This window comes from Lepidochelys kempii, chromosome 5 (genome assembly GCF_965140265.1).
Source record: "Lepidochelys kempii isolate rLepKem1 chromosome 5, rLepKem1.hap2, whole genome shotgun sequence".
Taxonomy (NCBI): domain Eukaryota; kingdom Metazoa; phylum Chordata; order Testudines; family Cheloniidae; genus Lepidochelys; species Lepidochelys kempii.
In genome coordinates, this window is record NC_133260.1 from 13,815,062 (window position 1) to 13,959,240 (window position 144,179).

The 144,179-nt window shown below is 43.4% G+C and overlaps 3 protein-coding genes across 15 annotated transcripts; 1 reads left to right on the forward strand and 2 right to left on the reverse strand.

Annotated features, from left to right (window-relative positions):
• Positions 1 to 486: 486 nt before the first annotated feature.
• Positions 487 to 86,469, forward strand: KATNAL2 (katanin catalytic subunit A1 like 2). 9 transcript variants are annotated; one of them, XM_073343479.1, is made up of 16 exons: positions 487 to 634; positions 21,804 to 21,874; positions 23,642 to 23,808; positions 25,794 to 25,836; positions 26,287 to 26,416; positions 28,674 to 28,772; positions 29,335 to 29,433; positions 30,385 to 30,462; positions 31,631 to 31,729; positions 32,285 to 32,348; positions 33,518 to 33,636; positions 40,089 to 40,180; positions 41,976 to 42,086; positions 55,115 to 55,277; positions 57,012 to 57,114; positions 57,477 to 57,888. In XM_073343479.1, exons 1-16 carry the CDS (start codon positions 584 to 586, stop codon positions 57,614 to 57,616), a joined length of 1,629 nt encoding a protein of 542 aa, XP_073199580.1. In that variant the 5' UTR covers positions 487 to 583; the 3' UTR covers positions 57,617 to 57,888. The 9 variants fall into 9 exon arrangements, with proteins under 9 accessions (XP_073199580.1, XP_073199581.1, XP_073199582.1 ...); XM_073343480.1 differs by having other exon boundaries at positions 25,797 to 25,836; XM_073343481.1 differs by lacking the exon at positions 57,012 to 57,114 and having other exon boundaries at positions 57,477 to 57,617.
• Positions 66,145 to 90,982, reverse strand: HDHD2 (haloacid dehalogenase like hydrolase domain containing 2). Of its 5 annotated transcripts, none has more exons than XM_073343493.1 (7): positions 90,944 to 90,982; positions 87,133 to 87,234; positions 82,073 to 82,281; positions 77,328 to 77,412; positions 70,735 to 70,951; positions 67,781 to 67,844; positions 66,145 to 67,412 (listed from the first exon to the last, which is right to left on the reverse strand). In XM_073343493.1, the coding sequence occupies exons 2-7, from the start codon at positions 87,231 to 87,233 to the stop codon at positions 67,309 to 67,311; spliced, it is 780 nt and encodes a 259-aa protein (XP_073199594.1). In that variant the 5' UTR covers position 87,234; positions 90,944 to 90,982; the 3' UTR covers positions 66,145 to 67,308. The 5 variants fall into 5 exon arrangements, with proteins under 5 accessions (XP_073199594.1, XP_073199592.1, XP_073199591.1 ...); XM_073343491.1 differs by having other exon boundaries at positions 90,876 to 90,974; XM_073343490.1 differs by lacking the exon at positions 90,944 to 90,982 and adding an exon at positions 90,664 to 90,837.
• An 8,295-nt stretch (positions 90,983 to 99,277) lies between these two features.
• IER3IP1 (immediate early response 3 interacting protein 1) lies at positions 99,278 to 107,528 on the reverse strand. Its single transcript, XM_073343495.1, has 3 exons — positions 107,358 to 107,528; positions 101,047 to 101,148; positions 99,278 to 99,479 (listed from the first exon to the last, which is right to left on the reverse strand). The coding sequence occupies exons 1-3, from the start codon at positions 107,446 to 107,448 to the stop codon at positions 99,424 to 99,426; spliced, it is 249 nt and encodes an 82-aa protein (XP_073199596.1). The 5' UTR covers positions 107,449 to 107,528; the 3' UTR covers positions 99,278 to 99,423.
• Positions 107,529 to 144,179: the final 36,651 nt, after the last annotated feature.

The following is a 144,179-nucleotide window of genomic DNA, read 5'->3' on the forward strand; positions in this document are numbered from 1 at the left end:
ATGTATAGACAGTTGTTCTGTGCCAGTCACAATACGCCTTGGCAAGGAGAGGGAAGCTAATGGCAGAGTGGGTAGGTATCGACAAGTGTCTTGTACTGCTCACAGTAGGCCTGGGCCTTGAGCCAGGGGCTAACGGTGGGGCCCGCCTCAGCCGCGGGGCCAGGAACTGCAGGCGGCGCAGCCCATCGCAGCTGAGCCCTACCTCGCCCCAAGCTCTCAGCAGGCCAACACCTGCTTACTGGCTCAGGAGTTTAAAAAAAAAGGGGGGGGGCCGCCACTGCCCTATGTGGTGATTGGACAGTTTCACAGGCGGGCCCTGCTCCCTATATGGCGATTGGGCAGTTCGTCAAGCAGCCCCCTCTTTTGATTGGACAGTTAGATAGACAGTCTCCACCTCCCGGGGCTCTGATGGCTTCGGACTGCGGACAGAGCCCGCTGATTGGCTAGTTCCTCAGACAGCCCCTCCCCCTGTGTGGTGGGTGGATGAGACGCTGTGGGGTGGCTGCCCCGCGTCTCCGAGCCGGTTATACGCTCCCGCCGGTGCGGTGAGTGAGGCGGGTCTTTCCCCGCAAAGCCCGCACCCATGGAGCTTTCCTACCAGACGCTGAAGACCACCCACCAGGCTAAGGAGGCGGTGAGTGCTGGAGAGAGGCCGCTGCGCTTCTCCGTTACTATAGAGACCGGGCGGCTGCGGGCGCCATTACTGCGCATGGGCAAGAGGGACCACCCTGCCGGCAGGAGGAGGGCCCCGCAGAGAGGGAGGGTTCAGTCAGTGCGCAGGCGCTGGGCGTTCTGCCCTCCTTGCTCCCGGTTGTCAGTTTCCAGGAGCTTTTGGAAATTATTCCAGGAGGCACCTCTCTCTATCTTTAGACTCACAGGACTGGAAGGGACCTGGAGAGGTCACCTAGTCCAGTCCCCTGCGCTCACAGCAGGGCTGAGAATTATTTAGACCCTCCCTGGCAGGTGTTTGTCCAACCTGCTCTTAAAAATCCCCCATGATGGAGAGTCCATAACCTCCCCCTAGGCAATTTGTTCAGGTGCTTAACGATCCTGACAGTTAGGAAGTTTTTTCTAGTGTCCAACCTAAACCGCCCTTGCTGCAATTTAAGCCCTTTGCTGCTTGTCCTGTCCTTAAAGTTTGAGAACAATTTTTCTCCCTCCTCCTTGTAACAACCTTTTATGTACTTGGAAACTGTTATGGTGTCCCTTCTCAGTCTGTTCTTCTCCAGACTAAACAAACCCAGTTTTTTTCAATCTTCCGTCATAGGTCACATTTTCTAGACCTTTAATCGTTTTTGTTGCTCTTCTCTGGATTTTCTCCAATTTTTCCCCATCTTTTCTGAAATGTGGCACCCAGAACTAGACACAATACCCCAGTTGAGGCCTAATCAGTGCGGAGTAGAGTGGAAGAATTACTTCTTGTGTCTTGCTTACACTCCTGCTAATACATCCCAGAAGGATGTTTGCTTTTTTTTGCTGCAGCAGCGTTACACTGTTGACTTATATTTAGCTTGTGATCAACTAGGACCCCCAGATCCCTTTCTGCAGTACTCCTGCCTAGACAGTCATTTGCCATTTTGTATGTGTGCAGGTGATTATTCCTTCCTAGGTGGAGTACTTTACATTTGTCCTTATTAAATTCCATCCGATTTACTTCAGACCACTTCTCCAGTTTGTCCAGATCATTTTATTTTGAATTTTAATTCTGAATTAATTTAAGGTGTCTAAATACCTTTGAAAATCTGTCCCTCAGAGACTTGACCAAAGGTGTTCCTGCAGGGCCAGCCTTCGGGGTGGGTGGGCAGGATGATTGCTTTGGGTGCCAACTTCTGGGGTGCCACATTGCTTCACCATCCTTTTCTTTTGGGTTTTGCTTGTTTCCTCTGCACCGGGCCGGTTTGGGGGTTTTATTTTTGTTTTGCTTGTGCAGTGTTGGTTGGGGTATTTATTTATTGGCGGAGCAGTTGTTGTTTTTTTTAATCATCCTGTGTGTGTGTGTGTTTGTGCTGAAAATGTTCTCCATCCTGGGCAGCAAAAAATTGCAGAACACTTAGAGCAGTCCTGAGTTCCTGTTTCCCACTCCTGTGCTCAGATTCCTGGACTGCAATTCTTTCCATTTATCTTCCTCTGCAGATTTTTGTGGTTTCTTGCATCCCTAGGAATGGCATTAAAAACAATCAATGGCGAATGTTTGCAATTCTATAAAATAATTAAAATCACAACTACCTTAAAATATTGACCAAAACATACATTTTTTTTATTTTAAAGACTTTACTTACTTTAAAGCCTTGAATTGAGGTGGTCCAGCATATTTGACATCCTTCTTCTTTATTTGCTCTTGACTGTGCAGTAAGAGCTAGTTCAGTAGACTGTATTCCTTAACCTGTCCCTTTAGCGCCACCTGCTGGCTAAAATAATTTTTAAAAATCTGTTCTTATCAATCGAATATTTGATATAATGAGCTGGAGCGCCGATAAGAAGCGCAGTCAAGAAAGTAACAGATACTTTCCTCATGGATTGTATTTTCTAAATGGACAACCAACCTAATTCTCAATTACTGAGAGACAATCTCCGCTCATTGATATATTTTGCTTTCCACAACCAAATCTCTGTACAGCTTTTCATGAGTGATGTACCCGAGTAATCTGATTCTAATATCTAAACAGTATTGTTAAATCTATTCATCTAAATTTGGGTTGTTGCTGATCATGTATTTTATGTATTATATGACTTTTAAAAACTATATTTGTGGATAATCTTAGCACTATACCCAGATGTACAGACACACTTTTCCCAGCCTATGTATTACATATATATATATTTAACATTAGCTTTAATGTAATTTTTTAATCAATTGAGTATTTATTCAACTTCTGTGCCACAGCCTCATTCGTACCTGTCAGGGCAAGGAGAGAACTGGGCCAAGCTTCCCCCTCTCTTCATCCCCCGCTCTTGAGACACTATATGGGATAGGATCCCCCTACCCCTCTGGGGAGAGAAAAGAAAAGGAGCCAGGCAAGGATGAGCTCCACCCTGTGGACCCAGCGTATGTCCTCAGTGGCCTGTCCTGCCTCTGGGATAACAGCTTTGTCCTGCTACTAGCTAATGAAAGGTACCCTGCATCTGGAGCTGTAATTTCTATCTCTGGTAGATGTACATGAGCTAGCTTTGATCAAAGTAGAGTGCTAAAAATAGCAGTGTAGCTGCGTAGTATAGGTGGTGGCATGGGATAGCCAGCCAGGTACAGTCTGTTCCTCGGTAAATAATCAGGCAGCTTGTCCACAGCAACGCTGCCATTTTTAGTGCTCTAGCATGATCAAAACTAGCATGTGTACCTCTACCTGAGCTGGAAATTATGCCATTATACAAATAGACTGGTACAATAAAGTTGTTTGTCTTATTTAGAAAGTCAAGGACTAGAAAGTTATGAAATGTCAGGTTTGTGGTTGTCCATGCGACTTTAATTCAGGTCCTTTGTGTATATGCATTATGATACAATCTTTAATTACAAGTTCACATACTATTATTTCCACTAGACCCGTGCCTTATTCAGTGCATAGGTTGGATGCACACAGACACAGAATTAAAGTGTCAAGGGCAAGTGTATATCTGGGATTTTCTGTCTTTTGAGTGAAGTACTTTGCAACAAGTACTTCTAATTTTTTATATGTAATATACATTATAATGTAGAAAATAGGATTAAATAATAACAAAGAATTATAGTTAAATTAATCCCTGGTGTATGTGGAGTTACACTGAAGTCCCTGAAATCAGTGGAGCTACACCAGAAACTAGTTTGACCCATAACCTGTACCTTTAAAAAAAAAAAAAAAAAAAAAAAAAAAAAGATTTGGAATTAAATATGGGAACAGTTCAGTTTTAAAATTAAACTGGTTTACAAACTCATGTGTCTTTAACAGCTACAAAGAAACGAATACATGACATTTTTATTTTGTTAATTTAGAAAAAAACACTAAGTGTTGGAGCTAATTAGTGAAGTGCTCAACTATTTAGCTTTTAAAACAAGATCATGTTTAAGTGCCTTAAGCTTTTATTAATTGCATGGACCCAAAAAATTCTCTATAGTAATTGAAAATGTAATTACGCACATTTTTTGTTCTTATAAGAATAGGAGCTTATTAAACTTTAAACACTTAAACATCTATTGAAATACCAATGACTATAAACAACATGCCATTCTAAATACTAATTAAACAGCAAGGCTAAATCACTATGAAGCTAAACTGAATTTTAAATAACTTTTTACTTGTAAGTGCTCCTTTTCTTTCACATATGTATTAGATTTTACCACTTCCTTGCTAACCAGAGCTGAAGTCCTTGGTGTGATGATAGTTTGTCAAAGTTTGCTTTCAGGCTGTCTGCTGGTATGGAATATACCGGGTGGGGTGACTCAGTGGTTCATTAGATTTGTTATGCAATAGAAGATCCATCCTGTAAGGTTTTCAATGGCTCCAACTCCTCTTGACTTCAGTGGGGCTCATCAGCATGTCACAGGATTGGGATCAGAGGCTTACTTCTCTATATTTTTGGTTCCGATCCAACCTCGGTTGGTTGATAATGAAAGTTGCTATCATCTGATTGGCTCATTAGTGGCCTATGTGAGATGATTCGGTAGTCTTAGGGCTTGTTACACAAACATTTAGTTTTGTGGAAAGCTGGGAAGGGGTGAATCTATTTTCACTGTTGTGGATTGTCTATGAGGACCCTGCTGACATGCATTAATAGTTCATTAATGCGCTTTGATCTAGTCCTCGTTGAAATGGGACTAGGTCAGAGCACATTAATGGACTGTTAATGTGCCTCAGGAGGGTCCACATGGACAGGTTTCAGAGTAACATCCGTGTTAGTCTGTATTCGCAAAAAGAAAAGGAGTACTTGTGGCACCTTAGAGACTAACCAATTTATTTGAACATGAGCTTTCGTGAGCTACAGCTCACTTCATCGGATGCATACCGTGAAAACTGCAGCAGACATTTATATACACACAGAGATCATGAAACAATACCTCCTCCCACCCCACTGTCCTGCTGGTAATAGCTTATCTAAAGTGATCATCAAGTTGGGCCATTTCCAGCACAAATCCAGGTTTTCTCACCCTCCACCCCCCGACACACAAACTCACTCTCCTGCTGGTAATAGCCCATCCAAAGTGACAACTCTCTTCACAATGTGCATGATAATCAAGGTGGGCCATTTCCTGCACAAATCCAGGTTCTCTCACCCCCTCACCCCCCTCCAAAAACCACACACACAAACTCACTATCCTGCTGGTAATAGCTCATCCAAAGTGACCACTCTCCCTACAATGTGCATGATAATCAAGGTGGGCCATTATCATGCACAGGTTTCTACACCACAAAATTAACCATCACAGGTCGCACTCTTAGTGTCAGTTTCACCAGAAGACAAACAATGAATGGGCCATGGAGACTAAACTACCCTTTCATTTTTAGGAGGCTTCTTCATGGGGAAATTTTTGGCAAAAAGGCCTACCATCGCTATCAACAGTGGGAGCAACAGTACTGTAAACAGTCTTAGAGCATGCCTACCAGATTGCGCTCCGCACAAGACACAGCGGAGAAGGTGGTGCCATCACCGGTATGGGAAGTGAACTTAGGTCTCCAATGTGAATGTGCTAACCACTAGGTTGTAGAATCATTCATGCTGTCTCTGGCTCGGTGAATATTTAAATGTTTCTATCAAGTGGAACCACTTCAGCAGGAGAGATTGAGACAAATCCCCCCAGAATACCCTACAGCTCTGTGGTTAATGCACTCTCCTGGGAGGTGGGAGCCCTAGGGTCAGATAGAGTGGAGATTTGAACCTGAGTCTCCTACAGCCTGGGTAAGTGCTCTACCATTGGGCTAATGGATATAAGGGGGTGGGAGGCACCACAATCCCTCCCACCCCCGGCATCTCCAGTAGTAATAACTCCAACCCCTTTCCCACCCCTCAAACTGTAATTACAGAAAGACAAGTCTTCTAGGATGAATTGTAAAAGGGCCCCAATTTTAAGATTATTTTCAAAACACTATCTGTGAGAGAATCGCTCATCCCACCTGTGCCAAAGTTTGTTTTTATTTGCTGAGAACATGCCACAAAGTTAATCTGTCTTCTTTCAGCATCCCTGCCAATGCACTTGTGATTGTACAAGCAAATTATCCCAGACTAGAACTTAATAATAATAATCTGCCCTTTTCATCCTCAGAGTGCTTTATAAAATATTAATCTTCACACTGCCACTTGGAGATAGGAAAGTATTATTGTACTTGTAATAAGGACAGGGAAACTAAGGCAGAGGGAGTTGTAACTTTCCCAAGGCAACAGAAGTAGGGAGTGTTAGAGCTTGGATTGTAATTTAATGCCTCTTTCTTGAACTGCCTCATCTTTTTCCCTTTAGAAATCTGAAATTAAGCTTATACACCATGACTTAAGTAAAATGAGAAACAATTTTCAAATCCTGGGAAAATTTCATGTAAAAATGTTTCCCTCTTTTCCACTAGATGGCTCTGCACTTAAATCAAACTTCCAAGGGAAAAGATATGATAGCTGTGATGACCCCCTCCCTTGCCTCCCAGTTTTTCTACAGATTAATAAAAGCCTTCTGGAACAAACAGAGGGATAGTCACCAGCCTTAAAATAAAGTAACTGCCATATTATCTCAAATACATAAGTCAGAAGGTGAATGGCATTGTCGTTAGATGTTTGGCTGCATGTGTGTTCTCTCTCTGTGTGGCATCCCAGCTCTCCGCAGGTAGCTGACACAGCAGACCTCGAGCGAACTGCTCAATGACCACAGTGTGCATTAAGGTACAAAGGCACCCAGCCAGGTTTATTGTCGACAAAGCATGGTCTTAGCTCCCCGAATCAATGTCTAGAGTTACACTAGCACATGTATGCCCATGACAATGGACGCAGCTCAGTGAATGGCGGGACTTTCCATTCCCCGTTGGCTGACCAAAGACATTCCCTCTGAGACTCCATTTTATGGACCAATACAAACAAGTTATATATTGCCCCTCTGACGTGGTTAGTTACTGCCCCCTGATGTGGATTGTTACCACTCGTTACCTTGTACATACTGGTTCGATCAAAACATCTCTATCCATTATATTGTCATCCTGACCTCATCTTTAAGAGTGTGTTCCTTTTATTTTTGGGGGGCGTGTTTATAACATACCTGGTATGGGGTGTTCTTGTACCATCCTTCTGGAATGTGTTTGCGTGAGTTTGCTGTGCCTAGCCTTTCTTAGGAAAGTGTGTGTTTTTGCAGTACCAGTCCTGTTCTTGCCAGGCTCTGTGAGCATGTACACAGACAGAGCATGACTCCTGCTTTTACAACCTTGCTGGCTTTGCTTTATATTAGCAAAGCTTTGACCACTACTTTAGCCCAGATAAAAGGGCTTATGTCTCAGGCTCTCTTCCTGCTACAGGCATATGGTACCCTCCATGCTGCAGAGTGTAGAGGGGAGCGGAATAGTTCTAATCTGACCAAGGAGAGGAAGGCTGGCTATGCACTATGTTACACTACCCAAAACCACATTTTGGTACCTTTCTTCTTTCTGTTGTTGCTGTGATAGTGCACAGTTCCAGGAGACAAAGGGGAACTATCCTTCTACATACATATTCCTTTTTGAAGTCTATTAGGACGTAAAATGATAAATCATAAGTAGTTGTTATGAACAGTGGTAACTCTGTGGCTTGTCTGTGAACTCCAGATGGACAGATGCAGCAGGAATTAGTGCTTTGGCACTAAAGGACACATAGGGGCAGGTTCTAGTGTGGATAGGTCAAGGATTTGTGGGTTTATCTCCTGCAGATTTATTCTCTACCACTTTGGCTGGACAATTCCTCTTCCAGATCCATTTTGCCACAGGGCCCACCTCCTGGGGGAACAATGTGGCAATGTGCTAGAAGTCATGGTTTTATCCTGTCCTTTTGCCTTTTAAGGAACAAGGGGGAGGATTGGTCCCTAAGGCATTGTAGCACTGGTATTTTATTTATAGTAAATGTTATACAGTGAAACCTGCATTGAGAATCACCTCTAATAGTAAATGCAGCCCCATCTTAAGTGAATACTTCCACATATCCCCAGGTTTTGTATACAGTTGGTTCAAATTTTGTATCTGATATCAAAGATTAACATTTACAGAAACCTAATTTCCATGTGGAACTACTAGGGCTGTCAAGCGATTTACAAAAAAAAATTAATTGCGATTAATCACACTGTTAAACAATAATTGAATACCACTTATTTAAATATTTTTGGATGTTTTCTATATTTTCAAATATATTGATTTCAATTACAACACAATACGAAGTGTACAGAGCTCACTTTATTTATTTTTATTACAAATATTTGCACTGTAAAAAACAAAACAAATAGTATTTTTCAATTCACCAAATACAAGTACTGTAATGCAATCTCTTTATCATGAAAGTTGAACTTACAAATATAGAATTATGTACCAAAAAAACCCTGCATTCAGAAATAAAACAATGTAAAACTTTAGAGCCTGCAAGTCCACTCACTCCTCCTTCTTGTTCAGCCAATAGCTCAGATAAACAAGTTTGTTTACATTTGCAGGAGATAATGCTGCCCACTTTGTTTTCAATGTCACCTGAAAGTGAGAACAGGCATTTCCATAGTACTGTTGTAGCCAGCGTCCCAAGATATTTACGTGCCAGATGTGCTCAAGATTCATATGTACCTTCATGCTTCAACCACCATTCCAGAGGACATGCATCCATGCTGACGGGTTCTGCTCGATAATGATCCAAAGCAGTGCAGACCAACGCATGTTCATTTTAATCAGCTGAGTCAAATGCCACCAGCAGGAGGTTGATTTTCTTTTTTGGTGCTTCGGGTTCTGTAGTTTCTGCATCCGAATGTTGCTCTTTTAAGACTTCTGAAAGCATGCTCTACACCTCATCCCTCTCAGATTTTGGAAGGCACTTCAGATTCTTAAATCTTGGGTCGAGTGCTGTAGCTATCTTTAGAAATTTCACATTGGTATCTTTGCGTTTTGTCAAATTTGCAGTGAAAGTGTTCTTAAAACGAACAACCTGTGCTGGGTCATCATCCGAGACTGCTATAACATGAAATATATGGCAGAATGCAGGTAAAACAGAGCAGGAGACATGCAATTCTCGACCAAGGAGTTCAGTCACAAATTTAATTAACGCAATATTTTTTTAACAAGCATCATCAGCATGGAAGCATGTCCTCTGGAACGGCGGCCAAAGCATGAAGAGGCATATGAATCTTCAGCAAATCTGGCACATAAATATCTTGCGACACCGGCTACAACAGTGCCATGCGAACACCTGTTCTCACTTTCAGGTGATATTGTAAACAAAAAGCGGGCAGCATTATCTCCTGCAAATGTAAACAACCTTGTTTGAGCAATTGGCTGAACAAGAAGTAGGACTGAGAGGACTTGTAGGCTCAAAAGTTTTACATTGTTTTGTTTTTGAGTGCAGTTATGTAACACAAAAACTACATTTGTAAGTTGCACTTTAATGGTAAAAAGATTGTACTACAGTACTTATATGAGGTGAATTGAAAAATACTATTTCTTTTGTTTATCATTTTACAGTGAAAATATTTGTAATAAAAATTAATATAAATTGAGCACTGCACACTTTGTGGTCTGTGTAATTGAAATCAAAATGTATATATTTGAAAATGTAGAAAAACATCCAAAAATATTTAATGAATTTCAATTGGCATTCTATTGTTTAACAGTGTGATTAATCATGATTAATTTTTTTGAATTGCGTGAGTTAACAGCGATTAATCGACAGCCCTAGTAAATACCACTTCAGTTCACACAATGTCCAGTTAAGAGTCTAGCTATTCATTTGTCAAGCTATTCACACCAGTTTTGTATGTGCATAAGTGGCATTTGCACATGCAGATCAGACACATGCAATTGTTTACACACAGCAGGAAGTCCCATCTTTAAAAATTAAGTCCTTAAAGATCAGACTCTATTAGACAAGCAAGCCCTTGGGTGATCTTTTAGGACAGATTTCACTGCATTCAAAAAATACTAAGTAGGATCACTTGTTCAACATATTATATGTTGATGTTAAATAAATATAACGTTTATTTTTTTAACCAAATGGGAGCCAGAGTTATACTGTTCACATTTAGATGCCTTCCAAACTTTAGTGGAAACTGGTGCTACTAACTTAGTTGCCTAAGTCTGGGTTTAGAAATATCTGATCTTCCTGTAGCTCCAGGTTCAAATCCCAGATAGATTGGCCAACCTCTTCTTTCTAAGATACATTCCCTACAGTTTATATTTTTTTCCAGTAAGATCTTAAAAACTGAGGGCATATTTGGTCTGTGTGGGCACTGAAGACCTTCTGACACATCTCATCAGAAGGAAAACATGAGTGTCTTTGCTGAACTTTCTCCTCTTGCTAGTGTGCATTATACAATATGCTGTGTAGTGCTCCTTCACACAGAAGTAGCTGCAAGTGAGTGATTATGTATGTAAATATTTTGTAGTGCACTTTAGGATAAGCAGGACCATTTAAATATTTATTGTGAAGTATTAATACTATTCAGGCCTTTCATATTAATCTGTGCTGAGGAACATATGTAAATATGGAACTGACTCCCTGCCCAAGTTATGGGGAAACCTTACTTTAGTCACTCTGCTTTAAGAGTTGTCTGGTCTTGCAGTGGTTCAAAATGGTTAATTTTCATAAGAAGCAATTTCTTGCATGACCGAGTAAGCTAGTCTTTCCAATACAAAGTTGTGACCCTAGGCACCTTTGTATTCTCACTGCTGCAATAATTATACAAAATATGTCTTGTGAGGTATCACATAAAAGCTAATACACTTTATTAATATCCTTGTAAAATGCATGTGTTAACATTATAGGTGAAGTTACAAATTCCCTATGTATGATGTTGCTAGAACATGTTTAAGACCACAGAGCCTGGCCTAGGTAAAGGTCATAAACAGGTCTGTCCTAGACAAAGGAATATGAGTTTACCTCAGTTTACATATTAGCAGTAAACAAAAGCTTTGACCTAAAGCAGCTGGGGTTATCCTGATCCTGAACTCAAGGGACAGAATTAACATGACTCCTGCACCCCAGAGAGATGCAGGAGACTGAATCCCCAGAAGGCCTTCGTGTTTTATAAGACAAAGACAGCCCTTTGGTGATATGACTCCCATCTTTATCTTTCATCTTAGGAGACAAAGGAACCAACTGAGTTGATCTTCATGATGAGTCCTGGCCAGGCTGGCCAGTAAAAGCTGGAAAGAAGACTGTGTTACAGCCAGAACAAGGGTGGTCATACCTAGTGGTCAGAGCAGAAGTTGGGAGTCAGGCACCTGGAGGTCAGAGTCCAAGATAGGTCAGAGGGCAGACAGAGGTTCAGGCATTAAGAGGGAGGCAGGGTCAGGTTACTGGGAGGACAGAGTCCGATACAGGCCAGATGGCAATCTGAGAGCCAGGTATCAAGAGGTGGGCAGGGTCAGGCACGAAGTTAGTTACAGATGGCAATCGAAGAGCAAAGCTGAGGACCAACCAGGGTCAGAAGCTGGAATCTAGGGTCTATTGGAAGCAGGGTCTGGAGCAGAGCCAGGCAGGCATTCTGTGTTGTTCGTGGCTTCCTGGTTTAAGTACTGGTACTGACCAATCAGTGGGCTGTGAGGAGCCATCACTTTGGTCATGCTGGGCAGTACTTCCTGCTGAGCCTAATCTCACAGGGTCCTCCCATGGGAGCTCACCCTAAACCTTCAGTGGTGATGCCGAGGTGTCAGCAGCCCAGAACCCCTTTTGTCCCAGGGTCCAGCCCTGCAGGTTCTTTCATCATTCCCCCTTTTTGGGCTGGTGCCGAAGGCTTGTCTGGGTGAGCCTTATGGAATTCTTCCACCAGGTCAGGGATGTGGTCATGGGAGACAAACTCCCAAGTGTGCTCTTTGCAGCTGTAGCCTTCCCAGTCCACCAGATAGTACAAACGGCCATGTGTCTGTCAGGAATCAAGGATGACATGTATTTGGTATTCCTTGTGACCTGGATTTCATAGAATCATAGAATATCAGGGTTGGAAGGGACCTCAGGAGGTCATCTAGTCCAACCCCCTGCTCAAAAGCAGGACCAATCCGCAATTAAATCATCCCAGCCAGGGCTTTGTCAAGCCTGACGTTAAAAACTTCTAAGGAAGGAGATTCCACCACCTCCCTAGGCAACGCATTCCAGTGTTTCACCACCCTCCTAGTGAAAAAGTTTTTCCTAATATCCAACCTAAATCTCCCCCTCTGCAACTTGAGACCACTACTCCTTGTCCTGTCCTCTTCTACCACTGAGAATAGTCTAGAACCATCCTCTCTGGAACCACCTCTCAGGTAGTTGAAAGCAGCTATCAAATCCCCCCTTATTCTTCTCTTCTGCAGACTAAACAATCCCAGTTCCCTCAGCTTCTCCTCATAAGTCATGTGTTCCAGACCCCTAATCATTTTTGTTGCCCTTCGCTGGACTCTTTCCAATTTATCCCCATCCTTCTTGTAGTGTGGGGCCCAAAACTGGACACAGTACTCCAGATGAGGCCTCACCAATGTCGAATAGAGGGGGACGATCACGTCCCTCGATCTGCTCGCTATGCCCCTACTTATACATCCCAAAATGCCATTGGCCTTCTTGGCAACAAGGGCACACTGTTGACTCATATCCAGCTTCTCGTGCACTGTCACCCCTAGGTCCTTTTCCGCAGAACTGCTGCCTAGCCATTCAGTCCCTAGTCTGTAGCTGTGATTTGGGTTCTTCCGTCCTAAGTGCAGGACCCTGCACTTATCCTTATTGAACCTCATCAGATTTCTTTTGGCCCAATCCTCCAATTTGTCCAGGTCCTTCTGTATCCTATCCCTGCCCTCCAGTGTATCTACCACTCCTCCCAGTTCAGTATCATCCGCAAATTTGCTGAGAGTGCAATCCACACCATCCTCCAGATCATTTATGAAGATATTGAACAAAACCGGCCCCAGGACCGACCCCTGGGGCACTCCACTTGATACCGGCTGCCAACTAGACATGGAGCCATTGATCACTACCCGTTGAGCCCGACAATCTAGCTAGCTTTCTACCCACCTTATAGTGCATTCATCCAGCCTGTACTTCTTTAACTTGCTGACAAGAATACTGTGGGAGACCGTGTCAAAAGCTTTGCTAAAGTCAAGAAACAATACATCCACTGCTTTCCCTTCATCCACAGAACCAGTAATCTCATCATAGAAGGCGATTAGATTAGTCAGGCATGACCTTCCCTTGGTGAATCCATGCTGGCTGTTCCTGATCACTTTCCTCTCATGTAAGTGCTTCAGGATTGATTCTTTGAGGACCTGCTCCATGATTTTTCCGGGGACTGAAGTGAGGCTGACTGGCCTGTAGTTCCCAGGATCTTCCTTCTTCCCTTTTTTAAAGATTGGCACTACATTAGCCTTTTTCCAGTCATCCGGGATTTCCCCCGTTCGCCACGAGTTTTCAAAGATAATGGCCAATGGCTCTGCAATCACAGCCGCCAGTTCCTTTAGCACTCTCGGATGCAACTTGTCCGGCCCCATGGACTTGTGCACGTCCAGCTTTTCTAAATAGTCCCTAACCACCTCTTTCTCCACAGAGGGCTGGCCATCTATTCCCCATGTCGTGATGCCCAGCGCAGCAGTCTGGGAGCTGACCTTGTTAGTGAAGACCGAGGCAAAAAAAGCATTGAGTACATTAGCTTTTTCCACATCCTCTGTCACTAGGTTGCCTCCCTCATTCATTAAGGGGCCCACACTTTCCTTGGCTTTCTTCTTGTTGCCAACATACCTGAAGAAACCTTTCTTGTTACTCTTAACATCTCTCGCTAGCTGCAGCTCCAGGTGCGGTTTGGCCCTCCTGATTTCATTCCTACATGCCCGAGCAATATTTTTATACTCTTCCCTGGTCATATGTCCAACCTTCCACTTCTTGTAAGCTTCTTATTTATGTTTAAGATCCGCTAGGATTTCACCGTTAAGCCAAGGTGGTCGCCTGCCATATTTACTATTCTTTCGACACATCGGGATGGTTTCAACTGATGGAGGCAGCGGTGTAGTTCAGTTAGGGAAGGTGTGCTCAGTGTAGGATTTCAGAAGGGAAACATGGAAAACTGAGTGTATTTTGAGAGGCTGGGGAAGCTAGAGTCTGAAGATGACCGGCTGTGACTGAATGTACTCCTGTATTCACACCCTACCCATTATTGTAATAATCTTTGTACAAAATATGTACAAAGATACCTTGTGAGGTATCATTTGAAAATTAATAACTCACTAGTCAATATTATAATGGTGAAATGCATGTAGCAACATTACATGTAAAGTTCTGAATGCCCTTGTATGATAGCATGTTTAAACCCATGTAGCCCCAACTAGGCGGAAGTTGTTAAATAGGTCTATCTTAAACACAGAAATTTGTGTTTACTACTTATATGTAAACTGAGGTAATCAGGATCCTCGGGACAACAAGAGGGAGTAAACTGGTTCCTCAGAGACAAAGGACAAGCTAATGCCTCTAGTCAGGTGTCATAGTTGATTGGCCATCACCTGTCAAGTGGCAATTCTTTGGCAACAACGGGGCGGGGGGGTGGGGGGACAGACAGGAACAGTTTGATCTGCACTTTAGCAAATAACAGCATGAAACTTCTTTCACCACGAGACTTCATGTCTCCACCCTCACAGTGGGAAGGAACTTTATCTAGGGGTAATCCTTAGGAGAATGCATGTCAAAGGGTGACTGGACTATAAAAGTGAGGGTCAAAAACACCCCAGGTTATATCTATCTATCTTTTCTTTCTCTCCCTTCCTCTCTTTCTTTCATCTAAGACGACAAAGGAACCAACCTTTTGACTTTGGGCGGGGACATGATCACAGAATTTGGTCAGCAATGTTTCTGGGAGCATGTGGTAAAGATTTTACCTTGAACCAAGTCTAGTTTAACTTTTAGCTTCTAGAAATACTTTATCTTTATGTCTCTTGTAACCTTTTCTGATACTTGTATTCATTTAAAATCTGTTTGTAGTTAAATTAAACTTGTTTTATTTTGTAATCAAAAGTAATCCAGTGTTGTGTTTAAACTGAACAGTTTGGTAACTCCAATTAAGGAAGCAGATTGTTGCATATTGACCCCTTACAGGGGCCATGGACATCCTGGACAGTGCAGAAGACAGGTTTGGGGGGAAATTTGGGATTTGGAGTGTGTTGGGTTCACCCTGCAGGTAGTAACTAAGGCTGCTGGAAGCCAGAGTGTGGCTGGTGTGTTGCTGAGAGCCTGGTGGGGTCAGAGTTGCTGGACTAGAGCTGTAGCTATACACAGACACTCAGGGAATGCTGGTAGGCTGTTTGAGAGAGGTCCAGATTTAGTGCTACAACAGCAAAGCATTGTGAGAAACCCAAGGTTGAGGGGCAGGAGGTGACAAAACCCCTCACTGGTCTGGATTGCATCCTGGAACATGACACCAGGTTAATCTGCTGTCATATTGGGAAGGGTCCAAGGAACTGGTGGTCCAATTTGTGGGAGGGTCGCCTAGTCTGGAGGTGTTTGGCGGCGAGCCACACCTGGCATACAGTAAATACTGGAGCTTCTTGTTGCTGATGGTCACATGCCTCTTATAGGCCTTCACTTCTTAATTTAAGTGGTTTTTGAGCTCTTCCTCAATGAGGTGAATCTATTGGTTCCAGTCGGTAGCAGCAACTGGAAAGGGAGGTAGAATCCATAATTAGCAAAGAAGGGGCTCTGACCTGTAGAGGCATGGTTGCTGGTGCTGTAAGAAAAATTTGGATATGGCAGGATCATGGACCAGTTGTCTTGATCTTAATTTGTAAAGCATTTCAAATACTGCTCCAGTACTTGGTTAACCTGTTCAGTTTGTCCATGCGTTTGGGGGTGGTATGCAGTGCAGGTGGATGTCCATAGCCTAAATCAGGGTGGGCAAACTTTTTGGCCTGAGGGCCATATCTGGGTATGGAAATTGTATGGCAGGCCATGAATGCTCATGAAATTACGGAGGTGCGGGGAGGGGGAGTCATGGGGTGTGGCACGGGGGAAGGGCTCTACCGGAACGGTACCGGGGACTCCTAGGGGCTCTGCCAGCAGTGACACCAAAGTGGCTGTACCAGGCACTGCCGCAAGCGGAGGCACCCTAGCTGGGATGGGTGCGGCCCCTGGGTGGTTTTGAGAGTCTTGAGGATGCGGCTATAGAGACTGGAAAGGTCCGGGCCGCGGTGATTGGCTGAGGAATGAGGTGAGTCTCTCGGAGGAGCAATGCCTCAGGGATTGGTCAATGAAGGAGACTGTGGTTCCTAATTGGACTTGTTTAGGGGCAGTATCCTGCAATGTGGCTAGCCTTGATCATTGGCCAGTTTTGGGCAGAGGCTGGTGCGAGGAGGCTGGCGCTTTGGGGATTGAGCGCGGAGGGGTGGGGTTCCGATTCCAGAAACAACTCTGTGAAGTCTGGATAAGCGGTGCTGGTCGCACCTGTGCAGTGTGACTCTGCATGTGGGAAGATGGTGCTCATCCAGGAATTGTGAGTTGGGGGTTGGGGGAGCACTGGGTGGGTGGAGCGGGACAAGTCGTGCCTGACTAATCTAATTGCCTTCTATGGCGAGATAGCTGGCTCTGTGGATGAGGGGAAAGCGGTGGACATGTTGTTCCTTGAGTTTAGCAAAGCTTTTGACACGGTCTCCCACAGTATTCTTGCCAGCAAGTTAAAGAAGTATGGGCTGGATAAATGGACTATAAGGTGGATAGAAAATTGGCTAGATTGTCAGGTTCAACGGGTAGTGATCAATGGCTCCATATCTAGTTGGCAGCCGGTATCAAGTGGAGTGCCCCAAAGGTCGGTCATGGGGCCGGTTTTGTTCAATATCTTCATTAATGATCTGGAGGATGGTGTGGATTGCACCCTCGGCAAGTTTGCAGATGACACTAAACTGGGAGGAGAGGTAGATACGCTGGAGGGTAGGGTAGGATACAGAGGGCCCTAGACAAATTAAAGGATTGGGCCAAAAGAAATCTGATGAGGTTCAACAAGGACAAGTGCAGAGTCCTGCACTTAGGATGGAAGAATCCCATGCACCGCTACAGACTAGGGACCGAATGGCTCGGCAGCAGTTCTGCAGAAAAGGACCTAGGGGTTACAGTGGATGAGAAGCTGGATATGAGTCAACAGTGTGCCCTTGTTGCCAAGAAGGCCAATGGCATTTTGGGATGTATAAGTAGGAGCATTGCCAGCAGAGCGAGGGACGTGATTGTTCCCCTCTATTCGACGTTGGTGAGGCCTCATCTGGAGTACTGTGTCCAGTTTTGGGCCCCACACTACAAGAAGGATGTGGAAAAATTGGAGAGAGTCCAGCGGAGGGCAACAAAAATGATTAGGGGACTGGAACACATGACTTATGAGGAGAGGCTGGGGGAACTGGGATTGTTTAGTGTGCAGAAGAGAAGAATGAGGGGGGATCTGATAGCTGCTTTCAACTACCTGAAAGGGGGTTCCAAAGAGGATGGCTCTAGACTGTTCTCAGTGGTAGCAGATGACAGAACAAAGACTAATGGTCTCAAGTTGCAGTGGGGGAGGTTTAGGTTGGATATTAGGAAAAACTTTTTCACGAGGAGGGTGGTGAAACACTGGAATGCATTACCTAGGGACGTGGTGGAATCTCCTTCCTTAGATATTTTTAAGGTCAGGCTTGACAAAGCCCTGGCTGGGATGATTTAGTTGGGGATTGGTCCTGCTTTGATGACCTCCTGAGGTCCCTTCCAACCCTGATATTCTATGATTCTAAGCCCTCAACCCCACTCCCCAGCTGAAGCACTGGGTGGGTTGAGCAGGGCAAGCCCCTGAGCCCACTGCCAGATGTAAGCTTTAGGGCCAGACTGAAAGGTCTGACAGGGTGGACGCGGCCCACAGGTTGTAGTTTGTCCACCCGTGGCCTAAATGCTTCATGCCAGAAGCAAGAGGTGAACTGTGAGGTTTGGTCAGAAATTATGCTGTCAGTAAACCCATGGAGCCATACCACATTTTGCAGTAGGAGGTGGGTGTTAGTCTCAGCAGAGCGTAGCCGGTTGCAGGGGATGAAGTGGGCCATTTGGATCAGGAAGTCCACAAATGTTTGGCCATCAGATGCTGGGAGTTCCACAGTAAAGTCTGTGGATCCATCGGGATTCACTCTGGGGAAATGATGTACTCCAAAAATTCAATGATGGGCCGGTCGAAGGTGTGCTTTTCCAGTTTGGCGTACAACCCAGGGGGCTTTGTTCTTCATTGCTAATGTTCCCAGAACAGACGGAACATGGTGGTAGTGCTGCAAGTTCTTGAAAAACACCAGAATATTGTCGAAGTAGATGATCATGTACTGATCCAGGATATCCCTAAACACATCGTTATGAAATGTTGCAGAAGCTCTAGTTAAGCCAAATGGCATCACCAAGTATTCCAGGTGCCCCTATTGGGTATGAAAAACGGTCTTCCATTCATCCTCAGGCCTTATGCACACTAAATTTTATGCTTCCTGAAGATCTAATTTCATGAATATCCTGGCAGTTCTCGGGCAGTCCAGAAGCTCTAGAATGAGGGGCAATGGGTATTGATTATGAATAATCACTCTGTTCAATGCACAATAGTCCACGCAGAGGTGTAGTGACCTGTTGTCCTCCTTCACAAAGATTACTGGTGCCCCGCTAGAGTGTTGGATCGCCAATGAAGCCGTTGGCGAGCTTTTCCTGGGTATACCCATGTAGCGCTTACAGCTCTGGTTCAGACATGGAGTATATTCATTCGTAGGGCACCTTTGCCCAGGGCTGGTGGTCTGTATGGGATTAGTGAGCCTGCATTTTTCTTCTCAAACACATCCAGGAAGTCGCAGTACTTGTCAGGGAGGCTGAGGTTTTGGCCTGGAGCCGCTCCTGTCTGGCTAGCCCCCACTTTCCAGGGTTTCGCTTCTGATGGTCTCCTCCTGTTCTGGGGCCCTGGGTGCAGTTCAGTTGGGGGTAAGTTGCTTCATTGGAAGCATGCTTTCTGACAGTAATCAGAAGGGAAGCTAATGTTCCCCCACCACCTAGACATACATGGGTCCTGCCAATTCAAACAAGGAATGCCAAGAATTATCAGGAAGAATGGAGAGCTGGTTACATCAAAGCACATTGTTTCTTAGTGTTCTTCCATTACGACTTCTAACGCGATGGTCTCTTGAGTCCCCAGACCCGAAGATAGGGGCGATCTATCAATCCTCTCCACCAGGTACTGTGTGGGTTTCAGCTGAAGGGGGAATCTGGAGAGTTTGGCTGCCTCAAAAATCTATAAAGTTGCAGCAGCCCTGGAGTCTGTCATTGCTAGTTTTGGGGGCGGGGAGGGAATCTGCTGCACATGCCACAAGACTTGCAACTGCAGTAGGAATTGGAAATGTGGGGCGACACCATGGTTTCCAGGTCAGGTTCTACTCGAGGGCAGGGGCATGTTTCTGTAGCATTGAACTCTAGTGGTGCCCAGGCTTCACCCCCTCTGCTGGCCCTGGGCTGATCCATTTCCTGAGTTCTTCCGAGCTGGGCAGGAGGCAAGAGCATGTCCTAGTCCCCCACAGTAAAACAAAGGTTCAGCTATCATCGATGCTCTCTCTACTCTGGGGTCAGATGTCAGTAACCCAGGTTGACCTGCCTGGGTTCAGGACTCATTTTTGACCTCATCATTGAGCCCTAATTAGAACTGGTAAGGTTAGGCTGCTTCATTCCATTCAACATCTACCACAAGCTTTTGGAAGTGGGTGGTGGCTGGCCATTGCCATTCAAGAAGCTTCCGGAGGGCAGCCTTTGCAGAGTGGATGTGATGCGGGCCTTCAGAGATGGTTGCAAAGGCTTACAGGAAGGCGTCCCAGTAGGAGAGCACAGGGTTGGTCTGCTCCAACTGGTGACAGGCCCAATGGAGCGTTTCGCCAGAGAGCGGGCTAACTACTAGCCCCACCTTAGTTTGCTCTGTGGGGTGTGCTCGGGCAGAGCAGGAAAAACAGCCTGCGTTGGTTCAGAAAATCCCAGTATTTCTGACTATTCTTGTTCAACCGTTTGGGCAGTAGCACCATAGGGGCTGGTTCAGGTGATGCCTGGTCTGTTTGGACACGTAGTGTCACTGCTTCTCCCGGGGAGCATACGAGCTGCTCACGCAGGGTCTGTGCTTCAGCAGTGAGCAGCGCCACGGGAGCCTGCGGCCGGTTTAGTTATTTGCACTGAGTTGTGGTTCAAGTGTATGCTGTGTAGCATGGGGCTGCAGACAGGTGGCTTGGTCATATGGGTCCCAGGCCATCGGGGTGCTGTTGGTTGGAGGGCGGCTTGTCCCCTCCATCATCTGTGGAGGGGTTGGCTGGCTTTGGGGGGAACCAAAGGTAGTCTGAGCAAACTGACACAACAAGGACAAACTTATTGGTCAGAACAGGAGTCAGGCCAAGTCATGTACAGAGAGGTCAGAGTCTAAGACAGGCCAGAGGACAGACCAAGGGTCAGGCGTCAGTAGGCAGGCAGGGTCAGGTTACTGGGAGGTCAGAGTTCAAGGCAGATCAGACAGCAAACTGAGAATCAAGTGTCAGGTGACAGGGTCAGGTTACCAGAAAATTGGGGCCAGGCACCAGATTACGGAAAGCAATTGAAGAGCAAAGTTGAGGTAAAATCAGGGTCAAAAGCTGGAATCTAGGGTCTATCGCAAGCAGGGTCTGGAGCAGAAACAGGCATGCAGTCTATGCTGTTGCTTAGACGGCTCCCCTTCATGGCCTCCTGGTTAAAGCACTGGTACCAACCAATCGGTGGGCTGTGTGGGGCTGCCACTCGGGTCCTGCTGGGTGGTATTTCCAAAGTTTCATGATCCTCCCATGGGAGCCCAGCCTTAACCTCCAGTGGTGATGTGGAGGCATCAGCAGTCCCAAACACCTGTGGTCCTAGTTTCCAGCCCTGTAGTGGGTGAGAGAAACCATCTTGAACAAAGGCTGTATCATGCTAGATTTTTTTTTTTTTTTAGTCTTTTTGATGCGTGTTTTCATTTTTATTTGTTTTTAACCATTTCTCCCTTTTGTCCCTTTTACTTGGTATCACTTAATCCATGTTCTTTTGCTAATAAACTTGTTTTGCTTTCATTATAAATCATCAGTGCTATAAAAGTTCAGAGAAGTGTGTGCTTCTAGGAAGCTAACAGGTTGGAGTGATTGACTGTCTCTGTAAAGGTAGTGAACCTAACATTTATTCTGTGAGGGTCCAGTGAGAGGGGCTGGTCCCTGCTATAGGATGAGTTTGGGATGAATTCGGGGCTGGAATCATACCAAAGTCAGCCTTCAAGGAGTAACCAGGTTGGGCAAAGCCAGGTTGAGGCTTGTGTGCTGGGGGTAATCTGTTAGGGTTAGAGCTCTGGATGAAAGTTGCACAACCACAAGACACCCAAGGTTACCAGATGGTAACCAATCCCTGTACTGGCCCAGATAAATCCCAGAATTTCACAAAAATACAAACAGTAAAAGGAATTTCTAATTCAAACTAATTGTTTCTATGAAAAAGCTTTTATCCATCCCGGATGCCTGATGGAGTTAAAAAAATTACAGTGGAAAACCATTTTACTTCTGTTTTTTGACTGCAAGCTGTTTTATAGTTCTTACGTACTGTTGTCTTTATTTAATTGGATTTATTTGGACAGACTACATTTCAATGCTGTTTGTAGCTATAAATAGAATCTGATCATTACATTTGATCTAGAATTCTATCTTCCTTCACAGGACGAGATGCGGACAGAAGCTCGTAGAAAAAATCTTCTCATTCTAATTTTGCATTATTTAACAGAGGAAGGGTATGTTATCTAAACAAAAATATACTACAGTTGTATATTTAGGTATGTTTCTGGCCTTTCATGATGTTCATTTCTGCCCTATAGTGGATGCAATGGAAGGCCTGCTCTGCTAATTAAATTGCTCTGCAGTGTGTCTAATACTAGCATATAACATGAATATTTTACTTTTAAATTAATTTTATTTCAATGCATGGAATAAAAATAAAAAGCTTGTATCTGGTGCTACTTAAAAACTTTTTGCAATCATCTGTAAAGGTTGTTGTTGTTGTTTTTTTTTTTTTTTTAATTGGGGTTGTGCCCTTTGTGATGTGTAACAAAGATCTGAAAGGTTTTAAAAAAAGCTTCCTCCTTGCGTTTACTATTAATGCTAGGAATATCAAGTTAGGTCTTTTTTTTTTGCTGGAGAGTTTCTTGTGGGCTCAGGAAATGGGAATTGTGAACTTTCACATCTTAACTGAATTTTTAACCAAGACATCTTTTCTCCCAAATGTTCATGAGATGCTGGACTTAAATATGTGTAAATAAAAATAAGAAAGTTTTAAACAGCCCAAGACCAAAATAATCCTATTTCACAGAAATCTGGGGCAAATAAAAATGCTATTTGAGAAAGTAAAAATGTCTGGTTATTTTGCTTAGTGGACAAGGACAACAGAGGAGGCTGAGGATGGGCTTACATCAGGTATATCAGCATTGAGCTGCCAAATTCTGTAGTTGATTTGTAGCGTGTGACTTGTTGCGTACAGGCACAATTTCCATTACTTTTAATGGAAGGTACAGTAACACAGAAGGATGTACATATGTAGTTTTAATAGCGTATAAATATATTTTGTATGAAAGTGTAATTATATTAATGGAGTAAATTTGGGGCTGAGAATCAGAATTATCCTGACTTTCCTCAATTTATTGTGTGACTTTGAACAAGCAACTGAGTAAAAAATTTTCAAAAGCGCTGGCCTTCCTTTTTCTGGTATAATTTGCAGTTGCAAAAAATTGCCCCCCCCCCCTCGCATTTTTACATTTGTATATGAATTTAAGGTGGAAATCTTGGTTCTTCAGCTTTTAATTCTATGATTTGCATTGAAATGAGGTAATAAGTATAGGTTGTACAATTTGCACCTGGATTTGATTTTATGGGTGCAGAAGGGAAGATACAAATTTGCCAGCCCGGGACACAGCCATTTTGAATATTTACCCCTTCATCTCTGCAGGCCTGATTCTGATCTCAGTTACAACAGTGTGAATTTTATATAGCTAGGAATTTATTCAAATAATGTTATTCTAGGTTTACACTGATGTAACTGACATCAGAATCTGGTCCTCTCTCTGTTTCCCCATCAGTAAAATGCAGACAAGTCTCTCAGAGGCATTATGAGAATTAATTGGTTAATATTTGCACAATGGTTTGAAGATAAAGGGCTAAATGTACCACACTGGTTATTCTTCTTTTTTTTTTTTTTAATTAATTGATATAAACTAATAATAATGAGGCAGGATGGATAGGTGGATAGGATTCAGTTCTGGATTTCAACAGAATTGGGTTCTAGTCACAGCTCTGTTACTAACTTGCAATGTGATCTTATATTGAACTTTTGGGAAGCACTTTGAGGCCTGTGAATGAAAAGTGCTTATAATTGTTATTGGTTATTAGTTATGTAGGATTGCCACAGTTTGAACTATAACATGTTTCCTTGTATGCTATTTCTCTCAAAGAATTTTATAGAATAATGACATTCAGTTTTACGTTCTTTGCTCTTTTGAAATGACCAGGTATGTTGATGCTGCAAATGCTTTGGAACAAGAAACCAAATTAGCTTTACGCCGCTTTGAAGTTTGTGACAACGTTGATCTTGAGACTATTTTGATGGAATATGAAAGCTATTACTATGTAAAATTCCAGAGATACCCTAAAATTACCAAAAAGGCCCTAGACACTGGTACGTGACTGTGTTCCAAAAAGAAAGCTTTCCAACTTCTGTTTCTCATCATTTTAAAAATATGTGTGCACTAAAATACCCGACACTTCTCAGACTTATCCTTATTTAATGTTATTTCCTCTGTCCCCAAATAATTATAGCGCTAAAGGTCTAGTGGTTAGAACGTGGGATTGGGATTCGGGAGACCTGGGGTCTGTTTCCTTCTCTGTTTCTCACTTCTGTGTGCTTCACTTTTCCTATATGTGTGAATGGATATTATGCTGTTTATCCATCTTTTTAAAACAATTTTGAGATCTACAGGTAAAAAAATAATATCTAAGTGCAAAATATTATATAGATATTTTCTCATTTTTTCCTCTTTGGGTAACAATATTAAGAATGCTCTACTTCTGATTTTATTTTCAAATACAAAATGAATAACTAAAGGGAAAGATTGTAGCCTAGAGGTCATCTAAGACCATTCTTCAAAGTTTATTCCCACCATTATTATTATTTATTATTAAATTTAATGTAGCACATTCCTTTACACTAAATGGTATGTACCAAGCAAATAACAGGTCCTTGCTCCAAAAGACGTGTACTCCAGAGGCACAAGCAAAGGCAATACTGTATGAGGCAACTCAGAACAGACATATTGAGATCGGACCATGAGATCTTGAGTGTTCTTGAACTTGTGTTCAACATAAGGAGTAAGTGGGTTACAGAAGGCAACAACAATACAAGCAGAGGCAAAGTTATGGAGAGTGTTGATTGTTAGAGAAGGGGATGAGTGAGCAGAGAATATCTCCAAGCAGTTTCAGTTGCTTCAAAAGCTTATTAGGAAGTTTGAAGATCCCAGGTAAATGGGACACTACTGAAGCATATAAAAATAATAATCCTTGCATGGATTAAATGCTTTTAAAACCCACCAGTCATACTGACATTCACAATTATGTAAAAGATCAGGAGTGGCTGGAAGCAAGTAGTGTGTGCATGTGAGAAAGATTTACAAACAGGGTCTAGTGTTTGGATTTACAAACAGGGTCTAGCGTTTTAAAAAGGTCATTCCTACAATGTATAAATGATGGAATTAATTGCAAATCAAGGATAATGGGTCCTATTGCAGAACATTTGTTAGATCATATTTACAGCGAGATTGTGATTCCCTTACGCAAACTGAGTAATGCCTCAGTCCCCAAATCAGTGCCTTGAGGAGTATCAGAATCTGTCCCTCATAATATTCTATCTATAGATACTAGGAGGAGAAGGGCCTCAGAACAGCGAGGAGATTGCTAATGGGGTACAGAACCTTTCATCTCTGGGTCACTGGTTCTAATTTAGGATTTTGAGTGACCTCACGTTCTGCTATGTGTGTGTGTGTGTAAATCTTATTTTCTAAGAGTGCCTGAAATAGTTTGTGGGTTGATAGCACATCATCAGGTTGTGACATTTGTGTTGTGATGGCATGTTGCAGGTTGGCAGCTTTAAGGCAGAGTGATTAAAATGGTGTGAGACAGCACCTTAGTCCTAAGGATGGACTCTTAAGTGTTATTGGTCGCGACCTTAAATCTGTCCTACTTTGACAATGGGTAAAAGTTATTGTCCAATGGTTATTCAATGCTGTATGTTAAACGAGTTTAGTGGGCTCAATCCAGTTCCTAGTAAAGAAAGGTCCATATCACAGTAACCAGTGTTGATTTGGCACCTTGTTTGTAGTCTCAGGAGAGAGTCCAAAGACTGAATGGAACTAAAGTTCTGAACTACTTTCTCCACTAGTCATATCAGGATTGAGGCACTTTGCCAGGTTTACTCTGTTACTGCCAATGTTGTACCTGCTTTATAAGGTGACTTTAGTTTCTGAGCTTCATAACCTCACAACTTTCACAAGCACAAGGTTCACTCAAAAATGTTTTTAAAAGAAAAAATAGGATGAAATTTTCTTTCTTCCTTGACCATGGCATCCCACTCTTATTTATTTCTAATTTCAATATTTATTTTTGCCACAGCAGAAAATAAACAGCAACCAAGAAATGGAGGAAAACCAAGAAGGTAAGGGAAAAGTCGCTTGGGTTGGGCACTGCACAGAAGATTTCCCCCTAAGGGTAAAACATGGTACTGTTACACAAATGCTCTGATACCTTGGAGGTGCTAAACTAACATACCGGTGAGCACGCTGGAAACTAAATGGTGGAATTTCATTTTCTTTTAAAAAGCTACCTAAAATTTTAGGTAAGACTTTTTTTTTAAATTTTTCAACCTGATTCATAGATTGCTAAAGTCTCTGAAATATCCCCTCCATCATCACATAGAAAGGGTTAGGGTGGGATTTTTAAAAGCATTCAGCATTGACCTCAATTCATTGACTTCAGTGGGACTAAAGTTAGACCAACACTGTACTTTCTGGAAAATCCCACCATTAATCCTTCTGTATTGTGAGGTATGCTGGAAACAAAATGAGAAGTTAAAAAATTACATCCTGAAAGGCTTTTTGTATCCTAGGACGGCAAGTAGCTCTTCTCATAATCTTCCTAGGATCAACCAGCATCAAACTATGCAGCGGCCATTATCAAAAACCTCATCTGGGAGGACAACAGAGCCTAAACCATCTAGCAAGGACAGCCCCAAACAGGTTCAAATGTGTTGACCATGTTACATTGCAATTGGAATTTATTTTACTTTGGACCATGATGGGGTCTAAATTAGCAGTTACCACTCAAGAAAGAGATCTTGGAGTCACTGTGGATAGTTCTCTGAAAACATCCACTCAATGTGCAGCGGCAGTCAAAAAAAATGAATAGAATGTTGGGAATCATTAAGAAAGGGATAGATAATAAGACCGAAAATAGTATATTGACTCTATATAAATCCATGGTTCGCCCACATCTTGAATACTGTGTGCAGATGTGGTCGCCTCATCTCAAAAAATATATATTGGACTTGGGAAAGGTTCAGAAAAGGGCAACAAAAATGATTAGGCATATGGAACGGCTGCCATATGAGGAGAGATTAAAAAGACTGGGACTTTTCATCCTGGGAAAGAGACTACTAAGGGGGAATAGGATAGAGGTCATTAAAATCATGACTGGTGTGGTGAAAGTAAATAAGGAAATGTTAGGCTTAGTCTACGGTACAGGGGGAGATCGATCTATGTTAAGCAACTTCAGCTACATGAATAATGTAGCTGAAGTCAACATACTTAGATCTACTTACCGCGGGGTTCACACAACGCTATGTCCATGGGAGACGCTCTCTCATCGACTCCCCTTGTGCGTCTCGTTCAGGTGGAGCACAGGAGTCGACAGGAGAGCAATCTGCTGTCGATTTAGCGGGTCTTCACTAGACCCGCTAAATCGACCACCAATGCATCGATCACCGTGCATTGATCCCTTGGTAAGTGTAGACAGGCCCTTATTTACTCCTTCTCATAACACAAGAACTAGGGGTCACCAAATGAAATTAATAGGCAGCAGGTTTAAAACAAACAAAAGGAATTATTTTTTCACACAATGGACAGTCAACCTGTGGAACTCGCCAGAGGATGTTGTGAAGGCCAAGACTATAACAGGTTTCAAAAACGAACTAGACAGATTCATGGAGGATAGGTCCATCAATGGCTATTATCCAGGATGGGCAGGGATGGTGTCCCTAGCCTCTGTTTGCCAGAAGTTGGGAATGAGTGACAGGAGATGGATCACTTGATGGTTACCTGTTCTGTTCATTCCCTCTGGGGCACCTGGCATTGGCCACTGTCGGAAGACAGGATACTGGGCTAGATGGACCTTTGATCTGACCCAGTATGGCCGTTCTTATGATATAGTCAATAAGAGGCTGAGAAAACATTTAGAGGTTTGTGAGTAAAGAGTTTTACTACTTATGTAACTATAACAACACAGGAGTCCAGTGGGAGATGCTAGCTGTTAAGATGGTAGCGGGGAAAAAGGCACAGGTTGGAAATGGAGGAAAAGAACATCTCACATGGGACCTAATCCATCAGCAAATGAAGTTGACAGGTATCTTTCCATTAATTTCTGTGGGCTTAAGAATTAGTCCCATAGTGCTAGAGATGAGGAGGATTACAGACGGTAGAAGGTCAAATAAGATATCCAGTCTCAGTTATAAACACATTCACACAACTCAGTCTAACACGTTTGAGTTTGTAAATGTAATTTGTCACTGTGGTCTTTTGCTCTTTGGGGTCAATTCTGGCAGGGTTGCTGAACATGATGCTTTGCAATTAACTATGTGTTAAGGTGAAGTAAGCTGAGATGAGCTAGCCTAGCATGATTCTTGAGGCATTGAGTAGGTGCCGGAGATTGTTTTCTTAAAATCCTTGAACACGTTTCTGTGTTAGGGGCTGGATCTTATGCCTGACCCTGCTGTCACTTTTTTGTAAGTGCAGCAATTTAGTACACAGCAGTAGCCACTAGTCATGGATAGATGTTGAAGTAACTTAAAATCCTAAAATAGCCCATCATTTGCATTTAAACAGATGCATTGCTCATTCTCTACCTCCTCTTCCAGTCATATCTGTTATCCCTTCTGTACCCTAATGCTCCATTCATGGTGCTCATAGAGGTTTCTCCTCATTACTGAGCACTATGCCGATTTCTCTATACTGTATAGAAAACTCTCTGCAGAGGAAACAAATGAACGCTGAGTGCTAGAGTTGTGGCTCTGAATTGCTTTCAGCAGCTAGCCAGATTGAGACCTAAAGGCGCACATAATAATGTTACATACTAACATCGGGCATTATTGGTATGAGTTCAGTGGAATATAAAAGTTCAGCTGAAAAATCTTACCATCTGGGCATGTGTGAAGAACTACAGTGAGTCTAACACTCATCTGGTTGGAAAGAATTGTTTTTTCTAAAACTGATTTTTCTTTAGGAGAATGACAATACAGTTACTCGGGAGCGAGCTGATTTTGGTTTAAATGTGTCCGCAATCAACAGAGGTGGTGGAGGAGAAAGCACTCACCCAAGAAGGGTCAGTAGAAACTTTCTATGCACAAAACACGTCTACATTATGGGAATGTATATGAAGAAAAGCAGAGAAGTTGTACACGAAGGTTTGATATGACTCTTCTGTACGTTTACATAAAATACTTCTTCTGTGTGGCTGTCTGAGGGCTCCTAAGTATCTGCTGATGGACTGTAACTTTTATCCGTAGCCCATTATTTGGCATAGTTAGTGTACTCTGCATAGAACTAAGGAACAATGTAGAAATAGGATAGAAAAGTCCAACTCCTAATAGTAAAAACAGAAACTGAATGTATAATTTTTTTTCTGCTGCTTGAAAGTGGTAGACAGATGGTTTTGTAGTTAAAGCACAACACTGAGATTTAAGACACCTGGGTTCTTCCCCCACTGCTTCCATTGACTTCTTGGGCAGAATTTGGCCTGTTGCCTTTTGTCGTTGGAGAGCTGTCATCTTGTTAAGCTTGCTTTGTACTCTGTAATTCATGAAGTTTTAAATGTAGACTCAGATACTTTCTTTAGATAGGATAAAGCCTATTACATCACTCTTTTTTTTTTCTCCCCCCTTCAGGGCCAAATAATTGACTTCCGTGGGATGATCCAAGATGCTATCAAAGGAGCATCAAATGAAATAGCCTCAAACAGCCTTAACTGTGATCCAGATCCTTCAGTAAGGGATTATTATTTCCATCTAACAAAATTAACTTTAGAAGTAACTATGCACTGAACTATGCAACGGGGAACAGTAAAATAAAATACCATAATTGACATGGTCCCAACGGTTTGAACTTCTGGAGTTGCTTATGTCCTTGCTGAAAAAGCAATGAATGGACACTAACACTAGTCTAATCTGTTGACATTTATGTACTCCCCAAACAGGGATGTTTGTGGCAAATACAAATCACATTTTATAATTCACAAATGTAGCACAATTTTCAGAGCTCCACAAAACAGATCTGGGTGAAATCCTTGTCCCTGACTTCAGTAGGGACAGACTATTACCCTGTGTGTTCAAGTTTCAGCCAACAGTTTCTTCTGTCTCCAAATTTATGTCAAGATACTGAAGTCTCTGTATTTTAGCCTTTCCCCAGGACACTAAAATCTTTGGGGTAGAGGTTTTCAGTCAAGGCCACTGCTGCCTACTACAAGCCAAAGCCACCAGCAAAATCACCCCTTCTCAGCCAGTGCTAAACTGTATGGGGCTGCCTGTTATACTTGAAAGGAACATCATCCTTTAAAACAGCACATGAGAAGGTGTGATAAGTCGCTTATATTCCTGAAGGGCCTTAATCCCTGCAGGTCAGGTTCTGCCATCCTTATGCTGAGATAAATAAAACTATTTGTGGAGTAAGGAAGCTACTTGCTGTGAGTAAGTTTGGCAGAATCCAGCCCTGAGTCATAAGTTCACCCATTAGGACTTAAGGAGATCTCCTATAATGGCTTACCCTTATAGTGAAGAGCTATGGGGGCATCTCAGATATGTCTTATTTCAATGTCACTGTTGTTGTTTGTACCTTTACCATTTTACCTGAATGTGTTACTGTTTTGAAACTGCTTCATAATTTGTATTAAAAATTTAGTGAAATAAATTGTTGACTCCCACTTACTTCTGTCTTTTTAGGAACGATTGTTGAAACCTCTGAGTGCTTTTATTGGCATGAGTGGTGAGATGAGAGAACTTGCAACGGTTGTAAGCAGAGTAAGATTGGATCTTCATTTCAGTCATTTAGAGGGTTACTGTAGGTTACTGTAGGTGTCTGAGAATGCTGTTGGTTTCTTCTTGTTGGTAAGGATAATGCTAATTCTTGAAGGTACCAGGCCAGTTTTTTTTCCTGGTGTATCCCCATTAAAATTACACCAATGATAAATTAGACCCAATGTGTTTTCCCTTTCTTGCATGTAATGACATTAGAAAAGATATTTTTTCCTGGCCTAGAACACACACAAATAATTTAGAACACTCTTCCTTATGGGGCCAGGGGATATACTACTCCATGCTGTTGGAGCTGTACTGACAAGACCAGCATTGCGTTTCCCTATGTCCTTACTTTCGAAACTGTACACTAGTCAGCTGTTAGGAAAACCTTTAATATATTACCAAGATGGCTGAAGAAGTCAGTGACATGGATTAAGACCCTGATTCAGCAATGTGGTCCCAATTAAATCCCCAACAAATTATATTAAGGATGTGATTTTTCTTTCTATGCAAAAATTCATCTGTGGAACGTACTGCCACAAAATATTATTGAGGCCAAGATCTTAGTAGGATTTAAATGGATTAGATAATTTGACAAACTGAATGAAATTATCTGAATGAATTCTTCAGGGCATACACTAATTATTATATAGAATGTTCTCCCCGGGTAGATTATTCCACAATTATCCATTAAGGAGTTTATTGCACCTTGCTCTGAATTATCTGATACCAGCTACTGTTGAGGAGATGGATCATTGGTCTGATCCACTATGGCCATTACTGTGCTCCCCTTAAAGCCAATGTCTAACCTCCATTGGCTTCAATGAGAGCCAGCCATAAGTAGTGGTTTTTCTGGGAATTATTATTGTGTGTGCCAAGTGCTTCCCTTTTGTGAGCTAACAGTTACGAGCCTATACTGTAAATTAAACAGTTTGCATCACTTTGCTGTAGTCCACGAAAGCTTATGCTCTTATAAATTTGTTAGTCTCTAAGGTGCCACAAGTACTACTGTTCTTTTTGTGGATACAGACTAACACGGCTGCTACTCTGAAACCTATATCACTATTACTTCACATCCTGGAATAAGTAGGCTGTTTTGCTACTTGAGGGTTTATTATATTTGTACATGAAAACTTTATTTTTTTCTAAAAAAGATCAAATTGCATTACAGGACATTTATCTTCATAATCCAAACATAAAGTGGGATGACATTATTGGACTTGATGCAGCCAAGCGGTTAGTCAAGGAAGCAGTGGTGTATCCTATAAGGGTAAGGCTCTAAATAGCTTTGAGAAAACCAATATTGGACACCATTTCTATACATTATCATGGTCAGAATATCATCAGCTAGTTAAAATTTTTCTTGTAGAGTGCTGACCCATCGTTCTGACTGTATCTGTCCTTTTCTGAACGTAGTTCCTAGTCAGCAAATGGAATTTAAGTTGACAATGCCGTGTAACTTTTCATATACAAATGCTCCGCAGTATGCTGGATAGAAAAAGCCCACTCTGTTAGTGCTTATTCTGTGGGAATTTTGCCTAAAGAAAAGCTGCCAGACACATCATGCTATAGGAAAATGAATTACTGAAGAGAATAGCAAACTATATCCATTTATACAAAATAAAAACATGAAAAATACATTTAAAATAGATTTCATGTGGTTAAATGTAGCATGTTGTATGGTAAAATCTATTATGTAATTCTTTTATTTTTCCTCTGTTCTAGTTTCCTAGATTTCCTCCATGTACAAGATTGTTGCAAAAAACCAGCATTTTGACTCAGATTTTATATTTTTAATCCATGAATTGCTCTTTTGTTTCCACAGTATCCACAGCTGTTTACCGGGATTCTCTCCCCTTGGAAAGGATTATTATTATATGGACCTCCAGGTAGGTACAAGTTTATACTATAAATATAGGTGTAGCTACATATATTGCTATTTTTGTTCATATCCAAACAGATTAATTAAAAATGCATTTTAAGAGCTTCATGCTGATTTGCTCCAATATATGAATCTAACAAATTTACTTGGTGTCATGGAGATTAGCCCTTCAATCTACACTCTTGCCACATCCAGAATTCCCACAACTCTAGGATATTTCTACACCTAAATCTTCCCTCCAACCAACATTCTTGACTCCAAGTGTAATCAGAGCAGTCATGTGCTTCGGAGGGCATGTCAATTCCATATTGTTGCTCCATTTGCCATAGTTGCCAGTAGTACAAATTTGGCTGGGACTGACCTTCAAAGAGATATACATTTGGCTTGGACTATCCCTTCCTGGAAAAATGTACCAGCTCCCCCTCTCCTTCATTTAGGAGTTAATTTTGAAAATGGTGTTGGTCTCCTAGCAAAGATGGAGGCTGTCCCACAAACTAACACTTCTGCAGTCTCTCCAAATGCTCTCACTGTCTAGACTGCTCTCCACACTATCTCTGTCACCCTCCAAGGCACCACTGGAAAGTTGCCTAGACACTGATGACTGGTCTACACTGAAAACTTTCATCAGCATGCAAAATCCACAGCCCTGAGAGAGACCGTTATGCTGACCTAACCCCTGGTATAGATAGCTAGGTCTATGGAAAAATTCTTTCTGGAGCTATCGTCTCTCAGGGAGATGAATTAACTACAGTGACAGGAGAACTCCTTCCATTGCTGTAGCAAGTGTCTACACTGTAGTGTTTTTAGTGTAGACATAACATGATAGCATCTGCGGAGTCTGTAGAACTATTAGTGTGTTAGACAAGCTGCTAGCTGCCCCCAGTGAAATAACATTGGGTCTGGTCTTGTATGTTCTTTTATTTATTTGCTTCAATACAGCCCATTGAGGTGCTCTGATCATTTCAATATAGTACCTCAGAAACGGTTTGAATGTATTTGTCAGTGGTGCTGTGACTTGAAGTCCTGTATTACCTGCTTTTCTCCAAATAGTTCTAATTGCATTTCCATTCTTCTTGTCAGTGTTCATTTGCTGACTAGTAAGATGATGAAGGGAGTTATTCCTATATTTACATTTTATTTACTCAGAGTGAATTTCCTCATCCCTGTTGCTGATAGGTACTGGAAAGACTCTGCTTGCTAAGGCTGTTGCTACTGAATGCAATACAACTTTCTTCAACATTTCAGCATCCACTATTGTCAGCAAATGGAGGGGTGATTCAGAAAAACTTGTCCGGGTAAGAATTGTTATCTTCATTTACATTGTACTCTAATAGCTGTCATGTGACTAACTGGAGAACAGGTGTTTTTTAGTGGATTGAGCACTGAACTGGGAACCAGGAAATGCTGAGTGGTTCCTCTGATATTGATACCCTCTGAAATCTTGGGCAAGTGATTTCATTCTGTGCTCCAATTTCCCCTTCTGTCAAATGGGAATAATATTACTTTTATGAAGTTATTGTATTGACTGGATTTGTGGGTGCATTTCAGCTCTGTAACATAATGTGAATCAGATATCCCCTACCACTCAAAGATTTTTGACATATTGGATCCCAGGCAGGCATACTAAATTTTGAGATCTACTGACAGTAAGTCCTCAATGCGCCCCACCTCTACAATGTTTGGGTTTCAATTCCTTTCTGATTGCAATCAGATGAGGAGCTCCCTCTGGGAATGGCAGCTGTCGTGGTCTGTTGCAGACTCTGCCACTGTGACCCAAAGACCTCTTGATGCCAGCTGGCATAGGGCACAGAGGTACCCTGGGTTCATCAAAAGGGGTCATGTAAGGTATGTACTGAAAGCCTGTGCCACACTGGTCATCATACTTACTGTGAGTTGTATGTAAAGAAAATATGTGAGGAGTTGTGTATATGCTGAAAAATATGTTCTCTAGACCTTATAGTTAAAGGCAGATCATTCTAAGGCAGTGGTTCTCAGTCAGGGCTACGTGTACCCTTGGGGGTACACAGAGGTCTTCCGGGGGAACATCAACTCATGTAGATATTTGCCTAATTTTACAACAGGCTACATAAAAAGTAGGGCTGTCAAACAATTTAAAATAATTAATCGCAATTAATTGCGCAATGAAAAAAATTAATCACGATTTGTCGCTCTGTTAAACAATAATAGAATACCATTTATTTAAATATTTTTGGATGTTTTCTACATTTTCAAGTATATTGATTTCAGTGTACAAAGTGTACAGTGCTCACTTTATATTTTTTTTACAAATATTTGCACTGTAAAAAAGAAATAGTATTTTTCCATAAACCTAATACAAGTACTGTAGTGCAATCTCTTTATCATAGAAGTTGAACTTAGAAATGTAGAATTATGTACAAAAAATAACTGCACTCAAAAATAAAACAATGTAAAACTTTACAGCCTACAAGTCCACTCAGTCCTACTTCTTGTTCAGCCAATCTCTCAGACAAACAAGGGAGAGAACAGGTGTTCGCATGGCACTGTTGTAGCTAGCGTCGCAAGATATTTACGTGCCAGGTGCGGTAAAGATTCATATGTGCCTTCATGCTTCACCCACCATTCCAAAATACATGCTTCCATGCTGATGATGGGTTCTGCTGGACAATGATCCAAAGCAGTGCAGACTGACACACATTCATTTTCATCATCTGAGTCAGATGCCACCAACAAAAGGTTGATTTTCTTTTCTGGTGATTCAGGTTCTGTAGTTTCTGCATCGGAGTGGTGCTCTTTTAAGACTTCTGAAAACATGCTCCACACCTTGTCCCGCTCAGATTTTGGAAGGCACTTCATATTCTTAAACCTGGGGTCAAGTGCTATACTATCTTTAGAAATATCACATTGGTACCTTCTTGCATTTTGTCAAATCTACTTTGAAAGTGTTCTTAAAACAAACATGTGCTGGGTCATCATCCGCCATTGCCATAACACGAAATGTATGGCAGAATGCAGTTAAAACAGAGCAGGAGACATACAATTCTTCCGCAAGGAGTTCAACCACAAATTTAATTAATACATTATTTTTTTAATGAGTGTCATTGGCATGGAAGCATGTCCTCTGGAACGGTGTCCGAAGCATGAAGGCACATATGAATGTTTAGCATATCTGGCACATAAATACCTTGCAGTGCCAGCTACAACAGTGCCATGTGAACACCTGTTCTCATTTTCAGGTGACATTGTTGTGATGTGTCATTCCATATTCTTTATGAAAATATGCTTATGATATGAATGACATAAATGAGATATACTTCATGCAAATGGATCATGTGAGATATCATTGGAAAGGTTATGATTTACTGAATGCGATTATCCTATTTACTGTTATTTACTCCTTCTCATAATACAAGAACAAGGGGCCACTAAATGAAATTAATAAGTAGCAGGTTTAAAATAAACACAAAGTATTTTTTCATGCAATGCACTATCAACCTCTGGAACTCCTTGCCAGAGGGTGTTGTAAAGGCCAATACTATAACAGGGTTCAAAAGGGAGTAGATAGATTCATGGAAAATAGGTCCATCAATGGCAATTAGCCAGGATGGGCAGGAATGGTGTCTCTAGCCTCTGTTTGCCAGAAGTTGGGATTGGGTGACAGGGCATGGATCACTTGATGATAACCTGTCTGTTCATTCCCTTTGGGGCACCTGCTATTGGCCACTGTCAGAGGACAGGATACTGGGTGTGATGGACCTTTGGTCTGACCCAGTATGGCCGTTCTTATATTCTTTGTATGTATGTATAATTTCTGTATCTGAAATTCGGAATATTATCTATGTATCCGTGTTCAACTATGCTACTTTGGGTGATGCCCACTACTAACACTTCAGGTACCACAATGGAAAAGCCAGACAGGGTGGATGGCCCATCAACAAAGACAATGGACTGTAAAAGAGCTTAGTCTTCCTGTGAACATGTGGATCAGCCTGTGAAGAATGGCTACAAGGGCCCTACAGAGGCATGTAACCATGTCACCTGAGACTGGAATCCATCTTGAATTCTTTTCCACAAGAAGCTAAGGGGGGTCAAACTAGGAAACACAGGGCTCCTGCTTTATGCAAACCCTATTAAAGGGTGGGGAATGGGGCAATCCAGGTCATCAGTTCTCCCCTGCTATTCCACCCAAGATGACTGCTGGAAACATCTAAGCCTGAACTGGGGGAAAAGAACTGAACCCAGGCTGGAAGGGCATCTGGCCTGTGAAGATTATTAGAACCACATTTAGGTGAGAACTTGCATGTAACCCGTTTCTTCAGTGTATTAAGCTTAGTTTGCCTGCTCTGTTTTATTTTCTTAGTAATCTGCCTTGTTCTGTCTGCTACCTCCTTAACTACTTAAAATATACCTGTTATAGTTAATAAATTTATTTCTGGTTTACAATATAACCCAGTTTATGTGATTTCTAACTGGGGGGTGGGGGCGAGAAGTTGTGTACACCCTCCTCCACATTGAGGGAAGAAGCAAATTTCATAATATATCTTTGGGTCTGCACTCCAAAGGAGGTGGAAGTCTGAGTGCTGGAGCAAGTCCCTTAAACTGAATCTTCCCAGAGCTGATCTGCAGCTGGGTGTGGCCCTGCCTGTGTGTGTGTTAGAGGAGGTTTTAAGAGCCTGGCTCAGCAAGACAGGTTAAAGGGGGTCCATGCTGGAAGAACAGGTAGACTCAGTGGTATCTCAGCACATCAGGTGACTTCCCAAGGGGTCCAACCCATCACAGTAAATAAGAAGCAGGCAGCATTATCTCCTGTAAATGTAAACAAACTTGTTTGTCTTAGTGATTGGCTGAACAAGAAGTAGGACTGAGTGGACTTGTAGGCACTAAAGTTTTTAACATTGTTTTGTTTTTGAGTGCAGTTATGTAACAAAAAATCTACATTTGTAAGTTGCACTTTCATGAAAGAGATTGCACTACAGTACTTGTATGAGGTAAATTGAAAAATGCTATTTCTTTTGTAAAAGCAGCAAAGGTCCTGTGGCACCTTTATCGACTAACAGAGGTATTGGAGCATAAGTTTTCATATGTGAATACCCACTTCTACAGATCCAGACTAACACAGCTACCTCTCTGATATTATTTCTTTTGTTTATCATTTTTACATTGCTAATATTTGTAATAAAAATACTATAAAGTGAGCACTGTGCACTTCGTATTCTGTGTTGTAAATTGAAATCAAATATTTGAAAATGTAGAAAAACATACAAAATATTTAATACATTTCAATTGGTATTCTATTGTTTAACAGCGCAATTAAAACTGCAATTAATTGTGTTTAATTTTTTGGAGTTAATCACGTGAGTTAACTGTGATTAATCGACAGCCCTGATAAAAAGCACTAGCGAAGTCAGTACAAACTAAAATTTAATAGAAAGTGATTTATTTATATTGCTCTGTATACTATATAATGAAATGCAGATACAATATTTATATTCCAATTTGATGTACTTTATAATTGAGAAAGTAAGCCATTTTCAGTAATAGTGTGCTGTGACACTTCTTTGTATTTTTATATCTGATTTTGTAAGCTTTTAAGTAAGGTGAAACTTGGGGTACACGAGACAAATCAGACTCTTGAAAGGGGTACAGTAGTCTGGAAAGGTTGAGAGCCACTGCTCTAAGGTAGCATGCACAAACTTATCTCCCTGGTGGACCACGGCTTATTGTGTATCTTAAAATAGAAGTTTATTAGCTTATTGAGTCAAATGCTAACAAAGAGCTTGTGGAGGCTTCAGAAGGAAACTAACAGGAAGAGGTAAACCACAGGAATGGGGGACGACCTGTTTTCATAGAATATCAGGGTTGGGAGGGACCTCAGGGAGTCACCTAGTCCAATCCCCTGCTCAAAGCAGGACCAATCCCCAGCTTAAATCATCCCAGCCAGGGCTTTGTCAAGCTTGACCTTGAAAACCTCTAAGGAAGGCGATTCCACCACCTCTCTAGGTAACCCATTCCAGTGCTTCACCACCCTCCTAGTGAAAGTTTTTCCTAATATCCAACCTAAACCTCCCCCATTGCAACTTGAGACCATTACTCCTTGTTCTGTCATCTGAGAACAGTCTAGATCCATCCTCTTTGGAACCCCAGGTCTGGTCAGGTCTATCTGGAGGTGCAGGGGGGTGCAGAGAGGTGCCTTAGCACGCTTCAGACTGTGAAGACAATCTGCCAGCAGTCTTGATCTTATGAAAGGGGGATCTCAGCCTTCCTGTCTGAAAATGCTAGGAAAAGGACTGGGGTAAGTTCTTCTATAGGAGACTGAGGAATGTCTTGTGAGTTTAGTTTACGCTCTAGAAGAATGTTATGATTTTGTCAGCCTCTGTTTGCCAGAAGCTGGGAATGGGCAACAGGGAATGGATCACTTGATGATTACCTGTTCTGTTCATTCCCTCTGAAGCACCTGCATTGTCCACTGTCAGAAGACAGGATACTGGCTAGATGGACCATTGGTCTGACCCAGTGTGACCCTTCTTATGTTTTATATGTAACCATTTGTTTCCAATATTCTCACTCTATCACTTGAATCTCTGTTCTTTGATGATAAACTTATTCTTGTTTTCACTATAAATATATAGTGAGTATATATAAATACTGTATGTTAAACGGAGTGGTGATCCTTCGAGGAATCTAATAAGCTGGTGTGCTGTTTCTTTGGGAACAGAGAATCTCAGGCTTTAGTGACTGTTCAGTAGATAAGGGACTGGTGACTCCAGAGGGATGCTCGGAGGACTGGGGGCAGTTTGTGTGTGCCTTTCGCTAACCTGCATGTGGAGAGGGAGGCCTGAAAGGTAGTGCTCATGTTTCCAGAGGATGATGGAGTCATGCTGATCCATAGCAGGCACAGACAAAACTTCCTCATACTAAGGGCATGTCGTAGCTAGGTGCCTTACAACTCTGGGTACCCCTGGGAAGTATCACAGCCATCACTACAGTTGCTTGTGGCACTTTAATTTAGGCTAAAGATTGTAGGGACTTTTATTTGCCAGTAGACCTAACACAGTCATGGGGTAACAAAAGCAGTAAATGCAGAGGCAGATTAATTATAGCAATTTAGGATTTCGACAAGAAATTGAGCATTAGGGACAGGCACATATTTTTCTTCTTTTATTGTTGCTCCATTTGTTTTTTTCTCAAATTCTTATTTTTAAAAAAAATCACAAAAATTCCAGTGAAAGAAACCAACAACATTCTGTTGATTAGAATAATGTTCTCCTCAGGAAAAATAAGAATTTATTCTGATTAAGAGAATATTGTGTTTTGGGTTTGTTTTTTTTTGTCACTGGAATTTTTTTTATTTGTTTTTTTAAAATAAGGATTTGAGGGGGGAAAAACAAATGGAGCAGCAATAAAGGAAAAATATTTAATTTCTAGTAACAATTTAGGATTTCCCCAGAATCCTTCGATGGAATCCTTTTCTTATATCCCATTATTCTCCCTCTAAATCCTAGCCAAGTACACGGAAAGATTTAAATGTAAAGACAGGATTGTGTGTGTGTGTTCTTGATCTCTCCTTTTATAAACCTTTCAGAATTAAGGAAGAACTCTGGGATCCTCTACCAAGTCAGAACATTTATTTCATTCTTCCCCCAAAAAAGGTTTTTGTGATGTGTGCGCTAATTTGTATCATTATTTAGCTTTTGTATCAATGGCCCTTATCACCTTTTTGCTTGCCGCAGTTGTTAATTCTGTTTTGTGGATTCTTTTCTTTGAACAGGTGTTATTCGAACTTGCCCGATATCATGCTCCCTCCACAATTTTCTTGGACGAGCTGGAGTCAGTAATGAGTCAGAGAGGCAATCATCCTGGGTAATTGACGATTTAGCTGGCGATAGCTTCAAAATAATTCTTTTAAAGATCAACACTTACTAGTGCATTGACCCTGTTACCATTAGTTCAAATAAGGCCTGCACCTACTCTGTGAACTTCAATAGAAGCATGATTGGGCCCATAGAAAGACCTATAATTTAGATCCTATTGACAGAATAACTATTTTGAGTTGTATTTTAACTGTAATCATTTTGTTTTAGATTTAATTTTTTAAAAATAATTTTCTTTAAGCCCATTTTTAACCTGCAAGGCTCATGCCTGAATAATTCCAACAATAATCCACTATAAATCCATAGATATCCGAATAAGGGGTGGTACAGAAGAACACATGATGAGCAGCGTGGGATTAACTGGGATATGTTGGCCCAGGAAGAATATGAGTGGGAGAGGGGTACAAGAATACAGTTATGAATATCTTTTAAAATAAGAACTGGACTGGAGGAAACAGTGAAGGGATTCACAGAGGAGAATAAGAAGATGACCTTTGACTGCAACCTTTTGGATGGACTAGTTGGGGGTGACAGGGTGAGAGACAGTAAGGACAGAGAGGGAGGCAGTTGCATCACTGTGTAAAGAAATTACTAAAGCATGGACGGGATTTGTAGCAGCAAGAATGAAGCAACATTAATACTGCCATCCGTGACAATACACACAGTTAAAGTTTGAGAAAACTGATGGGATTGGGGGCAAAAACGATTTATAGATGTTGTTTTTATTACAGCATATGCATAGGGTGCCCTTTACAGAGGTTTCTAGATGCTTTGCATACCATGTCCAGGTGTTTATATGTGCTCATAAAGAATGTATACAGCACACTGTATTATAAAGATGCAACTTGTAAAATCACTGCCAATTAGTGGCTATAAAGTATAGGCCAGCTTTTGCACTCATACTTTTTTATAACTCTCCCTGACTCCAGTGAGTGGTAGATCAAAGTGGGATACATATCCAAGAATGAGGTTATTTTATTAAATATTGATACAGCACAATATGTCAAGATGACACTTTACAGAAATAAGACCTGAACTGCAGAGCATACACACTAGGCTTTCTTAGGGCTTGATCTTGCAAGGTGCTTAGCACTTTGGATCAGAGGCCTCAATCCAGCAAAGCACTTAAGCACTTGCTAAAATGTTTGACTGTATTGAGGCCAGAGTTCTTAGCACGTTGCAGGAACAAGCCCTTAAACCTCATCTTTTCTTAGGTGGGATTCCTAATCCTCTGTCTCAAAGAAGAATTTTTGGCTTTTACTGTTTCAGTTCTTCATGGTCTGTTTTCTTGGGAGCAGACAAAGACATGAAGTATATTAAATTCAGTAGTAAATGTCTTTCTGTGCCCATTTAAATTCTCTCACAAACTCTTCCGCTTTATACTAGTTGCACTGAATACATCAACAATGTTAGTATGTTAACTGCAACCTTTACCTCTGTAAGTTCTCCTACATAATGCTAACCCAAGGCTTAGCAACATTTCCCTCTAAATACTAACTGTGGTATTTACTCATTATTTTGTATTAATCTTCATGCAAAGATAAAACAAAATATATATTTTTCTTTTACTCCATTAATAGTGGATTTACTCCAGGGTAATGCACTGAAATGAGTACTGTTAAGTAATCATCAGGAAGCCTGACTTAATGCTTGGATGTTAGCTAAGAGTACTTAATCATGCTTTGAACTGGGACAAAACTGTGACTATGGGTCAGCTGCTGTGTCTTAATAAAGGTGATTGCATTAAAGCACTGAGCAAACAACATTTCTCTGAATCTTGATAGCGGTGAACACGAAGGAAGTCGGCGGATGAAAACAGAATTATTGGTGCAGATGGATGGCTTGGCCCGATCAGATGATCTTGTATTTGTTTTAGCAGCTTCCAATCTGCCATGGTAAGAGATCCAGAGAGTACATTTTGAATACATTTGCATGAGCCTCTAAGCACAGATAAAGATTTTATTTAGACTCTTGCAGAAAAAGCCTTGATATTTGGTTAAAGCATTTAAAGATTAATTTGGAGCTTTCACTTTTAAATTCTACAGTTCTTGCTATTTGTGCCACATGAGAATAATCCATAATCAAGTGGACATATGCTGGTGTGACCAGCTGCTAATATTTAAAATGGAGTATTTGACTTTATACCCAAGTTATTTACTATATTCAAGCTAAGAAGGGCTTCAGCATAGAACTGTAAGGTGCTTAAAACATCCAGTGCTTAGAAAGATACTCTATAAATAGGTTGGATTTTATTGGTATTAATATGTGACTTTTAAAAGTAGGGGGATAAAACCCTTCAGTTTCTTTAATTTCATTTAGATCTAGAAGAATAAATGGTCTGTTAATGGAAAATACAATATAGCATCATTTAGTGTCTTTCATACAAAATGTATCCTAAAACATCTAGAGTTCAGAAGGAATAGCAGAGGGAGAGAATAAATGAAATGCTATGGAGCTAGAAGATCCTTTCTTTCAGAAAAACCTGTGATATGAGGGTAGAGGGTAGGAAACTCAGCAAGATGGATTATTTAAGAAATCATCCATGCAGCTGGCAAAGCCCTTGTGGGGAATAGAGTGGGGTTCAGCAGGGAAGAGATGCATGGCAACAGGAAATAGCTAAGGAGGGTGCTGCTTTCCCCTAGCAGCATGACTTCAGCAGGGGAAATGTGATGCCCTTCGCTAAGTCCTCTGCAGTTGTGCAGTAGCTGCCAATGCAGGAGTGTGTCTCTGTGTTCTTATATTGTGCCCATCACCATAGCATCGATGGTCTAGGAAGCAGCATCGATTCCTAATGGGATACATTCGGGACAAGCTGGGGAACAGTGCCACAGAAAGTGGCTGATTCCTAACTCCATACATCTTCTTGCACCCAGACATCATGATCCCAATTTCTGTGGTGAACCTATATAAGGTCTCTTTTGTAGCTTCCCAGTGAAGACATGGGGAAAATGGAAGCAGAGGTAGTATTTTCCCCAGTCCTGTGCCCCCTAATGCATTTAGCCTGAATTGGGTTGCTTCAGGTCATATAAGCAGAAGAGGACTGATCTGGCCTCAGCCAAAGAGAGAGAGATGATGTATAGTTGAACTGTTCTGATTCTACTCAGCACATGTACATCCTACCCAGTTCAGTACAATGTTTTTCGTACTTGTGAATACCAATATAGTTTTCCTACAGAAGTTAGTTTATCTGTATTGCTTTATATGCCAAGTCTAATGACAGAAGTGGATGCAGGGAGAAAGCTGTTGTAGCCATGCACGAGACCAGTGGTTCTCAAATTGTGATCTGTGAAGCACTTGCTGGAGGTTTTCAGAGAGCTGGCAGATCACATGGTGTTGGTTTCTCCTTTATTTCCTACTACTAAAATGAATTTAAAAGATGGCAGATATATTGAATGCTTCCCTAGCATTACTTTCCCCTTTGAGCAAGTGCTGTAGTTGATATGTGATCATGAATTGAAGGAGAGGTGATCCATGGGGTCATGAATGAAAGGGAAGGGCAAGACAATCTGTATTAAACTATAGCGCACAGTACGAAAACGTTGAGGACCCCTCGGCCAAACAAAAAGCTTCTGTTTCTACTCAACAGATGTTCACAGAAAAGTCTCCGTATTAATCAATGACTCTTCAGTTTTACATAACAGTGGCAGCGCACAAAATCTGACTGAGAAGCACATCCATTTCTGTAGCACTTACTTAGCTATGCATTGTGACAACCACATAATGATGCCATCTGAAAGTGGCTCAAGATGAGTGAGGGCTCCACACCCACAAGAACCACATGTTTTGTTGCTGGCTTTTTTATTTTGATTGGTGGTTCTCTGGCTGATTTTCACAAGGACACCCTAGGGGCATTTGTTGGAAGAGCCTCATTCTGTGACTGGAGATCCTTGGTCTATGACTGGTGAGTTGTCATTTATACTGCAGCATACAGTTTGTCTGAACGACTGCGGTCAATGTATCTACAACTGCTTTCATTCAAATGAATGTGAAAAATCCTTAAATTACAATGCATAATTTAATTCACTTGTACAAATCTGTGTTTTACATCATCTCTGTCATGACCCATTTTATATCCTCTTGGAAAGTTTTCACTAATACTTTATTCCCCACCAGAGTTGGAACTAATTTATCCCTTTGTAGGCACTTTCATCAGAAAGGCCAAGGACACAGTGGCCACCGAGAATGAACTCCCCTCTTAACCTATATGTGGTTTCTCCAAGTCAGGATTGAGGCAGGTAGAGTTTTCAAATGCACCTAAATTACTTACGTGCCTGTCCAGTTTTCATAAGTGTCGTAGGCACTTAGAAGCTTAAATCTGATTGAAACTCAGTGGGACTTAGGAATTTAAGTCACTTAAGTGCTCTTGAAGATTTTATCCTGCATGTTTTACCTGCTGTGGAATAAATAGACAACTTCAACCTCATAACAGCACTTTCTGTGAGCGTTAAATGATAAAATGAACAAATCAATTAACACAAAGGTCTCTGCATTCTCTTTTCATCCTTATATATAATGGTTGGTGATTCTGTGGTTACATGCACAATAAAAATCAAAATCAAAACCATCACCTGCCTTTTATGCATTTAATTGCAATACTTATTATGGCACATTCTGTGCTGACTTACTGTTTGGGCAATCCTGTAGATTTAAATCCGTGCAGAATCTGGCCTGTTTTGTATTACAATACATACAAGAAAAATAGATCAGAACAGGATTAATTCCAGTCTAAAACCACTAATATCCAATTGTTTAAGAAAATACTTTGATAAGTAGCTATTGCACATGCAAATAATTATCTTTTGAGGTGAATGGTTAATATATTAATAGCCCATTTCTCCCTATGTGGTTTATAAGTAATGCACTATAAAAATGGTAATTTATTACAGCATCACTACCCTTTTAAAAAAAAAAAAAAAAGCCTTGAACAACCCATAATTCCTTTTCATGCTCAATTGCTGAAGTAGTCCTTGAGGTAGCTAAGCTTCATGCAGCAGTACAATATTAAAGGATGTTCAGTCTCTTTAGAAAAGTCAAGTCTTCATGCCTATGCACACTAGTTGAGACTGTCAGAAGCCGTTGTGACGTTGCACACCATCTGTTTTATGGAAATATGCTTATGAGTGTGAATATGATGTAACTGGAATTGCTTTATGCAAAAGGCCTCTTTAAAGTATCGTAACAGGTTATAAACTACTGAATATATTCCTCCTATTTTGTACGCATGTATCATTCTTGTATCTGAAGCTAGAAATATGAACTATAACTCAGAGGTCCTATTGCAATTATGCAAAGTGTGGGCCATTAATGGTGGTTTAGAATCTTGATGGCTCCCACTGTCTAGGACAATTGGTTGTAAATGGTTTATTTACCTGCAAGCCTTCCTGTGTGCATGTGGGCCAACTCAGGAAGAATGGAGACTAGGGGTCTTACAGTGACATATGACCATGTCACATGATATTGGAATCCAGCTTAATCTTTGTACTTTTCCATTGATGAGGTGGGGGTGGGGACAAGCACAAACAAAAGATTCCCGTCTTATGCCAAAGCTATAAAACGGGGTGGAGCTGAACAAAGAGGGCTGTCAGTCATGACAGAATCTCTGCTTACCACCTGAGATGTCTGCTGGATTTAACAAAGACTGGACCAGGGGAAAGGATTGGGCCCAGACTAGGAAGGAGTCTAGACTGTGAAAGAAGCTTACTGGAGCATCTTTGAGGGTGAGATATTACCTGTAATCAGCTTCTTAATTTACTAGGCTTAGACTTGCGTGTTTTTGTTTTATTTTGCTTTGTGACTTACTTTGTTCTGGCTGTTATTACTTGAAACCACTTAAATCCTACTTTTTATACTTTATAAAATCACTTTTGTTTATTAACAAACCCAGAGAAAGTTATTAATACCTGGGGGAGCAAACAGCTGTGCATATCTGTCTATCAGTGTTATAGAGGGCGAACAATTTACAAATTTACCCTGTATAAGCTTTATACAGAGTAAAATGGATTTATTTAGGGTTTGGATCCCATTGGGGTCTGGGTGCTGGAGACAGGTAACCTGCTGAGCTGTTTTTAATTGTCTGCAACTTCGGGAGCATGGCCCAGACCCTGGGTCTGTGTTGCAGCAGGCTGGCATGTCTGGCTCAACAAGGCAGGGTTCTGGAGTCCCAAACTGGCAGGGAAAACTGGCTCAAAGGTAATTTCAGCACATCAGGTGACAGTCCTAAGGTGATCTCTGCGGCCGAACCCGTCACAGCTGTAAGATGGAGTCTAGAGACAGCAGGATGCCTGGCCTCTGTTGAGGCAACCGTGAGAGTAACCTCCCTCAGTTTGTTTTCTAGACAAAAAGATCATCATATGCATCTGATCTTTGTATGTGATTCATAATCTCATTATGAGAATAGCTGTGCTAAAGTGACAATACAGTTTTGACTATTTCAGCATTTAGTTTTGGACCACTTCACACTCCAGAAATGATACAAAGTTTGTACAAGTGACCACTTTCACATGTAAAAACGTACAATTCAAAATTGCCCATTTTGATTCCAAAATTAACGTACGTTCAAAGTAGATTTAGAAACTTGGAATTTGGAAATATTTGAATTTTTCAGTATATATTAAAAAAAAGACTACAGGCACTTGCATCTGAAATAGTCCCAATTTCAAGCAGAAAACCCTGAAATTTCAAGAAATTACACTATTCTAAAAGATTAAATAAAATACCAAGACATTTTCAGTGGGACTACTTGTGTGTCAAGTTACTCATGTATAGATGTTTGGAGGACTGGGACATAAATAAGGATTTTAAAAGTCTGTGTGAAATCTGGTTCCATTGAAGTCAGTGGCAAAGTTCTCACTGACTTTAGTGGGGCCAGGATTTCACTCTATAACTCTAGGCACCCAGGGCCAGATTTTCAAAAAATCTCAGCACCCAGCAGTTGCCAGCGAGACCCTTCGCAGCCAGGTCTGCAAAAGCACTCAGCAATCAGAGGACTGAAATCTTGTGAAAACTTGGCAACTTATTTTTGGAGCTGATGTTTTCTCAGAATCTGTCCCCCAGTTTTGAAAGTCTTGCCTTTTGAAGTTTTAGAATTTCATTTCAGAATTTTTAAAAACCTCTAAATACTGGTCAGATTTTGCCCTCCATTACACCCAAGCAACATGGGTGTACTCTCACTGGCTTGCATGGGTACAAAGGAGGGAAGAACTGGGCCTAGAGCACTAGATGGAGACTTCTGAAAATATGAATAAATTTAATTTAGAAACCTGCTTTAAGTAGGTGAAACTCCATTGAAATCCGTGTTACCTGCTCACACCCGCACCATGTATACTGGTCTTTTTTTTTATTTTTCTTAAATACTTGTTGGGCTATGTTCAGTCCTAGTGTAAGACCACAGGGCTGAATTTATATGCGAATAGTTTTGCATGTGAATTGGGCTTTTGGCCCGAGGAGGTAGTGGAGTATAGAAGGGAGATGGAGTGGAAATAATGGGAACAAAGTAGTACAATAGGGCAAACAGGAAGTAGTATATTTGGAAGGAATTGGAGCATTGTTCTTACTCATTTTCTTTGGATTCATATTTATTTTTATACACTGAGGGGGAAGGTTTGTGGAACCAAGAATGGCCAAGTACTAATCCTCATTATCATATTGACTTCTTCTGTAAATTTGGGAAGTCAATCAGCACATCTGTGTCCCCTTCCCTTCCCTGCCCCCCCAACAAATCTATAGATAATACTAGCCACATCACATGTTAAACAGGTGATGCTGCACACATACACACAGTAAACTAGTTGAGGTGTGGAGAAGGCCTTGAAGAGTTAAAGCATTATATAAGTGTCAAGTATTATTCGTTAGCTCTTGTATGTCCGTTGTTTTCCCTTAGTTATGTAATTAAAGAATGTATTACCCAGCAGTGCATTTAGTGAGTTGTATTTATTTCATGTATTTGACCTACATATATGTACCAGATTTGGTGGTGGTGAAGAAGGCTGATAACAATGATTTGTACTTTTGTAGTGCTGTTTGGTCAGCTGTTGATCACAAAGGTGGGTAAAATGGCTTTGGAAGAGGGAGTTACCCTTGTCTCCCACTTTACAGCTGGAGGTGACTGAAGCACAGAAAGATTGTTACTTGCCCAAGGTCATAGAGAGACAATTGCAGAGTTAGGAGTAGAAGCTAGGTTTCCTGAGTCACAGCCCCATGCTCAGCCTAGTAGACCACGGTTGTCTCTCTTGAGGGGAGGAGTTTAATTCAGCAGCAGCTCTTCCCTTTGGGACAGTATGCTGAGCTCTTGTCCTAATTTGCTCTTGGGATTTGTAGTCCAGGAGATACCTGGCTAATACCAAGTTATACTGTGTGTCTCACAAAAATTAGGATACAGCCCTAAGTGTCATTTTAAATATTTTTTTATTCCCCACTTTTTCAGCCTTGTACTGAACTAGATTTTAAAAGATTTGTTTATTTTGGATGGTTGTTGATCCGATGAAAAATTAATACCAAGATGCTCTTAGTTGAATGGAAAAGAAGTCAAAACAAAGCGCTTTATGCATTCTTATCTACATTGCAGTATTTGTTATAAAGCTTATTGATCTTTCCATTCCATTCAGCAATCCCTCCTTGCTGCCCAGCCTGGCTTCCTGTTACTCATCACAAAGCAGTGTGGTTTATTGACAAGTTACTTGTTGAAATGATTAAACATAATTAAATAAAATTAAGGCTTTGTTAACTAAAAGATAAAGTGATCCTTAACTATGCTGTTTTCCCCCCAGTACCTTTGAAGTCTTTCCTAACTTATTGATTAGTTTAATTTACTAGCACAGAATAGGATTATTTGCCCTTCCCACCCAGGCAATGGTCAAAATGTAGGTGCGGGGACATAGCATTGATTAACGAACAGCTCTGAGGGAAGAAGTCAAAGTACTAATGGTACATTGAGAGGTACTTTCTTTTCCATAAGTGTGCTGACAAAGATGGGGTCAAGGACAGCTAGACCACAGAATCAAAGTCAGGCCCAGAATTACCCTCTGCTAATAAGGTCCTTGCCTTCAGTAGATTGCAGGGCCCTAAGCTCCTTTCTGCTCTAAGAGATAGATGGAAGCAAATAAAAGTCAAAACAGGCAGAAAAGATACGGGTGCAGATATGGGTGTGCCGCACAAACAAAGCAGGTGCTGTCTCTCCCCAGAAACACCTCAAGCCAGCCCCGCATGGTCAGGACTTCACAGCCCTGGAACTGTTTGGGCAGGACGGAGAACCCTTACTCTTTGTTGCATTCCCTTCCCAAACCAGTGGGAATACTACCAGTAAGCGCAGTAGGAGCTAGTACTCCACAGAGCACTGCTTTTGCAACATTACTATTATTAACCAAGCACCATATCATATCCTCCTGTGGGGGGAAAAAACTATGGGTAGAGGGTTCTGTTTTTCCCTCAAGCAATCCCCAGCTCGTGCTCTCCTCAATAAGAAGCGTTGTATGTATTTAAATGGAATAAAGGCCCCACTGAGTCAAAGGTGTTAACACTACTCTGTCCAACTTTAAACAGTTGTATAACAAGTTTCGTGGGTGTGGGGAGGGGGAGGGTTGGTATACAGAGACCTCAGCTTGCAACCACACCATTAAAAATCCTTTAAAACCTTTTGTTAAAGATGCAATATGTAAGATTAGAGATACAGAAAAGGAAAAACAGTTGAAGTACTTAAAATGTAAATGATTGTCAGGCTTTCATTTCAAAAACCTCTCCTGTGCCTTTTAGCTGAAGAGAATTTGTAGAAGGAAACCAAGATGTTTACCAGTCTTTTAGATGGTCATAACTGTCCTGTTTGGGGTAAAGAGAAGAATTTTGTTGAGGGGGCTAGAGCAGTTGTTAAATCCTGGTCCCATTTCCTAGAAGGCAAAAGAGACACGTGCAGAAGAAAGAAAATGTAGCTTCTGTCTCTGGTGTTGATTCTCATTAGCAAACTCACTGCTGAGAAACACAGGCACAGCACACAGTCTGATCAGCCACTCTGAGATCTGGCAAACTTGTAGAAGCATCAGGTTTTTTTAGGCATTGCATTTAGCCTCCCCTTTCTGGTCACAGACTTACAGCAGTGTTGCAAAATACATGGTTTTGGCCAGCTCAGCTGCACTCTTATTAGAGAGAAGGAAAAAGGCAAGTGATAAGAAAGAGATATAAGGTGGGGAAGGAAGAGAACACACATGGAGAGGGATGTGACAAACTTACATCCCCCCTGGTAACTGGGATTTAGCCAGAGGATGCAGAGGTTGCAGTGTCATATGGCACCCCCTCTCTGGCTGGGTCTGATCAGGCCATCTCTCAGATTAGGACGATGAAGGCCTGAGGTCTTAGGTGGTGGTGGTGGTGGTGGTAGCAGCAGCTTGCTCTTTCTCCATCTTTCAGTCAGCCAGCATCACAGCCAGGCTTTCCCCTCCAAAATCTCTTTCTGAGGACCTGAAAAGGGGAGTGATGGGCAGAATAGCCCATCCCATCATTATTTAGTCCATCAGTTAGGCCTAATTTCAATTACTACACAGAATACACAGAATACAAAGACACATTTCATAGTGTCGACATACCCTAAGTCTAGTTGGAAATGCTGTGCCTAGATGTTCTGCTGTCAGCCAACTGTTCTGCACAGACTGTGGAACATATTTTGAGGCTCTATGGGTGTGGCTTCTCTGCAGAAGTAACTGGTGATCAGCAACCTGGTCCAAACACCCAGGTTAGCCTAGTCCAGGTGAGACCAGCCATACCTGAGTTACTGTGCCCTGCGTGGTGCTGCAACCCATGCCCTCAATGTGTGTCACTGGGACATCTGGGGGCATATCCCATGGTTCTCTGTGATGCAGTAAGCTGAGGCGCTTTACGATTCTTTCCCACTGAATTGTGGGAGAATTCAGAACTTGTCTTTTCTTCGGGACACACGGGACATTATAGGACCATTGACAGTCCGGTGGTTTGGCCTTCATCCTCACTGCAAAGTGGGCATGTCAAAGGTTATGTCTGAACATCACCCCCTGGGGATGAACGCAGGCACCTTACTGACCTCATACATCATTCCCTAGCCAACAGCAGGCCCCTGGTCTGGCTCTGGGGCTGGCCCTCTGGCTGGCTCTCTTAGCAATTCCACCCAATCCAGGGGACATAACGCATTCCAAACATGAAGAAAGATTGTTCTTCTTTGAGGGATGGTCCCTATGTGGATTTCAAACATGAGGGCATATGCCAGCATGTCTGATCTCAGAGGGCTCAGGCTGGCAGTGCTCTAGGTCTGCTTCTTTCAGACTGCCTCCCGCACTGGCCTGAGTTCCTCCCTTTTGAAGGGCCCTCCCCCAGGCCTGACAAGCTGCACAGGTGCAGCAGGGGTTGGGGCTGATTGTGACCCCAGGAGTTCTTTAACCTCTTGTTGACTGGGCAGGGGATATGTGCCCCACCACAAAATGTTACTAGTCCAAAGTGAAAGTGGCAATCGGGCTTTAGCCTACTGGGCCAGCTAGCATGGGTGAAAGCACCACCTCACACAGCTGAGAGATTTGCCTGTGTGGAGAGGGGTTAGGAGCAACACCCAAATAAGAACCTGAGTTAATTCTGCAGTGAAGACTTATCCTAAATGCAGGCTTGGACGCTAGGCATTTACTTGAGAACCTAGATGTAGCCAGGCTAAAGGACTGTCATTGCAGGTCAAGGGGCAGATCTCCACCTGGTGTAAATTGTATTCAGTAGAGCTATGATAACTTACACCAGCTGAGGATCTGCACCAACAGGATTTCTAGCGTTCACAGCTCTGCTTCCTCAGGCTAGATGTGGACCACTGACTTTCCAAAACTAAGTCACAACATGAGAGAGCACCCGGCTGAGGAGGCATCCCAGCATATGTGACTCCTTTCTTTGTTTCATAAACATTTCTCAGATAAACTCAGCTTGAGGTAGGTGACATAAACCCCTTATGCTGGTCAGACAGACATGTCCGAGTAAGAGAGAATTAAATGTGAGTTTGCATAGAAATCCATTTTAAATTCCTAGCCAAGTACATCCCTTGTGAGGCAATGCATTGGTATGGGCGGGTGGGGAGGAGACACAAGATTTCTCTTTCGGCTTTGGTGTCTGTTCCAAAAAAGTCCTTGTGGTGGGTGAAATTCACCCCTGAGCAAAAGAAATATGCAAGGCCTAGGCACCACTTAAGGCCTAGTTATCTGTTGGCTCGCTGTTAGTCATATACAATAAATATAACTCAAACTGGCAACAAGTCTCAATAAAAATATGCATTGATTTTTAAAGTTCTCTTATTTATTTATCAGGCCTCGAGAAGAGGTGCTCCAGTGTATTTGAATGAATTTCCCAGCTCTTCTTTAAGATCTGAATTGGCTGGGTATTTTTTTTTCAATTTGTGTTTACTCAGTCTTTGCCTGCAAGCACATCTAACAACACTCGTGAACCTGATCGGTTCTTTTCTAAGGTGCTGAGTACTACTGCTCCCAGTGACTTCAATGGGAGCTGTTGAGTGCTAAGTATTTTTGAACACTTGTTAAAGCACTTAAATGTAGATATAGGAACTTAATTTAGGCATCTGTTTAAAAAAAATTAGGACTGTTGATTAATTGCAGTTAACTCACACAATTAACTCAAAAAAACTAATCGCAATTTTAAAAAATTAATTGCAGTTTTAATCGCACTGTTAAACAATAGAATACCAATTGAAATTTATTAAATATTTTTGGATATTTTTCTACATTTTCAAATATATTTATTTCAATTACTACACAGAATACAAAGTGTACACTGCTCACTTCATATTATTTTTGATTACAAATATTTGCACTGTAAAAATGATATACAAAAGAAATAGTATTTTTTCAGTTCACCTCATACAAGTACTGTAGTGCAATCTCTTTATCGTGAAAGTGCAACTTATAAAAGTAGATTTGTTTTGTTTTTGAGTGCAGTTAAGTAACAATGTTAAACTTTAGAGCCTATAAGTACACTCAGTCCTACTTCTTGTTCTGCCAATCGCTAAGACAAACAAGTTTGTTTACATTTATGGGATATAATGCTGCCTGCTTCTTATTTACAACGTGTTGTAATTGAAATCAGTATATTTGAAAATGTAGAAAACATCCAAAAATATTAAAATAAATGGTATTCTATTTTTAATAGAGCAATTAATTGCGATTAATTTTTTTAATTGCTTGACAGCCTTAAAAAATTATTTACCAGTGGGAAATGCTATTTATTATTAAACAAATTACATGAGCAATCTCCAACAGTGATAGAAGTAGGATTCACTGTTAGGTCAAAAGTCTGTTGTAGATAAGCATTTTGAGCTCACAGTAACTTAACTGGGTGTTTTCCATACATAGTGCCCTAGACATCACTGCAAAATTCCATAGCATCCCATTTACACTGCTCACCAAGGGCCAAATTCTGCTATTTGCATGAATGTATTAATCTTACATGCAGTGAAGGGACCCTGGTTCCATTGAAGTCAATGGCAAAATTCTTATTACTTCCACGGGGCAACGATTTCACGCTAGGAGTCAGAAAGGGAAGAGCAAACTCATGGTGCTTTGTTTAAGCCCTGCCTACAATCCCAAATTCCACCAATATCCTGGAATAGCTTGCTGTCTCTGCTAAAATGATAAGCATGATATGGTGTGGTGATATAGGTTGCTATAATTAGGGTTCAGAGTCAGGAATGTGCAATTATTCACAGTGCTTTTGTTTCACTCAGTCTGTCTGGCTGTTTGCACTGAACAAGGTACCTCTAAGTCAATTTCGCACTTAAAAGGTTTTCGTTGCAATCATAAGGACTAGAAAATGTTTTAAAATGAACACCTGAATTCTACAGGAATGGAGTACACAGTAGAAGATTGGAGAACTTGTAGGTTTATTATTATATGCACGACACCTGATTAACTGAGATGTGAATTGATTTTTATTTAGACAGGTTATTTTTGTTAATACTTAAGCTCAAAAGCTTGAAAAACAGTTAGGAGAAAAGAGGTCTTTTAAAATAGATTAACACCCCCAGCCTTTGGCTTAAGGGCTGAGAAAACCTCACACACAGGATACATGAGACTTCCAAGGAATCCTCCAGGATAACCAAGACTTGACAGTATTAATATTTTTTAGGAAAAAAGAAGCAGAAAGAAAATAAAATATTTTAAAAGTTAAAAACTCTTTCAGGCCTTCTTTACGCATCACAAAGAAGCAAAAATACCAATATGGGGCACATATCAATTTTTGTCTTTTTCTTTGCAAATCATCTTTAATAATCTGAGATTACTAGTGTTTTCAGCACCTTGGCACCTTTCTCTTTCAATGGTTTGCCTATTCTCTGCAGCTTTTACTAAGGATGCTCAGCCCTGTGGGGAATATTATTACTATTTATTTGTATTCCCATAGCACCTAGGAGCCCTAGTCATGAACCAGGACCGCTTTGTGCTAGGTGCAAACACATTAAAAAAAATGGCATGTGCCCCAAAGGGTTTATAATCTAGTTTTTGCATTTATTGCACCTTTCATCTGAAGATCTCTGAGCAATTAGTTAATCCTCACAACATGCCTGAGAGATGAGTTGTAGTGTCCTCATTTTACAAAACGGGTGACCCAAGGCATAGAGAGGTGAAGTGACTTGCTCAAGGCCAGACAGTGAACTAGTAGCAGAACCAGGAAAAGAACCTACAACTCTTGACTCCATATTCCAGGTCCCTAGATCATGAGTCAGGAACCACACAGGTAGAGTTAACTGGCAACAATATGGGGTGGTGATGATGAATTACTATTTTATAACCAGGTTGAAAGGATCACCAGTAGCTTTGAAAATGCAAAGTGGCTTCCCGCAACAAGCAGCTTAGTTTTCAGAAGTCCAGCATCTGTACAAACACACCACCTTGCTGAGAAGACTTAGCCCCATTTTCTTCTTCTTTAGGGAATTAGATTATGCCATGTTGCGACGGCTGGAGAAGAGGATTTTGGTTGACCTCCCAAATAAAGAGGCACGACAGGCTATGATTCAGCACTGGCTACCCCCTGTGAGCAACAGTAGAGGAGTGGAGCTGAGAACAGAGCTGGAGTACAGCTTGCTAGGTCAGGTGAGAAGACAGCGAAGTGGGTGCAATTCACCACTGGTAACTCAGACTCCTGAAGTCTTTCAGCAAGGGAACTGTGGGAATGTGGTGAGCCTGATTCTGCTGTCATTGAAACAGATGTGAACTATACATGCTACAAGTAGCAACTATAAACATGGTAGCCGGGTGAAAGGGAATAAAGCTCAAGTTATGAAGGTGAATGATGGGAGGCTTAGGGACTCTTCCTACAAGGGGACATCAGTGAGAGCTGGAGGTATTGAACTTGTCTCAGTAGGTGAAATCACCAGTTTCGCATGACTCAACTTGGAAGTCAGAGAGTATTTTGATGCCAGTATTGGGTCAACTTTTCACTGTTTCAGATGTAAACACAGAAAAAAATTACTATAACTGTATACCTCTGGCCCTTCCTACCACCACAGTAGGGTCTTTCCGTTTATATTGGAGATGAGCATGGTACAGCACTCTGCTGAGTAGGAAGAATTTGTCATGGATCTAGTGCAGTATGAAGGAGCATCAATAAAGTGAAAAGGCTCACCAGGGCATCAATCTCCAAGAGCTCAGATATTTTCCTTACAGAGCCTGAATTCAGGCTGTCGTCACCCATAAACTCTGCTGAGAATAGCTAATACGTGCTCAGCTGACCATGGTTTAGTTCTGTTCATAGAGACATACAGCATATTTCAGTTTCTATTTCAAAAATATTCTGTCTATGAAATTGAAACATAATGCTTAATATTTAACAAATACAATGCACTAGAACTGCAAACATAGGGTTGTAGAACCAGCTGTCGATTCTTGTGAGCCTTTGGCCCTGTCCACGCTGGACAGAACAGTGCTACCTGTGTTACAGCTAGCCCCGTTCTTATCCAAATGTGGCATGATTATCAGCTGAATCACTGGCTGGAACTAGAACCTCATTATGTACAGCTTGGTACAAGCTCTGCCTTGCTATGCTCTCAGGATGGTTGGGTTTTCATTTAAAGATGATTACACAGGGCCAGGATTTTTAAGTTAATGGCAAGCATTTGCTAACACACATTTGTATACATCCATTCCTTTATGCCTGTGCCAATTGGTTATTTGGGCACATGCTTTGCCGGTTGAGTGCATAGGATGCACACAAATATCAGATGTGTATATGTATATGTGTGTGTGGGAAGTAGACGTGCACTGAAGGAGGTGTGCAGTTGTGCATGCCTAAAGACTTGTCTACACACAACCTGGCACCAAAATCCTTTTATTTCACACTTGTTATTTTTGTGTGTGGACTCTCTTTATTTCGGATTAAGATGCTCTTAACCCAAAATAAGAGTATCCACATTCAGATTTGCAAAAGATGGAAAGCAAAACAGTTATTTGGGCGCAGGTTTTTTGCAGAGCAGCCCTAATGTTGTGCCTAGAGGCGCATTGTACTAGGCACTGGACAGAAACATAGAGCATAATCTAGAGCCCATTAAAGCCAGTGAAAAGACTCCCATTGACTGCAGTGGGCTTTGGAGCGGGTCCATAATGAGTTTACAATCAAAATAGATAAGACAGACGGGGTGGGAAACAGACACAGAGAGATGAAGACTTTATTTTACCTGCAGAAAACTCTCCTTGAAAAAACAAATGCGTGATTTGCTAACACCTGCATACAGCAACTCTGCATTCAAACGAACAATGAAGTAACATGAGAGTATACACATCCATCGCATGCAATAATTCATAATCCTGTGAATTGCGATCTTGTATTAGGAGACAGAAGGATACTCTGGCTCTGATGTTAAATTGGTCTGCAAGGAAGCAGCTATGCGGCCAGTGAGGAAAATCTTCAATGCTCTTGAAAATCATCAGCCAGGTACAATAGCTCTTATAGAGAATCCTATGTGAGAAATGCTGATCTGTCGTTGTAACACTAGGCATTATATATTCACGTACCAGTAGGTGGAGCTCTCTTATTTGCTTAGAAAAGTTTTAAACTGTATGTTTGTAAAAACCTAATTAAGCCAACATTTCCAAAACTCAGGTCATCTCTTGAAGCTGTCATTCGCTGTGCACTGAACACAATGAGAACCATTTTCTCTCTTGCTATGTCCAATCTTCTGTTTAGTGTATTAACCGTTAAGTATGTTGCATTATGCACTGGCTTAAAGAGAGCACCTCTTAGCACTGATCAGCATCTCATTCACTTTCAGCATTTGGTCAATTTTCTCTCTCCAGGTAGCAGTAATTTACCCGAACTCCGACTGGACACGGTCACCACAGCAGATTTCCTGGATGTGATCGCTCACACCAAGCCCTCAGCAAAGAATTTAAGTCAGAAGTACACAGCCTGGCAGAGAGATTTTGAATCTGTTTGAAATAGCTTTAGACTTTGAAATCAAAGATACCCACTATCCAAAACGGCATCTGTGATTGGGGTTCAGCTACAGATAGAGGGACTGAACTATGATGGAAAAGGAATTATTAATTTTTTTCTTCAGAAAACTGAATAAGAGAATCTGTACTTCAAAATCTGCAAGGTGCATTTTTAATTTACCATGTTCAATGATAATTAGAAATTGGTATTCTTTATGGAAAATTAATGTCTACAGTGAATATGCAATGAAGATTCTAGCACTAATTTTATGCATAAACCTTATAAATTGACCAGTCTTGCACAATCTTCATTCATTACAAATGATTTTCACTTCTTAGCCCTGGTCTACACTAGGACTTTAGATCGAATTTAGTAGCGTTAAATCGATGTAAACCTGCACCTGTCCACACGATGAAGCCCTTTCTTTCGACTTAAAGGGCTCTTAAAATCGATTTCCTTACTCCACCCCTGACAAGTGGATTAGCGCTTAAATCGGCCTTGCTGGGTCGAATTTGGGGTACTGTGGACACTATTCGACGGTCTTGGCCTCCGGGAGCTATCCCAGAGTGCTCCATTGTGACTGCTCTGGACAGCACTCTCAACTCAGATGCACGATTGTTTGCCATTGCTCTGACGCAGGGAGGGGCGACTGACTACATGGCTTACAGGGTTGGCTTACAGGGAGCTAAAATCAACAAAGGGGGTGGCTTTACATCAAGGAGTGTTTCAGGCAGGACTTCACGGAGGGTTCCAATAAGAAATGGTGCACCTAAGTTATTCTTATTGGAACAAGGAGGTTAGTCTGGCCTCTGATTGATACATGGCTAGATTTACCTCGCTGCACCTTCTCTGTGAGTGACTGCAGTGTGACCTAGAGGAATGAGTCCCCTAGACGGGGGGCGGGAGGGGGGGAGGTTTGCAAATGAGTACAAAACAAATCTGGTCTATTTCTTGTTTTGATACACTCCATCTATCTTTTACATCTTTAGCTGGCAGCAAACGGTGCAGAAGGACTGCATGCCATCCACATCTCATAGCTGCTCGGCAGAAGATGGTACAATAGGACTGCTAGCCATCCTCATCTCTTGCCTGCCCGGCAGAAGATGATGCAATAGGACTGCTAGCAATCCGTATCACCTGCCTGCTCACCATAAGATGGTTCAATGGGACTGACTGCAGGACTAAAGAGAATGACTTGATCAAGTCACTCCAAATTTAGTCCCTGCGCCCATGTCTGCCCAGGCGCTCCTGATCGACCTCACACAGGCGACCAGGAGCACCTCAGACATGACGATGATGGCTACCAGTCCTATTGCACCATCTGCTGCCACAAGGCAATGGGTTGCTGCTGCTGTGTAGCAATGCAGTACCGCGTCTGCCAGCACCCAGGAGACATACGGTGACAGTGAGCTGAGCGGGCTCCATGCTTGCTGTGGTATGGCGTCTGCACAGGTAACTCAGGAAAAAAGGCGCGAAATGATTGTCTGCCCTTGCTTTCACGGAGGGAGGGAGGGAGAGAGGGAACGGGGGCCTGACGATATGTACCCAGAACCACCCGTGACAATGTTTGAGCCCCATCAGGCATTGGGATCTCAACCCAGAATTCCAATGGGCAGCGGAGACTGCGGGAACTGTGGGATAGCTACCCACAGTGCAACGCTCCGGAAGTCGACTCTAGCCTTGGTCCTGTGGAAGCACTCCGCCGAGTTAATGCACTTAGAGCATTTTCTGTGGGGACACACACACTCGAATATATAAAACCGATTTCTAAAAAAACGACTTCTATAAATTCGACCTAATTTCGTAGTGTAGACATACCCTTAGGGGGAGAGGAGCAAGAGCAGAAAGCTTATGTCAGAAATAGCGAGAAGATTAGTGGCTCCTGGTACTCAAACTAGTGGATCACAACCAGTCTGGCATTTACTAGGAAGGACTTGTGTGATTGCCAATGAAGCATGTTACTTTTTTTTAATCCCCATCTGGGATTAAATTCAGCATCTATTATTGCCTGGTAGTCATGGTCAACTTGGTAAAGTTTTGGTCTGGGATATAATTTGTTCATGTATCGATGTCTTGATCTGTTTTATCCATCCTATTCAATTTGGTTTTGGGTTAGTTTTTACCCAACTAGCATCAATGTCATTTGCTTTTAATAGGGTGCTGTAGTGCTCATCAGTATGTTACTTGTTGAGGAATCAGAGCCTAATTTAAATTACTTATTACTTACTTATTAGCACATGTAGCCGAGCTCCAGTGAAACAAAGCATTTATTCTGTTCTAATAGCCTTTCATCCTTCCTTTTCTGATGATCATAAACTGCTAACTGGTATCTTTAGAAGCCAGGATTTTTTAGGCGTTTACCAAGATGGAAGATGCATATGCTGAAGAGGAAGTGTAAGTGGATGACAGCTGAGGTGATGTACGGGGTTAGGAATATTTGTGAAGCTAGCACCACTTTTATAAGGAGGGTGAAGAATTTTATGGTCTGTTGCTTCTTATTTATTAGATTTCCAGTTTAAAGTTTAATAAGGCAACTGAGGCAAAATTCTTTCATCACAAAGCTACTATAAGGTGGGTGCAAAACTTGTTGGAAAACCATTCCCAGAGAGTAATTATCAGTGGTTCACAGTCATGCTGGAAGGGTATAACGAGTGAGGTCCTGCGGGGATCAGTTCTGGGTCTGGTTCTGGTTCTGTTCAATATCTTCATCAATGATTTAGATAATGGTATAGAGCAGGGGTCAGCAACCTTCCAAAGAAGAGGAGCCATTTTTTTGTTTTTGACTTTGACCAAAATATTTTGAGAGCTGCATCACATGCAAAGCTACTTGTAGAGTTAGAATTTATCAATTAATAATAATTGAACATATTAAAGTTATTACTACTCATCAATACTTTTAATGCGACTTCTGCTGTTGAACATCTTTAGAGAGTTGCTCAATGTTCGGTGAATATGGAGTGATTTTCATTTTCAAAGAGGAGTCAAGATTAACATCTTGCAGTTGGCTCCTCAGTTTGTTTTTGATGAAATTCACGTTGGAGAACACTTGTTCACAGAAGTACGTTGAACCAAAGATTGAGAGAAGCCCAAATGCGTATTTCTTCAGCTGACTGTACATATCCGATAGACAACTCCAAATGTCAAATATAATCTGGTCTTGCCGTTTTAGGTCATCCATTTCAGACCACTTGTGTTGTAGCCTCAGGGTGGATTTCTGCCTTCCAGATTTTCAAGTTCAGTGACAAGATCTTTCAATTTTGAATTCCATAAATCCTTGTCTTGCGAGTCCACTAATTCAAGTTCAAATTACACTCAATCGATTCCCGCAAATGCTGAAAAATTCAATGCAGAACTGTCAAGCGGTTTCAAGCGGTTTCAACAGAAATGACAAACTCTGAACTCGTGAAATTGGTCAGCAAATGCAGCTTGCATTTTGATGACTGTTTCTGCAAGGAACCTAACGTCAATATCACAGTCATTTGGTTGTTTGTATTGCTTCTCTATTGGGAAATGCACTAACATGCCCATCTCAATGTCCCTTACAAAGACAGCTTTCGTTCAAATGAAAAAACTTCTTCCAAAAGCAAAATTGCAGTATTTCCTTTTCCCTGTAGCTTCCGATTCAACATGTTTAAGTGAGAAGTTAAATCCACCATAAAACTGAATTTTTGCAGCCAGTGAGGATCCGTTAGTGCTGTATATTTAAGGCCTTTTCTTGGAGGAACACCTCAATTTCCTCGAGACATGACGCAAACGTCACCAGGACTGCACCTCTGGAAAGCCATCTTACCTTGTTATACACAAGAAAATCAGAACATTGGCTGTTAACTTCTCGAAGAAGCTCGCAAAACTGCCAATAATTGAGAGCGCTTGCCATTATTTTAACAATCTGCATGACCATTCCCAGTCCTTTTGAGATTTCCTCTGGAAAAGTGTGTGCACACAGCACCTCCTGGTGGATTTTGCAGTGAAATGAAATTACGTCATGCTCCATACTTTTTTTAAGTAAAGTAACAAAACCTTCGTGTGTCCCCTTCATGCTCGGTGCTCCATCTGTAGCAACAGAAATTATTCTGTTGATGTCAATATATTTTTGTTTCAGACATTCAGTGACAGCAGATGCAATATCTTCGCCCCGAGTTTGTCCTCTGAGTGACAATAACACAATCAACTCTTGAGGACCTTGATCATTAATGTATTTGCCAAGTAAGGCAACTTGAGCAATGTCATCCCCATCGCATGTCTCATCGCAGGCAATAGAAAAATCTGGTGCTGATCTAACATCACTAATCTGCTGGCTGGTTACGTCTGTGGCCATCTTAATAGTTCTGTCCTTTATAGTCTTTGCAGATAATGGCATTTCTCAAATTTTCTAAACTATTTCATCTTTGTTTTTAAAATAGTCGAAGCGGTGCTCAGATGTTTTAATGAAACATTCTTTCACCTATTCTCCATCTGTGAATGGCTTCCCTCGTTTGACGATTTCTTGAGCTGCCACGAAACTAGCAGTAACGGTTCCGCTTGGCGCCTTCATCCATATAGCAAACGTACATCTTGTTTGCTCTTCTTTGCGTCGGAGCGCCTCTGCTGCTTTTTATCACCAGCTGGATAGGGTTCAGCAAACGTCCAAGGTTTCTTTTCAAAATGTCTTTCTAGGTTTGATTTCTTATTGCTGGATAGTTTGGATAGATTGTTTGGATAGTTGGATTGATTGTTGGATAGCACAATGGGAGTCTGGCTGAAGTCGCTATAAAAAGGTAAGACTCAGTCCAATCATTTTGAAATTCTTGATGTTCGTCTTCTATCTTTCTCTTTTTGATTGAAGGTATTCATCTGATCTGTTTTATTTCTGACTTCAGACTTTTTCAAACTGTTGGCGATTAGAACATACTAATAAAGACAGAGCACAGCTGCTTTCTTTTCACAAGAAATTCTAAGAGTTTTATTGGTAGACAATAGTTGCCTTGGTAATGAGCCATTTGAATATAAACAGGAGGGGGCTCCGGGCTGGGGCAGCAGATTGGGGTGCAGGAGAGGGTGCGGGGCCTGGGAGGAAGTTTGGGTGCAGGAAGGGGTTCTGACCTGGGGCAGAGAGTTGGGGTGTGGGAGGGGGTGTGAGGTGCAGGCTCTGGCCGGGAGGCACTTACCACAGGCGGTTCCCAGCTGGCAGCGCAGCAGGGTTCAGGCTGCCTGCCTGCCCTGGCCCCACGCCAGAAGTGGCTGGCTGCTGTATGTCTCTGCATGCCCCTGGCAGGGAGGAGGCAGCTCCGCACACTGCTCCCACCCCCAGCACCATCCTCACAGTTTCCATTAGCCGGGAGCTGCAGGGGCGGTGCTTGTGGACACGGGCAGCACATGGAGACCCCGCTGCCCCAAGGGGCGCGCAAAGATGTGCCAGCAGCCAGCCGCTTCCAGGAGCGGCATGGGGCCAGGGAAGGCAAGCAGCCTGCTTGAAATCTGCTGCACCACCAGCCGGGAGCCGCCTGTGGTAAGTGCCTCCTGGCCAGAGCCTACACCTCATACCCCCTCAAAAAACAGCTGCATGCGACTCCGGAGCCACAGGTTGCCAATCCCTGATGTACAGAGTACACTGATAAAGTTTGCAGATGATACCAAGCTGGGAGGTGTTGCAAGTCCTTTGGAGGATAGGATTAAAATTCAAAATGATCTGGACAAACAGCAGAAATGGTCTGAAGTAAATAGGATGAAATTCTATAAGGACAAATGCAAAGTACTCCACTTCAGAAGGAACAATCAGTTGCACATACACAAAATAGGAAATGACTGCCTAGGAAGGAGTACTGTAGAAAGGTATCTGGGGGGGTCATAGTGGACCACAAGCTAAATATGAGTCAACAGCATACCACTGTTGCAAAAAAAGCAAACATTCTGGGATGTATTAGGAGGAGTGTTGAAAGCAAGACACGAGAAGTAATTTTTCTGCTGTACTCTGCGCTGATTAGGCCTTAACTTGGAGTATTGTGTCCAGTTTTGGGCACCACATTTCAGGAAAGATGTGATGAAATTGGAGAAATTCCAGAGAAGAGCCACAAAAATTATTAGAGGTCTAAAAAACATGACCTATGAGGGAAGACTGAAAAAATTGGGTATGTTTAGTCTGGAAAAGAGAAGACTGAGAGGGGACATAACAGTTTTCAAGTATATAAAAGGTTGCTACAAGGAGGAGGGAGAAGAATTGGTCTTCGTAACCTCTGAGGCTAGGACAAGAAGCAATGGGCTTAAATTGCAGCAAGGGCAGTTTAGGTTGGACATTAGGAAAAACTGCCTGTCAGGGTGGTTAAGCACTGGAATAAATTGCTTAGAGAGGTTGTGGAATCTCCATCATTGGAAATTTTTAAGAGCAGGTTAGACAAACACCTGTCAGGGATGGTCTAGATAATACTTAGTCCTGCTTTGAGTGCAGGGGTCTGGACTAGATGACGTCCCAATGTCCCTTCCAGTCCTATGATTCTATGAAAAGCCACAATTAGATAGGGAGTTCCAACCCATGGAGTTCCCCTTCCACAGGTTCTCCATGTGAGAGTAGGGAGCATGGCCTGCATATCTTAGCACAACCAGCCCCCTCCCCCCACCACATATATAACCCAATCAGTTCTTAGCCACAAGGTACCCACCTCTATGCATGCTACTCCTGCCCCTGACCCCTGAGGAGAGCTTATGGCTAATATGGACACAAAATAATGCTGCCTTTGTAGCCTTCACATTTACCCATTTGGGGGCCCAGAGCCTAATGGAGTAACTACCCAGAGTCCAAGTTAAGTCACAACAGAAGGGGATGCCACCACAGGAAGAGGAGGATGAGGGTGAAGATGAAAGGATTATGTGATTGCCAGAGATGCTACAGCACATGTCTTCAGAGGTGGACTTATTGACTATATTTTTTTAAAAACAATCTGTCCAGGACCATAGAAACAAGTTTTGCACAGATGTAATGACAGTGAAGGTTTGGCAAACAGGACTCTGGTCACAGGGGATTGCATGAACGAAGGCACGGCAGTATGGGGGAGAAAGGACACAGAGAACAGTCAAGGAGGGAGGGACTTGGACTAAGCACAGAGGCCAGTGAAGAGGAAAAGGAGATAAGGGGCCAAAAGGGCCTTGAAAGTCAAAACAAGGGGCTTGAATTTGATCCAGGAGGCAACAGCACTGGATGACAGATTATTTTTGTTGCCGAGTCCTGGATGGTTTGGAGGAGGGACTAGGCAAACATCAGGAAGGGCACAGACATGCAAGTGGTAATAGTGAGTGTGAGCTGGTCAAGGGCTTTGAGTGGGAAAGGTGAAGGATAGGAGTTTGGAGATGTGGAACTGCAGTGTCATTCATGAGCACAGCCTTGAAATGCTGTTTGAGTAGCTAACTACTATTGCACAGCCAAAGTGGTAGCTAAACAGGTCTTTGTATTGGAGTAGGGTATGAAATCCAAGATCTGAATGTGGAGACCTTTCCTCCTATTCTGAAAATGGGAAAGTAACTTGGAGCTAAACCACTGCCTTGTGCCCTTTAAATGACTGCATTCCCTTTTAGGAACCATATTTTTCTAATAAACTACTTCTTAAATGTCTCAGTCCTTTTATATCTCTCCTCTAAACCTCACTGGTTTACTAGCAGTAGATGCCCCTTCCCTGTTAATCTTTTCCAGATGTCCCCTTTTATGGTCTCGGGTGTAGTTGCCCATATGTATAAATATCCCATGATCTGCTACAACATACCCACACTTACTTCCCTCTCAGGCGAACAATCCCGCCTTACTCCTGCCTCAGGTACATCTTCCAAATCCTCACTTAGAAAATCTCCCAAACACAGCATTTTCTTTCCTTCTGCTCACTATTGTCTGTCCTCCTCCTCACACCAGTTCTGTATTTGGATCACACTTACATGGCACGTAACATCCTTGAGCGTCTGTTGGCTTATATTTGTCCCAGTGCTATACAGGGATTGGTTGGCTGGGGGAATTTATTCAGCACTCTGTGTATTAGTTAGCTGGGTAAGGGAGGTAGCTCCTTCAGGTTGCCCGAGGAAGGGCTCCATTATCTTACATAGCTTTTGACTTTCACAGGATTTTGGAAAGAGGATGGGGGAGGTTAGGTAGGAGTCACTAAACTCAACCACGTTTGCAAAAGTAATTTCAAATCCTCAAGTCCTGGTGGGGAGGGACGGAGGAAGGTTGTGCACTGTATTTTTTTAAGCATTGGACATTCACTTATTGTTGCTTATTTGTATAGCAATAGCACCTAGGAGCCCACTCATGGACCAGGATCCCATTTTGCTGGGCCTTGCCAAACACAGACCAAACAGACAGCCTCAAAGCCAAAGAGCTTCCATTATTTCTTGCATGCCCCATACACAGCTTGCACAGCCCACACATACATTCATGCTTCCCCTTCTGTCGTTTGCAGAAATTTGCTCCATGTGAAATGTAACAAACCACAGAGATTACAGATAAACCTTCTTTCCTTTAGATAGCGCCTGCTACATATTCACTCTATTTTTTCTTAACAAGAAGCAGTGTGGCTTATTAACACAAAGCTATATTTTCAATAAGGTGAGTACTACAATGATGTACAATTACAGTCTAATAACTTAACACTCAGGAGCACTGTAAAACAACTGGAAAGGACTTGATTATTACAGCTTGCAAATGGACCAGGAAAGCCATTTACCATCATTACAAAGTTAGTTCATTTTGGTGGATTTAACACATGCAGGAAGAAAAATGCATGCTACAGAGTGAGATTTCATTTTACAGCTGTATTATCCAAGTGCTTAAAAGCCTGAATCGGTCCCATGGGTTTTGAAGGATTTTTCGCATAGCATTAGAAAGAAAGAAAAAAAAAAATCTTGCAACTGTAGAGTTAATAGGACCCTGCTGAAGTCTAACTTCAAAAATTCATGGCCTATAAAGCCATTAAGGACCAGATTTTTGTTTCTGCACCATTCCTGTTAATAACAGCATCTAATTAAAACATCTGTAAAATATTGATTGTTTGAATTTTACATAAAACTTGAAAAAACAATTGTTACATGTTTGAATAGAGGGAGAGAAATCAGCAGTCACTGCTATTAGTAATGGTAATATCTTAAGTTGTAAGATATTCCTAACGTGTACCATCTCTACATTTAAATTAGTCAGATCACAGCAGAGAGAAGACACATGATAACTAAAACAAACATACAAAAACCAACAAAGCTGTTATCATTTAGGCTAAAAATGGCTGTTATGCTTTGTTGATGTTTATTATCTTGGCACATTTCTCATGGGTTTTATAGTTTAATTAACTTGGCACACTTCAGATGGACTTTTTAAACAGTTACTTCCTAAACAGTCAAAAACAAAGACTCTGTGTGAACTTCCCTCCTTTCCCTACATAATACAAGAAAGTAAATTGTTTCATCTGCTGGTTGGTTTCCCTCCACCTGCCACCTGATGAATACTTGTGAGACCTACTTTTCCACTTTCTGTGTTCCATCTTCAGCTAAGTAAGAGAGTTTACCAATGATTTGCCACTGGGTTGTACATCAGTATCATTTCCTTTCAGTGCTCTGCAGTGAGACGTGTTCATTGCCTGATTGCAGGTGTGATGCACACACTGTGCTCTGAGTTTTATTTTGTGAGGAGGGAGGGAGGCAACAATGTCAAAACAGAGTCAAGGTTCTCCAAACTAAATGCTTCTCTCATAGCAGATGCTGTAGGATATGGTCTACTGCTTGTGGGAAGCTCTCACAGGTTAGGTAAGGAGCTGGATTAATTTTGTCTTCATCTGCTGCTCGATATTTACCTGAAATAAAAGAACAAAAAGGTGCTTTTTAAAAGCTGCTTTAGCTGCCCTGCCAGCCTGAAGTCTTCCCTGTAGCTAGGAGAGATTTTATCTGATGCTCCTATCACTTGTACTTCACGAACAACAAGGCACCATAAAAGGGATACCCACTTGGCATTCTCCTTGACCTAATGCATCACAGATGGTCTTCACAGCGTTAGGCTGAGATTCATTTAACACTCAATTGAGATTCCTCTCCGGGGCAGTTTGACCAAAACCCAGACCCAGTTTTGCATTTGTTCAGATTTGTGCTGGAGTTGTTGTTCCAACACGGCTCTATTGCAGTAAACAAATGTATCACAAGATGTCAAAATCCATGCAGTACTTACCAGTCTTTACTAAAATACCTAGCATGCCAGCATTCTGGGCTCCACCGACATCATCCCTGCAATCCTGGCAGACAGAAGAGGAAACAAGGTTAATCTAGAGTTACAGAAACAATTTGTTTATGGGCATTCTGTGGTGCTCACCACCATGCGACGACCCAGTCTAATCAAAACAATAATGGGCCATATCCTGAAATTAGCACTTACGTAACTTCAGTGAGAATTTTCCCCATGTGGGAGATTTGCTTGAGACAGAACGGCAAGATTTAAGCTAAAACTAATATGGTTTAAATACTCTAAACATTAAGGACCAGCTTTTAAAAAGTATTTATGCACCTAAAGATGCAGAGCGTTGCCTAGTGGGGTTTCTGAAACATCAAGATCAGTGGGAGTTAGGCACTTTTGGAAGTCCCACTAGATGCCTGTGTGCCTTTCTGCATCTTCAGGTGCACTCAAAACGTAGGAAATGCCAGAATTCAGGCTGCCGGAGTATTTGACTTTGCAACGTTAATACTGTTCTTCTAATGTACTTAACTTTTTAAAAAAAGAAACTGAAAAAATCCAAATTCCATCATGTAGCATCATATTGACACCCACATGGGTCATCAGCAGAGTTGGAACCTTTAGATTCACCGCACAGACCTCTGCCACTTGATCTAACAGAGAACAGGTTGTCATCCTCTATGTGGACCAGCAGTAGAGGTGGGATGAGACATACTTTGCCAGTGGGTGTCACAGACATTTGCTGACAGAAGAACGTTGACATGGAAATCTTGGGTTCTGTTCAGGCTCTGGAAGGGAGTGTGCTCTAGTGGGCACAGATTCTTCTGCCAGTTTCTCCCAGCCTTGACCCCTGCTGCTCTGTCCATTCCAGTCTGTCTTTGGCTCAGTCCTGCCACTTCCCCATGCCTGCTTCTTTCTCCCACTCTGCACTCAGGCTTCTTGTCCCAATTCCATTCCTAGTCTTTTTACCCAGCCAGTCCCAGTTTCTTCCCACACCTGCATCTCATCTGACTCCTTGTCCCAATCCACTTTATGATCTGGCTTTAGTCCCCTCTGTATTTAATCATATGGCTTCCTCCTCCATGCAGCCTTGGCGCCAGCAACAAATCATTGAAAACAAAAGAGAGACAGGCTCACTACTCTCAGTTCTGCTGCCTTAGCCCACCCAGGCCCAGAGGAGCTGGGAACAGCCATTACAGGGAAAGTCTGGCTTTTCCGCTGGAGGAAACATGCTCAGTCATGCGGGGGGATGGCACATAAAAAATCTGGTCAGTGCTAGCAGCTGTGAAAGGCTTGAGCCTTCTCAGAGCGGACAGAATCTTAATGATAACTGTCCCCTAAATTTGGGCAGATTTTTACAGGGACAGCAAAAGGCACATACTCGACTCAGAGGCCACCCATCTGCCAAATTTCAAGTTCCTGCTCCAAAGGATGGGGGTGCTAGCACAGTTCAAAGAAAAGGTCGCCAGAATTTTTTAACTTGGGGGAAAGCCATGTATTTTCCCTGTCATTCTCAGAAACAGCTGAACCGTTTTAGCTGAAGTTTTCCCCCAAAAAATCAGCATGAGGCAACACCCAGCATGGAAAATTCTAGCCCAATCTTGGCAAAGTTATAAGCAATTGAAAACAGAGTCTTTTAATGGGAAATGTTGGACAACCTTAACAGATTATGCTACCAGCCCTGCCCATAACATAATGCAAGATGAAAGCCATTTTGAAACATTAATCAATCACTCTGAATTAACGTCTATTACAACGTAAAGGTCTGATCCTGAAGAAGGAACCATTATTCACAGACCCTTATTCCTGCCGAGAGACCTGCTGAACTCAACGGTATCCTGGGCTGGAGGTAGAGTTCCCGTGGGCAGTTATTTGCAGAATCAGGCCCCAGTTTTCTCCTGACAATATGCAATGTTTGGTTACTACAGCTCTCTAACAAACTTAAGGTAATTACTTTTTTAAACATGGAATGTTTCAACCTTACCTTTAGTAGAGTATTCAGGAGCCAAACATTCAAGAGTGATGGTCTTTAAAGGAACTCAACTCCAATCTGGCCCAAGTGTATATTTTGTAAGAACAAGCTTTGGGATTTTAAAAATTTGTTGTTGTAATTACCTGGTCTTGGTAACAGAGCTGAGGAAACTTGTTCCCTCATAATAAGCGAGTAAGTTGGCAGTGTCCCTTTAAAAGAGCTACTATTTTCCTTGTTTTGGGTAAATATTTTAATTTTTTTTTAAAATTAGTTATCTGAGATAGGTGCAGGATCATGGAAATGCTTATTTGGAGCTGGCAATCTGTGGCATAGCTGTACAGAGGAAGAATGGTCCTATAGTTAAGGCACTGAGCTGGAACTCAGGAGGGGTGATTTCTATTCCTGGCTACAGACTCTGTGTGACCTTGGGCAAGCTCAGTGAGGTTATGGGATTGATTAAATGGGTTTTGGATTAGGCCTTACGTGTTTCTGTGTCTCAGTTCTCTCATCTCTAAAATGGGGTTGACAATGGGGGGATCTGATAACAGTCTTCAACTATGTTAAGTGTTGTTATAAAGAGGATGGTGATCAGTTGTTCTCCATGTCCACTGAAGGTAGGACAAGAAATAACGGGCAGCAAGGGAGATTTAGGTTAGATATTAGGAAAAACTTAAAGGGTAGTTAAGCTCTGGACTAGGCTTAAGGGACTTTGTGGAATCCCCATCAGTGGAGATTTTTAAGAACATGTTGTACAAAAAACTGTCAGGGATGGTCTGGGTTTACTCGGTCCTGCCTCAGCGCAGGGGGATGAACTTGATGACTTTTTGAGGTCCTTTCCAGCCCTACATTTCTATGATTCTAACATTTTCTTATCTCACAAGGGTGCTGGAAGGATATGCTCCTCAAAGTGCTCACATACCACGGAGATGGGGGCCACCTAGGTAGGTAGATGATAATGCACTTACTCAGCCGTTACACTTACGTCGCCAATCATAACGGTCTCCTCCGGCTTGCAGCCAGTCCCCGATAAGGCTTCTAGAAAGAAGGTTGTCTCTGGTTTCCCCACCACTGTTGCTTTGGTATCTGTAGCATATTCCAGTCCAGTTACGAAAGGTCCAGGGCCCAGAGCTAAGCCATCTTTCCTCTTATAATATCTAGCTTTGTGTATAGCTATAAGAGGGGCACCATCCAGGATCAACCTAGAGAGTCAAGGGAAGAGGGGAAAAAAAACATGTTTTGCCTTGGATTCACTGATATGTGCTACTGTGGGCCTGATCCTGCTTCCAGTGATGTAAATGCCAAAAAGCTTTAATGGAAACAGGATCGAGCCCCAAACTGTAGTGGGGTTTAGAATTAGACTACTGTTTTACTGAGCAAGTTACATAAATAAAGTTACTTCCCTTCTCCTTCCAGTCATCAGAACCAGCTAATAAAAAAACCTAATGAAGCCACTGTCTTAGAAGGACTGCAAGAGCCAGAGAAGATTTTTTCAAAAGATAGGTATATATTTCTATTCACTCAGTGATGGAATTAAGTCCTTTATCTAACAGAACCTCAAAGTCACTTTCCCTTGTCTATGGCTGAAGTAAGAACTCATTTGATTTATCCTTGTAAATATTTTATTAGATATTAACTGTAGATAGTGCTTGTGATTTTGATGGCTGTACACATTTAATTTCCTGCTAATCTTCCAAGGCCTTCGCTGGGTGGATTAATATTTCAGTGCTTCCAAAATTACACTGCATAGGAATTCTGCAATACAGATTACTCAGCAGAGCAAATCTTGGTACTGCCTGTACATCTTCCAACTACACACAATCTCTGCACAATTCAACTCCCACATTCCAATTCCAGCATGCCCAAGTTTCAATGGGGGCCAGGACGAACTCCAGGCACAAAACATCCAAAATGGATGTAAGAAAAAAAAGCATGTTAAAATATAAAGACATGCACTAGTTACAATGAAAGATCAGCATGTCCACAGGCCTACACATCACACACAGACATACACACACTACTGAATACTGAAGTAGCTGTTTGATTCTTGGCACCGTTTCTGCTATCAGAAGTTACATTTTAGGAACAAAGTTGTATACAGTCTCCTTGTTATAGGAAGAGAAAAATTCAGAATGGAGGATTAGTCAAAATGTCTGATCAACACATGCTTAACACCACCGACTAGAATAATGGGAGACTAATGAGCGGAAATCCTTCCATTGAAGCTCTCAGCTGTCCACAGCTGCTGGGGGCTTCAGAAAGTGGATGTAGAAATGTTTTGGGAGAACAGGAGCTATTTCTTCCCCCCGCAAATTTAGGCTGTTCTCACATTTCCTTAGCTCCATTTTTATTATTCCGATTCTCCAGCAACACATGCTGTAGGATCAGTATAAAATCTAGAACTCTACCTGGGGTTTCTGCAAGCAAGAATGAAAGGAGCTTTTCATTATTCCTGCCAGAACAACCCTCAGAAGCCTAGAAGAAAGCTGCCACTAGCACAGCATTGTCTGGAAAGATCCAGAGAAACACGAATGGAACAGTATTTTGACTACTACTGCTTACTACAGCAATCGTCATAATCTCACGGTTACCTTGTGCTCCAGCACATGCTTTTTGTGTCCACCTGTTGTCTCATACGTGTAAGCTCCCTGGAGCAGGGACCATCTGTCCTTTTTTGGTGTGTGTACAATACCTACCCCCCATGGGCAGCTCTAGGAATCAGTGCAACACAAAATAATAATAAATTAAAAATGAATATTTGTGATTTGGGGAGTCAGCGGTTAAGAAGGTTTCTTTAAACTAATATTGGGTGTGACTGTCCTAGAAGTTAAGGGAGCTCCGCCCCCTCACAATCAGATTCTTTGTTTACATTTTGCCATCACCTATATCATAGTTCTTCTCTACAATGGACACAGCAGCTCCATAAACATTGAAAGCATAATCAGTAGCACTGGAAAACCTGCTTAATTGCTTAGCTGAAGGAAGGGTCATGGTACTACCAAGCACTGCTCAGGTGTTACAATCCTCTCACAAGTCTTAGTTTCACTGCAATAAAAGCCCTACAGATTGTATCTATAAAAGCTGAGGTAATGATCATTGAGTGCTTCCTGTTTGATTGGACAGAAAACTCTTCACATACCACAGCCAATTCCAAGTCTTTATCACAAGGGGTAGAAATGTAACCAGTACAGTGGAAAACAATCAATGGGGACCCTTTGACGGTTTCCTTGGACTGGGAAAGGAGGACTTTTTGTCTTTTTAGTCCCATTAATCTTGCATAGAAGCCTTCCAGAAAAATCCAGAGTGCAGAGCAACCTCCTATTGACCCTTCACATTCTTTCAACACTAATCTCTGTCTGACACTCTGCTGTAACTCTACCCAAAGAACTGGATCTGTCTAAATCAGGGTGAATAAATAGCAATGAATTTTTAAATTTAAAATTGGATTTTTTTTATTTAAATGCAATTTAAAATGAAATACAGGCTTATTTAAAATAAAGGTTTAAAATTAAATTTAAAATTGTTGACCTGTTAAGTCCTAAACTTATTATAATCAATTAAAATCATTTAAATTAAATACAAAATATAATACAAGCAGTACATGTTTGCTGCCAAGTTTTAAAGTAAGTTCTACTAGTTTGGGTCACTGGCTAGGCACCAAGAACCAGTCTGTTGAAGTGCTAAACCAACTTTTGCCAGCAGTTCCAATATTTTCCTCATTTCAGTTTATTCAACAAGTTCGGTTCAGTGACAAGATCATTCAAAGTGTGAGGAAAAAACCCAACTATGGGGCATTGAAAAAGCAGGAAAACTTGTTTCCTTTTCCAGTCTATGAATAAAAATTAGGTTTGAAAGGAGGAGATCTACTCATTTTAAATCTGGAAGGACATGGTGACCAGAAACTATTCAATTCACTAACTACAGATCATTCTTCCTTGGTTTAATAAATCAGTTTGTTTTAAATGCAAAACATATTTTGATAAGAAAAAAATGTTTATCAAAAAGGTTAGGTATCCAGCACATTGGAAGTAGCTTTATTTAATAAAATGTAAATGCTGTTTTTGTGCATTTTAAATTGAATTTGAACTTCCACACAGAGCTTGACACAAGTCACAAGTAAAAATAAGTAATAATCTAGTAAATAAGAAATGCACCATTCACCATTTGCTAACATAATAAAAATGTAAAAATTAAGAATCTGAACAAACGTACATTAAGCTGTGCAACTGCTTAAAAATGTGTATCCTCCTGATTAGCAACCAAACAAAAAAACCCCAAATTCAGTGTAAAGGTTTTAACGATTACCTATCAGTGAAAAACAAACCTTTCTTTAGGAAAATAACTAAAAAGTACAAATGAAAAACACAATTCAAATCGATGCTTTAAATCAAGGTTTTCTGCTTGCTGATTTAAATCATGATTAAATGGGCAATTTAAATCACTTTGATTCAAATCAGTCCATCCTGGTCTAGGTTAGGCAGATGCCTCCTGGAGCAAGTCTCTCTTCATATGCGTTTGCAAAGCACCACAGGCACCTGCGGTATTATAAAAACGATAATATTTCACTCCATTTCATTAGTACAAGTAAAAAAAACTTACACTGAATCAATTTAATCCAAAACAGATTCAACAAGAACAAAGCACTCATCACTGGTCTGCTCATTATGGGTAAAAATCGTGTGTTACTTTCTTAGATATGCATCACTGAAATCTGACGTGAAGCTTGTTTGGGGCAGAAACTCAATTGAAGATCCACAGTTTTAACTCATGTTTAAACTGCGTAAATTCACATCTACCTATTTATTTTGGAGTTCTAGCCACTGGCACATGGGTAGACACAGTCATTATTAGGGAGCACATGGAGAATGAGACACCTTTAACAATATGTGCTATTAGCTTTACCAAGGTTTTCAGATGTATTCACCTGACCATGTCTTTCAGACGTGGATCTGCAAACCTCTGCTATAGCCAGATCTGCACACAGTGGGAGCAGACAATTGGGATACGGAAGAATTTAATATTGCAGAAGCACAAAGATACTTACATTCAATAGTTAGGTGGAAGAATCTACCCCTATAGCCGAGGTTCTCAAACTGGGGGCACGCCCCGGTATGTATTCTGGGGTGGGATGTGAGAAACTTTAGGGAAAAAATATCTTACTGCGCACATTTTACCCACAGTAACGAATAACTGGCAAACAACTGATTCCTCCAGACATATCAGGTCATCAGATAGCACTTTTTGGCCTGAGGGCCACATCGGGTGTCTGAAATTGTATGGAAGGCCGATTAGGGAAGGCTGTGCCGCCCCAAACAGCCAGGCATACCCTGGCCCCCGCCCCCTATCTGATCCCCCCTGCTTCTCGCCCCCCAACAGGCCCCCAGGACCCCTGCCCCATCCACCCCCCCTCATCCCCTGACCGCCCCTGGATCCCAGCCCCCGACTGCCCCCGCCGCTCCATCCAACCCCTCCTCTCATTCCTGACTGCCCCTCCGGGACCCCTGCCTCATCTGCCCCTCCCTGTCTCCTGACCGCCCCTGGATCCCTGCCCCCAGATCCCTGCCCCCGCCGCTCCATCCAACCCCCCCTCTCCTTCCTGACTGGCCCCCTGGGACCCCTGCCCCCATTCAACCCCCCTGTTCCCCACCCTCTGACCAACCCGCCCCCTATCCACACCCCCACCCTGTGACCACCACCATGAACTCCTCTGCCCTCTATCCAACCCCCACTACTCCCTGCCCCCTTACCGCACTGCCTGGAGCCCCGGTGGCTGGCAGAGCTACCTCCACGCCACCCAGAGCACCAGGACAGGCAGCTGCAATGCCTGGCTGGAACCAGCCACGCCACCACACAGCACAGAGCACCGGGTCAGGCTGCGGCCCCCAGCCCCACCACCCAGAGCATCACGCTGACGGCGCAGTGAGCTGAGGCTGTGGGGGAGGGGGAACAGTAGGGAAGGGGCCGGGGTCTAGCCTCCCAGGCCAGGAGCAGGAGGGTCCCACAGGCCGTAATTTGCCCACCTCTGTTCTAGATGGTAGTTCAGAACGACATGTATTTTTTTTTTTAAAAAAAAAAGAAGTATTTACAAGTTCAGTCTCTTCAGATGGAGCTTTTGGTGTATAGGGAATGCAGTATCTAGCCCCACCAACCTTGTATCCCACCTCCTGGGTTATGTGGTCCTCAGTATGTTGTTATAAGCACTGTGAATCCCAAACTCTCTCATTAAGAGAAGGCACTCAGATACTGTGCTGATGGGTGCCAATACAAGAGAGAGAATGAAACCATTATTTACACACTTTCTTTAGAAACAAACAAAACCCGCAACAGCTGAATGAAGTTTGCTCAAAGTTTTCCTCAGTACTGAGCCAGTCATTCAGGGCACATCCCCATCCTCTCGGAGCACAGGATTTACGATGTATTTTACTCTTCAGTGCTCCTCTGTGTTCCTCACAGCAGGGCAGGACAGGAGCCCAGAGTGACTGAGGGGTAGGAAGAGCAAAAGACTCATGTTCAGTCTCTTACAGCTCAAGCAGTTTTCTAATAATACCAACAATAAGTCCAAGTTAAATGGATCCTAAGCCTCCAAACTAGTAGAAGAGCAGTATGTGGCTGAATGCATTGCACAAGGGTAGGTAAAATGGCACCGCACAAGCCACTGAGAAACGGGCACAAATGCAGTCACTTGTTTTAACCATGTTATCATTTCAGCAACCTAGAGACAAGAGAGACCAAATACTGTTTCTCAGTGGAGCACAGGAACAACCAGACTGGATCAGACACAAGGACTCAGCTTTTCCAGTATTCTGTCTTCACCTGTGGCTAGCAGCAGATGTTTCAGAGGAAGATGCAAGAAATCCCACATTAGGCAGATGCAAGAGGGCTGGAGGGGGGAAATCTGCCACCAACATTAGGTCTCCCAATCCCTAACAATTAGAGGTTGTTTTAAATCCTGAATCTCAAGATTCCAAAATGTATTAATTCTGGATATTCCTGTAACAAATGGCCAAACCCTTTTGGAATCTTGCTCACTTCTTGTCCGCTACAACATCCTGCGGCAATAGTTCTACAGTTTAATTCCAGGTTGTGAAACCCATTTAATTCCATGTTAAACCACCTTAAGATAAATATGCAGTTAAGCCTCCAGATCCAGCAAGCCCATTACACCTATGGCACTGGAAAAAGACACTTTGAGCCTTACCGAAGTACCTGAGTGTTCTTGCTGTTACCTCTTATTCCCCCTCCTGCCTATTACTTCTCACACTGGTTGTGTCTAGCTGTAAATTAGACTGTAACCTCTTCAGGGCAGGGCCTGTCTTTTATATGTTTGTACAGAGCCAAGCACCAGTTAGATCCTGATTGGGGTATTGGGTGCTACTATAATACAAATAATGCATAATACTTTAAACCTCTGGTTATCTGAAGACAGGAGTGGAAGACAAGGTTGGATCACTCCATAACTGCCCTGTTCTGTACACCCCCCCTGACGCTCTCGTATAGGCCACTGTTGGAGACAGGATACTGGGCAAGATGGACCATGGTCTGAGCCAGTAAGGTAACTCTTATCTTCTCACGACTTACCGAAATGCTTTATTCATCATCTGATAGTTAAAGTGTTCAGGAGCTAGTCCTACCACCACAGCATTGGGATCATTTGTAGGTATCCCTGGAAAATTAAAACCAAAACACAACCCCTCAGATTTACTTACTCTAAAAAACATTTGTAAACAACAATTTTTGTCTTATGACCAGTGAGCGAATTAGTTTATACCTAACAAAAAAAATTCAGCCTTCCATGTGGTTAAATGCCTCCCTGGACCTCCTATACAAAGTCAGAATAGAAGGGCTTTGTGCAGGGCAGCTAAGAAGAGCTGGCAGGTGAAATGGAATCATTGCCTACAACCCCTATAGCTTGTGGAGAGGCTGCCTGGACACTCCACTTCTACAGCCCAGGGCTGCATTAGCAGACAAGATCCACAGAGGCTCCCTAAATAGGGGAATCAGAAACTTCTGGATCCATATGGTAACTGTGTCTCCAGTGCAACCACAACCTCCTTCCCTCCAGGGTGCTCCAGAGAGACTTACCACAGCATGACTGCAGGGCGTATGCAGTCCTAGCACACAGCTACTTCTCATCTTATCCCTTCACCCAGCAGCACAACAGCAGTTCCACTGTGCCAGGACTTCTAGAAGCTGAGGGGGGGACTGGCCATCTGGCCCATACTTAATCTACATACGGCAGAAGCCATTAAATAAAGAGTCAACATTGGCCAGTTACCACTGACAGTTCCCATTCTAAGAATAAAGGGAAAACTACAGCATCTCAGGAAGCAGTCCTTTGTAGAACCTGTAGGGACACATGCGGACATCTTAATGGTGACCACTATGAATAAAAGGTAAAAAGGCTGCACTGTTCCCAGTGCCCTGTAGAAGAAGAGGCATGAAAAAATGAATGGCTTCTCTCTTCCGGCAAAAATGCACAAACTAGGAAATCTGAACAGGAAATTATAACCCTCTGAAACATGGAGCAGTTCTAACTTCCATGATCCTTGCAGATTACAATCCACAAGGACCACTGTAAGGAGGAAAGTGGGCAATCAGATCAATAGCAACTGATGGAAGATCCCAGAGGCAGATAAGATTGGATTCATTAGTTGATACACTCGGGGTTAACACTTTCCTGTTGAACATGGAGGCAAGCATTAATTTTTGGTTTTCACAAGAAGTGTTATCGTCTTCGGTTTAAACACACTGACGCCCTTTCATTTTAAAAGTAGACTGTGAGTACAGTTAGCCGTTGGACAACAGAAGTCAGCATTTCCTGACACAGACACTTTTAGTTCAGTCCTCAGATCCATAAGTACATGCACATAAAATGGATTAATGTATGTCTTTCAGCGCTGACAACAGATAAAGGAGTTGATGTGTCAGGAATCTGCTGTTCTCCATAAGGCATGTAACTCCAGATAAGCAATTGTGATGATAGATCCACCCAACCACACATATTGAAAGATTTAACTAGTGTAGGGACAGAGCATACAAATTCTTCATTTTTATCGCCATCATCTGAAATAGAAATCTCTGAATACTTAATTTACACGGTTAGTTACCAGGGGCTTTGCACGTTAATTAGACTGTGATAGTAAATTTCAGTGAGTGTTTTGCTGTCCTCTGGTTATTGGAACTTCTGCTTGGGGTGAGATTTCTTTTTGGCAGGCATGGTTGCTGTTGTTGTAAATGTCATTCTGGTTATGATGGAAAAGCTCTATCCAAAGAGGAAGGCTTTGCAGCAGGACCTGCAGGCCATCACACCTGCAAGCCATCACACTTTCGTTTAGTCTCTTCTGCAAGTTCGTTACACAGCCAGGTGCCCTTGAGAATACCTTATCTCCAGTTCTCACATGCTTTGTCCTGCATTGTTCTAGAGCACAACTTTTTTGGCAGTTCTCAGATGATGATGTCATCTCTAATGTAGCTAGGACGTGGCCCACTAATACCTTTGCACAACAGGATCAAGTCACAGAACCAGCAGTGGAAGTAGAGTTGGAGCCAGTGTAGGGACAGGAGCACAAGGGTGAGGCAGGCAGCAGCATCATGCACATGCTGGCGTTTTTGCACTGCTACCCTTGCTGGAATAACTAGCACTTCTGTGCCTCAACAGGTCTGGAGTGAAACAGATTATGGTCCTGTGTCTCATACTGCACATCTTTCAGCAAACCCAGAGAGCCAAATACAAAATGTAGCATTCAGAGACACCATGTAGATTTAGGATACTCTCTGAAATCATCTGGGTCCATTAACTAAAGAATGGATTACACTCATCCATCTGTGACCAATCTTATGTGGGGAAAATTATCCAAGAACAATCCAACAGCAGTTACTAACAGGAATTTAAAACATTCTCCATTTTACTTAATTGTTTCGGGAATGCTACTGAGAGTATACATAAGTGACTCTGCATATGGAAAAGACCCCAAGATAACCAGTGCAGTCCACGTTAAGTCTAATCAATGCACAGAAATGGCACTGATTTGACTAAACCGATTTAGAAACAAACGGCAGATACTGGCCTAGATAAGGATTGTAGAGAGCATGGATACAGAAGCTGTCCCCAGCAACAGGGATCTGATTTAAAAAAAAAAAGAAAGAATAGATTATAGTTTCACTGCCCATAGCTCACTGAGACTTTTCTGAAGAATACTGAATAGAATGTTGGATGAAATTTAGATAGAAAATTCCCAGCTCCTAGCATGAAAGGATAAGACCCTACTGAAATCATAAACCTGTTAGGACTTAAATTTTTGGCATGTGTGTTGGAGGGGGGCGGGAGAGGAAACAATACCAAATGATCCACAACTTTGTCACCCTTTGAGTTAAAATTAAGGGATATTAACATTCTGATTGTTTGCAAATCTGGTAAATTTAGAATCTGAATATTTTCATTTTTCTCAATATAAAGACTTAATGGTAACCCAATAAATGTTTATTAATTCATGATAAATGACAGTAAAATGCCTTAGGTTTTTACATTTGATAATCACAAAGCTGATACATGATAATATCAAATCCATTGCAGTAGCTTTCTGGTTGAGTCTACATTGAAAATTTTCAACAGTTCTTCCCACCACTGGTCTAGAAATGCATGCTGGACGTTTTTTGAAACAGATTTACATTTTTTTATTAAAGCTAATGTTAAAAAAAATATGTAATACACAGGTTGAGAGAAGTGTCTGTACATCTGGGTACAGTGCTTAGATTATCCACAAACCCAGAGTTTGTTTTTAAAAAGGCATCTGATACATAGAGTACATAATCAGCTTTAACCCAAATGTAGGTGAATACATTTAAGAATACAGTTTAAATATTAGCATCCGTATATTCTACTCTGTTGTCTAACCTTGCTCAAAGCAGGGCCAGATACAGTGGTAAAAAAATGCACTGCACAGTGTCAGACCAAGAACGGGGAGAGTTGCTATCAGTATTCTCAGAATAGACAAGGTCTCTATAAAATCTTACAAGGAAACTTCAGTTTCCCTACACTTTGGTACACACATTCGATAAAACATGTTGGCATTTACAGCTAGAGTACACCCCAATGATCCAAATTTCAGATCCAATTAGTTTAACTGTCCTCCAAACCTGAAATGCATAGAGGAATGGCATTTTATCAGCTTATCCAAAGGTTTTGGCTGTCCCATCCCCCCCAAGACACACAGATAATCAGAGTTTATCTGTAGATGAACAAAAGACTCTGACTTCAGGAGGTTTCTGAAAATTAACTTTCTTTAAAGTAAAGAAACACACACCTACTGATGACTGTACAGCAGACCAGGTCTCAAGCATTCATCATTGTTGTAGCTTATGAATTGTAATGATTTTGCTAACCTACACGAACAGGCCATTAAGCATGCAGAATATAGCACCGTTCATGGCGCTGAGGTTTAATTAAAATCAGCAAAAATCACATTACAACACTGTAGCTGGGTACCTATAGTAATTCATAAAACTAGTCAGTTTATTCCCCAGAGGTGGGGTCCTCTGAACACTTCTTGGAGCACTAACAATCCTGCATCCTTATCACAGGTGCTGACTCCGTGAGTGTTCCAGGGCTGCAGCATCCACGGAAAAATAATAGTGGGTGCTCAGCATCCACAAGCCACCCGCCAATCAGCTCCTCTCCCCGCCCCTCTCCAGTGCCTCCCATCTGCTGCTAATCAGCTCTTCGGTGGCAGGCGGGAGGCACTGCGGGGGAGGGGGAGTAGCGGGGGTGAGAAGAGGTGGAGCGAGGGTGGGACACGCTTGGGGGAGGGAGTGGGAACAGGTGGGGAATGGGCAGAGCCTGGGCTGGAAGAGGCGGAACGAGGGTGGGGCCTTGGGGAAAGGGGTGGAGCACCCCCGGGGGAAACTGAAAGTCGGTACCTGTGATCCTTATTTTCATTTTAATCTCTACACTACTTACAGGCCCTGTATGGTCAAACCTGTCCTTTTGGCAGAAGATAGTGGGATGCAATAGGGGCCAAAGGTCCAATCTTGGTCCTGAACAAGAAGCAAATCAATAGGATACAATAATCTATAGATGAGTTTAAGTAGGCGGAATGCACTTACCCAAATAGACAGGTGGTCAAATTAACACTGGAGATAATTACTCCTCTGATACGTGCTAGGGTCTCTTTAATGACTGAGAATCTCAGCTTCACATTTTAAATGACAGGGATGGGATCTCACCTATTTACATGGGACAGATGATTGTAGAAGTTCCATCAGCTAATACTATTTCAATAAGGCTCACCAATGCTGCTCCCAAGTTCAGCTGATCATCACCTTACCTCTGAAATCTTGCAAAGCATTGTCGTCCACCAGGAGCAGGGGCCGGACCTGCTTTTGCTCCAGGAGGTTTCTGGCCGCAGTCAGAGATGTGAAGATCTCATCTTCTGCAATGTCAAATTCCAGTGTCTTCAGCCTCTCCAGAAGGTCTCTCTTGCTCTCTTTGGTTGTGTTGGTCACAAATCTAATGGCAACTGGAGCATTGCGTAATCTAATCCAGGGAAAGCAAATCTGAGTTGACTAGAGAATTTTGCTACATACAACATACATTTTTAATGCGACTTTCACTCATTTTCTTTCTATTTTAAAGGGACACTCGGTATATAAGCAACTTCTGAAAAGACAATCCCCTTCCCTTGCTGCACATTAGATTACAGATGCCAAAAAGAACTGTAAACAGCTGATGAACTCCTGACCATTTAGCTTGTATATTTTTTGTTTTTCAATCAGTTGGGTCAATAATCAGATTTAAGGCCCATTGTCCAACAAAAGAAGTCAGGGTCCTCAGTAGGAAGAGAACCTCTTCCACTGGAGCTAAAGGAGTAATGTGCCAGTAGCAACAGTAATCTCTATGTGGAGCAGCCACTAAAATGGAACATTACACATGGCCAGCGTATTGCATCTGTGACGCTGGCAGACAAGTGGGGCCGGAGGGGGGAGGGGGAGGTGCACGCGAGGGACAGCGTGGGGCACATGGGGCTGCTGGGGGATCATAGACTGGGATTCAGAAGAGCTAGTGTTGGGGGGGGGAAGACTAGGACAGAAACTGAATGGGAGTGGGGGTGCAGGGACACATGGGGACGAGGGGAGGGGTGCAGAGACACATAGGGCTAGGGGAGCAGGGGTGGCTAAGAGAGGGGGCAGGGCCACATGGGGTCAGAAGGAGGGTGAGGGAGCTGAGTGGGGGTGCACATAGGGGTCTAGGGATACATGGGGACAGGGGGAGGGGGAAGGAAGGTGGCTGAGTGAGGGGGTGCAAGAACACATAGGGTTGCAGGGACACATGGGGAACAGGGACAGATGTGCCTGACTGAATGAGAGAGGTTAGGAGTCAGCCAGGGTCTGCATGAGAGGGGGGCTCCCCGACTGTCTAACATTCTCCCTTCCAAAAAACATGCGCCATACTTCTCTCACCCACACTCAACAACCCTCCAGGTTCACACCCAGTCTTCTTCCCAGCAATTCCTTCCCTCTCATAGAATCATAGAATATCAGGGTTGGAAGGGACCTCAGGAGGTCATCTAGTCCAAAGTCATCTAGTCCAACCCCCTGCTCAAAAGCAGGACCCATACCCAATTAAATCATAAAACTCCCTTAGCTCCTCCGTTATGCCTGACTCCCCCAAGCCTTTGCATGTCTTTTGAGGGATGCAGGAAATACATTTCTGTATTGTAGTTTAAATGAATTATTACTCAAAATTCTATATGAATATGCCTAGTAAGGAATCTATTTATCAAAAAATCATTTCCTGAATCTTCTTTTTTGATCTGTATTGTTGCAGACATACTTGCTGACAGGTATTTTGACATAAATTATCAAAATAACTGAAATTGGCATAATTATAGTGCGTTATTTTGACAAATAAAATATGCAGAATTTTAAAATATTGTGCAGAATTTTTAATTTTTTGGCGCAGAATTCCCCCAGGAGTAGTGTGTGCATGTTTACCTGCTTTAATGTTGTAAATAACTCATTTCTTTTTCTTAGTTAATACATCTTCAGTTAGTTTATTATAGGATTGGCTACAAGCATTGCCTTTGGTTTGAGATCTGAGGTACAACTGACCTGGGATAAGTGACTACTCCTTTGGGACTGGAAGTGACCTAAATATTTTTGGTGTAAGGGACCATCTAACACAAAGGCAGGCTTGCCTAGGTGGCAATGTAGCTCAGAATGGCAACAGGGACTGTCTGTGACTCCATGGTTAGGTGTTATAGTGCTACAGGAGTTCACACTTGATACTTGGTTGGTGAAATCTAAGCACAGATCTCACAACAAAATTTGAGGTTTGTGTCCTGCTTTTTAACAGTCTGCCCTGAGGTTGGCACTCACAGTTGTGAGACACTCCAGAAAGCTTTACAGCATCTGCGTTGCGAACAATACAAGGAAACATTAAAAACCCAAATAAGAGAAATATTTTCAGTTCACATTTTATTTAACTTAATAAAAAAAATGTTTCTATGAGCCAACGTTACCAAGAGTAGAGGGGAGCAGAATCCAGTAGATTGGGTCAGGGGATGAAGAAGAGGGAAGTGCCAGCTCCACAATTTGTGCCCCTTCCCACTCCAAACTTACAGAATCTAAAGTTGCAGCTCTGGACTGGGGAGTCTGTGCATTGGGGGGTGGAGGGGGCAACATGTGCACGAGGAAGGAACCTTGGCATAGTTCTCACACTACCCCACCCATCCTGGCGCAAGTTACTGCTGCGTTAGCATTTGCTTCTGTGGTCCCCATCCCCACCTCAAAAAAAGAGTCAAATACCCCTGAAGGGGTGATCTGCTGGCCAGAGAGCCTGTAGCCACTTCAGTGGGGAGTCACCTCTTCCCTGCCCCCCTGCTACCTATAAAAATGGAGGAGAAAATTCAATGATTTCAGACTCAGTCTTGCAGCTACAAAAGAATAACTTGTATAAGGTTGCATCTGATCACGCTGTATTTAGGTTCTTCAAAACCCTTTTATTTAAACTTAAAGTCTTTATTTTGGATCAGCTACATGACAGCATTCCTAACTAAAAACATTTACCACCTTGTGGCTAAATTACTATATTGAACTCAACATGTCTAGCAAATTTCATGGCAGCTGGAGCATTGTGCATCGCCATACATGCTAGGTGAAGCTGTGTTATCTGTTTGGCAGTTTTATGTTAGCTTCTGCTGCCTTTTTTCCCCAACTGAAAAACACCAATCACCACAGAGTTAGGGCTGTGCATGCTCCTGATGATCACATAATTCCAAGAGACAGCTTTAATGGGATTTCCTTTATTTTACTTTTAATTACTCCCCCACCATCCCTTTATGCATTTGTTGCTACAGAAACAAACACTGGCATCAATATAGCACAGCGAAAACAAGAACAAAGTTTGTCAATGCTGGAGATCTGCTGGTGCCTGCTGCTGATCCATTTCACCTGCCCTGCTCTCTCAAAGGATGTGCCGACATTTTATTCAGTGATAGGCTGCTAGAGAGGTCACCGTTTTGTCCAACAGTTACTGCTGAAGCTGAAACTGAGTTTTTGCTATGTCACCTGCAGTGCTAAGATGTAATCCTGGCAAGCAGAATCTACTCACTTGTTCACAGAATGAGCCACGTTCCAATTGCTACAGCTTCTTTTGGGAAGAGCAATTACCTGGGGATATTTCTTTAAATCTCCAAGTAAAAAATCTGGCTGTTCTTTGCAGTGAAAATGACTGGCCTTCTTTACAGGGCTGCTATCCCAGGTACAGGCAGGGCATGCACTAGAATATGATTTATAGGTGCAATACATCTTCTTCCCCTCCCACCTCCCCCTTTCTCACACTGACCCAGGCCAGTACAGTACCTGGCTGAGCAAATCCCAGTAGAAACCAGGTGGAGATGGTACAGAAAGTAGGAGAGAAGCAGTGGCTGTGTGGTAAAATAGCTCCCCATCTCCTTATCCCACACGAGCCCCTTCAACACTCTCCCTCTCAGGGATTGAAGATCTGGAGGTGTACACTGAACTTGGGAGGAGCCTAGATGATCTCTATGGCACCCCCCACCCCCTTCCAATCTATAGGGATTTCCCCATGGAAGATAATACTGACCCCCTTGATATCATTTTCCACAGGTTTTCCCTGAGCACAGATGCAGCATGGAGCAGTGGCCAACCAGGACCCATGTTGCCACAGGATTTCCAGGGGATTAGTGGTTCTCACTCCTTTTTCATTCTACAGGTTTAGGAGGCAACTGTCTCCACCAGTGTTAGTAGAAAGAAACTCAGGCGTTTCCTGATCCCTCTGTGAGTTTTCCCTCCAACTAGTGGTTTAGCACTACAAGTGTCTAATTCGGAAACCACAGTTACATATATAGGCCCTGACCCTGCAAAGACCCATGCTTAACATTACACTTTAAAAGTAATCCTACTGAAAACAATGGGACTATTCACAAAGTTATGCATAAAGTTAAGCATATGTGTAAGTCCTTGCAGAATCAGGGCCTTATGTCTTCCCCCTACTCAGGTCACTACTTCTGCATCATTTAAGGTGTCATCTCTTAATCAATTTGATCCTATAAAATATGGGGAGAAACCACCAAAGTTAAGAAAAGGATCTGTTTTCCAGGAGGAAGCATTCTCTAGCAGTTAGCAGATGGCAACAAGACCCCTGGGTTCCTTTCCTACCTCCAGGTCATTGATGTAGGAATAGAGAGCATACATCTGAATAGAAGACCTGAAGAAGAGCTCTGTGTTGCTCACAAGCTTGTCTCTTTCACCAACAGAAGTTGGTTCAATAAAAGATATTACTTCACCCATCTTGTCTCTTTAATATCCTAGGACCAACATGGCTATAAGAACAGTGCAATTTTACAGACAGGTATTTATATCTCACTCATCTGAGTATTTGGGGATAATGACACAACCTACTAGGAGTGCTGGGAGGATTAATTAACATTCCGACATTCTCAGAAAAGCGGGGCTATATTATCAAACATTTCCATAGCATGGTAAATTAATGTGCTCTAAAATTGGGCCTTTTGCTTTGCAGAACAAGTTTTAAAAAAAAAAACATTGTTAATAAAATGAAGCAAAAACTAAGCAGAAAGGCCAAATTAAATGTAGGCTCCCCAAAGAATACCCTATGAGCCACAATCTTCCCCCAGTTACTCTAAATTTATATCACTGTAACTCCAGTGGCTTCAGTGAAGTTACTATGGAGTCAGTCCAATGTAACTGAGAGTGGAATAGGGTGACGTGTATATTTGCTTATGTACATCAGGAGAATGAGGCACAAGCTCCAGGAAAGCCATTCAGCTAATGAGGTATCTGTATAAAAACAGCACTTACATGCATTTTTGTCTTTCAGAGGAACATGGGAGGGATAACTTGCCTTTTAAGAGCTTCCTGTGAACCCGGCACAGCTGAGTCCTCAATGTGAAGTGTGCCACTGAGATCCACCAAGACTGCTTTCAGCACGCGCCGAGCTGCCATCCTTCATTCCCCAGGGAAAAAAAATAAATGAAACAAAAAACTGGTTAGGAGACAATGGACGATAAAAATGAGGAACTCTGTTAAGCATCTCATTTGTGCCAAGCCTGGTATTCCTCAGAACATTACTCATAGTATTAAATGGGCCCCTTTAGATAGAGAAATGAACAGCAGTGTTTAAAAAAAATACATAATTGATGGGGTGGTATTTTCTTAAAGACGCTATATATGGAAATCAGGTGCTTCTTTTTTTTAAGGGCTTTTATATGAGCCTTTAAAAATTTTCTAAGCAACTAAGACCATAGGGAAGGAGATATTTAGGTATGATATTGCTGGATGGAGGCCTCATCTTGCAAATCTTTGCTCATTTAAGTACTCCCACTGACTTTAGTGCATTACTCACATGAAAATACACAGTATTCAGCAATTATGTAACACTTTCAACTCTATAGCTCAAACTGTTTTACAAAAAGGGGTATTATTCCCATTTTGCAGATGGGGAAACACAGGCACAAACAGGCTAAGGGATTTGCCTAAGGTCAGACAGTGTATCAGTGACTGAGCCAACAATAGAATCCAGGTTGCCTAATTCCTAGTCCCAAACCCTGTCTAGCATGCCAAGCCACAAAGCAAGTGAAGCCTGACAGGACTGGGTCCCAAGATAGTTGGCAAAAAACAGGCTTGCAGCGTGCCAATCTGGAAGTCAATGAGAGCTGAGGGTACTCAGCACCCAGCAGGATCAGGACCCTCATTTTGTGAGGCAACAGTCAAAATCTTAGATCAGAACACTTCTGTGCCATACAAACAAGTGCAGAACGCTCGGCCTAAAATAGAAAGCAGCATTCCAGGGGTACATAGAAGGGTGGAGGAACAAGGATTCTGTTTTTCAGGCCTGTCGGCAAATCACATGTGGCAGAAGAAGAATCATCTGCAGAAACTAGTACTAGTCATTAAAACATCCCTAGTTCTGATACCCTTTTGAACTGTGTCTGCTGCTCCTTGAACACCTTTGCTCAGCCAGTTGTCCCCAATTGCCTAATGGCACAGTCTGCTGTCTCTAGATTTTAATCAGTATTTTCTGTTGATCTGTTTTGATCACAGTACATAAGAAATTTGGCAGAGTATTGAACCAGGTGACGAGTACCTGCCTTAGTAGATTTTAAATCTTTTATCAGAACATTGTTATCAATTCATATGAAGGACCATTTATGTTTAACTGAAATCAAATCAGTCATGAACCTGATATCTAAGGTACTAGGGGAATTCTACAACTCATACTGGTAGATGGTATCAAGGAAGTTTAAGCATATCTTAAAAATTAGTCTGATACTATGAAGGCCAAGGCTGAACTTCTATGATAAAAAGTTGATAAATGACTATATTGGCAGAGCTAGTGAGGGATATTTGGCAATTTCATTATAAAGAGGGCATCTGGTGGTAATTCAACACCTTCTCCAAGGGTCAAATCTTCTGGCCCAAATTAAGGCCATCAATGTACCTGAATGCAATGGAAACAGCATAGCTTCACACTATCTAAATGCCACAGAGCTGTTTTCCATGAGGCCTTTCAACCCTAGCACAGGAGCTTTTAAGGCAGTGGTTCTCTGACTTTTGTACTAGTGACCCCTTTCACGCAGCAAGCCTCTGAGTGTGACCCCCCCATAAATTAAGAACACTTTTTAATATATTTAACACCATTATAAATGCTGGATGCAAAGCAGAGTTTGGGGTGAAGGCTGACAGCTCGTGACCCCCCATGTAATAAAGTCATGACCTCCTGAGGGGTCCCAACCCCCAGTTTGAGAACGCCTGTTTTAAGGGATGAGGGGGGACAGAAAAGCAGATCCGCCAGTCCTGCTTACATGAATTCACCAGCCAAACCTCATGCCAGCATAGCAAGCATGTAGTGTTCATATGAACAGCCGCAGCAGCTGAGACAGTGACTATGCTGCAGCTCCAAGGCCCGATGGGTGGGAGGGAATACCTTACGCCCTGCCCTCATCGCTATAACTACTGACTCCTCTGTATGCAGCCCATTTACTCAGGCTGTTCTCAGAGAGCAAGCTTTCCCCATAATTAACAAACTTGGTCATATACAGAACTCCTTTCAATGTAGCTGAAAAGTGGAGCAATTTTAAGAATAAAATTCAAAATCCAGTCAATCCTGTGGTACTTTGAAATACAGGCATCAATGCTCACTTACTTATACAGCAAGTGGCTTAATGTAATAGACTGGAGAACGGTAGAGAGAGACATCCTTCCCTCTCCCTTTTCAGCATCCACCCTGTGAACCTTATTCATGTTCTGCCTCTCTAAAGACAATCTTATTTCAGAGAGTAGGGGATGAAACATGCAACCAATCACTGCAGCATACTGTCAATGAGGAACTCAATATATTGTACAGTGTCAGCTACAGTTCTAGGGTGATTCATAACTATCATTTTGGGCTGACCACTCTCCATTATTTGCTACCTAACATCCCACATTGTGTATCAATATACTGTAAGCTGGGCTCTCCTGCCCACATTTTGTAATAACCATACAAGGGAGTGTACATTGTGATACACATGTATGGTATAGTGCCATAAATAAAGCAGATGATTAAAACAATATATCATTAGTTTGAATACATACCCCTTATTTGAAAAGATGTCCCTTACTTGATCCCTATTGTTCTGCATCATGTCAATACATGACCTACTTTATCCCATATATTTCAGCAATGATTATGCAAAGTACAATACCCTCTGATACCAGTGTATATTATACTAGCTATGATCTTGTACTGCAATTAAAACACCATATGGCGCAATAAACTCTAAGCTGCATTTATTTCACCCACCGCATCTCCTTTCTCTCCTGGAATTGCAGGGGGTCACCACTGATCACATAGGTCAACTTATGTGGACAATGGTTACATTACAGAAGATAAAACCCAGGAAGAGGAAGTGAGCTGTGAATCCTCATGCTCCAGGGCACGAGCCACCCACTCTCCACCTGGGGTGAGGAAGGAAGTGCTGCTATGGGCAGGTTAGTCCATAACTGCCCACTACAGGACCTGTCACAGGCTGGACAGGCTATGGGTCTGTGCCCAAGAGGCAGCTCTCATGGCGTGTGTTACCAAGGGGCCCCCAACAGGGCTCACCCATGCATTGTGGGAAATCAAGCCCTCCAGGAAGCTCTATATGGGAGGAGACAAGGTCACCCCTAGGAAGCCTGGGCGGGGCCTGTGGTTACGCCCCGTCCCCGAGAGGGTGGGCGCTGACAAACCCCACCCCCCTCAGTGCCCCGCTCTCAGGCCTGACACCCCTGATACTAGGAAAGGCAGGAGGGCAATGGAGACTCAGCCTCTCCCATATGCACCAAGTGAAATGTGGCAGAGCGAGGACTGGGGACTCCCCTCCTCGCCATGGAAATGGTACCGTCCTCTCACCGCAGAGGGTCCATTCTCCCGCGAGGGGTGGCACACAGAGAGTGTGAGGTGCGACTGGGGCTCCCTCTTCCTCACCCTTTCTCATGCAGTTGGTCCCGCCTTCTCCGTAGAGACAGCGGGATTTGGACCTGTCCATTCTCGGGAGTGGGGGAGGGCAGGTTTCTCAGGGTATCCCTATTTTAGCCCCCTTCCCACACAACTGCCCAACTCACCTGACTCCAGCCGAGCACCCGCCCAGGAGCGGGAGGGGAGAACGAACCGTGGTGTACCCGGGACCTACCTGTCCCTGCGTTATGGGGTCCTCGCGGGCTCTGAGCGGCTGCCCGTCCCAAACGCCTGTGTTTTTTCAAAGACCAAAGCTATGTGAGATATTTTCGCAGCTTGCAGTTTTGTGGCTCCGTGAGTGATATTTCTGCATTAAAAAAATGCAGCCTCCCCCGATGGAATTTGGTATTACAGACAGGCACTTTGAGAGACAGCCTCACGTCCCAGAATACGGAAGTGCCGCCTGGCCAAGTGCAGCCTGGTTGCCAGGCTGGCGTGCTGCACTGCTCATGCCAGGCTCAGGTGGGGGGCAACCTGTGGAGGGTGTGGGTCCCTGCATGGTCTGCATCACCAGAGGCGGTGCAATCCACAGACGGGACAGCAGGCCAGGCTGCATTGCTAAGGGCAATCTGCAAATATGAGAGGTCACAGCTGATCATGCTGTACCCTTTAGAGCACTCTCCTATAGCATGGTGAAGAGACAACAGGCCCCACCTTGGAGGGCTACTGTGCCAGCCCAGGAGCATTCTCATATGATGGTGAAGCCCATATGAGCAGCAGGTTCCATCAGGCCTGGCTGTCTGTTGATTGTTGTGCTTTCACATGTTCAGTGGGTCTGCCCAGGAAATAGCAGTCTCCATTTTCATGGGCACTTTAATCATAGAAATGTAGGGCTGGAAGGGACCTCAAGAGGTCATTGAGTCTGGTCCCCCACACTGAGACAGGGTAAGTATACCTACACCATGCCTGATGCATGTTTGTCTAATCTGTTCTTAAAAACCTTCAGTAACAAGGCTTCCACAGTTTCCCTATATAACCTGTTCCAGTGCTTAACTGTCTGTATAGTTAGATTTTCCTAATATCTAACCTAATTCTTCCTTGCTGCAAACTAAACTGATTACTTCTTGTCCTACCCTCAGTGGACATGGAGAACAATTAAGCACTGTCCCCATTATAACAATCTGTTCCATATTACATATGGTTATTTTCCAGGGCTAGCTGAAGTCCTCTAAAACACAGTTTCAGCATTCTCTTCAACAAAGTATTTAGTTTAGCAATTCCCCTGGTGGTTTGGTTTGGTTTTTGAATAAGCATCAGAAGTTTAAATTGGGTTGGCCTGTAAAATCCGCAAGTGGGGATCTTTGTATCAATAGATCTTATGAGGCCTGTCAAAGCGGGCCTCCTGTAGAGTTGCTCAAATCTGTTTACTGTACTTAAAATATCCTGTACCTAGTGGCACAGGAGGCAACCCATTTTCCCATTGCTGTCTTGTTTGATTCTGTTGTAAGTTGTTTCCATGATGGCAGCATCCTTTTCAATCATCCCGCTGTTCGTCATTCTTTGTCCTCTGTGCTTTCTCTTCCCTGCAGGTGGAACCCAATCCAAGCCATACCTTGTGCCTCTGCCACTGAGTAGCCTGATGACATGGCCAAAACCACCGCAGCCTTGTGGTTGTGCATAGTATAGTTATACCTGATGTATACCTCCATCATGTGTCACCCTGGCTCCCAACACACCCCAGCCAAACCATCCCCACTCTTTTGAACCCCCTTCCATGTCTTATTTCCATAATTCCTTATGCCTCCCAGTACCCTGCCACCCCCTTTTATATACTTAGTACACTACAACTTCCTCCAATACCACCTTGTTTGTCTGCACCACAACCTCCCTTCTCCTTCCTCCCGCAAGGCCCCTCAGTTCAGACTGGGCCTCATGTGCACCCAAGTCTATATCCCTCCCAACCCACCACCCGTTCATCTATAAGAGAAGAGCAGCTAGCCCTATAGGAAAAGGGGAAGAGTCAATGGAGACTACACCAAAAATGAAGAGGATTACAAGGGAGAACAGGAATGGAAAGAACTTGCAGCCAGAGGGAACAGGGGATAGACTGGAGAATAGCACCGTCACCAGGAAAAGGCAGGTCTATGTGATTGGGGACTCTTTACTGAGAAGAATAGACAGGCCTGTAACCAGAGCTGATCCAGAGAATAGAAGGGTGTGCTGTCTTCCAGGTGCTAAGATATGGGATGTAGACCTGAGGTTGAAAAGGATCCTAAAGAAAGAAATACCCTAATTATCCTTCATGTGGGAACAAATGATACAGCTAGATTCTCCCTGGAAAGTATTAAGGGAGACTATGCTAGGCTGGGGAAGACGCTTAAGGAAATCGAGGCTCAGGTGATCTTTAGTGGGATTCTGCCTGTTCCTAGAGAAGGGCAACAAAGGTGTGACAAGATTATGACTATCAACAGGTGGCTTAGGCAGTGGTGCTATAAGGCGGGCTTTGGGATGTATGGCCACTGGGAGGCATTCATGGACAGAGGACAGTTCTCTCGGGATGGACTTTATCTGAGTAGGGAAGGAAATAGACTTCTAGGTTGGAGGCTGGCACAACTGATTAAGAGAGCTTTAAACTAGGAATTTGGGGGAGATGATTGGGAGATGTCCAGGTAATCTCCACGCTAGATTTTAGCATTGTGAGGGAAGAAAACGAAGTAAGAAAGGATACAGCCGTGGGTAGGAGAATGTATATAAGGAGGAAGGGCAGTGTGGATACCAGTCTAATAGGTTATACTGGCTGTAGAATGTCCGTGCCTAATAGGGTACAGAATGTGAGCGAGGCCAAACAGCAAAAATTAAGATGTTTGTACACCAGTGCGAGGAGCCCAGGTAACAAAATGGAGGAACTAGAGCTACTGGTGCAGGAAGTGAAAGCAGATATTATAGGGGTAAGAGAAACATGGCGGAATAGTCGTCATGACTGGGCTACAGGTATTGAAGGGTAGGTGCTGTTTAGGAAAGACCGAAATAAAGGTAAAGGTGGTGGAGTCGCCTTGTATATCAATGATGAGGTAGAATGTAAAGAAATAAGAAGCGATGAAATGGATAAGACAGAGTCCGCCTGGGCAAAAATTACATTGGGGAAGAAAACTACTAGAGCCTCCCCTGGGATAGTGCTTGGGGCGTGCTATAGACCACCGGGATCTAATTTGGATATGGATAGAGCCCTCTTTAATGTTTTTAATGAAGTAAATACTAATGGAAACTGCGTGATCATGGGAGACTTTAACTTCCCAGATATAGATTGGAGGACAAGTGCTAGTAATAATAGGGATTTTCCTAGATGTGACAGCTGATGGATTCCTTCATCAAGTAGTTGCTGAACCGACTAGAGGGGATGCCATTTTAGATTTGGTTTTGGTGAACTGTGAGGACCTCATAGAAGAAATGGTTGTAGGGGACAATCTTGGTTCAAGTGATCATGAGCTAATTCAGTTCAAACTGAACGGAAGGATTAACAAAAATAATTCTGCAACTAGGGTTTTTGATTTCAAAAGGGCTGACTTTCAAAAATTAAGGAAATTAGGTAGGGAAGAGGATTGGACTGAAGAATTTATGGATCTAAAGGCAGAGGAGGCCTTGGATTACTTTAAATCAAAGCTGCAGAAGCTATCGGAAGCCTGCATCCCAAGAAAGGGGAAAAAATTCATAGGCAGGAGTTGTAGACCAAGCTGGATGAGCAAGCATCTCAGAGAGGTGATTAAGAAAAAGCAGAAAGCATAGAGGGAGTGGATGATGGGAGGGATCAGCAAGGAAAGTGACCTTATTGAGGTCAGAACATGTAGGGATAAAGTGAGACAGACTAAAAGTCAAGCAGATTTGGACCTTGCAAAGGGAATTAAAACCAATGGTAAAAGGTTCTATAGCCATATAAATAAGAAGAAAACAAAGAAAGAAGAAGTGGGACCGCTAAACACTGAGGATGGAGTGGAGGTCAAGGATAATCTAGGCATGGCCCAATATCTAAACAAATACTTTGCCTCAGTCTTTAATAAGGCTAAAGAGGCTCTTAGGGATAATGGAAGCATGACAAATGGGAATGAGGATATGGAGGTAGATATTACCATATCTGAGGTAGAAGCGAAACTCGAACAGTTTAATGGGACTAAATCGGGGGGCCCAGATAATCTTCATCCAAGAATATTAAAGGAATTGGCACATGAAATTGCAAGCCCATTGGCAAGAATTTTTAATGAATCTGTAAACTCGGGGGTTGTACTGTATGATTGGAGAATTGCTAACATAGTTCCTACTTTTAAGAAAGGGAAAAAAAGTGATCCGGATAACTACAGGCCTGTTAGTTTGACATCTGTAGTATGCAAGGTCTTGGAAAAAATTTTGGAGGAGAAAGTAATTAAGGACATTGAGGTCAATGGTAAATGGGACAAAATACAACATGATTTTACAAAAGGTAGATCGTGCCAAACCAACCTGATCTCCTTCTTTGAGAAAGTAACAGATTTTGTAGACAAAGGAAACGCAGCGGATCTAATTTACCTAGATTTCAGTAAGGTGTTTGATGCCGTGCCACATAAGGAATTATTAGTTAAATTGGAAAAGATGGGGATCAATATGAAAATTGAAAGGTGGATAAGGAATTGGTTAAAAGGGAGACTACAGTGGGTCGTACTGAAAGGTGAACTGTCAGGGTGGAGGGAGGTTACCAATGGAGTTCCTCAGGGATCAGTTTTGGGACCAATCTTATTTAGTTTTTTTATTACTGACCTCGGCACAAAAAGCAGGAGTGTGCTAATAAAGTTTGTGGTTGATACAAAGCTGGGAGGTATTACCAATTTAGAGAAGGACCGGGAAATCATACAGGAAGATTTGGATGACCTTGTAAACTGGAGTAATAGTAATAGGATGAAATTTAATAGTGAGAAGTGTAAGGTTATGCATTTAGGGATTAATAATTATTAATTTTAGTTATAAGCTGGGGAACGCATCCATTAGAAGTAACGGAGGAGGAGAAGGACCTTGGAGTATTGGTTGATCATAGGATGACTATGAGCCGCCAATGTGATATGGCCGTGAAAAAGGCTAATGTGGTCTTGGCATGCGTCAGGCGAGATATTTCCAGTAGAGATAAGGAAGTTTTAGTACCGTTATACAAGGCACTGGTGAGACCTCACCTGGAATACTGTGTGCAGTTCTGGTCTCCCATGTTTAAGAAGGATGAATTCAAACTGGAACAGGTACAGAGAAGGGCTACTAGGATGATCCAAGGAATGGAAAACCTGTCTTATGAAAGGAGACTCAAGGAGCTTGGCTTGTTTAGCCTAACTAAAAGAAGGTTTAGGGGAGATATGATTGCTCTCTATAAATATATCAGAGGGATAAATACCAGAGAGATACCAGAGGAATTATTTAAGCTCAGTACCAATGTGGACACAAGAACAAATGGATATAAACTGGTCATTGGGAAGTTTAGACTTGAAATTAGATGAAGGTTTCTAACCATCAGAGGAGTGAAGTTTTGGAATAGCCTTCCAAGGGAAGCAGTGGGGGCAAGAGACCTATCTGGCTTTAAGATTAAACTCGATAAGTTTATGGAGGAGATGGTATGATGGGATAACATGATTTTGGTAATTAATTGATCTTTAACTATTCATGGTAAATAGGCCCAATGGCCTGTGATGGGATGTTAGATGGGGTGGGATCTGAGTTACTACAGAAAATTCTTGCCCTGGTAACTGGCTGGTGAATCTTGCCCATATGCTCAGAGTTTAGCTGATCACCATATTTGGGGTCAGGAAGGAATTTTCCTCCAGGGCAGATTGGAAGAGGCCCTGGAGGTTTTTCACCTTCCTCTGTAGCACGGGTCACTTGCTGGAGGATCTCTGCTCCTTGAAGTCTTTAAACCACGATTTGAGGTCTTCAATAGCTCAGAAATCAGTGAGAGGTTTATCGCAGGAGTGGGTGGGTGAGTGAGATTCTGTGGCCTGCGTTGTGCAGGTCCGATTAGATGATCATAATGGTCCCTTCTGACCTTAGTATCTATGAATCTATATCTTCCTATCTTAAATAATTTCCTTCTTTCATAGCCCCAAAATGAACCCCCATTTCTGGCTCAGTCCAACAGTTGCTGTAACATCCAGCTGTACTCAGCAGCAGGTCTGTGTTTATAAATGTGTATGTTAACTTAAACATTGTTCTTTGTAAACAGAATTTTCAAAACTCCCTAACTTTTCAGAAAAGCTCTATTGTGGGATAAGATAATGCATATGAAACTTCAGGAAGATCAATTTCTTATCAGAAAACTGAAGAGGGAGGAGGAAATGCTCTATTTTTTAAAAATTCTAAGATCAAAGAGCCTCATTCAGCTCCACTGAAATCAACAGGAGTCTTTTGATTGACTTCAGTTGGCACAAGTTCAGCCACATAACAGGAAGTTTACTTCATTCTTAAGTAGCCACACTTGCTTTTGTGTTTTTTTCCTTGTAGGATATCTAATCGCCTACTTTGAGGTTAATGTTTACTCTCATACTGGAAACTATGCCTTGAGTGAGAGGCATTAAGAACTTTTTAGGGGGGATGAGGGGAGCAGTTCCTTTCTCCTCACCTTAAATACTGCTGCAGCTTGTAATTTTTTTTTTTTTTGCTTTTAATTAAAACTAGCATGCTGTAACAATCTGAGTCAATAAAGAGCATATATATGGTGATATGCAGGTGACACTTGGAACCTGCTTAGGGCCAAAATATGACTTACCTCTACATTAAGATCCAAATATACATTTCAATTGACCAACTCTGCGTGAGCTCCCTGGTATGGTCAGCAAAAGCAGTAGCCACAACTGACAGAGCAGTAGTGCTGTGTAAGGGGACTTGCATTGTTGTCATCCACCTGTGTCATCCAGTTTACATTAGTGAAGGAAGATATTTGTATAAAATTAGTGTAATAATCAAAAAACCTTGATACATTTGTGTAATTTTTTTTTAAGGTCTCAGGTGATCTCTTTGAATGATATTCTCCCTATTCTGCAATTTCCAAGGTACTCCAGGAAGAACTGATCCCACTCTGGCCAAACATTATATTCCCCTACCATCGTGCACCAGGCTGGCATTGGATTGACTACTGCCCTCACACAGAGGAAACTATATTTCAATGGTGGTAGAAGCAAGTGCATATATATATATTTTTCCAGTACCCAAAACAGGCTACAGGTTAGTTTGAGATCCTTCCACTTTATGGAGAGTGAGTTATGAAAGAGAGAGTGCTTAAGTTTAGAAATTCAAATTTATTTACAAATGTTCACTAAAAACCCAAAAAAAAAAAAAAAAAATCTTTTTCTCCTAAATAAACTCCGCTTCTGTAAGATCCTGCAACTGAAGATCACCAAACTCATTCAACATGCTGTTTTGCAGATTTATCCTTGTATAAAAACATTTTATCTCGAGTCAATGACAGAAGAAGAGGTGGTAAACTAAAAATAAACACTTCTAAAACAATAATATAATTGCCAGGTTTTTCCAGTCTTCTTTTCTTCCCCAGTTTAAAAATAAGCTAAAAGAGTTTGGGTCACATGCTAGCAAATGGGAAAAGCTATACAGAAGTTTGGCTTCTCTAAAAAGGTACACAAGAATCAGTCTTCTTGAATTTAAACTTACTACATAACAATGGGCCTGATCCTGCAGTCTTAATCCAGGCAAGATCTATACTGAATTAGGAATTTTGCCTGAGTAAGGACTGCAGTGTTTCACTTTGAATAAGACAGTATTTACAAAAAAACCAACCAGATGTAACATAACTGAGTCTGAAGTTTGTTGCTGTTGTGTGGGTTGTTTTTTTTAAACTAAACTGCACTTGAAAAAAAGGGTGCAGTATTTTCCTCCAATATTATCCAAAATCATTTAGAATACAAACACTGCTACAGATCACCACTGCAGACATACTACTTACTACACGTATGGTTAGCAAATACTTTAAGAGGTCCTTGACAAAACAATGACAAATGCTAGTGAGCACTTCACTTGCTAATCTAAATTTTAACACTCAGTTACTCCATTTCCTTGCCTTAGGTACATACAGTTTAGATTTTGCATAGCTATTGCACATATTTTCAAAACACTTTGTTTGCCATTAGCTTAAATGTCATTGGTTTGAGAAAATATATACCATGAGTGAAATCCTGGCCATGACAAACTCTTCTTGTCTTCGACAGAGTAAGGATTTCACCCTCCTCCAGCCACCAAAAAATATCTGTTCCCGAAATTGTAACATCTTAATAGTCAAATTAAGTGGCTTTCTAATAATACTGTGTTAATAACTATGAAACTGAAAACTCTACAACTTATTTTTTAAATAAAAATAAACCTAAGTGTACTGGAAGGAAATTCACCCTGAGTCACAAGACATTTGTTTTGTAATCATTACAATAAGTTACAACACTGTAACAGTTGGCACTATTCACCATCAGCAGTAAAACTTTTTGCAGTCCAATGTATTTACAGCACTGTTGCATTGATCACGTTATCTTGTGTAATGAAACTGCAAGTGAACATTAAGAAATAAGATAAATAGAAATTGTGTCTTTATTATTTTAAATTGAATGTCAAGTTTGACAGCTAAGCCATGTTGGATCCAATAAACTCATAGTGGTGGTGGGTGGCCTCTCCACTTCAGATGTCCAAAAACTCATTTTCAACAGATGGTCTTCAACCAAATAGCAAGAGCAACACAATTGTAATCGAGTTCACGGCTATTAATGGCACTGTGAAAAAAAAAAAAATTATGGACATTCTCTTTTTACACTGGACAGGCACAGAATGGCATATAATCAGAGAGCCTGGAAAATACCCATTAAACAGGGAGTTAGTTACTGCTTTTTTCAAATTTAATTTGGTTATGCAAACAGAGTTTGTGAAATGTTCTGGGGCCAACAAGCCAAGATACAAAGAACAAAATAGGAAGCAGAAGTACAAGCTGTATTTAACGTATGCTAACAGCCATCAGATGATAGCCTCTAGCTACTATCAACATGGATTAGACATGTATCAGTAAACTAGAAGTGAAGGAGCCCTGTATTTTCATTGAACATTCTCTTGAACCATCCAGGCCCCACTTACATTTAAGACTGCTAGGAATTATTGTGATTTCACTCACCACTCACACTTTGTATGTGAATCAACTGAATTATGATGCTTTAAGTAAGAATCGAGAGTCAGGTCAGTAATGAATTGCTAATTCTCGCTGCTACTATTTTGGAATATCAAGATTCCTGTGTGATCATGCAGAACACAATCTCGGTGGATGCTGGCCTACAAAATGTTTCCAGGTCTTTTGTTGTCTAGTGATATAGATTACTTTCTATATGGAGAAGTAAATATCTCCTTACTAGCCCAGAATTCTACAAAGGCCCTCTTTCTAGGAACTAGTTGATGTCATCTTGTTGCCAAATACATTGTTTAGGCAAAACTCATGACACTAACAGCCAGGCAGCTTGTTTTCCTGATGACTGAAAAGTCATTGAAAGAGTTTAAATCATTCACACAGCCCTTTTTGTTGCCTATTGGTCCCCTGACTCCCAAAGCCCCATTTCCAAAGCAGATCTGAGGAAGGTGAGAAGAGAATTGGAGAGAGCGGAGGAGGAGGAGGAAATGAAGAGTCCAATTCATGGTGGGATCAGCTCTTGCAGTCGGTGAGTAATTGGGGCTCCTCCTACCATACCCCTTTTTTAAGGTTTAATTTTATACAGGGGATGGCGATACAATAATTCCAGCTGTCACAATGAAGGGGGGTTGGATGGTCACAGTTTATGAAGTATGGAAGGTAAAAAAATTACATAAACTCTTCTTTCCCTGAGGCAGTTGCACAGCTTTCCATCACAGAACTGTAGGATTTTTTGTGTTTTGGGGTACAGGAAAGGGGGGAAAATTGCTTTCATGATAGGCTGAGCACACATATGGATAGGATGGTCTGCTGCAGAGCCAACATTACAAGCCTGCGTGGCTTGGAAGGCAGTGGATATATTCTGCTGTATCAAGCCTTTGGTGCCGCACATGGCCATTAATCATGTGACCTGCACCTTCCCTCTTAAGAGTCAATCAGAAGGATAATCCATGCATTTTCCACCAAGCAGCTTAGGGAGAGGATCGGAGAGAACTGATGGAAAATAATGAGTAAAAACCATAGCCAGGGGGTGAGGTCTGATGGTAAATATGGAAAAAGGTTCAAATGAAGCCTGTATTAAGGAGACAAAAGTCCTCTTTAATGAACCAGGCCAAGGCACCTGAATAACACACAGTAAGTACCTAACTAAACTGTTCTTTTCATCTTACCCCTCATGACTGTTCGCACAGATCGAATAAGGTTCATTAGCTGTGCTTTAATTCCTGGTTCTTCTCCGAATCCGCCAATCCCTTGATCTGTTCCCCAGCCAACTGTATAACACAAAGATTGTTAAACCATATTGAAAAAAATCACACACTTGTATTATTAGAAAATTTAGAAATTGATCTATCTTGCAAAAAGATTACTTTCAGCCACTAGTAAAGTCCTAACACGATGATAAAATCAGATTTCAGACCAGTAAGCCTTACTTTGGGACCAAGTAAATCAGTTGAAATAAGGAGTGAAAAGAGAATGATAAAACACCTAAATGAGTAGAGGAAAAGTGTGCCTATTTAACCTATGTCAATTCACAGAGCGTGTCAGAAGTGGATAAAGGAGAACTGATTGACAATGTATTTGGACTTCAAAAAAAAAAAAAAACCCTTTGATAAACCTCACAAGAGACTGTTGAGGAAACTGAGTAATCATGGGGTGAGTGATGAAGTCCTATTAAGGACTCAACTGGCTACGAGACAGAAAACAAAGAGGAGGAATATTTGTACCCCAAGGTGTTTTTTAATATATTTATTAATGAACTGGAGAAAAGGGTGAAGAGCGAGACAGCCAAATTTTCAGAGGACAAGGCTAAGTTAGTCAGGACTACAAATGTCCATGAGGGACTCAACAGAGTTAGACATATGCATAGCACAATGACAGATTAAATTAAGTGTTGACAAATGCAAGGCAGCGCCCATTGGAAGGAATAATTTGAACTGCTCTTATATATTGCTGGATTCTAAATGAACTAGCCACTCAGGGAAAAGTTCTGTGTATCATTGGGGATAGCATCATAAAAACCCCTGCTCAACATGCAGTAGTATTTAAAAAACAAAGAAGGTGTTAGAACATACAAAGAATGCAACAGAAAAAAATAGTGAAACTATAATAATACTATTATATAAAATAAATGGTATACCCTGACCTGGAATCAGTCACTCACAAAGAAAAAAGATACAGCAGAAACAGAGAGGGTTTAGAGATGTGACATATGACTGAGGTATGAAATACTTTCCCTATGAACGAAGTTTGAAAAGAATGGGTCTCTTTAGTTTGGAGAGGAGACAAATAAAAGGAGGCACCTCTGAAGTACACAAAATAATCAACTGCAAAAAGAAAGTAAACTGGTTGTTCAGATTTACCATTTCATGCAATACAAAAACAAGGGGTGACTGAATACAATTAACAGGCAACAAATTTAAAACTTATAAAAGGATTTAAAAATACACATCACAGCCTGTGGAACCCATTGCCACAAGAAAACCTTAAGGTCAAGGTTTTAGCAAGAGTTATTCATTTATTTTTAAGGATTAAACAGCTATATAGATGAGAAGATCCACAGTTAAATTAGAAAGGACAGGATTTTTTTCTTACTAAGGAATCCCCTTATGCTTCAGGATCTAAACCAAACACTGATGGGGGTTTGGAAGAAACTTTCCCTTTAGGGGCTGGTTATTACATAATTATCCACAAGAGGCTTCCTTTATAAGGGTCACAAATCTGGTCTGTTCACTGTCACAGTCAGGATACTGGACTAGACAGACAACTGGTCTGACCCAGTCTGGAAATTGCTATGCCTAGATTCTTCTCTTTGAGCACGAACCTACTCAGAATCCTTATTCCCTGATCCCAGCACAGCACAAAGTGGCCCCAACCGATTGTGTCCCCCGCATGAATCCACTGGGGAAGAGCAGAGAAGGGAAGCCACCAGCATACTTACCAACAATCCCAGTTTGGCCCATCACAGGGAAATGCTATACCCAACAAATTTCTGGAGTCTATTTATTTTATGAGATGTATGGTAAAAGTTTGTCAAGGGTGTTCAAAGCTTGGGATGGATGCTCTTTTGTGTAGTACAGTACAATACTAAGTTGCAATTTAGAGACCTGGGTTTTACAGAGAGGCAAAGGAGAGAACGAGGCAGAGAAATTGAGGACAGATCTGGGAGCAAGATACTAGGAACAAAAATAAAAATGAACACAAAATTGCAAAAATAAATATAAAAGAAGAGAGACAAGAAGAAACAGAGAGAACAGACAAGAGGGATGGAGAAAGAATCGACAAAAACAACAATGCTAACACACACACAGTGTGTGCCAGGTGCATCTCCAACACACCAAGGTTGGGAACTACTTACAATGGATTCTTCCTAATGGTTACATACTTTTATTATCCCAAATACATGATAAGAAACACATGCTTGGATACATGAACAGTTTGAAAGTACAAAGGCTACATTTCATATTATTTACAGAACCTGTAATGCTGCCAGATACTTACAAGGGATTGTGTCAATCCTATAAATCCCCTGTACAGAGAACTCCCACAGATTTCAATAGGAATTCACCTATAGCAGGAATGGAGGCTCTGGCCTTTGGATTGGGTGAGAAATTGGAAGATCAAATAAACTAAGTTTATTGCACACAACATTCCAGCACCTCAGGAATCTCAGAATTTATCTAAGAAAAATATACCATTTAATTTCAAATCATTCCTGGAGTCGAACAAAACTACCTAGTTTGCTGGATACTTCAATATTACTGACCATTTAATAGAAGAAACCAATTCATAATCATACATGGCTAAAAGACTCCTGCACACATTCCACTCTCCACCACTCAGACAAGAGCATGATGTGAGGCAATCACACGACCAAATGCAAAGTAGTAATATATCTGAAGTTGTGTAGATTCATGATGCCTCCCAGACCTTTCATATTAAATCCCTTTAATATCTATAAAAGGTATCATGATGGTTTTATGGCTTGTGTGCCTTAATTTGAAGCTTTCACATTAAGAACATAAGAATGGCCAGACCAAAGGTCCATCCAGCCCAGTATCCTGTCTGCCGACAGTGGCCAATGCCAGGTGCCCCAGAGGGAGTGAACCTAACAGGTAATGATCAAGTGATCTCTCTCCTGCCAACCATCTCCACCCTCTGACAAACAGAGGCTAGGGACACCATTCCTTACCCATCCTGGCTAATAGCCATTAATGGACTTAACCTCCATGAATTTATCTAGCTCTCTTTTAAACCCTGTTATAGTCCTAGCCTTCACAACCTCCTCAGGCAAGGAGTTCCTACACTTTGACTGTGTGCTGTATGAAGAAGAACTTCCTTTTACTTGTTTTAAGCCTGCGGCCCATTAATTTCATTTGGTGGCCCCTAGTTCTTATATTATGGGAACAAGTAAATAACTTTTCCTTATTCACTTTCTCCACACCACTCATGATTTTATATCCCTCTATCATATACCCCCTTAGTCTCCTCTTTTCCAAGCTGAAAAGTCCTAGCTTCTTTAATCTCTCCTCATATGGGACCTGTTCAAAACCCCTAATCATTTTAGCCAGTATATCTTTTTTGAGATGAGGAGACCACATCTGTACGCAGTACTCAAGATGTGGGCGTACCGTGGATTTATATAAGGGCAATAAGATATTCCCCATCTCATTCTCTATCCCTTTCTTAATTATTCCTAACATCCTGTTTGCTTTTCTGACTGCCGCTGCACACTGTGTGGAAGTCTTCAGAGAACTATCCACGATGACTCCAAGATCTCTTTCCTGATTAGCTGTAGCTAAATTAGCCCCCATCATATTGTATGTATAGTTGGGGTTATTTTTTCCCAATGTGCATTACTTTACATTTATCCACATTAAATTTCATTTGCCATTTTGTTGCCCAATCACTTAGTTTTGTGAGATCTTTTTGAAGTTCTTCACAGTTTGCTTTGGTCTTAACTATCTTAAGCAGTTTAGTATCATCTGCAAACTTTGCCACCTCGCTGTTTACCCCTTTCTCCAGATCATTTATGAATAAATTGAATAGGATTGGTCCTAGGACTGACCCTTGGGGAACACCACTAGTTACCCCTCTCCATTCTGAAAATTTACTATTTATTCCTACAATTTGTTCCCTGTCTTTTAACGAGTTCTCAATCCATGAAAGGATCTTCCCTCTTATCCCATGACAACTTAATTTACGTAAGAGCCTTTGGTGAGGGACCTTGTCAAAGGCTTTCTGGAAATCTAAGAACACTATGTCCACTGGATCCCCCTTGTTCACATGTTTGTTGACCCCTTCAAAGAACTGTAATAGATTAGTAAGACATGATTTCCCTTTACAGAAACCATGTTGGCTTTTGCCCAACAATTTATGTTCTTCTATGTGACTGACAATTTTATTATTTACTATTGTTTCAACTAATTTGCCTGGTACTGACGTTAGACTTACCCGTCTGTAATTGCCGGGATCACCTCTAGAGCCCTTTTTAAATATTGGCATTACATTAGCTATCTTCCAGTCATTAGGTACAGTAGCTGATTTAAAGGACAGGTTACAAACCATAGTTAATAGTTCCGCTATTTCACATTTGAGTTCTTTCAGAACTCTTGGGTGAATGCCATCTGGTCCCGTTGACTTGTTACTCTTAAGTTTATCAATTAATTCCAAAACCTCCTCTAATGACACTTCACTCTGTGACACATTACAGGATGTCAAAATATTTATCAGTAATATTTTGTTCAACAAGGGAGACTGAGTACTGGGGAGTGTGGGGGCATAAAATCCCTTAACCAGGAGGACTACAGTCTTAGGTTTTCCAGTTGTACTAGAGGTTTCCTTAGCATGATTTACAACTAGGGCTTATTTTTTTAAAACACTGGTTTATATGTAATTTAGCATTCAGTGTAGACAAGGTCTGCTGTGTTTAAAATTGTATTAGCTGGTCACAGGTATACCATCTGACAACTTTAAACACAGCAGGCCATGTTTACATCATAGCCCCATCTAGAGTAGGGCAACAGATCCTTTTAAAAACCTGTTATTCCTTCCCTAAAGTTGACCATGACCAGTTAACATTTTTAAAGGCGTTAAACCCTGTCTACACTAATGATTCAGAGCATGGTAACTAATATGCTTTTAAATATGGACCTATTCTCTTAGTCTAGACACGTGCCGGGAGCTAGATCCAGTCTGACACAGCACTAGTTAACACACATTATAATGCATTATACATAAAGCTACGATTTTGTCATGAATATTTTTAATAAAAGTCACGGACAGGTCACGGGCAATAAATAAAAATTCACGGAAGCCGTGACCTGTCTGTGACTTTTACTAAAAGCATCCCTGGCAAAATGGAGAGGGAGGAGGATCCAGCACCCTGCCCCAGTGGCGGGGAGCTGTGGCCCCCACCCCTGCCCAGTGGCTGAGCAGCTGGAGGGAGATCCCCCTAAGTAGCTGCCAGGGTCCCCCCCCACTACCGCTGCTGGCAAGCTCCAGTTCCCTCTGACGTCACTGGTGGGAGCTGGGGGGAGATCCCCCACCACCTGCAGGGCTGGGAGCTGCAGGGGCCCCACCACCCGTGGCAGCTGGGGAGCTCCAGCATCCCTCAGCCATCCATGGCGGCTGGAGATCCCTGGGTCCCCCTGCCGCCGGGGACCCGGGGCGAGGGGCAGGGCTCTCCCACCATCCGCGGCGGCTGGAGAGCTCCGGATCCAACCGCCACCGCTGGCGGCCGGACAGTTCCAGGGTGCCCTGCCACCCATGGCAGCTTGGGGGGGGGGGGCAGCAGTGGCGGGTCAGCTGCGGGCTTTCCGTTAGGGAGGGGTCCCCCGCTGCCGGCGGTGGCTGGGCTGCTGCGGTGCCCCAGTGTCAGGGAGCTCTCTGGAAGTCCACGATCGTAGCCGTAAGTCTGCAATCTAGAAAGAGCGGCCCAATACGAGAGATCACCACCTCTCCCCCCCCCGCGTGTCTCGCTGTAACGCACACCGGCATTTCCCAGCCCGGACACGCCCGCAGGCGAGCCCCAGTGCCGAGCGCTGCCCTCCCCTCCCCTCCGCGCGGGCCAACGCCTGCCCGCTCTCCGACGGGCCCGCCTGGCTAGCGGGCAGCGCGGGCCGACGCCGGCAGCAGGACCCGGGGAAAGGGAACCGCCAGCTCCGGCGGGACCCGTCCGGCCACCTCACCCCGCTTAAACAACGGCCGGAGAAGGCCCGGCCCGGTGCTGCTGCTAGGGGCGGAAGGGCCCGGAGATGCCCGAGCGCCCGCTGCGGGAGGGAATGATGCCCGGCCCCCCCCGTGCAGCCCGGGCCTGGGCGCGGTCCCCAGCGGCAACCCAAGGGAGGCGCCCGCCGGCACCGGGGGCAGGCAGCGACCCCTCCCGGCCCCACACGGGCGGCGGCTCTGACCCCACGCTCCAAGGGGCGGGTGGCGGGGGGGGGGGGGGGTTTCTCCGCGAGCCGGGGTGCGGGCCCCTCACCGTTGCGGAGGAAGCGCTCCTCGTGCAGCACGGCGATGGCGTTGACGACAAGCAGCGCGGCCTGCAGCAGCGAGTACAGGGTGAAGGCCATGGCCGCCGCCGCCGCCGCCCCCGCCGCGGCCTCCCCGCGCGCTCAGCCCGCCGCCGGGGCGGGGCCGGGACGTGGCAGGGCTGGGCGGGGAGCGCGCGGGGGGCGGGGGCCGCGGGCCGGCGCCGCCCCGGGCTGAGGGGCGGGAGCCGCCGGCCGCCTGGCGCGGATTGAGCCCCCGCCTGCGGGGCAGGAGTAAACCCACGTTGCTCCGGGGGAGAGGCCCCGCTATGCCTGAGGAGGGACGAACCGAGCCTGGCGCCCTCCTGGCAGGGAGGCAGCGATTTGCCGCGTCTGTCTGACAGGGCGGCGTTTCCTCGCCTTCACACAGGGTGGGGTCCCGGCTTGGGTCGGTCGGGCTCCCCGCGCTGTGACCCCAGCGAAGCCCGTGGGGCGCCCTGGTGTAGCCCACTGCAATGGGAATGCTCCGGTACCCGGCCGGCACCGTAGCTGCCCGCAGACCCCTTTCGGGGGGACCGCCCCTGTGTCCCAGCAAATCCCATTCTTCCCCTGCTAAAAGCGCTCTTGTTTCAGTGGGATGAAAAGGTGCAGCCCCCCTACTTTTCTCCCCAAGTGTCCGTAGAAATGTGATCAGGGTCGGTGACTGTCAATTTCACCGCAGACACAAGCCCATGAAAAAATGTTTCCACCCATACTAATCAAAATTTACAGCTTGGCAAAGTAAGAAAAATGCTGTCTGAGAACGCGTTCGCGCGTGTTTTAAGGCTATTTACTTTGTATACTTTGATGTGCGATGTTGACAGTTTGTGTTTTCAGGTTTTAAAGCTTTAACGTTTTGAATCTCAACATCCACTATCATTAAATAATTATTTTCTAACACACACACCCCCCCCCGCCATTGTCTGACATCCCTCCATAACTGTGAAAATTTAAATGGATAAACATTTTAAAAAAACGTAAAACCTATAATTTTGCACAACTGTGAGCATTTAAATTGATAAAATAAAAAGCTTAAAAATAAACATCAATATCTGTTGAAATTCTTTAAAAATCAAATTCTGCAAAGATTACATACAAATATGCCATTTTTAGCTGTTATGCATGAGTCAGTAATTCTCATAATTTTAATATTAAAACACATGCTACATATATAGGATTCACATACACTGTAAGTAGATATATTTAACCAACATACCAACATTGTGACATAGAATCATAGGACTTGAAGGACCTCGAGAGTTCATCTAGTTCAGTCCACTGCACGCATGGCAGGACTAAGTATTATCTAGACCATCCCTGACAGGTGTTTGTCTAACCTGCTCTTAAAAATCTCGAATGTGCTAACAGAATGTTGGTAATCATTAGGAAAGGGATAGATAATAAGACAGAAAATAATATATTGCTTCTATATAAATCCATAGTACACCCACATCTTGAATACTGTGTGCATATCTGGTTGTCCCATCTCAAAAACGGTATATCGGAACTGGAAAAGGATCAGAAAAGGGCAACAAAAATTATTAGGGGTATGGAACAGCTTCCATATGAGGAGAGATTAGTAAAACTGGGACTTTCCAGCTTGGAAAAGAGACGACTAAGGGGGGATATGATAGAGGTCTATGTAATCATGACTGGTTTGGAGACAGTAAATAAGGAAGTGTTATTTACTCCTTCTCATAACACAAGAACTAGGGGTCACCAAAAGAAATTAATAAGCAGCAGGTTTAAAACAAACAAAGGGAAGTATTTCCACACACAACACACAGTCAACCTGTGGAACTCCTTGCCAGATGATGTAAAGGCCAAGACTATAACAGGGTTTAAAAAAAAACTATGTAAATTCATGGAGCATAGGTCCGTCAATGGCTATTAGCTGGGATGGAGGGGATGCAAAACCATTCTCTGAAGCAGTGGTTCTCAGTCTAGTTACCATTGTGTGCCTCATATGCAGCTCTGTGTGTGTTTTGTGGACTGCATCCACAAAATATATATACTACTTGTCTGGCCCTGAGGATGTCACATGGGCTACAGTTGTGTGCATAGGCGGTGGGTGGCATAAGCAGGGGGAGGCATTGTCTCTCCAAACAGCCAGGGGACCCCGCCCCCTTCCATGACACTCCCTGCGTGTGGCTGCAGCTCCCAGTAGTTCTCCCAGCTCCGAGTCCAGCAGCAGCCTCCCGCGCTGCAACCTGTGCTCCGGAGCTGGAGAGGCTGGGGTCGCACGCTGCCTGCCTTCCCGCCTCCCTCCGCCCGCTGGGCTGGGGAGGCTGGGACCACAAGCCGCATGCCTTCCCGGCACTCCTTTGGGTCTGCGGGGCTAGCTGCAGGACTGGGCCTGTGGCCACGGTGGGGGGGACAGCTCTGGTGTGTGGGGGGGAAGCTGGGCTCCGGCAGGTCCTCAGGCTGAAGGGGCGGGGCCTCAGGTGGCAGGGGCAGGGCTGGGGGGTTAGCTTTCCGCAGCCAGCGGTTCATGCACTGCCCATGGTTGCATGCTGATTGGGCCGCAAGCAGCCCATGGGACACTTCTCTGAAGTGTCCCTAGCCTCTGTTTGCTGGATGCTGGGAATGGGCGACAGAGTGTGGATCAGTTGGTGACTATCTGTTCTGTTCATTCCTTCTGAAGCACCTGGCATTGGCCTAGGGTTGCCAACTTTCCACTGGCACAAAACCAAACACCCTTGCCCCGCCCCCTGCCCCTCCCCATCCCTCCTCTGTGGCCCCGGCCCCACTCACCCCATCCCCTCCTCCCTCTGTCACTCGCTCTCCCCACCCTCACTCACTCACTCATTTTCACCAGGCTGGCTCAGGGGGTTGGGTTGCGGGAGGGGATGAGGGCTCCATCGGGGGGGCAGGGATGAGGGATTTGGGGTGCAGAAGGGGGCTCCAGGCTGGGGCTGAGGGGTTTGGAGTGCAGGAGGGGAATCAGGGCTGGTGCAGGGGGTTGGGGCACAGGGCTGTGTGAGGGCTCTAGCTGGGGATGCAGTTTCTGGGGTGGGGCTGGAGCTGAGGGATTTGGGGTGCAGGAGGGTGCTCTGGGCTGGGACTGAGGGTTCAGAGGGCTGGTGGGGCAGGGGGTTGGGGTGTGGGGGGGCGGGTAATGAGGGCTCCGGCTGGGGTGTGGGCTCTGGGGTGGGACTGGGGATGAGGGATTTGGGGTGCAGGAGGGTGCTCCGGGCTGGGACTGTGGGATTCAGAGGGTGGGAGGGGGCTCTGGGTTGGGGAGGGGGGTTGAGGCACAGCGGGGGGGAGTAAAGGCTCTGACTGGGGGTGCGGGCTCTGGGGTGGAGCTGGGAATGAGGGGTTTGGTGTGCAGGAGGGTGTTGCAGGCTGGGATTGAGGGGTTTGGAGGGCAGGAGGGGGATCAGGGCAGGATTTGGGGCCCAGGAGGGGGTCAGGGAAGCTACCTCAAGCAGCTCCCAGAAGCAGCGGCATGTCCCCTCTCCGGCTCCTACACGGAGGTGCGGCCAGGTGGGTCTGCGCGCTGCTCTGTCCACAGGTTCCTGGCCAATGGCAGCTGTGGGGACAGTGCTTCGGGTAGCGGCAGCGTGCGGCGCCCCCAGACTGCCCCTATGCGTAGGAGCTGGAGGTGGGACATGCCGTCTGCTTCCTGGGAACCACGCGACGCAAAGACTAGCAGGGAGCCTGCCAGCCCTGCTGCACAGCGCCACCAACTAGACAGTCAACAGCCCAGTCAGCGGTGCTGACCGAAGCCACCAGGAACCCTTTTCAACCAGGTGTAGCAGTCAAAAACTGGACGCCTGGTCACTCCATATTGGCCACTATCGGAAGACAGGATACTGGGCTAGATAACCTTTGGTCTGACCCAGCATTGCTGTTCTTATGTTCTTATGGGCAAGCTGGACACACAGCACCATCCTGATGAGGCCTCATGTTCTAGAGACATGGATAAAGGTAGCAGGGGACAAATTCTGCATTCCTTTTACATCCTGTTGTAGCCAGTGGCAATTCTGGGTGTGCAAGGAATGCAAGAATGGGCCTTAGAGTGCACTTAAATTGGTTAAAGAAAGAATGCCTTAATTAGTGTTCATGTATTAATCAATTAATTTTATTGAAGTCCTTTGAAAATATTAAACACTATATACATGCTAAATATTGTAATTATGCTATTTATATTTAATTTGATGCATAACATCTGTGGGTTTATTTATTTAATTTTAATTTTTGTTTATTTAAATGTTTGCACTAGTAGGAAATAAAAAAGTCAACTCAGATCCCCATTGTTGTCTATCCAAAATATAATGTCCGCAGGAGTCAAGATTTCTAATAGATTCCAAAATAAAACAATTATATTTTATATTATACAGATTGGGGCCTCTAGGCACGACTGTAATACAAATAACAAAAATAATATTAACTGGTGCTCAGGGATACTGTATAGTTATTGATGTGTAAATGTACAAATTTTTCTCTCTTGCATCCTTCAGTCTTATTGGCTGAGGAGTTCTGATTTGCATAATCACACTACTTTTATTTCTCAATAATCATACAGTATGCAAACCCCTTAAGTCTGAGTGGTTGATAGCTTTTATTACCCAATCAGAGCACAATGATTTGCATAATCACTGCATTTTGATAGTTGCTATAGTCATTTTGCTTTGATAGCTATAGTGGTTTTGTGCTTAACATATTTGACTGGGACTCAGGCAGCACGGGTTCTAATCTTTTCGCCATCATAGATTCTCTATGTGATCGTGGGCAAGTCACTTGCATCTCTATATCATGGAGGCAAGTACCTCCCTGTCTTACAGATACATTGTGAGGATACATCCATTAATGGTTGTGAAGTGATCAGTTACTACAGTGATGGAGCCAGTACAGGTATGGTCAATAGATACTTACTGAATTTTCAAGCTGTATGCCAGCCACAAAGGCTATTTATCAGTTCCCTCAGCTTTATTTCCGGGAAACACCTCAGTCTTTGGTACAGCACTTTAGTCCAAGGTATAGGTTTGTGGATTTAAATAATCATGATATTAATTTAATATTAATTGATTGCCAGATGGAACTGAAAACAAAGAGATCACCATTTGTCTAAAAGTGTAGAATATCATATATTATTAATTTTTCCTTTCTGTAAATTCTTTTTGTTAACAATGGAACATTTGTCATATTTGTAGGGGAGGAATGGGGGGGACGAGGCACGGCTTGCAGAAAGAAACCAGTAATACAAATGTTTGCCAGTTAAAGCCCAGGATCATAAATAATCCCAATTCAGAAAAACAATTAAGCATGTGCTTCATTCCTGTTGAAGTCAATGGAATTTAAATCCATGCTTAATTTTAAGCATGGGTTTTTCCAGTCACATGGCCTAACATCTTTCCAAATTTCCGCCCTGCTCCTGCAAACACTTTTGGATGTGTTTAATTGTACGCATTAACAATCTCATTGAAGTCAATGGGACTACTCAATTGAGTAAACATAAGCAAGTTTGTAGGACTGAGGCCTTAAATATAACTTCTTTATTTTTCATCTAGAATTTTTGGAACTGCAAGTTTAAAATTTTAAAACAAAGCAATTTTAGTTGTCCAAGACAAAACAACAGTTTCTGAATATTTTTAAGCATGAAAAATAGCCATTTCTCATGCTTCTGTAAATAAAAAATAGCCAATCTGAATTTTGCCAACCTTCCCAGTTTTAAAAAAAAAAATCAACTTTAGGCAGAAAAACTTTCAGCCAAAAGGGTCATTACTATTTTTCATATAATTACAGGTGCTGGAATAAAGTGGTCTAGAATGGGAGTGCCTTCTGTATTCAGCTATAACTTATAGCTTCCTGGTAACAACAGATAAAAAATACAGATAAATATGAAATACAGATAAAAAGCCGGTTTTTTCTAGTAACGACTGTCAACAAGAACCATTTCCTGTGCAATATCCCTGTGAAACCCAACTTATAAATAAATACTATCCTCAGTGAAGTACGGTACTAAAAAAATAGATTTTTTAAAAATAAGAATACAAGTTATGGCTTGAAATTTTTACCCCATAACTAAGATGTATTTCCACAGAACAGCTGCTGTAAAGCTTGCATAAATTTGATATGATTTTCATCTTTCTAAAATCCATTATGGCAACTTAACAACCACACAAGTCTTATCTTTGAATCATCACATTACTGTGGTTGAAAAGAAAACCAGACAGAGTTGCTTGCATTAAAGAGGAAAACGTATTTTTGACGCAATGGGAATGTTACCTTTCATCACAGTAGATTTCTGTGGTACCATCTGAAGAGTGTAGTCAATCATCATAAAGGAGAGTTTGAGACTACTTTACAAATGTCAAAGGCTTACCACTCCGGCTGGAGAAGTGTTTTGAAGTCCTGATATTTTTCCATAATTTTAGCTTTGCCCTTGTTCATTTGTTATTCTGTAGTGTCATAAGTTTACAGAATACAGTGCATTGGGCGTGAGGGTGTTGATGGTGTTAGCACCTTTCAGGAGGCATTCAGCACCTTTCAGGATTGGATCCTTTGATAGCATCCATTTTATGAATTAATTACTCCTTAAGAAGTATCTTCTCACACCTGTGCTATCTAATCCTCTCCTAGGGCCTGATTCAAAGCCTACTGAATGCAAAAGAAGTCTTTTTGTTGACTTTATTGGAAGTGAGATCGGCCTCTTAATCCATTTGTGCTCTCAGCTTTTTGAGTTTGTTTCTTTCTCAAATACTTTTATGACAATCACCTTCTCTGAACATTATATGTGTATAACAAATAGTGACCAAGTTTGAAGGCAAATATTTGTAAAAATGTTGTCTCAGAGATACGGGAAGGTTTGGAATTTGTGATATAATACCTAAAGAAGACCTGATAACAGTGTGCAAAAATGTTAAAGGATGTTATAAAGAAGATGGTGGTGATCAATTGTTCTCCATGTCTGTGAAGGTGGAACTAGAAATAATCAGCACAATCTGCAGCATGGGAGAGTTATGTTCACAGAATCATAGAAGATTAGGGTTGGAAGAGAGCTCTATCCTCTTTGGAACCCCCCTTCAGGTAGTTGAAGGCTGCTGTCAAATCCCCTTTCACTCTTCTCTTCTGCAGACTAAATAAGCCCAGTTCCCTCAGCCTCTCCTCAAAAGTCATGTGCCCCAGCCCCCTAATAATTTTCGTTGCCCTCCCCTGGACTCTCTCCAATTTGTTCACATCCTTTCTGTAGTGGAGGGATCAAAACTGGACGCAATACTCCAGGTGTGGCCTCACCTGTACCGAAAAGAGGGGAATAATCACTTCCCTCGATCTTCTGGCAATGCTCCTAATGTTAGGCTCCTACTACTAGGTTAGATATTAGGAATTTTTTTCTAATTGTACGGATAGTTAAGTACTGCAATAGGCTGCCAAAGAAGGTTGTGGAATCCCCATTATTGGAGGCTTTTAAGAACAGGTTAGACAAACACCGGTCAGGGATGTTCTAAATTTACTTGGTCCTTCCTCAGCACAGGAGGATGAACTAGATGACCCTTTGAGATCCCTTCCAGCCCTACATTTCTATTTTTCTATGACTCTCTGAATTTATTACACATTTGTGGTAACTTTTCTGCCCTGATCCAAAGCCCATTTCAGTCAATGGAAAGATACTCTAAAAAAACCAACACTTTTTTGTTTCTTTAAATCTACACTTTGTTAAGGGACATGATTCTTCCACACCTGGTTTGCCAGTGAAGATTAGAGACTCTATAGTCCAGAGCTAATCAGCCTGCAAAGTGTCCATCTGAGGTGTACGGTCCTGTCAGGGAACCTGGTCCAAAATGCTTGTTCTCTAACCTGGGATCTGATCCTACAGTCGGACCCTTGCAAGTGGATCTTTGCCCTGATGCAGGATATGGTGCAGGATCAGGGCCACAGTTACAAACCTGAGGCCTGATTCTCCTCTCACTGACACCAACATAAATCAGGAGTAACTGCACTTAAGTCAATGGAGTTAAATTGGGATATGTGTGAGAAGAACCAGGTTCCATGGTTCCATTTTGTACTGCAGATAACATCTTAACTGTGTTTCACTAGCTAAAGCTGTTATTGTCACTTAGCTAGTCGCACCTATTGGACTGCATTAGTAATAAAGTAAAAAATACAGTACATATTGTGAAAGTTTCACAGCCTTTTCCCCACTGAAGTTAATGGGGTTTTGGAATATGCAGAATTTTCAATATTTTGCCAAATGTATGTATGAGGAAAACCTCATGTAGAAAAAACTTTATTTTTATTTTAATACTGAGTATGTCAGACACATTGACAGCCCTATTATTTTCTCGATTACTGTAGTCGTAGGTATCTATAAATCCCTCACCATTACTGTAGTATTTGAGCCCATCAGCGTATTTAATGTATTTGTGTTCAGTACACCTGGTGAGATATTAAAATCAATGGGAGTTAACAAGTGTAATAGAGATCAGAATTTAGTCCATTATATTTAGGGCTTCTGATTTCACATTTTAACTGATAAACATTGTTAAAACACCCCCAATACAAAATTGTTTATGCAGTAAACACCGGAAAAGAACTGGAAATGGTTACTTGTGTCTGTAGGCTTGTCTACAGAGAGCAGTAATGTGGACTACAGGAGTGTGATTTCTAACGCACGCTAATGTATTGCACATTCATAGGCCCATGGAGACCCATGTTGGTGTACACTAAAGCTTCCCTAGTGTGCTTTAAAATAGTGCTATTAAAGGAGGAGAAGAAGGTGATTAGGAACAGTCAAGGGAAGAGATAGCTCAGTGGTTTGAGCATTGGCCTGCTAAACCCATGGCTGTGAGCTCAATCCTTGAGAGGGCCATTTAGGGATCTGGGGCAAAAATTGGGGATTGGTCCTGCTTTGAGCAGGGTGTTGGACTAGATGATCTCCTGAGGTCCATTCCAACCCTGATATTCTATGATTCTATGAACATGGATTCACCAAGGTCAAGTCATGCCTGACCAACCTGATTGCCTTCTATGATGAGATAACTGGCTCGGTGGATGTGATATATCTTGACTTTAGCAAAGCTTTTTTTATACGGTCTCCCACAGTATTCTTGCCAGCAAGTTAAAGAAGTATGGATTGGATGAATGGACTATGAGGTGGATAGAAAGCTGCCTAGATTGTCGGGTTCAACGGGTAGTGATCAATGGCTCGATGTCCAGCTGGCAGCCAGTATCAAGCGGAGTGCCCCAGGGGTTGGTTCTGCGGCCGGTTTTGTTCAACATCTTTATTAATGATCTGGATGATGGGATTAATTGCACCCTCAGCAAGTTCGCAGATGACACTAAACTGGGGGGAGAGGTAGATACGCTGGAGGGTAGGGATAGGGTCCAGAATGACCTAGACAAATTGGAGGATTGGGCCAAAAGAAATCTGATGAGGTTCAACAAGGATAAGTGCAGAGTCCTGCACTTAGGAAGGAAGAATCCCATGCACACTACAGGCTGGAGACCGAGTGGTTAAGGAGCAGTTCTGCAGAAAAGGACCTGGGGATTACAGTGGACGAGAAGCTTGATATGAGTCAGCAATATCCCCTTGTTGCCAAGAAGGCTAGCAGCATATTGGGCTGTATTAGTAGAAACATTGCCAGCAGATCGAGGGAAGTGATTATTCCCCTCTTTTCGGTACAGGTGAGGCCACACCTGGAGTATTGCGTCCAGTTTTGATCCCTCCACTACAGAAGAGATGTGAACAAATTGGAGAAAGCCCAGGGGAGGACAACGAAAATTATTAGGGGGCTGGGGCACATGACTTATGAGGAGAGGCTGAGGGAACTGGGCTTATTTAGTCTGCAGAAGAGAAGAGTGAGAGGGGATTTGATAGCAGCCTTCAACTACCTGAAGAGGGGTTTCAAAGAGGATGGAGCTCGGCTGTTCTCAGTGGTGGCGGATGACAGAACAAGGAACAATGGTCTCAAGTTGCAGTGTGGGAGGTCTAGGTTGGATATTAGGAGAAACTATTTCTCTAGGAGGGTGGTGAAGCACTGGAATGGGTTACCTAGGGAAGTGGTGGAATCTCTATCCTTAGAGGTTTTTAAGGCCCAGCTTGACAAAGCCCTGTCTGGGATGATTTAGTTGGGGTTGGTCCTGCTTTGAGCAGGGGATTGGACGAGATGACCTCCTGAGATCTCTTCCAATCCTAATATTCTATGATTCTATGAAAGCACACTGAGTAACATTACAAAGAGTTTGCTCATTACACCATACTGTAATGAGTTATGTATATAATATACATGCATCACAATAGCATAACTGGCAAGGGAAAGCTATGAGAATAGCTGGGTGACTACAAGAGGTCAAAGTGCAGTCAGACGTAACAGAAAAATATCAAAGATGACTGAAGAATTAAGTCACGTAGACATGGAGGTTCAAGGATGAAAGAGTTGAGTCATATATCCTTCTCTTGCCTGATCTTTAGATTATGTATTAATTATATTGATTACTTAAGAATCCCCAGTTATCACTTTGAGGGTTGCCAGGTTCTTGCCCCAAGATCAGGCCCAGTATTATTCAAATTATTATATAGTTGGAAACCCCAATGTGCACAGCTGCAACACTCACACTATAGGAATTCTTTTATATTTACAAATATAGTTTATTAGTACATTTAGCAGAGTCACAAACACCCCAACTTAGTAAGATAGATAGAGATACTACAGAATGTACATCTGCATGTCCATATACTCACACCATCTCCCGGAGAACAATCTGAAATGTTAGCCAACATTTCTTCAACACCATCACCTTCCCCATCATCACCAGTGGCCGTCATTCTGGCACCTCCCAAGGACCACATCTCTCTCCTACCGCCCCTAGGCTGGGATGTCACTTATATAATATGTTATGCTGACACTGCTATGTTTGATGCATATTCAGTAGGGGATTTCCCCCGTTTTCCTTATTTGTATTTCCTCACCTTACTAACATTGGAGTGTCTTTTTCCTGTAGGTTAGTATATCAATTATCATAGACATCAATTCGTTATAATGTCCTTTTTGTGATTAGGTATCACATTTGTTATTTCTGTCCTAATTGGCTTTACAAATTTTGGCAGGGAGCTTTTCTCATGCAAAGTGGGCAGCCTGGGAGAAAGAACAGAGGCGCTTGGGAGAAAAGCAGATGGTAGTGGTGGGGTGATTGAAACTGCCATCACTGCCAGAGCAAAGGCAAGGAACAGCTCAGTAAGTCAGAAGATCTGAGAGATATAGCTGGGTGCATGTGAAAGATCTTAAAGGCAAAGACGAGAAGTTTGTGTGTGGTGTAGTGGAGATGCAGACAGGAGAGATGTGCTCAGAGCAATGACCCCGGAAAATGATCCCAGCAGCAGTATTTTGAATGGGCTCAAGTGTATGTTTGTGTGTGGGGGCAATATGGCTGAGTTTTTAAACAGCCTAAGCTGTGTCTGAGTCCCCCGCATCGTGTGTGCCATGCTGCTGGGCTGGAATGTCCCCAGTCTCTTTAGAAACTAAGTCAGACATAGTTCACCTCCCTTTTGAGTGAAATCAATAAGAGTTAGGCACCAAAATACCTTTGAGGATCTGGGTCATAGTTTCTTAGGGATAAATAGAAAGGGAACACAATAGTGATCTAATGTAGGGTTTGAGTTAGCCCTTTTGGGGCAGGCAATGTGTCTGCACTCAAACCTGTAAATCTCCCACAATGTGTGGGGATTTCACTATGGAAGCCCTACGCCTGTGTGCAAGTTCTGGGTCTCCAGTGCCCTCCTGGTAGAATGGATCCACTGGAGCCATGTTGTGAGGGCTTCCCCAGCTAATGGCTGCCCACAGCAACGCCCCCAAATGGGGGCTTCCCAACATGGGGATGAAGGCATGGAAACATAACCCAATCCTAGGCTTTGTTACTATCCACCTTGATCTCCACAGGGGCTGGGATGTGTGGAAATGAACAATTTGAAAATGTCTTGTTAGTTTCTTCCATGAGGTGACCATACTGGCGATGAGGCCTCCAGCTTGGAGAAAGCAATGTACCCTGGGTCACCAGTTCTACACATTGAATTCGAGCCAAGGAAATGGTCAAAGACAAAGGAACATGCCATGGTCACTGACGCTGATGGTTACAGCTACATGAAGGGCGAGCTGCTGTCAATTAGTAATTAATACTTTATTCCATGAGTATGTGTGGGCCTTCAAGGTCCTGAGGAGTGTTCGTGCAACGGAGCCACTGGGCATGATAAGACCCTTCGTGCGAATACTTCTGCAGAGGTTCTCTGTGCCACCTCCTCAAGATCCCACTTTCCCAGGCCCAGGGTACATGTTGCAGGCAGTCCAGAGCAGGCCATAGTGGGAAGGGATGTGCGTGCCTGTGGCATTCTGCACCCCTGCAGTGACACACAGAGAAGCCAGTGAGGCAGGAACACAAGATAGGACTACCTTAGCCTGGGCCAAGGGCCCCACTTGACCACAAAAGTCTCTCTGTCAGCTCAGGAATTAATCTAGCTCCTTGTAACTACCTCCCGATAGAGAAAACCTCATGGATATTTCATCCTTAACAAGCTGGTGTCCATACCGTCTCAGACAAAACTTTATTAATTGGGAGCATAGTTCATTTGTGCACTGGAGGTCACAGGGATCAGTTTAAAGATTCATAGAGCATATCTCATTAGAATCATAAATACAGATAGATAGAAGATTTAAAAAATAGATGGTCTGGCAATGCCTGACTGCACGAAGGCAATGCATGCAGGTGCTGATGCCTGAGAGCACAACAACAGATTGGCCCAGCTATGGTCAATGAGAAACCATACAGAGGAGATTTAGAATGTGGCTCAAAAGTGTGGGAATAATGCAGGAGAGTCAGAAGGAAGGAGAAACCTTTGGGGAATGTCAGGAAAATTTTGAAAAGTTCCCCTTGCATATTTTCCTGTGAAATATCTTGCTGAAGGGGGAAGGGAATAGATCTTGGCAGAATAGGGTGACCAGACAGCAAAAGTGAAAAATCGGGACAGAGGGTGGGGGGTAATAGGAGCCTATATAAGAAAAAGACCCAAAAATCGGGACATCTGGTCACCCTACGGCAGAATTTGCCAGCTGGAGCTAAGGCCTTCAGACTGGGACCAGAGGGAAGTGATCTTCAAGATCTAAGGTGCAGGAGACATCTGCATAGTTCCTGTCCTCTTTCTACCTCCAGTAGTACTGGTGTCCTGAAGAAGACCTGCTGCCATTGGCTGGGTCCCTCTGTGGCAACTCAGGTGCAGCTCTGGCGGCTAATTAGCTAGAGCGAATACTGTATTAACTCCAAGCCAGAGTTCTGTGCAGAAATTCTACAGGAATTGATACTACAAAGTGGAGCCAAGCCCCCAAATCCCAAAGCTCTGCAGCACTTTGACAAGTTGAACCCTAGTAGAAACCTCTAGAGAGTGGGGGACAGTTCAGCAAAGGAGAGCTTGCATTTCCATTTGGGGAGGGAATGATCCATCCCTGGGTTTCCTTCAATAATATTTTTATACTTTATTTATACAGCTATTGACAGAGATACTAAACATACATACATATATATCACAAAGAAAGTTGGAACCCACTCTTCACCACTGAAAAGAATTTGAATTTTTCAATCCTGGAATGTTGCAGATTCACTTTCCAATGTCCTACCATTTTCCCCTTACGACAAAGGAAATGAAGATGGCCTATGTTAAGCAACGAACAGACTTCACTTTGGTCATGTATATCCCAGAGCTTTCTTGGCATTTTTCTCTCCAAATGAAAACTTTGCTGCTGGGAGAAACCTTGGTGTCATCATTGCTTTGGCGAGGTGTCAGCGGGTGTACTAGAGGATGTGAATGACGAGTAAGGTAACACTCAACTGGACAATTTATTTTCAGAGCTGGGAAAGCTCCTTGGGTAGAGTTTCCTGTTCTGAGAAGTAGTTTATACACGCAGGACCAGTAAAATCCACTGTTGAAATCGTGTCACAACTATTGTGCTTCATTGTAACATTTGCCAGAACCACCTCAGTTGTACTAGGATCGTTGGAAGAACAGCAAAATTTACCTTGACTGGAACAATAAAAATAGAACAAAACAAACATTAGCTACCAGATAAGTCTGAGTTTGATGGGCTTGACCACTTCCACAATCTAATTCATAATATTTTCTAACTTCAGTGAATAAGAACATGCAACTGTGAACTACACATTTTAGGAAAGGAAGAAATCTTGAGACATCTCTGGCTTGCATATGATTCTGGACATGACCATCAATAATGCTGTTTCTCTTAGATTTTTCTACCTCATAGCATAATAACAGACCCACTGCTCCACCCCTCTCCTGTCCAACCTAAAGATGGTCAAAGTTTTTGGTTTAAAGGGTTGATTTTTTGTTTTGTTTTGTTTTCTAGAAAGAAAACAGCTTTTAAAATATATATGAACATGTCCGTGGAAAATTTTAAAAAACCCTGAAAATACCCCAAATTTTCAGCTATATACAACAAAATTGTTTTTGGAATTTTCTGTTATTCAACAATAAAAACCCAATACATTTCCGAGAACAAAATTCAACAAAAATGGGAAAACAAAAACAAATAAAACAATTAAAAAATTCATTTTAATGAAAAATTTTCACACAAAGTTTTTCAACCAGCGTTTGTTCAAACACTGTTGCATGGGGACACAGGAGCCTCTATGAAGTTATGCTCTACAGACTACAGGGTGTTGGCAAACTCTGAGCATGGGCTCCCCAAATCCTGCCTCTGCCCAGTGCATAGTGGAGCATTGCATTTTATATCTGCAGGATATAACTGGCTTTAACTGGCTTCCTTAAACTTCCTTATTAACACTGACTAGATACACATCTAAAGTGGTAATACTTACTTTCTGAGAACTTTCACTGCAATAATAATCACAGCCAACAGTAACATACTTCCACTGATAGACACCATGATGATCTCATAAATTGCATTGGAAGGACCTTGCAGAGTATAAAAAGCATGGATGAGTTTTGCAGTCAAACAAAAGCCTTAAAATGTGCAGCCCTTTGTGTCATGGTCCCAGGATGATTACGTTTATTACTAATTATTAATTTATTATTATTACTTATTATTTTAAATGGCCAATTCTCTAGTTTATTGTGGAGCTGGGATTTTAACAACATTACAGTCTATGGATTGAAGGGCTGATAATTTCAGAGGGTAAGGCGGACATTTAAAAGCATACTTTGCCAATTTGTGCCACCTTTCATTCGAAATCTCAAAGTGCTTTACAGCTTAATGCATTAACACTTCACTACTGAAATAAGTAATTCAATACCTGTTTTACAGTTGTCACAGAGCAGTGAAGTGACCTGCCCAGGGTCAGACAGAAAGTCAGTTGCAGAGCTGGGAGTAGAACCCAGCTCCCCAGATTATATTCTAACCATTAGACCAGCAGCCTCTTCACATGTGCATTACTGGGTAATTTCAGCCTTGGATTATCAGTCTAAATATCCGCCCACTTCATTGTTAACTCATTTCTTTGTGAGTATGAAAGGTACCATAGAGACCCAAACGTGCTTCTGTTTAGAGGATGGTTAGTCACTGAGAGAAGTAAAAACCCACTGGATCAAGCAGCCTCTCCTTGTACAACAGCACCAGCTAGGAGGAAATTGCAGTGAGCAGACAGTGGCATGCCCAAGCCCTAGGGGCTCTTTCCCCAGAAGCAGCCACCCAGCACCAGCTATGGTTGAGGTCTCACAGCATATGTCATCTCCATGAGCCTCTCCTCCTGGGCCTGGGGGCTGGGGTACAGGGCTGGTTACCTCCTCTCCCCTTCTCTCCACAGGGAAGAGCTGTTGCAGCTTCCTGATGTCATCACTCACTCAGCTCTGACAACTGGCCTCTGGAATTCCCCTTTCCCTCCATATTTGCTGTATTGCCATTGGTTGTTGGACCCCTTTCATCCTGCTCCTCTTCTGCCACTAGGGACCATAGCTCTTCAACCTCCTTGGGCTTGATCCAAGCTCACTGAAATCAACGAGTGTCTTTCCATTTACTTCAATGGGCTTTGAATCAGGCCCCTTATCTTCTTCCTTATCCTGTTCCCCACTCCTCCCGTTCCAACAATCCCTTCTTCCCATCCCATAAAAAATCCCCAAAGACCTGGGTTTAACCTGCCGAGTGCCTGTCTCCCCAATTACTCTGCCCACACATTGTATCCCTTTTGTCTATTTAAGTTTCAAGCCCTTTGGGGGCAGAGACCATGCCTGTCTATGTGTTTGTTCAACATCTAACTAAATGGAGCCCTGAAATTTGTAGTAAAGTGGTCATGAGAGGGTTAACTGGGTTACCCAATGTATTATGGGACGGAGCCATGGTTCACCCCTTCTTTACTTCCCATTTTAGTCAGTGGGAGTGTCCCTGCCACACACTCTTTTGTGGTGCAGTTAAATAAAGCAGCAAATTCCCAGCCTGCAGTCCTCTGAGTGGACTTATTTTTGTTGCACCGAGTGGTCCCATTATACAAATAGTGACTGGGGCCTTTGAGCAATACTAATACTTAATAATAATTGAAAGTTCTTATGAGAACAGCTTAGAGAAGTAAGGCACCTGCATGCTGGAGAACCATTGTGCCATGAAGTGTCTTGTCACCATCACTGGCCATGCTGCAAAACAAAATCAAACAGGAGATTCAGACCATGCGCTATTGTTGAAATTCAGTCCATCTGTCCTAGGTAATTATATAGCACCTGAACACACCACCAGCCTTAACATATTTACCCTCATAACACCCATGTGTGACAGGGAAGTATTGCTATCCCCATTTTACAGATGGGGAACTGAGGCACAAAGAGGCTATGTGATTTGCCCACAGTCACACAGGAAGTCTGTGGTAGAGAAGGGAATTGAACCCTGTTCTCTTGAGGCCTAGGCTATCACCCTAACACAGGGCCATCTTTTTCGTCAACTTCCCTGTGGTTGATGCCTAACTCCTTTAACAATCTCAGGGCTTGTTTACACTACAAAGTTTTGTCGACAAAAGGCAAGTTTTGTAGACACACTGCAATGTGACTTTTGGTGGCAAAAGCCCTGTTTTGGCAACAAAATAAAACCACCCTGATGAGAGACATAAAGCTTTTTGTGGAAAATTTTTGTCGACAAAGTGCCAGTGTAGACACTACGCTTGATTTTATCACTTTAATTGGCCTCCAGGAGGTGTCCCATAATGCCCATCCGGACTGCTCTGGTCAGCAGTTTGAACTCAACTGCCCAGCAGCCAGATAAACAACCATCTGCCCCTCCCCCTTAGAAGCCTCAGGAATTTTTGAAGAGAGGTGGAGAGGTCTCATTGCATCTTCCCAGGTGACCATGGCAGGTTATAAATGCTTTCCTGCCTAGACCCTCGCTTCCCTACTTACCCTCAGCAGTGAGATGTCTGCTAGAATGACCCCCTCCTATGGAACAGTGTGGGAGAATTTTAGATTTTTTTCCCTAGTCAGCTGCACCACAACCCTTGCAGAGTGCTCTTTTCCCATGTACAGTGCCCCTCCCTCCAGCCAACACTCACCATGCTTTGGGTGTTCGCAGAGATGTGCACTTGCCAAGGGTCAGTGAGAAAGAAATTGTTATGTTACAAAAGGTGTATTTTACTGAAATGTTTCAATGCTGTGCGTGAATTTAACAATCATGCTTCTGTGCATTGTTCCTTGTGCTTCGGCAGATGTGGCCTTCAGAAACACCGCACACACACCGGCTGAGTGTCTCCGCCAGATAAGAAAGTGCCCAAGACGGAGCAAAGAAGACATGTTCTGGGAGGTACTGCACTTCTCCAATGCAGAGAAAAGGGAACACAAGGAGTGCAGGGAAGCCAAAAGGCAGGACAGAAAAGAAAATCAGGAGTTTGTTAAAGACGCTACTGAGTGGATGATTAAGGTCATGGAGGAGCAAACGCAGATGCTGAAGTTCTGAATAATGCTGCAGACTGAGCAGATCTGTGTCCACCCTCCCCTGAAGCACATTCAGAACTCTTTTTCATGCCCCCCCATCAACTCCGCCTGCACAGTCTTTCCACTTTCTGGGACTTCTCGGTTTCCCTTTCACTGCACCCTCTTGGACAACTTTCAAAATGGTAGCTGGACCTACACACAGCTCTGAAGGTCTGTCCTTCCCAGGTGCCTCCTTTCCCACCAAGCATCGTTGTGTGTGTGTGAGTTGTTTCTTGTGAAATAAAAACAAAGTTTTTGAATGACAACTCATGTTTATTTGTTTCCTACAAATAGAGATAGCAGGCCCTACCAATACATACACAGGCAGTTTAATCATCTGCTTACTGGAATGTAAGGCCCCAAATGTCACCATTGCTTCCTAGGAAAACAACATATAATGTAACTTTGCAGTGCCAATCACAGAGATATACATTACTGATTCTCATTTTCAAAGTGCTGCCTCAAAGCCTCCCTAATTGGAATTTCCCCCCCTCAGCTCCTCTGATAGCCCTTGTATCTGGCTTCTTAAAATAAACAGCCAAGTGGTCTGCTGCTATACTCCACCCCTGAGCAGACCTTTCACCTTAGCTTCACAAAGATTATGCACCGTACAACATGCAGCTATGACCATGGGAATATTATCCTCATTCAGGTCTAACCTGCCATAAAGGCATCGGCAGCGCGCCTTTAATCTGCCAAAGGCACATTCTACTGTCATCCGGCATCTACACAGCTTGTTGTTGAACCACTCCTTACTGCTGTCCAGGTTTCCCATGTAAGATTTCATGAGCCACAGCTATAAGGGGTACGCCGGGTCTTCCAGGATCACTATGGGCATTTCAACATCCTCCACTGTAATTTTCTGGTCTGGAAAGAAGGTCCCTGCTTGTAGCTTTCTATATAGGCCAGGTTCCTGAAGATGCATGCGGCATGCGTGATGCAATATGCAGCCATGCTCACCCCTGCCTCAGCAGCTGTAACTGCCGATGGCTCATGGGTGCTCCCAGCAGGAGTCCAGCAGGATCACCTCTAGCCCCCCCCCAATGGAGGTGTCCCTACCAGGTGCCCTGATCCAGCCTGATCCCCCTCCAACACATACACACACATTTTGGTGCCTAGGAAGTGGGCTCAGCCTCTTGAATGGGAGAAGGGGCCCGTGGGTGGATATATTGCTTGGGAAGGGGGGCAGGCCCTCCCCTGGGCTGTGAGGGTGGGAGACAGGCCAGGGCCCCGTGGCGCTAGGCGCTGTACAAACACAGCCAGCCAGCCCCTGCCCCGAAAGGGCTCCCAGTCTAGCTACCAGCAGGTCAGCTCACGGGAGGCTGCTGACTTGAGCCACGCCTGGGAATGTGGCAAAGCAGGGTGGGACCCAAGTAAAGGTTCCAGCTGGCAGTAGCTAAAATTTGCCAGCAGAGATTGGTCTCTGAGGGGCAAAAGCCAGACTGAGGCCGGGGGGGGCGGGGGGGGGGGCGGAACCATTGTATGGAGACTGGGACTGAACTTCCCCCAAGGTGTCTGGCTCAGAGCACTGCTCTTGCAGCCGGCACCTGTCCGGGGGGCGAGCCCCTTGTGCTTGGCCGGAGATAGAGGATCTGGCATGGGGGTGTCAGATGGCAACAGACAGGCCGCAGGGAGCCACCCAGAGCTAATCCTCCATCAGGGTTCAGGACACTGCTGTGGCTGGGGAGTTGAGTCTCGCAGACCCCCCCCGCACCGACTGGGGGAGCTCGGAGGAACGCGATGGGGTGGGGAAGGAGAGGAATCCATCGCCTTGTAACCTCACCAGTGGGGGGTGGCTGTGTACCAGGGATGGGGGGGTCCTGCCTGGGGGATCAGGGCAGATCAGAGCCGTCCATCCAAGCAATGACATGAAACACAGGGGCAAAAGCCCTTCCAGAGGGGGTATTCAGAGGAACCTCAATTTCTTTCCCCCCCATCCCCTTTCAAGAATGGTGCCGGGGTCTGTGCTATTGTGTCTGAGCTCCCAATGCAGCCTAAATTCTCTCCTGCTGCTTGCACCCCCCCAACCCAAACTTCATGCCAGGCTCTTCTATAATAAGAGGTCAAGTAAAAATTCCCCCCAACTCTTGGAGAAAAGCCTAAATCTTGAGCCTACCTTAAACTGATCATGTCTTAGCACCTGGGAGCCCTAGTCATAGACCCAGGCCCCATGGTGCTAGGCGCTGTACAAACACAGGACAAAAAATGTTTAATGAGAGGGGTGAGACCCGGCCGTGGTGCGGCTGCAGAATCCAGCTGTTCGCTCCACCCCACTATAAAGCAAAGGTTTTTCTCCAGCAGAGCAGAGATGCCTTGAGCAATTCCACCCAGGGCTAAGGCAGCTGGGAGGCTGCTGCAGATTGCGGGGAATGTTCACGGCCATTCAACGACTCTGCAACACCCAAAGCTGTTTCCTGGCATGTTCCACCCACCCTGTAGCAGCTGCTGTATCGAGGGACCCCGTCTCTTTGCGGGAGGGTGGCTAGCTCGGAGGGGGGGGGGGTTGTTCAGGCCCATCTGTGGGTTTGCTCTCAGTCACTCACCCATTCCTCTGACCTGCTTACCAATCCCAGGAGCGCTGGCTCCCCTTTGTGTTGGAACGTGGGAGTGCAGAATGGGATGCTGGATATTGGGCACTGGGATTGGGGCACTTGGGCAAGCAGTAATTTGGGGCAAGATCCCCCCCACCCCCCTCACAAGAGTTCAGGGCTGGATTTTCAAGCACTCAAGCATGCACAATTTTTGGTGAACCTGGGCTGGGCGCTGCTGCAGGGTTCTGGGCCCCAGGCCCCAAAGGACTGAGGTCCACCCACGTCCTGGGTGCATGGAGCTGCAGGTGCTCCATGGTGCTGGATCCTGGGTGTCTCCAAGGGGTCTGCTTTTCTGGGTGGGGAACAAAGAAGGCTAGTACTGGGGGGGATGGGTGGGATAGCTCAGTGGTTTGAGCATTGGCTTGCGAAACCCAGGGTTATGAGTTCAATCCTGGGGGGGTGCATTTAGGGATCTGGGGCAAAAATTGGGGACTGGTCCTGCTTTGAGCAGGGGCTTGGACAAGATGACCTCCTGAGGTCCCTTCCAACCCTGATATTCTATGATTCTATGCACCTTCTTGGATCACCCCACGTTGATATCAGTGAAACGCTCACAGTGATCCACAAGCGCCTGCAACACCATGGAGAAGTACTCCTTCCTATTGATGTACTCCATTGCAAGGTGGTCTGGTGCCAAAATTGGAACGTGTGTACCATCTATTGCCCCTCCATAGTTAGGGAAACCTGTTTCTGCAAAGCCATCCACTATTTCACGCACCTTTTCCAGAGTCATGGCCCTTTGTAGCAGGATGTGATGAACTGCCTTGCACACTTGAATTAACGCAGCCCCAACAGTTGACTTTCTGACTCCAAATTGATTTGCGACTGACTGGTAGCAGTCTGGAGTTACCAGCTTCTACACAGCAATTGCCACATGCTTCTTTACCGATAGGGCAGCTCTCATTCTGGTGTCCTTGTGCCACAATGCTGGGGTGAGCTCCGCACACAGCTCCAGGAAGGTAGCTTTCCACATCCAAAAGTTCTGTAGCCACTGTTCGTCATCGCACGCCTGCATGACAATATGATCCCACCATTCAGTGCTTGTTGCCCAAGATGGTCCACCCTCTGCAGCTGTTCTGTGAATGCCAAAAGCAATCTAAAGTTGCTCCTATCCATATCACACAGCATGTCAGGGAACTGGGAGTCTTCTTCAGTTGGGAACTTGGAGATTAACATCCATAATGTCTTAATGACAGTTATCAGAGCATAGGAGAGCAGTGTGGGATCTCTCTCTTCTCACAAAGATGCTGGCGTGGACAGCAAACAAGGGTCATTGAAAAATGCCGCGAAAGAAAACCAGAAGCCCATGGAATGCTGGGACAGAAAGCAATGCATTATGGGACATCGAGCTTGGTCCCAAGATGTGCCATAATCTGCTCCACCTTCCCACAAGACCTAGCGGCAGAAGGTGTCGAGCTGAACTGTGGGATAGTACCCATAGTACACTGCTCACATGGTCAATGCTAGTGCCCCAAGTGTGGACACACTCTGTTGACAGAGGGGGAAAGTGTGAACATGCAATACCAATTTTTATTATAGCGCTTTTGAAGTGTCAACATAACATTTGTCGACAAAACTCTGTAGTGTAGACAAGGCCTCAGCCATCATTGGAGAGATTCGAAGTGGGAATGATTAGACATTGGAGATAATGTGATATACAAGGTGCCATTTCTTCCAATTAATCTGTTTGCTATCATGACCCTCACCAAGATATGACGAGCTCAAACGCATTATTGAAGTTATTTTCACAGTACCCCTGTGAGGTAGGGAACCATTATTACCCCTGTTTTCCAGATGGGGAAACTGAGGCACATAGCTATTAGTGATTTGTCCAGGGTCATACTGGGAGTCTGTGGTAGAGTCTGGAACTAAATCCTGATCTCCCTGCTCCCAATTCCACGCCTTACCCGCAGGACCATCCCTCCCTCTCTCAAAGTATGGTTAAATATAACATTTTGTTACTGGGAAAATACATTTGACAAAACACCAGCTAAGAGTTAATAGAAAATAATTCCCAAGTCAGACTCAGGTATGATCCTCCATTAAATCCTCTGGCTGTAAAGACCCATTTTCCCCACATTCACTGATCCCAGGGCTTCTGTCTTACACATATCTTTTTCCTTGTGTTATTAATATGCTGGTTTCCATCCAGTATATATGCAGCCCCTTATTCAGAATATAAATGAGATGTGGAATTACAGAATGTGTTTTCAACATTTAATAAATATGTTAATCAAGTGACTGCAATATGTCATCAGGTATCAGAAGAGCTTATACCTAATGTTATGTAAGTAGCACTTTAAATAATATTCTCTCTGCAACAATAAACTTAAGTTAAAATAGATTTATTGTGAAAAATCCATTCGCCACAGGTTGCATATGAAGAAACAAGTGACTGAGGAAAATAAAACCCCACAGGAGAAAAACACCACAACTTCCAAACAACAACCCTCTCTCAGATTTATATAAAATGCAATACCAGGTTTGAAACCTGGAATAAAGAACCCAGTTCATACTGAAATATTGTGTATGATATGAGCCAGATTCCACAAAACATGGGAAAGATAGTGAAAAAAGCCCCACCCCCCTTTTTTTAAAAAAGATTGAACAGGAAAAGCATAAAGCACATTTGCACAGTTAACCAGACTGGTCTCCTAATTCTTCCCTCAGACATACCACTTATTCCCATTGGCTTCACTGGGAGGGGGGGGTTTGTGTGTACCTAAAGGAAGAAACATTGGACCAGAACTCGCTTGCCTTACTCACATGAGAAATTCCCTGGACTCCTTTGGGAAATACCTATGTGAGTAAGAAGAGCAGAACTAAAGGCTTGATCCTGAGAGCTGATGATCACCTGCCCCTCCAACTGAACTCACAATATGAACAATGTTTGCTAGTCACATACTGAAGAAGCTTTTCTTTTCATACTATAACATTGACATTAATTGGAGAGGCTCCGCTCAGGATCAGGCTCGTGGCCCTTTGTTTCAAAGGAAAATCAGTTTACCATGGAAACTAGTAACTAGAAAAGAACACGAGGAAATTCTGTAAATTTCTGAATTACCTTGTTGTTGTAGACGGCTCTTTGGTTGGCTTCGCTTTGTCAGACAGAGGAGATGAGAATATCCTATGAGATGTGGCTGGATTGATTGCTGATTTTGTTGGCCTCTGCTAATCAGTGTTTATGATAGGGTATATTACTCTTTGCCTCGTATAGAAGAGCAATAAAATACGGAGGTGGATCACACACTTTCTTTACTCACAATTCTCTCTCTATTTCTCCCCCCGCCCCCGACAGCAGAGGGATTTAATCCAGCCAGCTGGTACCAGCAAGGCCACAGGAACCAGGCCAGCCAGTGCCCTCAGCCAGGGCCTGACAGGGTGCACAGGGACAGCAGGTGGCCCTGGGGCTAAGGGCCTGGCTTGCGATACAGGTACCAGGCTCTAAGCCCAACTGTGCCACCATGTGCCTGCCAGGCCATTGTTGGACAATTTCCTTCACATTCCTTTATATGAAAGGATGTGGTAATAACTAGACTCCACCTAGAGGCCTGGTATTGCATTTCATGCACACCCACAGCTAGCTGAATTTGGTGGGATTTTTGGGTCTGTAATGAATGCAGGACTGGATTCCTAGGTCTTGTCCACACTAGGAAAAAAGGCACATTTTCCCATGTGTTAACTAACAGGATTTAACTTCAGTTCTGTGGCTGAGCAGTCAGGAGAAAGAAATCTTAGTAAATACTAAGCTTTGGTTTACAGCAAGTATTCTGGCATTGAGCAAACGCACTTCCTATAATTTAAATTCAAGAAAGATTTGTTGGGCAAACCGAGAGACGATCTGTGTCTGCTGATAGTGAGGGCAGCCTGCTTCAGCAGTGTTACTGAGCATGCCCAGTCCGTGTGAGCATGCTCAGTACAAGACAAGCAGCAAATCCGGGGGAACACATGACCCCGCATCGCCCCCCCCCAACCATGTTGCCTCTGGGCAAATCTCATGTTGCTGTTTAAATGATGGAAGCACTCTAAGGACTTGTTCACTAAAGCTTCTCAGTGAAACTCTGGCCTTGTCTACACTGGCAAGTTTCTGTGCAGTAAAGCAGCTTTCTGGGGTGTAACTCCTGAGGTGCACACACTGCCAAGCCACTAAGTGCACAGAAACTGCGCATTGCAGTGCTGTAAAAAACCCACTCCGACGAGAGGCGTACAGCTTTCTGCGCTGGGGCTACAGCACTGTGGTGCCTGTGTAGACACCCTGGTCAGTGTTGCAATTGGCTTCCGGGAGGTGTCCCACAATGCCTGTTCTAGCCTCTCTGGTTATCGGTTTGAACTCTACTGCCCTGCCCTCAGGTGACCAATCGTGAGCCCCACCCCTTAAAGTCCTTGGGAATTTTGAAAGTCCCTTTCCTGTTTGCTCGGTGATGCGTGCAGTGGTCTCAGCACATCTTTCCAGGTGATTATGCCTGTTTCATGCACCAGGCGATCCCCCGCTTGGAGCAATGCCGGGCTGCTGGACCTCAGCAGCATTTGGGGAGAGGAGGCTGTCCAGTCCCAGCTGCACTCCAGCCATAGGAATTATGATACCTATTGACAAGGTTCCTTATCCACTCTGAACTCTAGGGTACAGATGTGGGGACCTGCATGAAAGACCCCCTAAGCTTATTTTTACCAGCTTAGGTTAAAAACTTCCCCAAGGTACAAACTTTGCCTTGTCCTTGAACCGTATGCTGCCACCACCAAGCGTGTTAAACAAAGAACAGGGAAAGAGCCCACTTGGAGATGTCTTCCCCCAAAATATTCCCCCCAAGTCCTACACCCCCTTTCCTGGGGAAGGTTTGATAAAAATCCTCACCAATTTGTACAGGTGAACACAGACCCAAACTCTTGGATCTTAAGAACAATGAAAAATCGATCAGGTTCTTAAAAGAAGAATTTTAATTAAAGAAAAGGTAAAAGAATCACCTCTGTAAAATCAGGGTGGTAAATACCTTATAGGGCAATCAGATTCAAAACACAGAGAATCCCTCTAGGCAAAACCTTAAGTTACAAAAAGACACAAAAACAGGAATATACATTCCATCCAGCACAGTTTATTTTACCAGCCATTAAAGAAAAGGAAATCTAACATTTCTAGCTAGATTACTGACTAACTTAACAGGAGTTGTAAGGCTGCATTCCTGATCTGTTCCCGGCAAAAGCATCCCACAGACCGAGAAACCCTTTGTTCCCTCCCCTCCAGATTTGAAAGTATCTTGTCCCCTCATTTGTCATTTTGGGTCACGTGCCAGCGAGGTTATCTTAGCTTCTTAACCCTTTACAGGTGAAAGGGTTTTGCTTCTGGCCAGGAGGGATTTTATAGCACTGCATACAGAAAGGTGGTTACCCTTCCCTTTATATTTATGACAGACATAAATAAAACAAAACTACATTGATGAACACAGTAAAGTAAAAGTTACAGAAGATTATAGTAATATAGTGGTATTCAGTCAAGGAGTAGCTCCAACTGTTTGATTCTACTTTGGAAAGCAATGCTCTTATAACCGGGTTCTCAGACATGCCAAGTCTCACTTGTTGGGTGTGAAATTCACTCGTTAGCATGCTATCTCACTCTCACACACCTTCCAAAGCTTACCTCACTCATTTTGAGTAAATATATAAAGATTTAAAATATTTTTACCTCAGGCACTGAAAGAGACAGCAAACAGTATTTGTAGGTTTGGTCACGAAACAGGTTGTACAGAAGTTGGAAGAGCAAGAGGATATTAGTCCTCTTGCAAAATGGAAGCTCTTTTGTGCAGCCAGAACATTCTATACCAGTGTAGCCAAGTCTGCATGTGAGAAGCTACCTTTGGATGATGAAATGTTAAAGAGGGCAGGATTTGTGATCTTTGATATTAGAGAAAACTGCACTTTTGAACAGATTGAGTACTTTGTTGGCAGATATCAGCACATGTTCAATCTCTCTCTCCACCTGAAATAGAGAATCTGCAAGAGGAGTTGATTACCAATTGATTCAGAAATCAGCTATCCCTCAGTGTTTATGGGATGAGGCAGCACTACAAACGGATACAGATAAAACTTCTGTGCAATACAGGATGGACACTGTGTCGGCATCTCTTAGCAATGTCAAAAGCCCTCGTGGTCTTCTCAAAGTTTCTATTACTGTTCAGGGTTGTCAGACTTGTCTTAGTTTTACCTCACTCAAATGCAAGAGAAGAAAGAGTTTCAGTCTTGTTCGAAAGAATAAGACACCATTCAGACAAACCTTGGACTAGATGGGACACTGTCCTCTATTATCCAAGTGAAGCTGGCAAATCCTGAGCCATGTTTCAAGTATGAGCCATCAAAAGAAATTATAAAAACAGCAAAGGGGGCCACTTGGCAGTATAACAAAGCACATGAATAAAATGTGAGAACAAACTAGATATTAAAAGAAATGTGGAATCTAAGTCCTTTATATATGGTTTGTTAGCTTCAAATTAATTTAGTATTTTTATTTATTTTTACATTTATTTAATGTATTGTTTGGTTGTGTACAATTGTTAATGTTTAGTAAAACAGAGGTTGTGCAATCTCAACAGCAGCTCCCACTCTTCTCTGGGCTTTCCCAGCATCTTGCTATCCGGATTCCTGGGATACCTGCTCTTATTTTGAATTGAGAAATTGACAATCATTAGGAAATTGGAAAGACCCAGCAGTAATTTCTTGAAAAGTGATAAGCTCCAGTGGATTTTGATCACTGACTTGTACAAAAATCCCAGCAGCCTTTTAATTTCCTGCCTGTGAAGAAAGGACCATTAATTGGGTCATATCCTGCAGTCCTTACCCAGCCCTTGTTCATGCAAAACTCCCACAGATTATAAATCCTTTGCTGATTGAACCCTGTTAGTACTGAGATAAGATAACAATGTGCTTTTTATAATGGAAGTATTAATCACAGCTGCATGTGAACAGGTACTTAGGTACATAGTTACTTTGAAAGTGTCTGTGCATGACTCACTGGATTTCCGAACAAGGACAACAAAACCTGAAAAGATCTTTAAGGGTGGTGTGACATTTCCCTCTGGTGTTATCTGGACCGGTGATCTGCTAGGCCTATCCAATCCTTGACTCTGGGAGCCAGCCTTACCCTGCTCTACTGTGAGAACCCCCATTCCTGGGCTGTTCACGCACAGCCTCTGGCATGTAAGCTGTTCTCAGATACTTGCAAGCGAATGACACTAGCCAATATCTCTGGTCCCAGAAACAATCCTAGGAACCTCCATCTTGTAGTGTCCAGTTATGCCCACTGGATGCTGCAAGCTAATATAAGTTCGTCAGTTTAACAAAGAAATTGATATGTACCAGGCTTGTTCTCCTAAGGGGAGTTTCTGACACACTGCAAACCAAGTGCACTGCTTCAGGTAGAATAAAGAAACAGATTTATTAACTATAAAGGTAGATTTAAGTGATTATAAATCAAAACATAACAAGTCAGATTTGGTCAAATGAAATAAAAGCAAAACACATTCTAAGCTGATCTTAACGCTTTCACTGTCCTTACAAACTTAGATGCTTCTCATCACAGGCTGGCTGGTCTTCAGCCAGGCTCTTCCCTTCAGTCACTTGGTGGTGGTGGTGTCTGTAGATGTAGGTGGAAGAGAGAGAGCATGGCAAAATGTCTCCCTTTTATTATGTCCTTTTTTCCTCCTGGCTTTCCCCCCCCCACCCCCACCTCTTTCAGAGTCAGGTGAGCATTACCTCATTGCAGTACCAAACTGCCCAAAAGAAGGGGGTGATTCCCTCCAGGGTCTAATAGATTCTTTTGTTGCTGCCTAAGCCAGTGTCCATTCTTCCTGTGAGGCTGGGCTGGGTTAGTCCCACCCGTGCCCTGAAGAGGCATGAACTGCCTCCCTGTTCTTGGAGAGTTTTTGCATGGGCTTGCTTTAAGCCATGAGGATACATTTTCAGCCTCATAACTATATACATGAAATTGTAACCTATAACCTTACTATAACAGTACTGTAACAATTACTATAACATAACTATAACAACCATGCTCAGTGCATTATGAGCCGTCTGAAGACACCCAACATGACAAACTTTGCATTGGATACCACACAATCATTTTATAAAAATGAACATGGGTGTTCCCCCAAGGTACATAGCATCACAGGGAGATGAAAAGCTTTATCAATCAAAGAACTCTAAGATACCTTGTCAAAATGCACCCAATATCCTCTGATTTAGGACATCCCAATTGTCATGCTTTCACATACATACAAAGAGCAAAACGTGCATTTCTCAGTCCAGCTGATTTATTTCAGATGAAGGAAAGCAAGAAGCAAGGAAAAACAAATATAGTTTCTGTGAGAGAAAGAACATGCACAGTGACTCACTCTGCAATAATCTGCACCTGTAAACCCCCTTTTCTAGATCATTTACAAACATGTTGAACAGCACAGGTCCCCTATACAGATCCTTGAGGGACCCTGCTATTTACCTCACTACTGTGAAAACTGGCCATTTATTCCTACCCTTTGTTTCCTATCTTTTAACCAGTTACTGATCCATGAGAGGATTTTCCCGCTTATTCCATGACTTTACTTTGCTTAAGAACCTTTGGTGAGGGACCTCGTCAAAGGCTTTCAGAAAGTGCAAGTACACTATACCAACTGGCTCACCATTGTCCACATGTCTGCTGACTCCCTCAGAGAATTCTAACGGATTGGTGGGGCACAATTTCTCCTTACAAAAGCCACATTGACTCTTCCTCGACATATTGTGTTCATCTTTGTGTCTGATCATTCTGTTCTTCACTATCATTTCAACCAGTTTGCCTGGCATTGAGGTTACGTTACTGGCCTGTATTTCCCAGGATTGCCTCTGGAGATTTTTTTTTAAAATCGGCCTTACATTAGCTATCCTCCAGTCAGAGGGTAATTTAAGTGATAGGTTACATACCACAGTTACTAACAAATTTATTTGAGCATAAGCTTTCATGAGCTACAGCTCACTTCATCGGATGCATGCCTCCGACGAAGTGAGCTGTAGCTCATGAAAGCTTATGCTCAAATAAATTTGTTAGTCTCTAAGGTGCCACAAGTACTCCTTTTCTTTTTGTGAATACAGACTAACACAGCTGCTACTCGAATACCACAGTTAGTAGTTCTGCACTATCATATCTGAGTTTCTTCAGAACTCTTTAGTGAATACCATTTGCTCCTTGGGACTTATTACTGTTTAATGTATCGATTTGTTACAAAAACACCTCCACTGACACCTCAAGCTTGGACAGTTCCTCAGATCTGTCGCCTAAAAAGAGTAGCTCAGGTTTGGGAATCTCCCTCAGACCTTCTGCAGTGAAGACCAAGGCAAAGAATTAATTTAGCTTGTCCACAACAGCTTTGTCTTCCTTGATTGTCTAGTTGTCTAGATTCCCTGATTGTTTGGCAGGTTTCTTGCTTCTGATGTACTAAAAACATTTCCAATTACTTTTTGTCTTCTGTTAGTTATTCTTCAAATTCTGTTTTGGCCTACCTAATTATACCTTTACACTTCACTTGCCAGAGTGTATGCTCCTTTCTATTTATACATCCAAGGATGACATTAGCCCTTTTAGCCACAGCGTTGCACTGGAAGCTCATGTTCAACTGATTATCTACCAGGACTCCTGTCACAGTTTATAGAGTAACTGCACCTGTATTCCTCCTTCATTGTCCCTCAAGAGCACCTGCTTGAGGTTTTAGGCTCCCAGCCATCACCTCCCTCCTTTCTGATCTGGGGTGTTACGGTTGCACGGGTCCTTGCCTTACACTGTGATATCCCTAGCAATCCAGACTACCTGAAGGGCAACACCTGTGCTTTGCTTTCTGTCCGAGTTACAAGTCACCATGCAGCTCTGTCTCAGCACAGTACATTTATTCTTAGGGCAAAAGCATTATAGAGAAAACATATAAAAACAATAACTGGTCCTACACACTGACTAATAAATGTACCAGAAATTGCCCATCAGTCTTATGGGCCCTAGAAGGCTAAAGTCATTCTAACCCTTCAACAGGACTGAAGCTTCCCCTTGGACAGAATGGCCTGTCCATTTGCTCACCCAGAATGAAGGCCCAGAGCCTATTTACCCTCCCAAATTCTTTATCTCTTCGTCTCTGAAAAACCCAGGTTGAACCAGTATAAGCAAACAGCCCAGGGGGTGGTGCTTCTCCACAGTTGTTTACAGTCCCCGGGGTAATCACCACCTATTGTTTCTAGTTTCCACAGGAGCTGTGGTAACCCTCCCCCATAGAAGAGAACACAATCATACATAAACCATTTATAAATGTAATACAATGGTCTCCAAATATACTGCATGGGCTTGCAACATCTGTTACAACCCCCAAGTCCTTTTCAGAGCCACTGCCTCCCAGGTTAATGTCCCCTATCCTGGGAGCATGGCATACATTTTTTGCTTCTAGTTATATAACTTTGAATTAGCTATATTAAAATGCATATTGTTTGCTTGCACAGATCACTCTATCAATGACCTGCCATCTTCATTATTTATCACTCCCATAATTTTTGTGTCATCTGAAAACTTTATCAGTGATGGTTTTATGTTTTCTTCCAAGTCATTGATAAAAATGTTACATTGTATATGGCCAAGAATTGATGCTGGTGGGACCCCACTAGAAACACACCTGCCGTATGATGGTTCCTTGTTTACAAGTACATTTTGAGCAAAACCGTTGAACTAGTTTTTTAATCAATGTAATGTTTCATGTTAAATTTGTATTGCTCTAGTCTCTTAGTCAAAATGTCATGCATTATCAAGTCAAATATCTTACAGAAGTTCTAAGTATATTACTTCTATACTATTACCTTTGTCAACCAAACTTCTTGTCTCCTCAAAAAAAGATATCAAGTTAGTTTGGCAAGCTGTAGTTTCCATAAATCCATGTTGATTGGCATATTACCCTCTTTTAATTGTTTATTAATTGAGTCCTATATCAGCCATTCCATTATTTTGCCCAAATCTATAGCAAGCTAACAGGCCTATAATTACCTGGGTTGTCCTGTTTACTCTTTTTAAATACTAGCACAACATTGGTTTCCTTCCAGTCTTCTGAAAGTTCCTGAGTATTGCAAGACATTTAAAATCAACATTAACAGCTAGAGAGCTCCTCTTAATTACTGTTGCAATGGAAAGTATTTCATCATCATCATCTGATATGACTACATCTGGCTTTTTCCCAAATACAGAACAGAAATATTTTTAACACATTTGCTGTTCTGCATTATTATTGATAATTCTACCATTTCCATCTAGTAATGGACCAATACCATTGTTAGGATTCCTTTTGTTTCTAATATACTTTAAAAACTCCTTGGGCCAACAGAATCAAGCACAATAAGTTTTTCCTTGTGCCCTTTTGCTTCCCTTATCTATTTTCTATAATTCCTCGCTTCTGATTTATATTCATTACTATCAACTTTCCCTTTTCCCCCCACTTATTATATATGTGTTTATTTTATTCTTATTGCTGCTTTCACTCTCCCTCTTTCACCGTGAAGCCTTCTTTCTTGATTGTAAGTTTGTGGTGTTCCAGGTATCTAGTAAAATGTTCCTAAACAATTCCCAATAATCATTCAGATTTTTCTGTTTAAATTTTTTCTCTCAACGGATTTGACTCAGAATCATTTTCAGCTTTCTGAAATTGGGCCTTTTAAAAGCACCAAGCATCTATACTACTGGTTCGGACTTCATTCTGTCTGCACATAAATGTAATCCAGTCATGATCACATGTACCTATACAAACACCCATTTTTAGTTCTGTGATCAATTCCTCTTTATCTGTCAAGATGCAGTCTAATACAGAGTTTCCCAGTGATGCGGGGAAAGCAGGGAAAGTGCTGACTCAGCAACCCCCCCTCGATGCGGAGGGGGAGGAGGCCACCTGTAAGACCAGGAGGGGGGCCGCTGTTGCTGAGCCTTCCGCTGCACCCCCTGATGAGGCCCAGCCACCAAAGCCAGCTGGGGAAGTTGTGGCAGCTATTGGGAGCAGAACCATCCTTCCTTTGGAGCCTCGGATGGAGCCCCTCGCACCCCCTTGTCATCTGCACACCCTGTTGGTACTGAGGCGAGTGTTGCCTTGGTTGCTGGCGGGGAGGATCCCGGGGTGGTGGGTGGGGATTTTTGCTCCATCTTTGAGGAGATTGAGGCCCTGGGTCTGACCCTGGTTACCCAGGGGGAGGACAACCCCCTACAGCGAGCCTCGATCTGGGCCGCGGGTTCCTTCACGCTGCCCCCTCCACCCCTCTCTCCCCTTCCCTTGACAGCTGCCTCTGCTTTTACTCCCAGGGTGCCCCCGGGCTCAACCGCCTGCCCGGCCATGGAAGGCACCTTGCTCATGGCCGCTGAGCCCAGTGCGATGATGGCCGGTACCGAGTGGCTGGGCCTTGAGCCACTGGGACTTCCCCTATTGATGCGGGGCAGCTGTCTCCCTGTCCGGTTGGGGGCCCCACTGTTGACATCTCATTCCCTGATGATGTGGCTGCAGGCACTCAGTCTGCTATGGCACCTGAGCCTGGCATCACCGAGGGCCCCCTTCCTGTTCCCTCGACCCCTGTGCCCAGTTGAGAGGTGCCGTACCCCAGTGGCTTGGCTGCTGGGGCTCCTGGTCCCGATCTTGACCCTGCCCCGACCCCGGTCCTGCCCCTGATCCCAGTCCCATTCCTATCCCTGATACCACCCCCATCTCCTCTCCCTCTACCTCCCGTGTCATTGTCGCCCCCGGCATCATCTTGTTTCCCTTCTCACCAGATGATCCTCAGGAGGTGGCTTTTGTGTACCCCAGTCCCGACCGCTTAAGGGCTGCTGTTTTCCCACTGCCACCACCTCGCGCACCAGGGTCTGAGACGGGCTGTGTGGTGCTGGCAGAACGGGCGCTGTGCTGGGGGTCTGTCCCCTGCTTGCCTGTCTCAGTAGGCCATGGGGCTGTCGTGGGGACCCGACTGGAGGATGCCCAGGTTCTCTGTGACCCCAGCCCCTGATGTGCTGCGAGAAGAGCTGCACCTCTTTCTCCTGGCCACTCGTGGTTCCAGGAATAAGGTGCAGCTTGCTCTGCAGCACAGGGTTGATTTCCAGCGTGTCCTGCAGGCTGTGAGGGCCATTTTGAGGGAGGGTAAAGGGACCGGGAAGCAGGGCGCTGTAGACTACCAGTGGGCCCGCAGCTTCTGTGACTCCCTGGTAGCTTTTGGGGTCGGGCATGGATTGCTAGCATCCCTGCTCCGGTGAGGATCCTCCCCAGCCATCATTATGGCACCGATCATCTTTGCCACATTAAACACCCAGGACTGTAGGATGGGTCTCCGCAGGTGCCAGGTGCTCTCCTTTCTTTGGGACAGGGGTACTCTGTGGTTTTCCTGCAGGAGACCCATATGGATCCAGCCACTGAAGCTAGCTTGCTGGAGTGGGCTGGAGAGGGTGTATTTTAGCCATTTCACAGTTAGTACAGCTAGGGTGGCCACCCTGTTCTCCCCCAACCTATGGCCAGAGATTCCGGGGGTTGCCAAGGTTGTGCCAGGTTGTCTGCAGCACCTCAGCGTGGAGGGGCTGACATTGAATCTTGTCAATGTCTACGCCCCGACATCAGACCTGGAGTGGATGAGATTTTTTCAGCAGGGTCTGCCTTCTTCGGCTCCTTGGATCCTCGCAAGTGTCTGGTCCTGGGCAAGGTCTTTAACACCACCCTCGAAAAGCAGGACTGCTCAGGGACCGAGTGGTGCCAGGCCACCACAGACATCCTCTGGGAGATTGTAGATCATCACTCCCTGGTGGACAACTGGTGCGACCACCACCCGGACGATGAGTCCACTTTCACCTATGAACTGGTTGAGGTAGATTGGTCGTGCCACTCCTGGTTGGATTGCACCTATTTATTATGTCACCATCTCTTGTGGGCCCACTCTTCCAGCATTCGGCCAGCCCCATTCTTGGACCACCACCTGGTGGCCGTGATGGCCTCTCTCACATTGGAGAGGCCGGGGCTGGCCTATTGGCATTTTAACAATAGCCTGCTGGAGGATGTGGGCTTTGTCGTGTCCTTCCAGGAGTTTTGGCCAGCCTGGAAAGGGCAGAGGTATGCTTTTCCCTTGGCACAGCAATGGTGGGATGGTGGGGAAGGTGCACACCCGGCTCTTCTGCTGTGATTACACCCGGGGCGCCAGCCAGCGGAGGGGTGCAGCGAGAGAGCAGTTGGAGTGGGAGGTCTTGGAGCTGGAGAGGCGTCTGACTGCCAGTCCTGGAGATCCATGCCTCTGCGGAGTGTGCCAGGAGAAGCAGGAGGAGCTCCGGGCCTGCAAGGATCATAGGTTCTGGGCGTGTTCATTCGATCCCGCCGCCATCTCCTTTGGGAGATGGATTGCGGCTCCCGCTTTTTCTATGCCCTGGAGAAAGAGAGGGGGGCCAAGAAGCACGTCACCTGCCTCTTGGCAGAGGACAGCACCCCCCTCACGGATATGGCAGAGATGTGTGGAAGGGCCAGGGCCTGCTACGCCAACCTCTTCTCCCTGGACCCGACAGACGCCGATGCTTGCAGGGTGCTCTGGAATGAACTTCCAATGGTCAGCATGGGTGACTGGGACTGGCTGGAGCTACCTCTCACTCTGGCCAAGTTCTCGGAAGCCCTCTGTCTCATGCCCTCTAATAAATCTCAGGGCACAGATGGGCTGACCGTGGAGTTCTACCGTGTATTCTGGGATGTCCTTGGTCCAGACCCTGTCACCATCTGGGCCAAGTCCTTGGGGAACGGGGTCCTCCCTCTGTCATGCAGGTGAGCTATGCCCACCTTGCTACCAAAGAGGGGGGACCTCCGTGACCTTCAGAATTGGTGTCCCGTCTTGCTCCTCAGCATGGACTTCAAAGTCATAGCAAAGGCCATCTCACTGTGGCTTGGGACGTGGTCCACCCGGACCAGACCTACACCGTCCCAGGCCGCTCCATCTTCAACAATCTGTATTTGGTCTGGGATCTCTTGAAGCTCGGGTATAGTGATGGTCTGCTGTTTGCCTTCCTGTCCCTGGACCAGGAGAAGGCGTTCAAAAGGGTGGACCATGGGAATCTCCTGGGCACTCTGCAGGCGTTCAATTTCGGGGCCCAGTTTGCATGTTTTCTCCAGGTGCTGTATGCCTCCACGTATTCCTTCGTCAGGCTCAACTGAACCCTGACCGAGCCAGTCAGCTTCAGGCAAGGGGTACATCAGGGGTGTCCACTTTTAGGCCAGCTGTACTTTCTGGTGATTGAGCCCTTCTGCCATCTTCTCCGCCAGAGGTTGACTGGGTTGGTGCTTCGAGAGCCGGAGTTGTGGCTGGTCCTGTTGGCGTATGCCGACAACATGCTCCTTGTGGTCCAGAACCCGGGCGACCTGGTGTGGGTGGAGGCCTGCCAGGCTATCTACTTGGTGGCCTCCTCCACCTGGGTCAACTGGGTCAAGAGCTCTGGCCTGATGGTTGGCAGGTGAGCTCCCTCCCATCGGGGCTTCAAGCCATTCAGTGGAGCGTGGATCCACTGCTCTATTTCGGCATTTACCTTTCTACCATGCAACCTTCTCTGCTGGCGAACTGGCAGGATTTGGAGGCCATGGTGGATGAGCAGCTGCAGAGATGGACGGACTACTCTGGTGCTTTTCCCTATGGAGAACGGCACAGGTGCTTATCCTAGTCCTGTCCATGCTCTGGCATCAGCTCAACACCCTGAGCCCGGCCCTGGGGATTCTGTCCCAGCTCCAGAGGTTGGCTCTACAGTTCTTCTGGCCAGGACTGCACTGGGTCTCTGCCAGGTCCACGTCTTCCACCTCCAGGCTCTGCAAAGACTCCTTTATGGTGCAGGTAGTCCAGCCTGGAGCACGTTGGTGCACGCCTTCCTTTACTGCCTCTGAGGGCTCCCTTATGACTGGCAGCTGCTTTATCTCCATTCGAGAGGTCTTCCGCGAGACCTCTCCAGGCTGCCGGTCTTCTACCAGGACCCCCTCTGGGCCTTGAAGCTAGTTTTGGCGACCAGGTCCATGGCGGCCGCCGAGGGGGTAGTCTCCTCATGGAGCCTCTAGTACACAATCCCCAACTCAGTGTGCAGGTGGCAGAGTTGCCCTCGGTCTGCCAGAGGTTGGTCCTGGCAGCAGTCACCAGAATCGGAGACCTCCTGGACTATGACTGGGGAGACTGGGTGGATCCCCCGACACTCGCTCAGTGCATGGGGCTCTCCACCCTTCCTATTCCCCAGCGTGTACTCCAGGTGAGGGCGGCTTTATCACCTGCTGCTTGGGTTTACT

Coding starts and splice junctions, on each gene's coding strand:
- KATNAL2 (XM_073343479.1), top strand. CDS start 584: ATGGAGCTTTCCTACCAGACGCTGAAGACCACCCACCAGGCTAAGGAG. Junction 31,730..32,284: donor CAGTGGTGTATCCTATAAGG/GTAAGGCTCTAA, acceptor TTGTTTCCACAG/TATCCACAGCTGTTTACCGG. Junction 55,278..57,011: donor AGTACAGCTTGCTAGGTCAG/GTGAGAAGACAG, acceptor ATCTTGTATTAG/GAGACAGAAGGATACTCTGG.
- HDHD2 (XM_073343489.1), bottom strand. CDS start 89,914: ATGATGCAGAACAATAGGGATCAAGTAAGGGACATCTTTTCAAATAAG. Junction 70,952..77,327: donor ATGATGAATAAAGCATTTCG/GTAAGTCGTGAG, acceptor TTGACTCTCTAG/GTTGATCCTGGATGGTGCCC. Junction 67,413..67,780: donor AGGTATTTTAGTAAAGACTG/GTAAGTACTGCA, acceptor CTTTTATTTCAG/GTAAATATCGAGCAGCAGAT.
- IER3IP1 (XM_073343495.1), bottom strand. CDS start 107,448: ATGGCCTTCACCCTGTACTCGCTGCTGCAGGCCGCGCTGCTTGTCGTC. Junction 101,149..107,357: donor GGAGCGCTTCCTCCGCAACG/GTGAGGGGCCCG, acceptor TGTGTTATACAG/TTGGCTGGGGAACAGATCAA. Junction 99,480..101,046: donor TGTGCGAACAGTCATGAGGG/GTAAGATGAAAA, acceptor TTTTTTTCACAG/TGCCATTAATAGCCGTGAAC.